The sequence below is a fragment of the Narcine bancroftii genome, chromosome 14 (genome assembly GCF_036971445.1).
Source record: "Narcine bancroftii isolate sNarBan1 chromosome 14, sNarBan1.hap1, whole genome shotgun sequence".
Lineage (NCBI taxonomy): Eukaryota > Metazoa > Chordata > Chondrichthyes > Torpediniformes > Narcinidae > Narcine > Narcine bancroftii.
The window spans coordinates 63230942-63375120 of record NC_091482.1 but is presented as its reverse complement, the minus strand read 5'-3'; the positions used below and the strand labels follow the sequence as shown (position 1 = coordinate 63375120).

Sequence of the window (144179 nt, the reverse complement as noted above, 5' to 3'; positions counted from 1 at the left end):
CTTAAACCTTACTCTCAATCCATGCCCTCTTTGTTTGAATCTCCCCCACTCTCAGTGGAAAAAGCCTGTCCACATTGACTCTATCTGTCCCCCTTATAATTTTGAATACCTCTATCAAATCACCCCTCAACCTCACGCCAGGAAATGAAGCCCCAAACTACTCAACTTTTCCCTGTAACTGAAACCCTGGCAACATTCTCGTAAACCTTCTCTGCACTCTCTCTATATTGTTTATATCCTTCCTGTAATTCGGTGACCAAAACTGCACATAAGATTACAAATTTGGCCTCACCAATGCCTTATACAACTTCAACATAACATCCCAACTCCTGTGTTCTATACTCTGATTTATGAAAGCCAAATGCCTTCTTCACCACCCTATCTATATGTGATTCAACTTACAGAGAATTATGTACCATGACTCCTAAATCCTTTTGTTCCACTGCACTCCTCGATTGTCGACCATTTAACATGTATGTGCTATTTTGATTAGTCCTACCAAAATGTAGCACCTCACATTTATCAGTATTAAACTCCATCTGCCATTTTCCAGCCCACTCTTCAAACTGTTCTATATCACCCTGTAAGCTTTGATAAGCACCTTCCACAACACCGCCAACCTTTGTATCATCTGCAGATTTACTTATCTATCACACTACTTCATCATTAATACCTAATGCTTCCACCTTCCTTACTAACCTCTTATGGGGAACCTGATCAAAAGCCTTACTAAAGTCCAAATAGACAACATCCACCGACTTCCCCTCATCAACCTTTTTAGTCACCTCCTCGAAAAACTCTATAAGATTTGTTAGACATGATCTACCATGCACAAGACCATGCTGACCACTCCAAATCTTTCCAAATAGTTGTATATTTCATCTCTAAGAACACTTTCCATTAATTTACTCACCGCTGGCATCAGACTTACAGGCCTATAATTACTAGGTTTACTTTTGGATCCTTTTTTGAACAGTGGATCAACATGATAGTGGAATGCAAGTACTCTGCCTGGAGATCAATGACTGGTGGAGTGCCGCAGGGACCTGTTCTGGGACCCCTGCTCTTTGTGATTTTTATAAATGACCTGGATGAAGAGGCAGATGGATGGGTCACTAAGTTTGCGGATGACACAAAGGTTGAAGGAGTTGTGGATGGAGCTGAAGGTTGTCGAAGGTTACAAAAGGATATAGACAAGATGTAGAGTTGGGTGGAAAAGTGGCAGATGGAGTTCAATTCGGATAAGCATTTTGGAAGGACAAACCAGAAGGCTGAGTTCAGGGTTAATGCTTGGTTACTTAAAAGCATGACCTTGGGTTTCAAATCCATACATCCCTACATGTTTATAGAATAGTTAAGAAGGCCTGTGAGATGCTGGGCTTCATTAATAGGGGGATTGAGTTCAAGAGTTGAGAGGTCATGTTGCAACTCTACAAATCTCTGGTGAGACCACATTTGGAATATTGTGTTCAGTTCAGGTCACCTCATTATAGGAAGGTTGTAGAAGCTATGGAGGGGGTGCAGAGGAGATATACCAGGATGTTAACTGGAATGGAAAATAAGTCTTATGAGGCAAGGTTACCAGACTTGGGACTTTGGAGCATAGAAGGATGAGAGGAGACTTGATAGAGGTCTACAAGGTTATGAGAGGCATAGATAGGGTGGACGGCAGCACCTGTTTCCCAGGGCAGGATCAGCAAACACCAGAGGACATATGTACAAAGTTAAGGGAGGGAAGATTAAGGGAGACATCAGTGGTGGGTGTTTTACACAGAGGGTTGTGGGGGGCTGGAATGCCTTGCCAGGGATGGTGGTGGAGGCTGAAACATTAGGGGCATTTAAGAGATTCCTAGCCAGGCACATGGATGGAAGAAAAACAGAGGGTTATGGGGTAGGGAGGGTTTTTTAGTATTTTTTTAAGGAATATATGGATTGGCACAACATTGAGGGCTGAAGGGCCTGTACTGAGTTGTAGTGTTCTATGGTCTATGCTCTATCTATGTTCTCTCCCTCTCTCTCTCTCTCTCTCTCTCTCTCTCTCTCTCTCTCTCTCTCTCTCACCTCTATCTTTCACTGTCCCTACCTCTCATTTTCTCTCTCTCTCTCTCTCTCTCTCTCTCTCTCTCTCTTCCCTCTCCCCACCCCCCACCACCCCCCCCCCCACCCGCCGCACCTATCCTTCCAATCCCCTTTATGATTTAATCCTTCCACCAGATCTCCTCAACAACATTGTCTGCCCCAACTTCTCCTGTCTCGCCACTGAACAAAAGTTCATCATCCTGGAATTATTTTGGTAAACCTCTTTTGCATCCACTCTTAAAGCATTTGCAGTATGAGACCTAGAACTGGCCAAAATACTCTGTAGTATAATGATTCATGACTATGTGTGTTGGCCCAGCATTTACAGTCTTCTGTGTGTCTCTGGAACCCAACACTGTCTTTTTTATTTAAGCCTGGTGTCTGTTATTGTCACAGGGGCCCCAATCCCACCTATAGCTCGAAGTAAATTACAAAAGTTTGCAGACAACTGATTGAAGTGAAAACACAATTGAAGAAACTCAGCAGGTCATACAGTGTATTTTATATATTAAAGATACAGATACATAGCCAATGTTTCGAGCTTGAGCCCTTCATCAAGGTGTGGACAAAATGTGGGCCGGCACCCGAACAAAATGGTGGGGGCTGAGGGGCAGTGGGAGGAGCACGGTCCCACAGGCAGAAGGTAATAGGTGGATAAGGGAGGGAGGGCACACACCAGCAAACAGGGGGATGGGGGGATGACTCCGTGAATGGAGAGGGAAGGGGGTGGAGAGCTGGAGGCAAGGAGAAAGGGAAAAGAGGGAGAACAGGGAGTGGACTAGCAAAAAATGGAGGTCAATGTTGATGCCTCCGGTTGGAGAGTGCGCAGACGGAATATTAAGTCCAATTTACAGGGGGCCTTGGTGTGGCCTTGCGTGAGGCCAAGGACAGACATGTCAGCGTGGCAGTGGGATGCAGAGTTGAAATGATTGACCACTGCCAATTGATCCCTGTCATTGATGCTGACAGAGCGAACGAGCTCAGCAAAATGATCTCCCAGTCTGCGTCCAGTCTCTCAGATGAAGAGAAGGCCACAGCGGGAGCATCAGATGCAGTAGATGACTCCCGCAGATTTTCAAGAAGGGTTGCTTCACTGTTTGGGGCCCCGAATGGTGGTGAGAGAGGAGGTGTAGGCTCCTCCCTTACTTCCTGCGGACACAGGGGAAGGTGCCGAGGAAGTGATATGAGTGGACGAGAGAGTCACGGAGGGAATAGTCCCTAGGGAAGGCAGAGAGGGCAGGAGAGGGGAAGATGTGTCTGGTGGTGGGATCATGTTGTAGGTGACAGAACCATCAGCCTTGCTTACACCCAGTAAAACCCACAAACAAATGTAAACGCAAGCAATCGTACATGCACACTTTTGTACCTCTGGATGCAAATGCAAACATGTACAAAATACACTTGGCCAAAAACATTAACACACACGCACACACACACAAACCCGCACGCGCGCACACACTCGTACATGCACACTCGTACATGCACACTCTGACATACCTCCCAACAATTGGAAGCTGGTGTTCAAATCACAGGGCAAGTGGAAGCAGCACATTGGGTCTGAACCAATCCTTCGGTCAGAGGGCAGTGAGGCAAGAGGTGGCAGGAAAAGAGGTACCAAGGGAAGCAGCCCAATGACAATGGGAGTTGGGAGAACATGCTTTTTCAAGCTAATCATAGAAATTCCATTCAACTCCAAATTACAAGTGTGTTCTCCGTGTAACATTTCTTCAAGTGCTGTGTAATATTTTGATGGCTTCTGTATAAATGTTGATTATCACTGAGACGACAGCAGAAGTGCCAGAAGAAACATCTGTTGTTTCCCTTGGCTTCTCTTCCTAATTAATTACTTTGTTTTCCACTGACTTCAGAGACAACCGCAGTTAACTTGTCAAACTGTCCAACAATGTTAGAACTGAAGAAAATTCCCCAGACTACATCACCAAGTCATCCACGAAATGACCAGGGTAAACAACTGTTCGTGATCCATCTCAGGTCTGGCCCAAAGCTTTCCCTGCTCAATGTCAGGGCATTGTGGGTTCAGTTTCTGCTTCAGCCCAAGACTTGGGTCTAAGGCGATAGTGAGGGGTGAGGGGAAAGTGAGATATTCCCCCTCCTGGCAAGATGAATGCATCTCCCTCACTGCGAAACCCAGTGCTGGGATTGACGGTCCACTGATCCAGCACCAGCAGGGGGCGATCCACTGACACTGGGGTGTCTGGCAGAGAGTCGGAGGACGTGAGTCAGAGAGAGAGAGAGAGAACATAGATAGAGCATAGACCATATGTTTGTGCCATGGGAGTTAGGGTAGCAAGGTGGGTGGCCAGTCCTGAAGAGGCAATGTGGGTTGTGGGGTGAGACAAAGTGACCAGGAGTTGTAAAGTGAGGGATGGGTGGGTGGGAGAATTCAGTAGGGTGCTTGAAGGGCAAGGGATTGGCTGAGGGAGGTAGTTTGAGATACAAAGTTGGGCTCTGAACCAAGAAAAGGACCAGAGGATTGCAAGATCATGACAGTTTAGGTCCACCATGTGTCCACATATGTGTGCACAAAGGCAGCAGGGCCCATCCTCTTGTTGGGGACACACAGGAGACAGCAGATGCTGGAATCTAAAACCCATACACAGTCTGAGGGAGGAGCTCAGAGGTGGGAGGAGCTCAGAGGTGGGAGGAAAAGAATGGCTGAGCCTCCGAGTCAAAACTCTTCACTGGGACATCAGGACCTGATGACGAGTTTCAGGTCGAATTGTTGGCCACTCCTTTTCCCCCACTGATCCTGCTGTGTCTGACCTCCAGCTGTTCAGGATCTCCTTGCTATTGGACCAAGCTCTTGTCCTAAGCCCTTGTAACAGCTGGTGTCCAATGGGCTGCCAATCCTAAAATAATTCAAGCATGGATCAATTTCAGTTCTTTGGGCAAGTCGTCCTCGACCCCTCGCTCTCTTCCAACTCTTGGGATCACACAAGGAACAAAGTTCTGAGTGAGTGCCTTATTATTGGTCTCCACACTCAACGTTGAGATTTATTGTCAGAGTACAAACATGATATCACATACAACCCTGAGATTCTCAGATGGGGAAACCAATGGAATTCTTTTGGACAAAACAGTTGTCTTCAGACAAATATAGAGTTAGGAAGAGCCTAGACAAAATGCAGACAAATTGGACTGGTCCAGAATGCCAACTTGAGCAGTATAGGTGAGTTAGCCTAAGGGGCCTGTTCTGTGCTGTATGGCTTTACAACAAGGGGATACCACTGATGCCCCAGGAATGGTTAGGATTCATTTAACAGCACTGCAGCTAATTCCCGTATGAGAGAACTTATTACAAACAAGGGCAGCATGGTTAGTACAGCACTACTGCAGCGCCAGCTACCTAGGTACGAATCCGCCATTGTCTGTATGTTCTCCTGTGTCTGCATGGGTTTCCTCCCATCGTTCAAAATGTATGAAGTTGGTGGTTTTATTGGTGTATGGGGGGCATGGGCTCGTGGGCTAGAATGGCCTGCAACTATGCTGTCTGTCTAAATTTAAATTTACATTCAAAAATTAAATAGATTGCTGTGTTTCTTGCATTGTTAAACAAATTTTGTTATTATTTTTGTGTACAAGGTGGAGATGGCGTGTGAATTCTTCTTGTGTACGATGTGAAGACTGCGTTCTTGTGTGAGATGTGGAGACTGTGACCTTCTTGTGTACGATGTGGAGACTGCGACTTTCTCGTGTGGGATGTGGAGACTGTGACCTTCTCGTGTACGATGTGGAGACTGCAGGAGTTGCCTATATTTATAGTCTGTCCTTAATTCTCCTTGAACTCAAGAGGTAGTGAAGAGCCTCACTGCCATGTTGGGAGTCACAAGTAGGCCTGAGTGGGTATAGCCAGTTATCTCCCCTCATCCAATAGGAGTGGATCAGTATAGTTTTTATAAGAATCCACTGGTTTCATAGTTTCTGGTCCTGAGACCCATTTTGTAACATTCACATTTTGGATCTACAGTAAAACCTCTGGTATCCAGAATTCATGCCACCGGCAAAAACATTGAGGAAAATAAATATAAAAATTAAAATAAATAAGAATGAAAAAATAGGTAAATGATATTGAAGTTTAAAAAGTAAATGTTCTCTGAAGTAACACATACAATTTGGTGAAGATGGGAGCAAATATTCAGCTAGCGGAGGGAGGGCTTTGGTCGGGCTTCGCTCGTAGCAGCTATTTGAATAAAGTTGTGTAAAACAGTGATGGCATTGCCTAGAATTGATGCTGGTCGCCTTTGGGGCGACTCTCTTATCCTTGCTTAGTAAGAGTTGCCCCGGTCAGAGGCTTTATCTGTAAACTTGGTGGGGAGGGGGGTTAATTATCTGTAATGTTATTGTTCATCTTTCGGGCGGCCCCGTGGAGGGGGAGGAACCTGCAGATGCAGCGACGGTTAAATGTTTTCAAAGAATATGACTGAAAATAAAGTAAAATGCTTTAAGGTTTCTATATTCATGCAAGTGAAGTTTGTTCTGTGTAAGTACAGAATAGTATTTTTGTCTTTTAAACAGTGTATTCTTAATCCCGGTGTATTAGTTAGGCCTACGTGCCGGATACTGGGGGTTTGACTGTATTTAACGTGCTCTTCACTGATATGCTTTTGGGTGACCTGGGGCTGTGAAAGGAACGTCACAATAATCAGTCTATTTTCTTTGCCTGTCCATCAAATAGTGACCTCTCCGTTCTCAGCTGCTCAGGTTCACAGGTCAGTCTCAGAGGTCAGAGGTTGCAAATGACCGTATCAGGCAACAGAACGACATGGGAGCTCTGAGCAACATCATTACTACAGGCAAAAATGACACTGAATGGAGGATCAATAGCTATGATCGTCAGAGAAATTGAAATTGATTCTTCTTGTTTCCAAAGTGCCAAGTGATTCTACCCTTTACCGTGGGACACAGCAGAGCAAAGCCAAGATTCTCTCTTCACTGTTCACTGAGATGATTGAATAACAACGCCAGAAAATAAGTGATAGGGGCAGGAATCGGCCATTTCATTCTGCAAACTAAAACAGGAAGGCGAGGTTGTTGACTTCCCCCAACCTTGACTCCCATTGGTTGGGGGTTGGAGACGAAGATCGTGGCACTCTGTGAGGCTTCAATAACGTTGGAGCATTGTCAAGACAGCGTCCGAGGTGGCCCGGCTGCTCGGCTCTTATCGTGAGTGGGCTCCACTTCTTACGAGGAGCTGTAAGCACCAACATCATCAGTTGTGGGGACAGGAGGGGAGTTTTTGTGTGAACAAGTGAAGCTGAAAGTCCACTGGTCGTGCAGAGAGTGTTCTATTGCGTATCCAAGGTTTATTGGATAGCTTGTTGTGAGAGCTTTACCATACACAAATCGGATGTTTCGTGCCCATTTCAACTCTGCTAAATTGTTGCCTCAACAGACGAACTCAGCAATTACTGTCAGATTGAAGATGTCACATTTATGTTCATACAGGACATCACATACAACCTGGAGATTCTGTTTCCTGCGGGTGAGGAAGAATGATCACTTACAAGTAGTGCAAAAAATCTGTACCCAAGGTGCACATGTCAACAAATAAAGAAATGGAAACAAACTGACTGTACAAGACAGAGAGAAAAAAATAAAGTGCATGAGTCCTTAAATGAGTCCCTTGTTGAGTTTTTGTGGAGGAGTCTGATGGTGGAGGGGGAGCAGCTGTTCCTGAACCCAGTGATGTGAGTCTTGTGGCACCAAAACCTCTTTCCTGACGGCAGCAGTGAGAACAGAGTGTTTGTTGGGTGGTGTGGATCATTGATGATTGGTGCTGCTCTCCGATGGCAGCTTTCCCTGTAGATGTTCTTGATGGTGGGGAGGGTTTTGCCTGTGATGACCTGGGCTGAGTCCACTACTTTTTGCAAGGCGTAAAGCTCAAGGGTACTGGTGTTCCCCCATACCAGACCGTGATGCAGCTGGTCAGCACTCTTTTCACCACACCTCTGTAGAAATTTGCCAGGGTTTCTGGAGACATACCAAATCTCCACAAACTCCTGAGGAAATCAGTGAAGTGATTTTTTTCAATGTTGTTTGTGTGTTGGATCCAGGAAAGGTCCTCTGAGATAATGACTCTCAAGAATGTAAATTTGCTCACCCTCTGATTCCCCCCACACCCCACCCCATGATCACTGGATCGTACACCTCTGATTTCCCCTTTCTGAAGTCAACAATCAACTCCTTGCTTTGCATTTCATGCTTCTCATTTAACTCAGCCATTCTGAACAGGAGCCCTACCCGCCCCCCCCCCCCTCCCCTGTCCCCGGGGGCAACAGCACATTTAATTAAAAGCCTTGTTTTCTTTTCACCTCATGTTACATAAATATTTTTATGCTTTTATGGAGTCAGTAAGAGAGAAGAAGTACAGAAGAAACCAAAACTCGACTGCTTCAGAGGGAAGGGGGCCCAAAAACCTGGGGAGGCCATAGCCAATAAAAGAGTTAACTGGTTATCGATAAATTAACTTTGAGATTAATTATGTAACCCAGCCAACCAGAACACAGAACTCCCCACCTCCATTTTAGGTAGGCAGATCATCAACTGGCCTTTAATTTAATTTTTAATTTAAATGTAGACATTCAGCATGGTAACAGGCCCTTTTGGCCCATGAGCCCTTGTCGCCTGACTGCACCCAATTAACCCTGGTTTGTTTTGAATGGTGGGAGGAAGTCAGAGGAAACCCATGCGTACAGGGGGTGAACATGCAGACTCCTTACAGACAGCGCCAGATTGAAAGTCCAGTCACTGGCCCTTTAACTAACTGTACCACCCTTTGAAGTGGATTTCTTGCTCTCTACTCAGTATCCAAAACATAGAGCCGGTCAGCCTCTGATGCCCCACTATTCACTCTCATCGTGGCTGATCTTCCCCAGGCCCCAGCTTCTCACCGCCCCTCTGTCCTCTTCATCTAGCTCCAACAATCCATCCTCCACAGCCTCCAGAGAACTCCAGAGATCCCTTTCCCTAGACTCAGATCGATGTAGGGGGTCAGTGGGCAGTTTCGCTGACCAGGTTAACGAAACACCTCATGTGATTTCCTTCCCATCGGTAGATGCCAGAGAAAACAGTCTTGATGAAGGGTCCTGACCCGAAACGTTGACTAACTGCTTCTACTAGATGCTGCCTGGCCTGCTGTGTCTTCCAGCATTTGTGTATTTTCAGTATTGTAATAATGCAACATTCCGCCAGTGCAGTGTTCCCCAGTGAAATACACAGTGCGTCCAGAGGAAACCCATGCAATCACGGGCAGAAGGAAGAAACTCCACACAGGCAGTGTTGGATGCATGGATCAATCCTGGGTCTCTGGAGTGTGGTGGGGCAGTAGCACCACCCCCGCATCCTTAAATCATACACTAAGGCTGCTCCGTGACCTGAGGAGCATTTCCATTTTCTGTTCTCACCTCAACAAACCTTAGTTTGAGCACTTCCTCAGAAAACCACTTCCAGGTGAGGGCGTTTTCCACCGTTACAAATTGTGAATTCCTCCCCCACATTATCTGGTTTATGGGATCCTCCCCTGCTTTCTGCATCACAACGTAACTAAAATATTTTCAGATACTTTAAGAGGATATCAATAAAGGCAAATGCGTTCCCTCCATACTTTTCTTCAGAACAAAGAGATTGATAAGCATCTGAATAGTCAGGGTATCAAAGGTCATGGGGAGAAGGCAGGGGAGTGGGACTGAGTGGGAGAATGGATCAGCTCACGTTGGAATGGTGGGAGTGAACTCGACAGATCGAATGGTCTGCTTCTGCTCCTCTATCTTATGGTCTTAGGGTTCCCTGGACTTGAGGCTTGTTGTGGCTGCTTGGTCTCATGGGCCCAATGAATTGAACATGAAGAACATGTCCCACTCAAAGAGAAGGAGTTTATGAAAGCAAGGCAGAAAATCGAATGATTTAAATCCAACTTCTGTTGATGAGACTCCCTCTATAATAAAATGTTCAGAGTGGAATGATATCAGTGTTTTCTTTCAGTTGCCTCCCGAGATGGATTGTCTCCCTCTTAAAGCCCAGCCTTTCTAATAACATCCTGCTTTTGAAGTTAACAAAGGAAATTTTCAACACAGGATATTCAAGAGTCAAGGGAGACTTTAAAGAGAATGAATATTTTTGTCAAGATCTGTACTGTCACCTCTGGAATAATCAAAACCACTGACCTTTATTTTATTGTTAAATTCAAATTTAAATACAGAACAACTTAAAATATCCTCCTTATAATATTATAACTCCTCTGTGGCCAGAAACATCACAGAGAATATATCCCCAAAGTATTTTTTTTTTTAATTTTCAACTTTAACGATAGGAATTATTTTCGCGTGCGTTGAGCTGGGATCTTTGAAAAATGCAGAGATGCTGCCTGGTTCTCTCAAGAATGTAAGAAACAGGAGCGGGCCACTCTGCCCTTTGAGTCTGCTCCACCATTCAAATGGGTTACCATGGGAGGAGCGTTTGACAGCTGTTATAACCATATACCCATATAACCACTTACAGCACAGGAACAGGCCAGTTGGCCCCTACTAGTCTGTGCCGAACATCTTCTCCCACCTAATCCCACTGACCCACATTTGGCCCAGAACCCTCCACACCTCCCATCCATATACCTGTCCAACCTTTCCTTGAATATTAACATCGATCTCACTTATACCACCACTGCCAGAAGTTCATTCCATACCTCCACCATCCTCTGTGTGAAGAAATTCCCCCTTATGTTTCCCTTAAACTTTTCCTCTTTTACTCTCAATCCATGCCCTCTTGTTTTCCACTCTCAGTGGAAAAATCCTGTCCATATTGACTCTATCTGTCCCCCTTATAATTTTGAATATCTCTATCAAATCACCCCTCAACCTTTGACACTCCAAGGAATAAAGTCCCAGCCTGCTCAACCTTTCCCTGTAACTCAAACCCTGAAACCCCAGTAACATTCTCGTAAACCTTCTCTGCCCTCTCTCTATACTGTTTATATCCCTCCTGTAATTCAGTGATCAAAACTGCACACAATATTCCAAATTTGGCCTCACCAATGCCTTATAAAATTTCAACATAACATCCCAACTCCTGTGTTCTCTACTCTGATTTATAAAAGCCAACAAACTAAATGCCTTCTTCACCACCCTATCCACATGTGATTCAACTTTCAGAGAATTATGTACCATGACTCCTGAACTTGTTGGAATTTCAGAGAATGAGGGGGAAATCTCATTCAAACATTTCAAATATTGGAAAGTATGGACAAAGTAGATGCAGAAAGGTTGTTTCCCCATCGTGGGAGAGTCCAGGACAAATGGGCAGGATTAAAAGGCATCTGCTTAGAACAAAGAGGAATTTCTCAAGCCAGTGGGTGGTAAATCTGTGGAATTTGGGAATTTGTTGCCACGGATGGTTGTGGAGGCCAAGTCATTGGGTGTAATTAAAGCAGAGATTGCTACGTTCTTGAATAGCCAAGACATCAAAGGTTATGGGGAGAAAGCTGAGTGTGAAAAATAGATCAGCTCAAAATTAAATGGCAGGGCAGACTTGATGGGCAGAATGGCCTATTTCTGCTAGGTCATGGCCTTCTTTATTTCCTGTTACCAGTTACCATGGTTACCACGGGCCATGCTGCAGTGCTCTGCGGCTCCGTGCTTTCGGAAGATCATTAGCCCACTCTCTAATTTGGTGGAAACCTGTTGGAGTTCCAGTACAATGAGATGTCCGTGAGAGAATGCTTCTTCCCACCATTTTCCAGACTACAGGAATGCATGCTGAGCAACACCCTGAACCTGGATGCAGCAAATGCAAAGATATCACAGAGGAATGGGTCCTGCAGTCATTCATTGGTCCTAAATACTTGAATTCAATGGCCTCCTCCTGCTCCTATCTCTTATGTAATGACCAGAGGGCATTGTTTAATAGGGTACATATTGGCAATCGATGAGTTGTATATGGAACTAATTAACTATACCATGATTGTAGTGAAAACTATGTTCAGTACTGTTTTCCATTCCTTTCATTTTTTTTTAAGAATAAAGTTTAATTTTAATTAAATGAAAGACAAAGGAATCTCTACAAACTTCACAAGCATCAGCGATCGCACCAATGGTGCGCGAAGCCCTGAACTTGTCTCCACTCCGATTTCAGTGAGTGGAGGGTCAGGCCACAAGGAACTATTTCCTGTCCGCGAGAGAGAAAAACATCCTTGGCAGTTTATCTTATCTTGGCCTGGAGAAGTTCAGAGATATTGTAACGTAATCAGTCTGTCTGTTGACTTCCGCCCTGAAGGGAACAAAATAGTTTTGGACTGAAATAAGTTAACTGGGGATATCTTTCACAGATCTCAGCCAAGCCCCAAAGAAGTCAGTGCCCTGATCAAAATATTTTGCTACAAGATTATTCAGTGTTGGAGTAATTTCTGAACATGGTTACTATTGCCACACTGAAGAGAGAGTACCCAAATGATTCACTTCAAGCTCCCACAAACTGCAATGACTTATTGAGGGGATAACTTTGGAGTCAGTGATTCGTAGATGGCATAGACCAGGCCCCACTGGGTCTATTCAAGATTCAGCATTCAAGGCTCCTTTATTGTCATGTAATAAAATGGATGTAATATCATACAAAACCTGCTTTAGTCAGCCGTGAGGGAGACAGATTTGCCATCAGCAGAAATTGCCAGGCACTTCTCACAGGCAGAGAAATGGAAGGAAAAGAGAGTTCCCCGAGTGTCTGTGGATTTGCCTCCAGGGCTCCCACATCCACTGCAGCTGCACAGACTCCAGTCCAAACCTCCGACAATTAGGAGGCCTTCGGCGCCCGAGTCACCTCGGGAGCCCCCTCCCGCCCCCCGGCACCGTCTCGCAACCGTTCCAATCTATTAAAGATCCTCCTCTTCCAAAGAGACACAGGCACGGTTAAAATGGGGGGGGGGGGGGGGGGGGGGGGGGAGGGGAGAGATGGTGTGATTTTCATCACTCTTCAAGAAGGGGCTCAGGCCTGAACTGTCCACTGCCATTTGCTTTCTGTGGATGCTGTCTGACCTGGTGAGTTGCTTCAGAACATCTGCTTCTGCAAACTGAACCTTCACTAACAGAGCCCAGTGAGAGTTGAAAACTATCTTCCCCCAAATACACACTGATGTGAGGCCAATTTATCAATTTAAAACCAAAGATGTTACCGACCAGTTTCAGAAAGGAATAAAACTCTCCTGTCAATGAAGTGAAAACACAGAAACTCAGCAGGTCAAACAGCGCAGTTTATGTTGTAGCAAGAATAAAGACACAAAACCAACGTTTCAGGCTTGAGCCCTTCATCAAGGTATGAACAAAATATAGGCAGGCACTTGAACATACTTTTAGCTTTGGAAAAGGTAGTGTAATGGAGATAAGTTGCAGTTGGCTCTGATGTTGAACGAGTGTTATCAGTTTGATGGGATGTACAAACTCTTCCTGTTCTCACAAAACAAGGATTAAAGATTTATTCCAGATTCAATTCTCACATATTTGCAGTGGTAGTATCTCCCAGTCTCCCCGGTACGCTCAGTCACTTCTGAGCAGTGATTGTTTATTCCCTCCTGACACTGGGATGCCATTAGTTCTCTAGTATGTTCCGGCAAATGGAGCATGAATGATCATTGCCATAATTTACATTCCTGTGGTCCTAATGGTGCTTTGATGGATTACATCGCTGGAGAAAGGAAAAAAGGGGACATCATACAGTCAGGGTGGTGACACAAAATGGGAATTGAAAGGGTGGCTGGCTGTAATTGTGGCCTGATTTAATGCCTGCCTTGTCTCCACGGAGTGCAGTGATATGGTCTTCAGTAAATTGAGAGGCTCCATCTCAGTCATTGTTTCGACTGGGGCTTCAATGATCTACGTCTGACAATAACAGAGTGGGGCGGGGGAGACCCCATCCAGGGTGACACAGTGGGGGCTGAGGAGACCACCCCAGGGTAGCATTGTGAGGACTGGGGAGACCCCCCTGGTGTAGCACAGTGGGGACTGGGGAGAGACTCCCCCATCTGGGTGGTTGTGTGTGTGTGTGTGTGTGTGTGTGTGTGTGTGTGTGTGTGTGTGTGTGTGTGTGTGTGTGTCTGTGTGTGTGTGTGTGTGTGTGTGTGTGTGTGTGTGCCTGTGTGTGTGTGTCTGTGTGTGTGTGTGCGTGCGTGCGTGCGTGTGTGCATATGTACACATGTGTATGTCCATGAGTGTGTGTGCAGGTGTGTGAATGGTGCGTGTGTATGTGCATGTTTGCGTGTGTATGTGCGTGCGCATGTGTGTATGCATGTGTGTGTGTCCGTGTGTATGTGTACACGTGTGTGTGTATCCCTATGTACGTGTGTGTATGCACGCGCACGTTTATACATGTGTACACATGTGTATACATGCGCGTGCCCACCCACACAGGAATGCGTGTTTGTGCATTGCTTTGAATGAAGGAATATGCACTGATTCTTTCAGAGACCATTGAGCTTCTGGTGTTTAAAATGTGATGTATTTATGTACATCCTCTAATTTATAGGTCATGGCTGCCTATCGCAATAGGCACGGCTTGCGTTTAATTCTCATTCAATGGTCAATGTGCTAGCTTGAAAGCCTGAAGAAAATGTGGGCAATTAGTGTTGCGTTTCCTAGGAAACGATTCTCCTCACCATGTGAGAGAACCTCCACACAACTGGAACTGGTTCGGTTTGCTCGTGTAAAACAGTAACTGGATCGTGACGTCACCAGCCTCAATGCTTCATTGAAATAACCAGGTCACCGTCTCACCGCCAAATGGGCTGCTGTTCCACAATGATGAATTGGCTCGTTATGATTCTTCATCAATCTTGGAAACCAAGTGTGAGCTTGCCTGGTTTCTATTAAAGATTGCCAAAGGGCTATTACCTCACTGTCAGATACGTTTGTGTGGATAGAATTCCTTCATCTGAAGCTAACAATGTCAGTTCCAGCCCCACTCCAGGACTTAGGCACAGAGGTCCAAGACAGATGCAAAGCAGAGGGAGTGCTTGTCAGGCAGGAGCACAGTTACAAAAAGGGTGCTCTCTCTGATAGATTACAAAAGCCTTTTTTTAACAGCACGCTCCTTTTTGGCCCACGAGCCCGTGCCACCCAATAACTCCCAATGACCTACAACCCTCAGTACGTTTTGAACAGTGGGAGGAAACTGGAGCCCCCAGAATAAACTCACGCAGACACGGGGAGAACGTACAAATTCCTTAGTCAGGGCATTGCACTAATCGCTACGCCAACTGTGTAAACCGTCTCGTGTTGGCTATTTATCTCATTGTGCATCTTCTCGCTGTGTTCCCTACATTACACGGTCATAAATCTTCATTAACAGAACGGACTTGGTGAGGTATAACTGAGTCTTATTGTTACCTAAGGAGCAATTCCAGGTGGGAAGATCGGAGGAATCTAACATAACTTGTTGCAAATGTAGAAAACCAAAGTGTCCCTGCGGTCGGTGACTGAGGTACGGGTCTCATGTAACAGCCTCCCAAACACTTCGTGGTGCTCTTGTTAAGGAGGGAATAACATTGTAAGGGAACGTGGGAGTCATAGAGTTATACAGCACACTGGCGGCATAATCAGCGTTGCTGTTACTGCAACGCCTTTACAGCGCCAGTGATCGGGATCAGGGTTCGAAACCCACGCTGTTTGTAAGGAGTTTGTACGTTCTCCCTGTGCCTGCGTGGGTTTTCCTGGGGGCTCCAGTTTCCTCCCACCCTTCAAAATGTACAGGGAGATATAGGTTAATTGGGTGTAATTGGGTGACACGGATTCATGGGCCGAAATGGCCTGTTACTGTGCTGTATGTCTAAATTAAAATTTAAAACATTAAAAAATTAAAAATAATTTAAGTGTAAAATTTAATTAAAAAATTTAATAGAACAGGCCTTTCAGCCCAACTCCAAGTTCCCTCATTGACCTAGTCCCAGTTGCCTGCCTTTTGCTCATTATCCCCCCAAACCTCTCCTATCCACGCACTTGACTGAATGTGTTTTAAACACTGTAATTGATCACAGGCAGGACACATCCAGGTGTCTGGCACGGAGAGAGAGTGGGGTGACAGGCTTACCTGACCTTTGATCTGTTTACCCATGGAGTGCAAGCCAGGAGTAACGAACTCAACTCCACATCCCTCGACACATGGCCTTTTCCATGTTACTGTGTTGTCCTTGACCGTAAACGTTACTTACTTGTGGTACTATGGTGACTTTAATATCTGTAACAGGCTTCAGACAAAAGCAGACTCTCCTGCGCATTATTTATCAGTACTGTTCCACCGTCCAAGGTCAGATCTCTCTTGGGAATCAGGATGAAGAAACAAGTTTTGACAAAAAAAGGACAGAGTCTTTGAGGCTGAGAACTGTGATTCACACAAGCCCTGAGGATTGGAGGCCACACATCTGCTGAATATATTATGATCAGAACACACGGGAGACAGGAAAGATTGTCTGATAAAACTCCTTAGCAACAAATTAGAAAACACCCTTGATTGGCACCAAATTTATCTTAAAAGCACATCTAAGATATTTTGCCTTGTGGTGAAAACCAACGATCAGACTCTTCGATTATTTCATTAGGAGTTTGAAGAGATTTGATGTGTCTCCAAAGACCTTTGAAAATTTCTATAGGTGCATCATGGAGCATTCTGACTGGTTGCATCACTCTCTGGCATGGAGGTGCCAATGCACAGGACAGGAAAAGGTGAGGAAGCAGTCTCTGTCCTCAAGGACCCTCACCACCCAGGCCGTGCCCTCTTCTCACTGCTGCCATCAGGAAGGAGGTCCAGGAGCCTGAAGACGAACATCCAGTGGCACACGAACAGCTTCTTCCCCTCCTCCATCAGATTTCTGAATGGACCATGAGCCACAGACACAACCTCACTTTTTTTCACACTAATTATTTATTTTTAAAATCTTGTACAGTTAAACCCCTGTTATCTGGAACTCAAGCAACCGACAAAAATATCACGGGAAAATAAATAGATTAAAAAATACTGAAGTTTAAAATTCGTGCGCCTTGGTATTAGTTCACCAATCCACGCAATGCACAACGTCAAGCAACCGGAAAAATTCACATCTGCCATCTACCAATCCCCATAGGAGCCGGATACTGTATTTACAGAACTGTAGTTTCCAGCAGTTTTTGTACCTGTAAAATGCGCCAAACTGTTGCTGCAAAACAGCAAAGTTAATGACACGTCTTAATGACAATGAAACATGATTCTGATTCTGATACCGTGCCCGGTGTTGAATTGCTGCTATCAGTTCTCATTCTGCATTCAGAGAGAACCAGACTTTTTATTGTTGCTCAATTCTGCAACTTGTCAGGGCCTGAACTCCCACGGAGAGCAGCGACACAACTAATTTTTTTTTATTTGACAGCACAGTAGAAGCTGATTTCGGCCATTTAAACGCATACCACCCAATTACATCCAAAGTAACCTACCACCCAGGTAGGTTTTGAATGGTGGGTAGAAACCAGAGAAAACCCACGCAGACACAGGGAGAATGTACACATTCCGTACAGATTCGAACCCGGGACACTGCACCAGCGTGGCACCAACCGCTACGCTATCCGTGCGGCCCACAGGGGCCAGTGCTGATCAGAGGTGAAAGGTCCCATCTCATTGCTGCTGAGATGTTTGTTTTGGGTCTTTTGCTTTTACCGGTATCAAATCCAGCAGTGTTGAGCGAAGACCACCATTCAGCCAAACTCCTCCCTCCCCGGATCTTTGCTGCTGGAGTTTTATATGGGATCCGAGATCCACAGTAGTACAATGCACAGAGGCAACAAACTTCTGACATGCTGCACCCATCAGGTATCTTTCTTCTTTTTTTCTCTTCTTTGGCTTGGCTTCGCGGTCGAAGATTTATGGAGGGGTAATGTCCACGTCAGCTGCAGGCTCATTTGTGGCTGACAAGTCCGATGCGGGATAGACATACACGGTTGCAGCGGCTGCAAGGGAAAATTGGTTAGTTGGGGCTGGGTGTTGGGTTTTTCCTCCTCTGTCTTTTGTCAGTGAGGTGGGCTCTGCGGTCTTCTTCAAAGGAGGTTGCTGCCCGCCGAACTGTGAGGCTCCAAGATGCACGGTTTGAGGCGATATCAGCCCACTGGCAGTGGTCAATGTGGCAGGCACCAAGAGATTTCTTTAGGCAGTCCTTGTACCTCTTCTTTGGTGCACCTCTGTCTCGGTGGCCAGTGGAGAGCTCGCCATATAACACAATCTTGGGAAGGCGATGGTCCTCCATTCTGGAGACGTGACCTACCCAGCGCAGTTGGATCTTCAGCAGCATGGATTCAATGCTGTCGGCCTCTGCCATCTCGAGTACTTCGATGTTGGTGATGAAGTCGCTCCAATGAATGTTGAGGATGGAGCGGAGACAATGCTGGTGGAAGCGTTCTAGGAGCCGTAGGTGATGCCGGTAGAGGACCCATGATTCGGAGTGTGGGTATGACAACGGCTCTGTATACGCTAATCTTTGTGAGGTTTTTCAGTTGGTTGTTTTTCCAGATTCTTTTGTGTAGTCTTCCAAAGGTGCTATTTGCCTTGGTGAGTCTGTTGTCTATCTCGTTGTCGATCCTTGCATCTGATGAAATGGTGCAGCCGAGATAGGTAAACTGGTTGACCGTTTTGAGTTTTGTGTGCCCGATGGAGATGTGGGGGCGCTGGTAGTCATGGTGGGGAGCTGGCTGATGAAGGACCTCAGTTTTCTTCAGGCTGACTTCCAGGCCAAACATTTTGGCAGTTTCCGCAAAACAGGACGTCAAGTGCTGAAGAGCTGGCTCTGAATGGGCAACTAAAGCGGTATCGTCTGCAAAGAGTAGTATAAATTAAAATAATTTAAGTGAAGAAAAGATCATCTCAAAGAATAGCCAAATAGTGCGAACAACACTGAGTGCCGATGGATCTTTGGTGGTCCCTGGATAATTAATGGTTAGATAGTCCCGGAATATTCAGGAGCCTGAGTGCAGGTCTTAAATCTTAAGATGCCAGATTTCAGGCTTCTGAGATAGCGGCAGGAAGAGATCAAGTCCAAGGTGACAGATGCTACGCCACGCTTCACATCGAGGTCTGTGCCCATGATGGACTTGAACATCCTCCCCTAAATCTATCCCCCCCCCCCCAAATTGCCTCTCACACATACGCAAGGAGATTTGTCTCCGCCATCCCCTGTGAGTGGGAGATCCACTATATTTGAAATCGGAGCAGGAATGCCTCATCTCAGGTCCTTGAGGAGCAGCACTTCCTCCATTGTGAGTAGTCCACCCCCAACCCTCTGCTTTGCAGCAATACAAGCAAGGCACTGGAGGAGCTCAGTAGGACACAGGATAGATGATTCTAGAACTATAGGGCCTAGGTTTGAGGGGAGAGAACTGAGGGTCCAGAGGAGCAACTTTTTCACTCCGAGGAGGATCTGAATCTGGAACAAGCTACGGACAAGCTCGAGTTCCTTCAGCATTTCTGTGTTTTTGCTGCAAGAGAAAATTGTAGATGCTCAAAAGACATTTGGACAGATTTATGGATAGGAAGGTTTTAGAAGATATGGACCAAATGCAGACGTGGGACTGGCCCAGAATACCATTTTGGTTAGCATGGATAAGTTGGGCCAAAGGGCCTGTTCTATGACTCTCCAACTAATCCATTTTCCCTCCGTCTCCTCATTCTTTTTTTTATCCCTCTCTCTCTCAATCGCATCCACCATATTCACCCTCTCCATCATTCTCGCTACCCCTTCCTCTCACACTTCTCACTCCCTCCCCTCCCCCCCTTCCTTACCCAGCAACGTTCAAACATCAAGATTCATGGCCTGTGATTGCCTGCCCTTCAAAGAATTGACGGTGCCCGTGGACAACCTTGGCCAAATTGAGTTAATTATTCATGACAAACGTGTTTGTAATGTGTGGATCTCCGTCAAGGGCAAGTATTGATTAAAAGCTCAACGAGTCATTAAATATGCAGGGGGGAGGGGGTGATTTGTAAAATTGTCCAGAGGTTGGACATTAGTGAGAATAGGGCAAGAGGCTCTCAGTTGAAGAGCTCCGATGCAGATTGTAGAATATTCTTAATTATTTAGGTTCCTTGTTTAATTAACACCGAAGGAGGATTCAAAATGGCAGAATGAGAGTGAAATAATATCAGAGTGGTGGTCACAGGAGGCCAATTTGAATGTGTATCATGACTTACTAATGTATTTCATTGCTTTCAATTAAATAAAATTAGTTTTTAAGATAGAGCCCAGCATCGTGGCATTAAATCTTCAGCCCTGAAGCAATTTAGTACAAAGAGATCGAAGCGAGAGTAGGAGGGACATGGCTCGAAGCCAACAAAATAATCATCTAAAAAACAAAGCACACGCAGATGTTGGAAATCTGAAATAAAAACAGAACATGCTGGGGATACTCAGCCGGTCAGGCAGCCACTGAAGGGGTAGGAAGGTAGGGAGGCATACTCTGAATGGGTCAGTGACTCATCAGTGAGCGTTTTCTCCTGTACTTCAGGTAATCTTGACCCCACACTGAGCTTCATCTTATTGTCTTTATGTAAAGGTGCATAAATGGTGCTGAGTCCTGTTCAAGCACACAGGTGACAGCCAGGCTATCTGTGCAGATAAACAAAGAGGGAGGTTTTAAAGGGCGAATCAGAGGAAGAGATGTGAAGAGGTTTAGTGAGGGAGCTCCAGGTCTCTCAGGGGAGAGGCAAAGGGTTTATTCTTGGCTGTCTCCAATCAGACAGCATCAACAATAACATAACATAACAATTACAGCACGGAAACAGGCCATTAGGCCCTTCTAGTCCGCACCGAACCAAACACACCTTTCTAGTCCCACCTCCCTGCACAATGCCTCTCTGATTTCTCTAAACCTCCCCCCCTCATTGTTTTCCCGACCCCCATCCCTCTGTCCCCATTCCTCCTTCATTTCCTCCCCCCCCCACCTGTCACCAGCACCTTCCTTCCTCCAGCTCCCACCGCCTTCCTTCCTTTCTTCCCATCAGAGTGCACCTTCCTCAGGCCTCTCTTCTTCCTCTATCAGCTCCTAGCTTCTGACTTCTTCCCACCACTTCTTCTCCCCTCCCACCTGCATTCACCTATCAGCTGCCAGCCCGTGTCCTCCCTCATTACCACTGGATCTTTAAAAAGGAGGTTGAATTGCAATCATTGCAGAGAGTCTTTTGCCAGAGCAGGAAAATTGGTAGAGGACATCGGTTTAAAGTAATGGTTCTTTTTCCCACTCACCTTAAGTAATCCTTTACTGCTCACAGAATACCTATGGCATCCTATGGGATTACTCAAGGCAGCATGTGGATGGAAAGAAAAAGGTTGAAAACCACTGGTTTAAGGTGAGAGGGAAGAGATTTCACAGGAACCTGAGGGGTAACCTGCTACGAGAGGGGTGAACATGCTGGATCTTATGTATACAAACGTTTCCAATGCGCATCAGGCAGACCCCCACCTCGGATATTCAGACCACATCTCTGTAATGCTAACCCCAGCTCGACAGATGCTCCAGTCCAGTTCTGAAGCAGGTTAAAACTTGGCCAATGGGAGCCATTCATGCACTCCAAGACTGCTTTGAGTGCACTGACTGGAACATGGTCAAAGAACCAGCAACTGCATCAATCTGGAGGAGTGCACGGCATCAACGACCGGCTACATCAGTAAGTGTTTGGACAATGTCATTGTACCCAAGACCATCATAACTCGCTCCAATCAGAAGCCATGGATGACTGCAGAGGTGCGTGGGCTGCTCAGGAACAGTCGCCTCTTGGACAGCAAGGACACATGACGCATGTGGAAGGGCTTCCAAGATATCACCCACAAGACTACACCATCTGCCTGTGTTGGTGATGCCTCCCTCTCAGATGCTCTGAACAACTTCTACGTGTGCTTTAAGCCAAAAAAAACAACGTTGTAGTGAAGAAGACCACCTCTCCTCTAAATAACCAGGTGCTGTGACTTGCAGTGGCCAATGTGAAGAGAGAGCTAGGCAAGGTCAACCCACTGAAAGCTGATGGATCAGATGACATTCCCGGCAGAGTACTCAGGGGATGTGTGGCTCAGCTAGCAGACCTTCTCACCGACATCTTTTACATCTCCCTGAGAAGCGCTGTGGTTCCAACATGCTTCATAGCTGCCCCATTGTCCCTGAGCTGAGGAAGCCGTCTGTGTCCTGCCCCTCAATGACTTCTGCCCTGTCTCACTCATGTCCATTATCATGAAGTGCTTCCAGAGGCACATCATGGGGCACATCGAGCTCCTGCTGCTCCCCTAACTCGACCTCCTGCAGTTCGCATACAGACCCAACTGCTCTATGGATGAAGCCATCACCACCGCCCTCCATCTCGCCCTCACCCACCTGGAAAACAAGGTTCAAATGCTGTTTATTGACTTCAGCTCGGCTTTCAACATAATCATACCTCAGTACCTGATAAGGAAGTTGGGGCGGCTGGGTGTAAACACCTCCCTCTGCAATTGGATTCTCAACTTCCTGTCAGGGAAACCTCAGGCAGTCCAGATCGGAAACTGCACCTCCAAGACCATCGCACTGAGAACGGGCCCCCCAGGGCTGCGTGCTTAGTCCACTGCTGTTCACTCTGCTGACCCATGACTGTACAGCAGAGTGGGGGAAAAATGATTGAGTTCCACTTGTTTAGAGGGATATGGCCCAAACACAGGCAGGTGGGACATGTATGAGTGGGTCAAGTTGGGCCAAACAGCCTGCTTCTACGCTGTGTGATGCATTGCAAATCTTCTTTCCAATTTTCACATCTCACATCTGTAACAACGGGCTGTCAATGGCATCTGAGGGTAATCTTGAATGGCAAATAAGAGACAGGGAGAGAGGGGGGGGGTGAAGGAGAGCAAGAGGCTAGAGGAGGATATTTGGAGGAAGAGGGAGGAGAGAAGTGGGGAAAAGGGGGAGGAACAGAAGGGATGAGGGGAACAGGAGAAAAAGGAAAGGGGTTGAGAGGGGCGAGAGAGAGGTCAGGAGTGAATGGAGAGTCAGTTCAGAGGGAGGAAGTAGAGAGAGGGAAAAGAGGAAGGGAGAGGGGAAAGGAAATCAATGATAGTTTCATTGCTTACTACATTATGCTAAGTCAGAATGGTGAAATACAAATGCAATCCTTGTTTCGGCCTCTCCGAAGCAGGGTAAGTGGATTTTTTATTGGTATAATGATCTGTGTCAACGATAATCGTTAATTTTCTATATAGCTGTGCATTACCAATCTCACGACTCTCCAGAGGAATCGTTTCATTTCTTCCCCAAATGCTGAAATGCCATTGAACGAGCTCTTAACTGATCAATAGTGAAACCTCATGTGGCCCTGTTATGACCCAGAGACGCTGATGGAGCCTTAGAAGTCACTGAGGGCACAGAGCAGCAGTCTTGGTGAGTAGTTACAATCTTCAAATGTAAAAGGCCATTAAGCGGTGCACTTAGCTAGAACCTTATCGGATCTGAGAGCTGTCTCAAAGTGCGTAACAGATTACTTGGGAGTACAGCAGCAGTGCTGTTGTTCAGCGTAGATGTCATGTTATCCAAGGAACAGCACATCTCACCAAGACCACCCATAAATTGGAGAAACAACCCTTGATTTTCCATCTGGGCTCTCTCCAACCAGATGGAATTAACATCGACTTCCCCAGTTTCTGCTAACCTACTCTCCTTTCCCCCTCCCTTGCTTCTTTCCCTCAGTTCTCCACCCCCTTCCATCCCTCCTCCCCCCTCTCACTGCTATGCCCTCCCTCCCTTCTTCACCTATAACCATCTACCTTTGGGAATGTGCTCCTCCCCCCCAACACTTTGTTCAGACACCTGCCAACATTTTTCCACACCTTGATGAAAGCCCCAAGCCCGAAACATTGGTTATGTATCTTTATCTTGGCTGTATAAAGGACACTGTTTGACCTGCTGAGTTTCTCCAGCATTGTGTTTTTACTTCAACCACCATGTCTGTTGACTCTCGTGTTCTGCATCTCAATCAAATCACTTGATCTATTTTGTTCCCACAGGGTGCCATTGATCAGGGTTCTAGTGTAATGTCTTGGATAATCAGGTGAGCTCCCAAGCATTTATATCCCAGGCAACTGAGCCCACCCCGAGTCAGCAAGTGACCGAGTGTCCAAAGCTGGGTCTTGAACAAGTCAAGAATGTGATGGAATACTGTGTACACATCTGGATGAGTGAATCTGCTGGATGTGTGATAGTGGAGAGAAACCCTAACCCTAACCTCTCATGAGTGTCGTGGCTGACCTATATATCCCTGTAGGCCAGTGGTTCTCACCACTTTTTCCCACTCTCATACCACCTTAAGTAATCCCTTACTAACCATAGAGCACCTATGGCATTGGTTGGTGCTGATGGTCATGGGATCTCAGAGTGACCAAAACAGGGTACCACATTCAACCTCAGCATTGGCCAAGACAGCTCTGGGTCTGAGTGCATGGGAAGAGGCAAAGTCCACAGCCAGGGTGTGGGATGTGTTGGGCGCTCGAAGGTGGGTAGGGCAGAGCTTCAGTGATGTCCAAGAAAGGGGTGCTCCTGGCTTGGAAGGTGGCACTGAGGACCAGAAAGGAGATGTTTGCTCAGAGACTCAGGAGGTGATTGGGTGTCAAGCATGGTCATGAGTGGTGGGGTGTGGGAGGAGGGACTGGATAGTGTGCAGGTACAGCAAGCAATCAAGAAAGAGGTTATTGTTTATTGTGAGGAGATGGAGTTTTAATTATACAAATCATTGACGAGGCCATATTTATTTTAAATTTAGACATCTCAATGGTAACAGGCCATTTCGACCCACGAATCCATGTCACCAAATTTATACCCAATGAACCTACACCCCCGGTACGTTTTGAATGGTGGGAGGTTCTGGGGAAAACCCACGCAGACACATGGAGAACGTACAATCTCCTTACAAACAGCAAGGGATTCATACCCCGGTCCAGATTGCTGGCGCTAGAAAGGCTACGCCAACCGTGTCTCCCTTATATCTGGAGTTCTCTGTGCAGTAATAGTCTCCACATTTAAGAAGAGGTCATTGGAAGCAATTCAGAGAAGGTTTACAAAACCACTAGCTACCATGGATGTGTTAGATTCCAGGAAAGATCAGACACACCAGGTTTATATCTATTAGAGTTTAGAATATTGAGAGGGGATTTAAATGAAATTTAACATCCTGAGGATCTTGACAAGATGGATGTGGAGAGACAGATTATTGTGTGAAAATCTATATTTGAAAGGGTGGGGTCACCCATTTAAGGCAGAGAAGATTCTGAAAACCGAACGTTGTGACAGGTTCTAAATAAATGCAAGCCTTTCTTCCTCCTATATTTGAATAATTTATTGTAATTACAGAAGATAATAGCCTGCCGAGAATGGTGCTGGACAGGTGTAGAACATTACAACACAATAAGACACCTTCTCCAATCCAGGCAACATCCTGGTAAATCTCCTCTGCACCATCTCCATAGCTTCCACATCCTCCCTGTAATGAGGTGACCAGATCTGGACACATTATCTCCTGGACCCCTCAGATCTCCAATACTTGACAGGAATGGGACGCTCTAGCCATTTGTAAGTCGACAAAGAACTGATTGACTTGCTAGACTTTTACAGGGCTGCCCATAAATAGTTGGCTGGGATTTTATCTCCAGCAGCAGAGAGTGAATCTCCAAGCAATGTGGAAGCACAAATAAATTACACCTGTTTGCAACAAATGCCCTCAGTACAAGGCCCTGTGAGGCTGTGGAAACTCCCTGACCCCCATTGATTCACTGTGGCCTGTTAGCTTGTGTGCATTTCAGGTGGTGGGACCAGAATTTCTATGCCCTGATGCTAAACCTTACGGGGAAGTTACATTCCCGGATTACCCTTCTCCTCTCTTTTAAGACTTTCCTAAGATAGTGGAATGCTTTGGAAGGACAGTCACTGTTGTACACAGCCAGATCCCACAAACAGGCATGTGATAATGTTTTAACGATGAGGAATAATATTGTTGATTTTTCGGGAATCTTCACCCCCCACATTTGAGAGACCAGGGGACATCTTGGTTAAAGGTCTCAGGTTACAGATGGTACCTCTAATAGCTCAGTACTGGGAAGGATGAAGATCTTGCAGTGAGACCAGTACCCACAACCTTCTGACTCAGAGACAGGCAAACATCTGACAGAGCCACACCAATCTGGGATCTTGCTGTGTACAGGGCACTGAAGATCAGCTTTGGCCAAGGGTTGCATGAGGGAGGAAGTTCAGGCAAGTTTTCCCCTTTTATCTGTTGATCAGCTCCAGCTTCCCCGCTCAAGAAGGATACAGAGAGGTATCTCTTCCTTCAACTTGAACAATTGAAGGGCTAATCAACAGAAGATGGAAAAAGGAACATTTATAAATAGTTTCTTTTCGTGATATTTCTCACTAAATGCAATGGTCTCCTAGCTCCAGCTCCTGTCCTCACGGAGTTTGCGTGTTCTCCCTCTGACCCATGGGTTTCCACTGAGTGAGTGAACGCTCCAGTTTCCTCCCATGTTCTAAGGACAGGCAAGTTTGTAAATTAATTGGCCGCAGTCAATTGCCTTTTGGGGTCAGTGAGTGGTGGTATTTGGCAAGAGTTAATGGGATGGTGGGAAGAAAAAAATATTGCAGAGTTCATGTAGGAGGTCAGCTAACTGTCAGTGGGTGGAAGGGCCATTTTCTGTGCTGTATGAATATTCTCCACTAAAATTACCCAGTGGAACTTCTCTAGTAAAACACAATGCTGGAGAAACTTTGCAGGTCAAACAGTGTACTTTATGTAGCAAAGATGAGTAGGTATCACCAAAGTTTCAGGCTTGAGACCTTCATCAGGGTATGAGCAAAATGTAGGCAGGTGCCAGAACAAAAAGGTGGTGGTGGGGAATCTCTCCAACCGGATGGCATTACCACGACATTTCTGCTACCCCACTCCCCATTCTCCGTCTCTTCCCCATCCCTCTTTCCTCCATCTCTCCACCCCTTTCCTTTTCCATTCACCGAGCCATTCCCTCCCCCCTCCCTGTTTGCTGGTGGGCTTTCCCTCCCTTATCCACCCATTACCTCCTGCCTGTAGGTCTGTGCTCCTCCCCCTGCCCCTCCTCCTCCACCATTTTGTTCAGGCTCCGGCCTACATTTTGCTCCTCCCCTGATGAAGGGCTCAACCCCAAAACATTTGTTCTGAATCTTTATCTTTGCTACAGAAAAATACATTGTTTGACCAGCTGAATTACTTCAACATTGGGTTTTTACTTCAATCACCGTGTCTGCAGACTTTCATGTTTTACTCTTCTAACTTCCCTAGTTATATTTTCACTGCTGCATTCACTTACTGTACAACAATGACTACACTGACAAAGTAATTAATTGACGCAGAAAAATCTCCGCAGCGTCCTTGGCAGTGAAATACACTTCGGAATTTGTAAAGGATTATTGGACACGGATTGCACACATACCAAACTGAGAATGGAAAAAGCCAGGGTTGCTTGGTGAGGGAGACAGAGGCCAGCTGAACCACTGAAACCATGGCAATAAGCCTTCACACACAACTAAGTACCAGGCACATTCCCATGGGAATTAATCCTCACAGATTATTCTCCATCAAATATGGTATCTAGATTTTGTTATTGGCCCACAACACAATTGGACTTTGCTTTCATGTTGCCTGTAAGATCAATAAAAAGCTGACTTAAGATGGATTGGGCCTAATGATTGAACAGGCCACTGTAAGACTCTCAGATCAGAGGCTGTAAAATGCAGGATTTCAGACAGAAACCTTTCATATGGTCGAAAAGCAGGGATGAGATTATGGAGAAAGCTCATTTCCTGCTCTACATTTGGTCTTCAGATTTCAGAAAGAAAATTGTTTTTTTATTCTCTCTCAACATGTTTTTGCGAGATTAAATCGACTTACTCCACAAAGCTCGCGAAAAATAAATAAGAGGAAGATGTTTAAAGGCCAGCAGAATACATCTGCTCAGGCCTTGAAGGCCTTTAATACTCTTGTGTAGATTTATCAGGAAGAGAGTTGCTACTGAGATATTTATGCTCCAATGGAACTAATTATGGATGATCAGATCATTTGGGTAGAAGCCTGGTTTTAACTGCCCCCTCACCAAGAAGGGAACCAAGATGAGGGGAAGGGAGGATTCGGATAAAAAGGATCACTGATGTGTTCTGACCTTACAGTGGTCTCACCAGGAGGTGAAATTAACCTGTTTTATTGACCACGGCAGAGTGCTTTAAGTACACCAATCTCCACCCAATGGCACCATGGGGACTCGCTGATGGGGGAGGAAATGATAGCTTCCTTTCAGAACTGATCACTCAGTTTAGATTTCTCCTTAAGACTGCAAACAAACTGGCCATCTAGTCACCTATGGCATTGGGGTTAATGGCATCCTGCTCTGTTCTCGCTGCTACCATCAAGAAAGGGGAACCACAGGATCCACACCACCAGGTTCAGGAATAGCTGCTACCCCTCCACTATCAGACTCCTCAACAACAAACTCAATCTGAACTCTTACTTGTGCACCTTATTGATTTTTTTTCTCTCTCACTATTGAACAGTCAATTTGTTTACATTTCTTTATTTGTGTACAGTTTTCTTTTTGCACTACCAATAAGTGGTAATTCTGCCTTGCCCGCAGAAAAAGAATCTTCGGCTTGTATGCATACCCTGACAATAAACCTGAAATCTATTTGGCATCCAGTTTACTGCATCACCAAGCCTCAACGAAGAGCTTCTCTAACTGTACTATATAAATGCACGTTCATTAAAATCTTCAGATGGGAGTCTATGGAACCTGGAGAAATGAAAAGGAAAAAGCAAAGATGTATTTAATGTGGAAAACAAAAAAATCACCGAGAAGCTGGAGGGGTTCAGTGGGTCAGGCAGCATCTGAGGAGAGATTCCACAGTTTGGATCAGGACCTTCCTCTGAGACGCGAGAAAGGGTTGTGACCCAAAACACTGACTGCCCACTTCTCTCCACGGATGCTGTCTGATCCCTCCAGCTTCTCGATGTTCACTCACGATTCCAGCATCAACGTTCCTTGCATGTCTCAGCGTTCAATGAAAACGCAAACATTCGAGGAAGGAGGAAACGAAGAGCTCTGTTGACATAGTGACAGGAGGAGGCGGGGGGGGGGGGGGGGGGTTATACACGGAGTGGATGGACTGAATGATGTGATTCTGTGCCACGAACCAGATCCAGGAGATCAGCCATTCCCTTTTGGTTATGAACCTTCCTATGACTTTTGCTGAAGTTTATGGACACCCCCCTCATTATGAAGCAGTCGAGTTTTCTTCAGTACTTCCCTCCTCCTGACAACATAATAAAAATATAAAAAATATTTCTGTAATGCGAACTGAAAAGAAAACAGCCTTTTAATTCAATGTCCTGTCATCCCGCAGGGGGCCGGGGTGGGGTGGGGGGGGGGCATACGGTCCCTATTGTGAACAACTGCTGTTGATTCACTCCTGCAATTGCTTCTTCAGATGACAGTGGCTCAAACTTGGTTCATAACCAGAAACCATTCAGTCTATCAACTTTGTCGCACAATAGTTCCCATGCAAGGCAGAGAACTCCGAAGCTTCAGGCTTCAGGGACTTGGACAGGTTGGGGGGAGTGGGCTGCTGAATGGAAGATGACGTTCAATGTAAGCAAATGTGAGGTTATCCATTTTGGGGGCAATAATAGGAAAGCTGAGTATTATTTAAATGGAGACAAGCTAGGGAGTGGGGAGGAGCAAATGGATCTGGGAGTACTTGTTCACCGGTCACTGAAGGCTAACATGCACGTTCAGAAAGCTGTGAAGAAGGCAAATGGCATGTTGGCTTTCATAAAGAGAGGATTGGAGTATAGGAACAGAGACGCCCTTCTGCAGTTATACAGGGCCCTGGTGAGACCCCACCTGGAGTATTGCGTCCAGTTCTGGTCTCCAATTTTGAGGAAGGACATACTAGCTATAGAGGGTGTACAGCGCAGATTTACAAGGTTAGTTCCAGGGATGGCGGGGTTGACATATGCTGAAAGGCTAGAAAAACTGGACGTATCCGATGGAGTTTAGAAGGATGAGGGGGGACATGATTGAGGTATACAAAATCATCAGGGGGATAGACAGGGTGAAGTCGGATTACTTGCTCCCAATGATGGGGGAGACGAGGACTAGAGGGCATAGTTTAAGAATACAGGGTAGGCCCTTTAGGACGGAGATGAGAAAACATTTTTTTACCCAGAGAAGTGTGAATCTGTGGAATGCTCTGCCACAGAGGGTGGTAGAGGCGGATTCGCTGACTATGTTCAAAAGAGAGTTAGATAAGACTCTTGAGGGTAACGGAGTTAAGGGTTATGGAGATAAGGCTGGAAAGGGGTACTGATGGTAGTGATCAGCCATGATCTAAAATGGCGGTGCTGGCTCGACAGGCCGAAGGGCCTACTCCAGCTCCTATTGTCTATTGTCAGACAGGCAAATGCACAGCTGCAACAAGCTTGGGATGGCAGAACATTAAAGATCACCTGTTAACATTGTTCTTGAATTGGATTGTTTAATGTCACCTGTTCTGAGTGGTATGGAAAGCTTTATTATGTGTGCTATCCAGGCAAGTCAATAAATACTCAAGCACAGCAGGCACTTGGAGCACTCACTTCAGAGACAGACAGGTGGAAAACCTCCTGAAGAAGGGCTTGGGCCTGAAACGGCGACCGTGTTTTATATTTCCATGAATGCCACATGCCCTGCTGAGTTCTCCAGCATTTTTGTACACTGAACCCAATGACTGCTGACGACCAGGCCAGTTAGAAACCTTTTCCACCTGGCTCTTGTCATGGTGGCCATTCACAAGAGCAGGCAAGTGCCCCTAGGGATGGCATGCACATTGTGCCAGTAGCTCTTCTGGGACTGGTGGGTACTTTCTGCACTGATAGTACTTTAACTGTAGTTGTATCTAGTGTTATTCTAACACCGAAAGAAAAGAGAAAGAACAACATACAAAATAGAGACCTAGGATTCAAAAAGTGAAAAAGACCTTATTCAGAGTAAAACTCCCTTGACGCTGCCCCATCACACCATAAGACCATAAAACATCAGAGCAGAAAAAGGCTATTCAGCCCTTCAAGTCTACCCTACCATTCCCAAGGCAGGAACAGCCCAGAAGGAAAGGGGAGGGTGGCTTAATCCATGTTATAGAGCTATTTATGACCTCTGAAATTACTCCATTGTCTTCAAAATGAATGACTTCAGGAGACAGAACTGACCGGATTAATATTGCACAGTCTGTTTGACACAAATGAAATTCTAGGCTTTAGTATCTTCAAATTGCACGTAGATTGGAGTTAATCAGAGGAGATTTTCCCGAGTTCCATTAAACACGATTTGAAAAGCTTATCAGAAGAAGAGTTAATGGCTTTTCGCAGAGAAGACAAGGACTAATGTCGTTTTTGAATGTGGCACACATTGTCTGGTGTAAGTTAAACCGCGAGAATCACTAAGAGGATTGGGCAGATTAGACTGAAACACATCAAGTTACATAAATAGAACGAGAAGTCAACTTGGTTACAAATAAGGAGGAGAGAGTTTCTAAAGTTTTGTAATATTATTTGCACATTAGAACATGGAAGCTTGGCTGGAAGAATATTTGTTTCTAGGACCACAATGCCTACTGGTCATGGGATTGGTGCAAATACCTTGGAATAGCGACCATTCTGTTGGGTCTCCCAAAACGTCTCCAGGGAAATTTATAGAGATCTGCCATCGCCGTCTTCCCTTCGGAAGCGCAGCCAGTTGGGATTGGGGCAGGGAGGAACGTGGACATGTGGGAATGAGGGAGGGGGGAATCAGCAGATCAGAGGGAATCAGAGAGTGAAGGTAGAAGATGACAGGAAATCCCCAGTAGGTTGGGGGAAATGTCTGCAGAATGAGAAATTGTTAGCATTTCAGGCTCAGGGTCCTGTGATAGAGGAAAAACAAATGAACTTTCAGTTGCAAGGATGGTGTGAGAGGGATGGGTAGGACCAAGAAAATCTCTCAGTTAGGGTGAGTGAAAATAGGTTAAACCAGTGGTTTTCAACCTTTTTCTTTCCACTCACATTCCACTTTAAGTAATCGCTATGCCATCAGTGCTCTGTGATTAGTAAGGGATTGCTTAAGGTGGGATGTGGGTGGGAAGGGAAGGCTGAGAATCACTGCTCTAGACCCAATTGTTACTGAAATATTCGGCTTAAGAAAAATTGTCATTGGCCCATTTCCTTTGGAGCTAGGAAACAGTGCACATAACGAGTCAATTAGGTATGATAAAAACAGTGGTTTTCAACCTTTTTCTTTCCACCCACATACCACCTTAAGCAATCCCTTAATAATCACAGAGCCTCGATGGCATAGGGAATACTTAAAGTGAGATGTGAGTGGAAAGAAAAAGGTCGAGAGCCACTGGGTTATCATGATAATGCCGAGTGTGTCAGCCTGGAGGGGTTGTTCAGCAGTGGGTCCCAATGACTTTTATGACCTCAGCAAAACAGCATCAGTACCTAATGTGATGAGAAAACATGGGTAGCACAGTTAATCTCCCAGCTCCAGTCACTCAGGTTCAATCCTGGTCGCTGGTGCTGATTGCGTGGAGTTTGCATGTTCAGCTGTGACTGTGCAGATTTCCTCTAGGTCAGGAGTGGCCAAACATTTTTGATGTGGGCCACGGGCCAAACAATATGAAGCCCGGCAGCTTTCAACCACCATCAGCTCCTTTAATGGGCCTTTTAAAGCCTGCATAGATCCGATGCCAGTCGGACTTGGTCGTGGGACCCTGCGTGGGAGCGCTGAGCCTCCGCTCCCCGGTCTCCATGGCTCTGCACCAGAGGGTGCAGAGCCATTGACCTGGAGGGTCCATAGTTTGACCACCCCTGCTCCAGGCGCTCCAGTTTCATCCCACGTCCCAAAGATGGGAAGGTTGGAGTTCTTAATGGCCACTATAAATTCCCCCTAGCGTGTAGGCAGGGGTGCAGTGCTGCCGGAGCTCACTGGAGCACCGCTCCAACACCTGTTGGGGCCCCTCTGGCACCTCCCTGTCACCGTTTTTGGTGAGCTCCAGCACCTCTGGCACTGTCTCCCGCCCCCCCCCACCCCCACCATCTATAGGTGATGCTAGAATCTGAGAGCAGTGGGTGCAGAGAATAAAATGAGATTCGCGTAGAATTAGTTTCAAAACCTGAGTTTTGATGATCAGTGTAGATGCGATGGGCTTGAAGGGGCCAGCTTCTTTCACTCTATCAACTAAATTAGGTTCGGGCTGATGGCGCAACACACTGTGGTCCCAGAGGTGTTGTACAACAGGGGGACTAGTGGAAATTTACAGCACGGTCGAAGCCGATTTGGCCATTTAAACCTGTGCCGCCCAATTACACCCAAATTAATCTTCAAACCAAGTATGTTTTGGATGGTGGGAGGGAAGCCTCGCAGACACAGGGAGAATGGGCAAACTCCTTAGAGACAGCGCCGGGCTCGAACCTGGGTCGCTGGGTTACACTGTAATAGCTTTAGGCTAACCATGCCACCCAATGGTCCGCATTTCCAAGACTTTCACGGGGACTGATTCCATCCCCCGTGCTCTGACACAGTAATCCTATCATGGTGAGAACATTGACTCATGGCCAGAAGTGTCTGAATTTCCAAGCTGTTGTGATTCAAGCCACGAGCATGGATTACAATGGGTTAAATCATACTGAGGAAACAGCTCTATGCAATTCAATATCGGAGGAACCATATCTATACAGCGCATCCAGCAATTTTACTGAGCGATTGCCAGTGCGGAGAATATATTAAGGTGAGCCTTCACTACAGTAGTGGGAGCAACTGAGGACACAGATGTTGGGTGTAAACAGCTCTTCACAACTGACAAAGTCCACAGTGACCATTGTAACGTACAGCCATTCAAATTTTTTTTCCCAAAAATAAAATGTATTCAAAGACTTTTCACATCCATCGTGGCACATCCACATATTTCCTTCCGTTCAAATGCTCACCTCATCATGGACAACCTGGTGACCAACAAGGATTCAGCCCGAGCAGACTGGCAGCCCTTCTTCCGAGGCAATGTCCCCAGAGAGTGCGCATGTGGTATCTACTGGCCTTCAGAACACCTTCCGGCACTTGAGGGTATTGCAGGGACTGCAGTGCTTCCTGGACAAGACGAGTCGTGTTTTAATCTGAGAATTGTGTAAACATTTTGATGAAGGTTTGGTAAAAATGTAAATAAACCTCTTGTTAAAAGAAAGAACAGCAGTCTGATTGAGTCAAGGTCATTATACAAGCAAACCCAGAACCTTAAGCAAGAGATCCGCTGCCTAGGCGTCAATAAAGCCTCTGGAGTGACACAAGATGACCCTGGAGTGTTTTCTGTCGCTGGAAATCATTCTGTCAGCTTCAACACTACCTTCAATCGATTGTTATCACTCTGTTAGACACAAAGAAACACAGCTTGTGCTTTTTTATGGCCTCCTTCCACCTCTTGGAGTAAAACACGAAAGTCTGTAGACACCGTGATTGAAGCAAAAGCACAACGCTGGAGAAACTCTGCAGGTTAGAGTCCTTTATGTAGCAAAGATACATAATCACCATTTCAGGCTTGAGCCCTTCATCAAGGTATGAGCAAAATGTAGGCAGGTGCCCGAGCAAAAAGTGGGGGGGGGGGGGGGGGTCCCACAGGCAGGATAAGGAAGGGAGGCACATCTGCAAACAGGGGGAGGGGGATGGCTCTGGGAATGGAGAAGGAAGGAGTGGAGAGCTGGAGGAAAGAAGACGGAGGGATGGGGAGTGCGCACAGAAACGCTGCCTTCCTCTCTACTTGCCTCCGCCACCATCTTGTGCCTCCTGGCTTCCAGCTTTGTTTCCAGGCCTCCCTCTCATCCACATCCCTCTGTTTTCTTTCCTCAACCCCTTTCCCTCACCATTCACAGAGCCATCCCCTCCCCCTCTGAGATGCACTTCCAAGGAAACAAGCCTGGCCAGATATTACTTTGCAGAAACACTCACCAAGCTGGTGTGTAAATCATTCTGCGGCTGTGTCACACACCTGCTGGCCTCGTCTATCACACACACACACACACACACACACACACACACACACACACACACACACACACACACACACGCACGTGCACGTGCTGGCGTGTCACACTGTCCTTTGATTTGCATGTTCTAAATGTATTTATCCCAAACAAATGGTTTTATTCAAATAACTCTCGAGGACAAAGGAACATTTACCGGTAATTATCCTCACCCCTTGCCAGTGCACCAGTGACGTCACAAGTTTATCGCAGACAGTCGCAAGTTAAATTTAATTTTTAAAAAAATTTAGACAGCACAGTAACAGGCCATTTCAGCCCACGATTCCATTCCACCCAATTTACACCCAATTAGCCTACACCCCCCAGTACGTTTCAAAAGGTGGGAGGAAACCGGAGCCCCTGGGGAAAACCCTTGCAGACACGGGGAGAAGATACAAACTCCTTACAGACAGCACGGGATTCGAACCCAAGTCCCGATTGCTAGTGCTGTAAAGGCGTTGCGCTAACTGCTACGCCAACCGTGACGCCCTAATTTGCAAATAACTCAAAGTGCAAGTTAGTGACAAGAGTCTGACCTTTGATATTCGCCTCTCTCATTCAATAAATCCAGGGCTTGGATTCACTTCCTGATCACAATTGATTGCAACCATTCTTCAACAGCATGGTATGTTTATAAAGCATCTTCATCACAGCCTTGGAGGTTGTTCAGCGAAGGTTCATGGGACTGATCCCCAGTGGCAGATGAAGCACCTGTACTCTGGAATTTCGAAGAATTACATTCAATCAAGAATATGAGGGAGCTTGGCAAAGTGGATGGCAAGAGCAGATTCCCCTCACGGGAGAATCAAGAACTGGGGGGAGATCATCTCCACACAGGGAGAAAGAATGCAGGGATTTCATCTCTGCGGTAGATTTTGGAATCTTTGGAAGTCTCTACTTCAGAGACCTGTGGAGGCAGAACGTTCAAGACCATGAAAGGGCAGAATTTTGAACCATGAGAAAATCAAGGCTCAAGAGGATCAGGCAGGAAAGTGGAGCCAAAATGAAGATCTCACAAGCCTTAACTTCAATGCAAGGCCTCAATGCAAGCACCAGGAGCCTTTGCTGCATCTTTTGACGTATCCTCCTGCCCCTGTTTCCATGTTCTGTGTTACTTTATTTACCCTCGATATTAAATGGCACTGGGTCCACTCCCCCTCATTTCAATTTTCTAATAGGGTCACTGTTGACCAAAAATTCAACTGGACCAGCTAAATCAATAACATAGCCACAGGACCAGGTGACAGAATCTCACTCAGAGCATCCCAAGGTCTTTCTATCATCTGGAAGATGTACGGAATGTTCTCCCGGGTGAGTGCAACTTCAACGTGGACAAGACAAAGGAGATGATCGTGGACTTCAGGAGGACCAGGAACATCCACTCTCCACTACACATCACTACACATCATCTCTATGTAGTAGAGAGAGTGGAGAGCACCAGGTTCCTTGAGGTCCCGTTTCCTAGTGGCCTATTGTAGACCACAACATCTCCTCACTTGTCAGGAAGACACAACAATGACTGCACTTCCTGAGAAGACTGAAGTGGGCAAGGCTACCATCATGTCAACCTTCTACAGAAAGCTCTATTGAGAGCATCCTGGTCGGCTGCATCTCAGCGTGGTACAGTTGCTGCAGAGAAATGGATCGGAGGTCAATCCACAGGACCATAAAAGTGGCAGAGAGGATCATTGAGTCTCCCTCCCCCCATCATCGTGATCTACTGGATCATTGCCTAAAGAGGGCACGCAAAATCATTGAGGACCCCCTTCCACCCCGCACACAGCATCTTTCAGCTGCTCCCGTCAGGGAAGAGATACAGGAAGATCAGAGCCAGCCCCACCAGGCTGAGGAACAGCTTCCTCCCACGGGCAGTGAGAATGCTCAATGACTGAAAGAACAGATCACACTGACCATCCGAGACTCCCATATTTACAAAACAATATGTATTTATTTATTTGTATATACCTGTATTAATACTTGTCCTGCACATGTATTATTTATCTGTATGTGTGTTGTGCCTGGTTGTGTGTCTGCGTGTTTTGCACCAAGGACCAGAGAACACTGTTTTGTCAGGTAGTACTTGTACAATTTACCCCTCCATAAATCTTCGTCCGCGAAGCCAAGCCAAAGAAGAGAAAAAAGAAGACTTGTACAATCAGATGGCAAAAAACTTAACCTGACAACTCTTGACAGTTCAACACCATCCATTTGTTCGGTACCCTATCCACCACCTGAAAGGTTCAATCCCTCCTCTGGGGTATGCCCTTGCAACAGTGCTCTGCAGTTACTCACCCAGGGCTACTCAAATGGCACACCCCAAATCCACGACCTGCCATGAGAGGTGGGTGCATGGGAGCCATACCTCACTCATACACACATACATGTGCGGGTGCGCGTGCACAAACACAAGCACGCACACACACACACACACACGCACACACACACGCACACACACACACAACCCCAAAAGACCAAACTGCCAGTCAGCGAGTATCCTGCTTCTGAATTATGTTCCCTGCCCTTCAATGTCACAGAGTCTAAATCCTAGAACTCCTTTTCCTACCCTGGACTCTAGGAATGCTTTCACGAGACAGAACACACAATTCAAGAAATCAGCTCAGGAATTCTTTTTTCAGACATCAGTTAGGAATGGGCCACACCCAGATCCTGAAAATGAATTTAAAACGTCCAATGTAAAACAAGTATCCAAACCATTTTGAATACCTATTCAGCACGAGTACAAGCTCACAAAAATATTGATTAGCGGTGGCACCGTTAGTGTAGAGGTTAGTGCAACCCCAGCAGCTGGGACCGTGGTTTGAAACCCGCGCTGTCTGCAAGAAGTTGGTACATTCTCCCCGTGTCTGCATGGGCTTTCGCCAGGGGCTCCAGTCTCCTCCCACTGTCTGAAACATACTGGGGGGATGAGGGGGGGTTATAGGTTAATTGGGTGTCCTGAGCTCGTAGGCCAAAAAGGTCTGTTCTGTGCTTTATGTCTAAAATTTTTAAAATTTTTATAAATTAAATTTAAAATCAATGCTAGAGGAACTCATCAGGTCAAGCTGTATCAGTGGGAGATTTTAAAAAATGGTTAATGTTTTGGGCCGGAACCTTTCAAGACATATACATGGACATAGTCCTTAGTAAAGGGGGATCCATTGTATAGAGATCTACACGGGAAGCTCAGACTTCCTCAGAAGGGAATGTGTCGTTTTTGACTACAGTTGTTATTCCAAACCATCTTAAACAAAACCTTATCTAACCTCAAACAGACATGGATATTAGCCTCAAAATAATCCCTTTGTATTAATATTCAAAGCAAATTTCTGCAGCTTTGTCACATTGGCCACCCTTTTTCCATACGATTTCCATGGAGACCACAGTCAGTAACAGTTCAGCTGGTGGCCGAGCCCAGGGAACAGAGGGAGGGCCAATGACCACAGCCACAGGATCCTCTGAGCTGGGAGCTGTGTTACTTCCTGCATCTGTGGAGACGATTAATTTCAATATTCAAAGAACTTCACCCAAAAGTGGCCGGGAGCAAAGATATGCAAAGAACTGCCTCGCCTGCCTCTGCCAATCTTCAACAATAATATCTTTTCTAAACATACAAAACAATACATAATCAGGATTTATTGCCATGAACATATCATGAAATTCGTTGTTTTGAGATGGCATCACAGAGCAAACTTACATAAACCACCTCACAAAATAAATAAGTAAATGTAGTGCAAGAAAAAGTCAAGGTGAGGCAGAGTCTGTGGTTCTTTGTTCATTCAGGAATCTGATGGCAGAGGGGAAGGAGCTGAGTGCCCGATTTCAGCCTCCTGTACCTTTTTCCCAATGGTAGCAGAGTGAAGAGGGCATGGCCTGGGTGGGGGGGGGGGGTCCTTGAGGATAGCTGCTTCCTTACGAGCCTCCTCTTGTAGCTGTCCTCGATACTGGTGCCTGTGTTGGCCCCGGCCGAGTTAACAACCTTCTGGAGTTTTATTCTTGTCTTGAGCGTTGGCACCTCCGTACCAGTCAGTGATGCAACCCGCCAGCATGCTCTCCACGGTACACCTGTAGAAATTTTCAACAATCTTCTCTGACCTGCCTAATCTCCTCAAATTCTTCACAAAGTATAGCCGCTAGCGGGCTTTCTTCGTGATTGCATCGGCATGGAGGCTCCGGGGCAGATCCTCAGAGATGTAGACACCCAGGAAATTGAAGTTCTTGACCTTCTTCACTGATGACCCCTTGATGAAGACTGATTTCCTCCTGGTCCACAATCATTTCCTTGGTTTTGCTTATGTTGAGTGCATGATTGTAGGCGTGACACGAGCTAATCTATCTCCCTCCTGTACGCTTCCTGGTGTTTTCGGCAAATCTGTAGATCGTGTTGAAATGGGAGTATAGTGAGTCGGGCAGTGAGCTCAGCACGCATCCTTAGGGGTGCGCCTGTGTTGAACACGAGTCGTTGTTTCCAATTCGTACTGACTGTGGACCGGATGAGGAAGGATCCAGTTGAAGAATGGGGTGCAGAGGGCCAGGGTTTGGAGCTTGTTGACCAACACTGAGGGAATGATGGTGTTGAAGGCTGAGCTGTAGTTGATGAAGAGCAGCCGGATGTATGAGTTGCTGTTTTCTGGGTGATCCATTGCTGAGTGGATGTCCAGTGATGCTGTGGAGAGATGGTGACGGTAACCGAATTGCAGTGGTATGTGTTAATTCCTCTTCACAAGAATACTTCACTATTCCAGGCACTTCACAAGAGTACTAAAAAATGAAGTGGAATCCAAACTACCTGGGCAGGTGTGAGGATAGTTGCACAAAGGCAAGGCCAAAGATGTAGACCAGAACATAGAACAGTGCAGTACAAGAACAGGCCCTTTGGTCTAAGTATCTGTGTGATCCTAACCCCCACTGAAACAAATCCATCTAACTGTACACCTGTCTATATCCCTCTGCCAAATTGTGTGCCTGTATAAATGCCTCTTAAACACTCCTATCGTATCTGCTTCTGCCACTTTCCCGAGCACCTAACATTCTCTGTGTAAAAAAAAACACCTGCCTAATGAATCTCCTATAAAATTTGGTGTGTGGTGCGTTTATTACAGCTCCAGTGACCCAGGTTCGAATCCAGTGCTGTACGAAAAGTGTTTTTACGTTTTCCCTGCCACTGCGTAGATTTCCTCCAGATGTTCCCATGTTCCAAAGATGTACAGGGTTATTGGGTTTCTGGTTTATATGGGTGCATTTGGATGACACGGGCTGGAAGGGCCTGTTACCATGATGTATCTCTAAATTAAATTAAAATTAAAAGTGACATTATCCATTTCTGCTTTTTTGACATTTAGAATTTGATATTTCCACCCTGGGAAGAAGAATGAATATCTCGTCCAGTGGTTCTCCACCTTTTTTTCCCTCACTCACATAACACCTTAAGTAATCCCTTTCTAACCACAGAGCACAGGTGCCACAGATTCTCTGGTTAGTAAGGGATTATTTAAAATGGTAAGTAAGTGGGGGGAATAAAGGTGGAGCACCATTGGTCTAGCCTATCCATGCCCTTCATAATTTTATAAACTTTATTCAGATCACCCTTAAGCCTTAAAAAACACCAAAAACAAAACAACCCAAGTTTGTCCTGCCTCTCTCTCCAATACAGGTGAACCTCTTCTGCACCCTCTCCGACACCTCCACACTCTTCCTATATCCAGAACTGCACAGAGGACTTCAAATGTGGTCTAACCCAGTGGTTCTCATCCTTTCCCTTCCACCTATGTAATCCCTTACTAACCACAGAGCACCTATGGCGAGGGGGGGGCAGTGCCAGAGCTCACCAAAAATGGCGACAAGGAGGTGCCAAAGCTGCTCCATGAGGTGCCTGGAGCTGCCCCCTGAGGTTTTGGAGCGGCATTCCGGTGAGCTCTGGCAGCACTGCACCCCTGACCTATGACATCCTAACCTATTGCAAGAAAAAAGGTCGAGGGCCACTGGTTTTATACAACTTCAAAACAACTTGCCAACTTTTATTCTCAGTGGTCCAGGCAACAAAGGCAAGAATGTCAATAAGCCTCATTGTGCTGCCATGGGTGGTGTGGTTAGTGTAGCAGTTAGTGCAATACTATTGCAATGTCAGTGGCCTGGGTTCGAATCTGCCAGTAAGGAGTTTGCACGTTCTCCCCATGACCTATGCTGGTTTTCTGCAGGTCAGTCGTTCTCAACCTTTTTTCTTCCATTTACGTACCACGTTAGGTAATCCCTTACTAACCACAGAGCGCCTATGGCATCCTATGCCGTAGGTCAGGGGTTGTCAAACCTCAGCTCGCGAGCCACAACGTATAATGTGCGGCTCAGGGAAATATGGTGGCTGAGACAGGAATCGTATGAGCCGGTGTTCACAATAGTATTTAGTGGGCATGGCTCACAATCACATGATTATGGCTCTCAAACTCCTGACATTTATCGCACGTGGGTCTTCCGTTAAGCAGGTTTGGCCACCCCTGCCACAGGTGCTCTGCGGTTAGCAAGGGATTATTTAAGGTGGTATGTGAGTGGAATTAAAAAAACCCATTGAGAACCACAGTTCAAGGTGCTTCAGTTTCCTCCCACCTTCCAAAACGTACAGGGGTGATGAGCTAATTAGATGTAATTGGGCGGCACGGATCTCATGGGCTGGAATGGCCTGTTACCGTGAAGTGCCCGTGTTAAACGTGCTGTATGTCCTCACGTCAATGTTGCAAGATGCAACATGGTGTTGGTGAGAGAATGAGACTCTCACACATAAAGGATAAAAGGGAATAGATGAAGGGGAGAGTCTGAAATCCTTACACTGTGTTCGTGATTAGTCAAATGATTGAGACTGATGGCTCCAAACAGTCTTCTCCCAGTATTCCTCCACAGCTTCTAATTTTTATTGATGGGTTGGCATGGCAACTAATATTCTGGTGGCTACATTCCAGGGAAAGCCTATCAATCACTGCTTTCCTCACTGGCTGCCTTAAATAACACTTTGTAAGCTCAGAGCAGGTTGTGAAAGATGCCAAATTGACTAATCTTTATCAAAGTGCAACTGCCGATGCAGTTAAATGTTTTGTAATTAATTAGTACGCAGCAAAAGGCCTTTGCGAAGCAGACGGCTGAGCTTTGTTTTATGGCCCCCAGCGTGTCTCTCTGCTTTATCTGTGGCCACCCTCTACCTTGCAGTTATGCTCAAAACAAGTGGAGTCTCGCGACACCTCACCCCACCCTCCGAGTACATTCATCCCCCTCCCCAGGAGTCCCCTCACCAAAGTGGAGAAGCTCCCACTTATCTTCATTTAAATTTAATTGTTTTACATTTAGACATACACCATGGTAACAGGCCCTTCCGCCCCACAAGCCCATGCTGCCCAATTACACCCAAATTAACCTCCAATGTCCGTTCGTTTTGAAGGGTAGGAGGAAACCGGAGCACCCAGAGGAAATCCAGACAGACACGGGGAGATCGTACAAACTCCTTACAGACAGCACTGGATTCAAACCCAGGTCACTGGCACTGTAATGGCCTTGCTCTTTCCCTGCATTTACCATACATTTGCCCATTCCTTTCATCCATCCAAGTCAGCAGGCAGCCTTTTGGAGATGCTGGTGGAGGGACGTAGCTGGTCTCACAGCGTCCTTAGGAGGTGAAGATACATTACTGAGCCCTTCCTCAAGGTATGAGCGAAAAGAAAAGCTAAGTGTCTGCGTTAAAAGGCAAGGGGAAAAGAGGGGAAGAATGTGAGAGGGATGAGTACTGACCAGGTGTAAACTGGATATGACAAGAATAGAGGTGAGAATTGATTTTGGCTCTGCAAAAGGAGACAGAGGGAAAAGGGAAGAGAGAGAAAGACTCCAGGCATTTTTACACAGAAACTTTGGAACTATGTGGTCGTTTACACAGGGGCACCTTTCCGCAGCCTTCTTGTGTTGCGGAGTTTGTCGGTGGGGGGGGGGGGGGGGATGTCGTATTCATTAGGCCTGTTTCTTACAGAGTGTCTGCGGTCCATTTGCTAGGGGTACGAGTGGAAAAATTATGGGATGGAGTTTGCATTAAAAATTCCGCCCCAACATTCTTACACTGCCACCGGAGCAGAGATTCTCCGCTGTTCAGGGGCGGTGTAAAAGTGCCTAGAGCTGGAGGAAAGGAGGGGAGGAAGAGACGTCAGTGTTAATGCCACCCTGTTGGAGAGGGCCCAGATGGAATACAAGGTGTTGTTCCTCCAACTTACAGGCAGTCTCAGACTGACGGTGCACGAGACCATGGACAGACATGTCGGTAAGGGAATGGGGCGGGGTAATGAAAGCCTCTTGGAATTAGACTTTGCTGGGGCTGAATTTAACATGATACTTGAGCAGGACATCATGCCAGAGTTGTCAAGTCTAACCAGAATAAACATGAACTACATCAAACGAGACCTCACACTCACTTAGCACCTCAGTAAGACAGGACCAGGCATCTCAGGGGGCACAATCAGACAAAACTTAACACTGAGTAAATCTCAGTCAAGGATTTAAGTTAGAGGCTGGTTGAAATGAGGACAGAGAGTTGGAGCGGTTTGGGGAAGCAGTGGACTAGTCCTATCCTTCTAACGGGAGTGAAACAAAAGTCTGCAGACGCTGTGATTGCAGTAAAAACATGGAGATACTGGAGGAACGTGGCCGGTCTGACCGTGTCCATAGGAGGTAAAGGTATATCACCAACAAATCGAGCCTGAGCCCTTCAAGTTGTGAGGGAGGACTCAAACCCAAAACATTTGTGGCCTCTATGTCTTTACCTCTTACGGACACTGTGAGGCCGGCTGAGTTCCTCCAACATCTCTATGTTTTTACCATTCCCTTCTAAACCCTTCCTGTCCATCTAACAGTCCAAATGTCTTTTAAATGTCAAAATCACACCCTTTTCTATAGCTTCCTCTGGAAGCTCATTCCAGACAGGGACCTGCCACTGGGTGTAAAGGTTTCCTCTCGCGTCCTCTTTAATCCCTCCCCTCCCACTTTAAATCCTGTCCTCTTGTTCTAGAATCATCTACCTTGGGAAATAGACTGTGAGCATTCACTTTATCCATGATGTTATAAACCTCGATAAGGTCTGTGGTGATATGTTGGTTACTGTATATATGGAGCTGGCCCACCCACTGATGACTCGTACCCTATGACTCCTCCCTCATGGTCCTGGACTATAAAGGTTGAGCCACTTCTCCCTTCCCTCCATTCCTATACCTGGATTCGGGCCAGCAAGGATCTTCTGTATATTAAAGCCTATCGTTCCCTCTGCCTAGTCTCTGTGGTTACTGGTAGTGCCCTATGAAGGTCATCCGTCAACCTCCTACACTCAAAGGAGTAAATCCCCAGCCTCTCCAACCTGCCCCTAATACTCATGCCCTCTAGTCCCGGCATCATCTGGGTGAATCTCCTCTGCAACTTATTATGTTCTTCCAATATCTGGGTGCCTAGAACTGCACACACGTGTAGTCTCACCAACACATAATCGGAGTTGGTGGGGGGGTGCACAAGAGCCTAAAATCAAAGGTGAAAGATCTGGCATTTACAGAGCGCCTTTTATGCCACTGAGGCTTCCCAAAGCTGAACAGGGGTCACGTGGGCATTCACTGTTTTCGAATAAGTGTGGTTCATTCACAGAAGGTGTGAAGGAAATGTTTGCTGAAATGTAAAGCAGTCTTGCTTTACTGAGAAAGAACAGAGCAAACTATTATTGAGATTTATGTTGAAGAAGCAAGGGATTTAAGCAAATGAAATTCCTCCGATCTTCTGCTCTGCCGAATGATAATTCCTTTCAGTAGTCTGGATCTACTGCAGGGTTTGATCTTGTATGCAGAGCCCTTGGAGTAACCTTACTTCTGAAAGTAAAACCTATGTAGGGTTTAAGGCCGGCCCCTCATTCTCCCACATAGTTATTGCTCCCTGGAGACTCAGCAGACACATTGCAGCAAGCCTAAAAAGGTGACACCATTAGATTAGGCTACTGGTTGAACCTTCTGGGTCAGGATGCATCTGGGGTCAGTCAAGGGTTCCAACCTGAAATGTTGACTGTTCATTCTCCCCACGGATGCTGCCTGACCAATTGAGTCCCACTAACTGCTCGTGGCTTGCCCATGATTCCAGCGCCTGCAGTGTTTCTACATCCCCATCTAACCTTGACAGGGTAAGCAGCAAAAGAGCCTCCAAATCTCCAAGGGGGGGGGGTAGGTGTTTATTTGCCCACGAAAAGAGAGAGGTTGTTGGTAGAGGGTGGGACAGTGATGGGAGATAAGTAGAGGGCAGTGCCAGATTTATTTAGTCGCCAAAGTACCATATGCTACGGGCCCCCCATTTTCAAGGGCCCTGCGCTAAATGCTTGCAAGCTATAGATTCCAATTCAGTGTTTCTGCACTTGCTCTATTACTGTAGTACTGCCTTCAGCTGGTTTGCTTACATGTCGGGTTAGCTGCCTGCTGCAAGGTACGTGATAACATGATACGAATAAATAATTTTGTTCAAATTTAACTTTACTGAGTTAGTTAAGTTTATGTCTAGACTGATGAGTGTCATGTAGAATTGTGGTGTGATGTGTCAGGGGCTTTCCTTTTGTTCCGAGGTTAGGACAGTGATCAAGGTAGATGCTGAAGGCTTTTCGTTTAAAGGGAATCAGAATCAGGAACGGCATGGATCACAATGTGTCCCTAAATGTTCAAGTCATAGTGCTAAACAGCTCAGAGTTGGGCCGTCCGGCTCAATGCATCCGCTCCGACTTGACTGCACATCTACACTCATCTCATTTGCCCGCACTAGGTTCATACCTTTCTCTGCCTTGCCTACCTGAACATCTCCTAAACAGTGATTGTGTTTGATTCCTTCACTACCACCACTGTCAGGGTATTCACCATCCTCCCCCTGTGGAACAAAAACTCCCCCTCAACATCTTCCCTGCACCCGCTCAGCTTGCTTTTAATGTCTCTACCAGGAGAAAAAAAACTTTCTCTCTCCCCTCTTGTTTCAAAGAAGCTAAAAAAAATTACACAATCCCCAAAGGGAAAACAATTTATCCGCCTGATAAAGCGCACCTCCTCACTCCGCCATTCTGAAAAAAAAACACAATAGCACGCGGTTTGTTACGCTGCTGTGTTAAGAACAGACCACGGCAGACTTTTTCCGAGTAGCAAGAAAGCCAGAGGACCTATATCCTCAAGTCTCCCACGTAAGTTTGTATCCATTCATAAAATGCATGAGGCTGCATCTGCAATGACTTATCGCTTTGAGTTCAGCTCTCTCTCCTCTGAATTTAGCTTCCCCCGGCATTTGGTGACCTACTTGCCCCTTTCGTTCTTTCTTTTAAACCACGAGATGTTTTAATATTTACCTGTACTTTTAAAATTTAAAGCCCCTTTATAACATATGCTACAGGCCCCGCACTTGCTTAATCTGGCAAAGGGGCTGCAAAATGGCAGATGGAATTTAATGCAGACATCTGTGAGGGATTGCATTTTGGAAGGACAAACTAAGAAAGGCCATACTCAGTAAACAGTTGGGCACTAAGGAGTGCAGTAGAACAGAGGGATCTGGGAATACAGATACATAATTCCATGAGGGTGGCATCTCAGGTAGATAAGATCGTAAAGAAAGCTTTTGGTGCATTGACCTTCATAAATCAAAGTATTAAGAACAGGAGTTTGGATGTTACGGTAAAGTTGTATAAGACTGGTGAGACCAAATTCGAGTACAGTTTTGATCACCCAACTACAGGAAAGATTTCAATATAATCGAAAAAATGCAGTGAAGATTTACAAGTTGGAACTGAGTTGCAAAGAAAGGCATGTAGAACGAGGAGATTTTGATAGAAAATTACGATGGGCGTAGATAGAGTACATGGTAGTCAGCTTTTTCTACTGAGGTTAGATGAGATACAAACCAGAGGACATGGGTTAAGGGTGAAAGGGTAGAAGTTCGGAGGATCATTCAGGGAATTTCTTCACTCAGAGAGTAGTGGGAGTGTGGAACAAGCTGCCAGATGAATTGATGAATACGGGCTCAATTTCAGAAAAATTTAGATATGTTCATGGATGGGAAGGGTTTGGAGGAATATGGAATGGGTGCAAGTTAGTGAGACTAGGCCAAATAATAGTTTGGCACAGATTAGAAGGGTCAAAGAGCCTTTCTGTTCTGTAATGTGCTGTGGTGCAATGGTTCTATGGACATAGAAAAGGATGACAACCTCGCTGAACATATTTCCTCAAGAATCCACTCGCAGGCACGTAGGAATTAGGGAATCATGTCAACTGACTCTTTGATTTTCTCTTTGTGAGTTTTCGAATGAGCATCCAAGGATGAAGTTTCATTAAAATTGCCACAGGTGGGGGGGGGGGGGAGTCCTTTTGTTTTTGCAGTGGTGGTAAGATTGAATTATTTTTTAAACATGTATTTTTACAGCATTATTCTTGACCACAGGGTCATCTCAAAACATGTTCGAACCACTCAGAGCTTTCCAGAGGGAAGTGGTTGGCACTTGAATTGGTTGCAGGGGTATGATGATGAGGTGAGAGTTTATTGTCATACACATTAGTGCAATGTACAGATGCACCGACATTCTTACCTGCTGCAGACACACAGGTTCGCAAGACACACCAACTAGAAGAGTATTGCTTAATTTGCCAAGACATAAAAAGAGATGAAAAATATAAAAGCACAGACTACCTGTTGTAATTAGTGGACGCTATAAGGAAAGGATGGGTCTGAAGAGTTACTGTAATGAGAAGTCAGCACAGATTTGATGAGCAGAAGGCCCTCCTCTCATGAAATGGGTGTAAAAAAAAAAGGCAAAGAGCCTATACAGGCTGTGGGCTGCAGGTGACTGCGGACGAAAGATCCACACTGGGCTGCGGACAACTGGAGACCATCGTAGCTGGGAAGCGAGAAGGTCCCAGGGGTGCTGAAGGGTGCTCCTGGTCATGTCGGAGATTCAGATCTGGAGCTCGGGCTGCTGGTGAGTATGACTGGTCTCTGGACGGCTGCGGGGGCTGCGGAAGCGCTGGAGGTGAATCCATGGATACTCGGTGACACCAGGGGTGGGGGACACTCTCTTTTGCTGCTCTCTGACAGTAAGAGACGCTTCAGGCAATTTCTGACAATGGCAAATCTGCCTGCCGTAAAACAGATTCCGTGTAATATTGCACTCTCTTTATTACATGACAATAAATTAAATCTTCAATCTTGAAATTTCCTAGAATCTATGAAATATTTCTGAACCTTAATTGCTGTTCAAAATCTGTCTTCACAGTAACCTCCTGCAGACAGTCAAATCCAGTGAAGCAGTTTCAGGTGGAGAACATTGGGGAGAAACTGCTTGATCTCTGCAGGTCAGCCAGGGGATCTTTTTCATTCTCCTGAGCAAGCGGACAACTCATCACAGAGAGAGAGAGAGAGGGGGGGGGGGGTGGGGGCGAGAAAGCCACAGAGAGAGAGAGAGAGAGAGAGAGAGAGAGAAAAAATTCCCTCTTTTCAACCTGAAGAGGATTATTCTAATTACTTTGATTACCGGAGATCTGAGTGATTTCACTCTCTGCCTCCCTTTTGCTGTATTGCCTTAGTAATCTCTCCAATAAAGGCGAGTGCTCACTGGGGATTCGAGGGACAGTTTAAATAAACACGAGGAACAAATGAGCTCTGTGATAGAGCTGCCAGACTTAGACTGGAGACTCTGCCATAGCTAAGCCCTTTCTCTCAAGGTGAATGGGAGGCTAAATGTGCCTTCAAATCCAAATTTGTTGTTTTATGTAGGAATAGGCCCAGCGCCTTTTGGGGGTTTTGAGATGCTAATGTAAGTGATTTTCTACCCTTTATGCGAGCTCAGTGAAATCGCATGTCACACTGGGCTTTACTTGAATCAAATGAAGAATTTCTTGGTTTAATGAGTGCTTGCCCTTCCATTCACCCCCCCCCCCCCCTTTCATTACTTAACGGGTTTTGTTATTTTTCTTTCCCCTGCTCTCTTCTCCCTTTCTCTGGTTTCTCCAGAAGTACAGATGGTCTATTTTTTTTTGGAGATTGACCGTTTTATATTTCACTTGCCTCCAAAGTTCACATCAGTGCCTTGTTGGACAAAGCTGGTCGCTCAAGGATTCTATTTGTTTCCGTCGATGAGCGTTGGATGGTCTCATTAAGAGCAAGACCTCCAAATAATTCCCCTTTGTCCTTGTTAAACGGCTGATTATAGAAATGCCTGGGGCAGTCACAAAGCTCTGCATTGAGATGACGCCCCTGCGCCTTGTGGCATTTGGCAAGGGAGTGCGCGCTGTGGACGGTGTCGAGGGCCTAGATACGGGTACAATGCTGCAGGTAATGGACAAGGCTGGAAACAAAAGGAGCGGCCTAAAATCCAAGCTGACAAAGCAGTTCGTTAAACACACCAGGAACGAATAATCAATAAAGGATCAAGAGCTCTTCAGCCTCTTGGTTTGGAACCACCTGACAGACAGTGCACATGAATGGAGTAGAGAAGCACCTCCAAACAAAAGGCGGTTAGAAAGCAAAATGGCAATTTTCCGGATCGCTTGACTGTGTTCAAATAATGCTTTTCTCTGCATTCTATTATGTTCATATCTGAGGTAGTTTTCGTATAGAGTCCTGGTTTGGTATGTAGAATGGAGATCTATAATGCTTCCCCTGAGGCTCAATCATCTACATTTCTTTCAGATGGACTAATTTTACATTAAAATTTGCACTTGTGTAACATCCTTAATATAACAAGATGTCCCGAGCATCACCAAAGCCACATAAAGAGCTACAAGGGGAGATGAAAACGATTCTGGATCTATGCGGTAGATTTCAACAGGAGTCTTGAAGAAGGGCAAATGTTTTTTCTCTCTCTCTCTGGGTTCCCCAGAGCTCAGGATCAGGGAGCTGATGGCTAAACCATCACAGGGTGATTAAATCCACGGTGATCCTGTGAGTCTCAAACCCTTGGGCCTGGAATTGGAGACAGGGTGGAGAAGAATAAATAAGGCAGTTGAATAAAACAAAGATATACATGTCATGTCAAATAATAGACAGTTCTGAACTGGAGAATCAGAAATAGTAATGCTATACTAGTAAAAACACAAAATGCTGGAGAAACTCAGTGTCCTTTATGTCGCAAAGCCAGAGAGATACATGACTGGCATTTCAGGGCTCAAGCTTTGGAGTAATGTCAGGTTGAATATTTTAAAGTTCATGCAAGCTCACCAGCGGCTATATTTCGTGGGGAGTTTGAGGAGATTCGGGTTGTCACCAAAGACTCTTGCAAATTTCTACAGGTGTGCTGTGGAGAGCATTCTGACTGGTTGCATCGCTGCCTGGTATGGAGGCGTCAATGCACAGGACAGGAAACCACGACAGAGAGTGGTGAACTCAGCCAGGGCCATCATGGGCACCAGTCTTCACTCCATTAAGAACCTCTACAAGACAGTGTCTCAAAAAAAAAGCACAGTACAGGCCTTTCAGCCCAAGATGTTATGCTGTCCCAAATACCAGGACCTCTGTTTATTTGCAGAACTAGGAGAAGACAGATGTTTTTTATGGGATTTTAATGGAGGTGTTCCAAATTGGTTGAGTAATTAGTTTCAACAAGCTGGGTGCTCAGTGACCAGAGGAAAGCGAGATGAAATTAAACACTCGGTGTTGTGATCTAGAAGCAAATTCAATGGGAACTTGGCAGGAAAAGAGTAATGCCGTGTGGAAATAGGCCACTCGGCCAATCTTGCCCATGCTAACCAAAAGGTTTAATCCACACTTAGTCCCTCTAAACCCATTGTATCTATCCCAAGTTTTCCTTAAACATTGCAACCCACTTCTCCAACAACCTGTTCCACACCCATCCAGCACCCTCTGTGAAAGAAAAGTTATCCCTGTGAACTCTCCCCCTCCCCATCACCTTCAACCGGTTCTCTGGTTACCGATCCACCTACTCTGGGCAGAAGACTCCCTGCGTTCACCCTAACCCTCTCACGATTTTTATTATTTAAAGACACTGAGATCGAGCAGGGCCCATGAGCCTGCGCCACCCCAATCCACCCACCGGACCAATGAACCTTCTGACCCCCAGACGTTTCGAAGGGTGGGTGGTAAGGCCATTCAAGGGGAGCAACGAATTCGAACCCGCCCCACTGGGCATGTTGCAACAACTGATCCTTGCTCCCTTGAGGGTGGGGACGCGAGGGCCCTGCTGCTCCTCTTGGTCAGTCATTGTGACCTGGACCCACCGTTTGCGTGACTTGCCATCGCGTCCAGCAGATAAACAGCCTCGCTGCTACCTCCAGAAATCACTGAAAGTTTCTAAAAGTCGATACGGTTGCTTGGGTTTAAACTGCCACCAGAGTGACACTGGTAATTAAACGTGTCCTCTCCATTGTAAAGTTGGCCAGCCACAGCTGAGCTCAAAACACATTGTCCAAGACCTCCTTGCCCTGTGTACACAGGCTGAATTATTGCACCGCACGCTGCCTGATTAAAGTGTTGTGTAAGTGCTCCTTATCAGTAACTGGGAGGGACCCACATTCCCATTGTCACATCCAAGTACAATGTCACCTCCAAGCTCATTCGGGGTGAAAAATTAACTCCAACCTCCTCGACCTTTGGGGGGAAATCGTCTGCACGTTCACTTTCTGCTCAGAGTTAACTCTTTCCTCCCCCCCCCCCCCCCCCCGGCCCATCAACGAATCTACCTGGAATCCTTCCCCAGCCCCCCTGGCTGATGCGGTGGCGGGGCAGGGGGGGTGGTCCCCACTACCAGGGGCACCTTCCTTATTCTGGGAGGGAGATCGCGTTCACTTCAGGCAGTCGCTGAAACCTTGGCCATGATGAGAATAGATTATCAGGCTATTAACATCCAAATGGGAGCTTGGTGTATAAATAACTTCCACATCACAACCGTGACTAATACTTTATTGACCCTTGAATACCGCAGGTGATGAAAGGCACTCTATGGATGCAACTTAAGTGCCTTGGAGAAGAGATCTCTCAGTGACATTAAAGATGAAAGCAGCTCCTTCATTTCCAACCCAGCACAAGGTAGCTGCTAGGCAACAACTGGAGTGGGCTCGCAAGCGGCCATTCAGCCCTTCAATCTTCTGCCACAGCCATCTCCACCCTTCTGTAAATCCACTCAAAGGAGCATCCCTGTCCTAGCACTGGTGTAATCTTCTGTCTAGTCCAGGGCTTGCCTTGAGGGCACCTCTCATGCCTTGGTTGAGTGGGAGGTCTATCTCTGGTTCCTCTGCAGGGAGCATCAAGTCGTAAGACTACAGGGGTTAACGGTACACAACCCGATGGAGCGACTCAGCAGGTCAGGTAGCATCCAGGAAGGCCAAAGTTCAACCATTTCCCCCCCCCCCACCCCCTAATAAAAAACAGGTTTGGGGAAGGGGGAAAATAGCACAGGCTGGCAGGTGAAAGAGGGAAACAGGTGGGGGAGGGGGTAGAGTGGTGATGGGGAAGGGGCTGAGAAAGGTGCTGTTGGACAGGAGAAAAGCAGGGAAGGGTTGGGGAACCTCACGAGGAAGGTGTGGGTGATGGGCAAGGGAAGCTCAGGGCCTATTCAATCTGAACATTCCTCACCACTCAGTTTGGTGGAAACCATTGGCACCAAGGTGGGTGATTCCATCAGGTGGACGGAAGATGATGCCATTTATTGTCATGGGCACAAGCAGATGATCAAAATTCTCACTTGCTGTTGCCACACCATCTAAATTACCACAATGTGCCAAGACGATCAAGGAATAAATACAAACAGACAAAATAAATATTCACATTTGCCGTTTGTGACACAAGTGCCATTTCAGTGATGCAGCCTGATGTCCTGGAGCAGCTTATGGTTTGGGTTAATGAAGTTACGGGGAGGTCCACGAGCCTCATCACTATTGGATACAATCTGTTCTTGACACTCGAGGTTCTGGACTTCAGGCGTCTGTATCTCCTGCCTGAAGGCAGCAGAGAGAAGAGGTATTCACCAGAGTGATGGAGAATGTTAACATGGGGCTTTCAATGAGCATGAGGGTCGAAGCAAAGTTAGGTGAATGAAGAGCCACAAATGGACCCTCACTGCCAGAAAGGATAGGCCCGAGGAAAGGGGTTGGAGAGCAAATGGTTCCAAGACAGGAGCCCTATTGCCGATGGGTGTGCCCATGGCTATTGCTTCAAATGATTGGCAAGGGCAAGCAAATGCAATGATTTGTGAAAGGGCTTGATCCTAATGCACTGATGTGATTTGGATGACGGGAACGCCTTCCTCTACAGATTTCAACACCACACAAGTCAGATCTATTCAGAGTCGGGCAAGATGTGTGGAGGAACTCCCAAGGGAGAGAGAGAGAGACAGGATTGGAAGCATGGGGCAGGATCCTATACACTGTGTGAGAGGACTTCTGATCCAATGCCATGGCAGGTTTGGAAAACAATTGAATCCCGAGGGGCCACACATTTGACAGTGTGTATCAGGGAGGTTCAAACTGAATGAAGGAAGAACCAGAAGCATAAGGAGAACATCGTTCCCCCTCATACCCGCTGCTCCCAGTTCACCTCAGTTCCAAAAATCTCATTCAGCACAAAGGAGCTGAAGAAACTCAGTGTCTGCAGACTCTCTTGTTTCATGCCAAGAAACCTCACTCCTACACTAACCCATCTCCCTGAATATACTCCCGGTGAGAGCATCCCAAGGATTCACCATCACCTTCTCGCAAGGACAGGGACTCTCTGGCGTTCTTACCCCAAGGGAGGTGGGGAGGGCAAACCATGAGAAGTATTTAAAGAAAAACAAATTGGATAGGGGTGGGGGCCTGACATAGAGTGGGTGTTGAACATGGAATGGGTGGATCAGCTATGATCGCATGGATTAGGCAACAGATGCTGGAGTCGGTCAATTGGACCGTCGAGCCAGCACCGCCATTTTTCAGATCATGGCTGATCCTTCACCATCAGTACCTAATCCCAGCCTTATCCCCATAACCCTTAACTCACCTGCCCACAAAGCCTTACCAAACTCCCTTTTGAAAATAGCCAGCGAATCTACCCCTACCACCCTCTGCGGCAAAGCATTCCACAGATCCACACTTCTCTGGGTAAAAAGAATTCTCCTCCTCTCCGTCCTAATGGGCCTTCCCTGTATTTTTAAACTATGCCCTCTGGTCCTAGTCACTCACAACATTGGGAACATGAAATTCAAATTCACCCTGTCCAGCCCCTTGATAATCTTATATACCTCAATCATCTCTCCCCTCATCCTTCTAAACTCCATCGCATACAAGTCCAGTCTTTCTAATCTTTCAGCCTATGTCAATCCTGACATCCCGAGAACCAACCTTGTAAACCTGTGCTGCACTCCCTCTAGAGCAAATATGTCCTTCCTCAAATTTGAGGACCAGAACTGTCGTTAGGAGCCAGCTCGTCTACTCTGCTCCTAATTTCTTCTGTTCTTGTTTGCATTGAATGAAGGCATTTTGTCCTGTGTGGCTGAAGCATTATTTTAAGGTGACAGTACCTCATCTCCCCCCCCCCCCCCCCACTCCGACAGGGAAATCAGCATCTCTGATTCGCCCATTGTTATTCTCCAGAGGCTAGGGGCCCATCTGCATCATCTGTCTTCAGGAGACAAATCCCCATCTTTTAAATCTACCTTCATGGTATTTCCTGTCTCTCAAATCTGGCAACAGATTTTTGTAATGCAGATAGATAGGATGGGTTTAGAGGGATGTGGGCCAAACACAGGTAGGTGGGATTCGTGTGGGTGGGACAATTTGGTCAGCATAGGCAAGTTGGGCCGTATGACTCTGTGACACTAACACCATGCTGTCCTCCAGAGAGTTGAGAGGAATAAGAAGTGAGTTGAACTTCTACTTGTCAATCCACCCCCCCCCCCCCCACCACACCACCTCTACGGATTTATTGGGGGAGGAATTGAGACTGTTCCCCCTTGTGAGGGAGTGTCAGAAGACCTGCTTCCATGCTGTGTAATACCATGGCTTCCTGTACATTGACCACACTGTTGGCCAATCCCACTTCCTGGCAGACTCTCCCTGTCCAATACAACCTCTCCCTTGTGAAATGTCCACTAGTTATCTTGCCTGATACACTTTCAGCCCAGCCCTTCTGGACAGTAAATTTTTCTAAGGTGAACACAATAGATCCCAAGCCTTCGTAGATTCTCCTGGTGCCTTGGCCAAGATTTATTCCCAAATTATCACCAACAAAATGAATACCTTGCTTGGACAATGAGGCCCTCAGCAGGTCAGGCTGCATCCATGGAGAGAACATTTGGTCAACATTTTGTGATGAAAGAGAGAGAAAGCTTCCCCTCTGCCCTCCTTTTGATCCACCCTTTCAGCCCTTCCCACCTGAATATATGAAAAGACCAAAATACCCCCCACCCCCCCACAGATGCTGCTTGACCTTCTGAGTCCATCCAACCAGCTTGTTTGCTCAAAATTGCAGCATCTACAGTTCCTGCCTCTCTCTAAAATAAATGTCCTAGGTCTGTTTGAGATTGCTGTGCCTATGGAAATCTCTGACAGTGAGGAGCTTTGTTCTTGTTTTATTGGCCATTAGTGGCTTTCTTGCAAGTGTCAGAATAACTTTCTCAAAAGAGAAACATAAACATGGGAAACTTGGTGTTCTGGTTCCTCGTGAGGAAGAATGCGAATCAAAGGCTCGCCTTGGTAGGCAGTCAACCAGAGAGCGATGTGCTGCTCTCCAACACGAAACAGATCTCACATTTACAAGAACATTTAAAACAAAAAGCTGAAGGAATGTTGCATAAACATTTCTAACTGGCGTGCTTGGGCTGAATTAAAACCATGCCATGTTACCAGGCAGAGCCATGGATCAGCTCTCTGAGCAGTAGTTTGCTCAGCTATTTCTCACATCAAAGCAAACCGTACTGGAGCTTCAGTAGAAAAACACTTCTCCTGTCTTGCCTTCCAACACAGATTGAATTCCAACTTCGCCGGCACCCTTCCTGATCAGTACTAATTATGGCATGTATAAAGTAGTGAAATCTATGCTAATATATGTTAATGTATGTTAATAATATGATCTTGTATGACACAACTAATGTAATTAGAGAGAAGTTGTCATGCATTTAATGCAAGTGATTGTGTAATTTTATGGTTATTAATTCCAAATTAGCTACAAAAAATTCTGTCGTAATTCTTGTGTGTCTTGTTTAGCTTGGTGTGTGGTTTTGCTATTTGAAACTGTGTGTGTGCAGGAGTGAACGCGCGCGGGTGTGCTTTACCCAAGTCCTCTTTTACCTAATGAGTTCTAAAGATTAATTAAAATAGTTTTGGCAAACGATTAGATCTGCGAGAATCCTGCAAGATTCTCAAAGTCACAGCTTTGTTTCCACACCTTCCTCACAAACGGAAAAGTACCGGTGTTCAGAAGGGGCCTTGCGTGGCCTTGCACGTGGATCATGGAACATCCATGTGCAAGTAGTGCGGAGGATTTCGTTGCAAGACCATTTGAAGACTAGAGTGAAGGTGTCCATAGAACATGTTCACGGGGCCACACGGTGCTGTTGCCAGATTTTAGAAAAAGGAAATACCATGAAGGTAGATTTAAAAGATGGGGATTTGTCTCCTGAAGACAGATGATGCAGATGGGCCCCTAGTCTCTGGAGAATAACAATGGGCGAATCAGAGATGCTGATTTCCCTGTTGGGGAGGGGTGGGGGGAAAGGATGAGGTACTGTCACCTTAAAATAATGCTTCAGCCACACAGGACAAAATGCCTTCATTCAATGCAAACAAGAACAGAAGAAATTAGGAGCAGGGTAGACGAGCTGGCTCCTTACGACAGTTCTGGTCCGCAAATTTGAGGAAGGACATATTCGCTATAGAGGGATTGTAGGTTGGTTCCCGGGATGTCAGGATTGATATAGGCTGAAAGGATAGAAAACATTACAATAGTATCTGCCTCAACCCTTTCCACAGGCAGCCCAGGCAGGTGAGAGGAGTGTGGATAGGATATTTTGGACGCACAAATCCTCACTGCATTGACACGGAGAGAAGTTGACTCTTTTGATAGGTATGGAGTCTAAATCAATGCCCAAAGCTTGAAATTAGGTTCTACCAAGTTTCAACCAAGCTCAGCAAAACCCCAGCTGTTGTTTCAGTGACTGGTCTGAACCTTCTCCCTGACTGGGTAGGTATCGATACCCCAGACCACAGTTGCAGTCATCAGTGAGGCCACACCTGGACAGTTGTGCACAGAGTGATCTCCTTGTACAAGGAAGGACATCAGAAACAATTCCTAAAACTAACTCAGACTAATAAGTGAAGTACATGCATACAAGACCAGGCTTGTATCTACTGGTGCTTGGAACAGTCAGCGACTTGATTACATTTTTAAGGTCCTGAGGAGAGATGTGTTTTCTTGTGGGACTTAATTAAAGGGTTACGAGGTAATTTTCTTTCTCTCAGCTTTTCTTTTCTTTGTAACTCTTAACCTCAAACGCAGTGGAAGAAAAGTCCTTAAACATATTTGAGACAGGGGTAGACAGATTCTTGACAGAGAAAGGCATGAAAGGTTATTATAGGTGTACAGGAACGTGGAGTTCAGGTTACAAGCAGAGCAGCTGTGATCTTATCAAACGACAGAGCAAGCTCGAGAGGTTCAGTGTCCAACTTGTGCTCCCAATTAATGTGTTTTCATGTCAATCAAAACATTTTGATCCTCCACAAGGGCAGATTGGCAACAAGGTGGTCCCACATCCAAACCCACCCTACCTTCCTCCACATCACATTCAATGCAACAAGACCCTCGTATCTTGTTTCTGCATTTGTTTTGGAATCTCTCGTCAGTGACCCAGCAGCTTTTGAAAATGTTAAAATGTTCGTTCAAGTGATGAATCACATTGATTCTGGGCTGGATTTTTATGGTACTGATATTGCTCCAGATTTTGAGTGCAAGGCCACTGATAAACAGATATTTCATGAAGCTGGATACATACATAAGGGAGAAAGGGAAGGCAAAGTGCATGGAAAGGGGATGAAGTGCTGGAAGGAGGCTTCATTGGAGTGATTTCTGAGTTGTACTACTCCAGATTACACTAGGATAGTGTCCTAGGATCTCCATCTTTCAGAAGAATAATCTCTAAAGAACTCTCCTGTGATGTGGAAGACAACCTCGCCCTTTGGAGAAATCACTCCTGCTGGAAGATAACCTATTGCTTGGCCATTTGTCATAAGAATTACAATAGTCCAAGTCAGTACCACCATCACGTGGCCCAATGCCCACAATCAATGACTGTTAGAGTGATCATCAGGGATTGGTGGTGGGTCCATTGTCATCCATATCAATGATTGGGATGATTATAGTAAACTAAATTGGCAAATTATCAGTTTGGAGGTTTAGTGGACAGCAAGGAAGGCTTTCAAACATTGCAGCAGGATTCAAACCAGCTGGAAAAATGGGCTACAAAATGGCAGATGTGGACCAGTGTGGTGTATATTTTGGGAAGACAAACCAAGGTAGGACATACACAGTGTAACACATTGGAGCCAATGTTTTGCTACACAATGTGTACAAGAAATAGAGCAGGGGACTAAGTGCTCAGCCTTGGGGTGGGGGGAGGGGGATGGCAGTAATGGGCTATGAGGAGGAAGTGATTTTGCTGATTCACACTGTCTGGGGTCTGCCGATGAGGAAGTCAAGGATCCAGTTGCAGAAGGATGTACAGGTCTACCGTCTGGGCCAAACATTTCCAAGGATTCACACTCCTGAAGGTTCTTTTCACATCAGCCTCAGAAACTGGGAGCAGAGGGTGCATCATTGCGACTGGATCCTGGACATTGCATCCGAAGACCACATTCATTATGAATGGAAACATCTCCTCCTTACTGATCGTCAACACAGGCTATTCCCCAAGGATGTGTGCTTAGCCCACTCCTCTACTCATTATATACCCACAACTGTGTAGCCAGGCACAATTCCAATGTCATCTACAAGTTTTCTGAATGAGGAAGTGCACAGGAGGGAGAGAGATCAGCTCGTTGAATGGTGTCATGACAACAACCTTGCGTTCAACGTCAGCAATACCAAGATGATTGTGGACTTCAGGAGGAAGTCAGGTGGACATGACCCAATCCTCATCGAGGGCTCAGTAGTGAAGAGGGTCAAGAACTTCAAATTCCTGGGTGTCAACATCTCCAAGGATCTATCCTGGAGACTCCATGTTGATGCAATCACAAAGAAGCCTCACCAGTGGCTATACTGTATGAGGTGACTGAGGTGATTCAGTACGTCACCGAAGACTATCGTAAACTTCTACCATGGAGAGCATTCTGGCAGGTTGCATCACTGCCTGGTATGGAGGCGCCAACTCTCAGGACAAGAATAAACTCCAGACTGTTGGCAAATCGGCCTGCGATATCACAGGCACCAGATATCACTCTATCGAGTACATCTATATGAGGCGGTGTCTTAAAAAAAATATCAGACCATCCTCAAGGACCCCCACCATCCAGGTCATGCCCTCTTCATTCTGCTACTATCAGGGAAAAGGTACAGGAGCTCAAAGACAAGCACTCAGCAGCACAAGGACAGCTTCTTCCCCGCTGCCATCAGGTTCCCAAATAATCAATGAACCAAAGACACTGCCTTACATTTTGTGCTCTATTAATTTTTTTTTTTAGAGTAATGTTGTAAGATGGTTATAATATAAATGTTTGCACCATGATGCTGCGACAAAACCCCAGATCTCACGACTTGTTCATGGCAATAAATCCTGATTCTGATGGCTTTCCCTGTGGGGAAAGGCACTAAGCTGGTCTGGGAGAGATGTCCCTCCGTGAATGATGCTACTTCCATGGATATTCTCCCATGGGATGCTAGTCCTTGTCCTGTGAATGGCCTTGGAACAACTTTCCACATGTAGGAGAACTGCTGTTGTGAATTAGTTGACTTCAACTTTCCCATCCATTGTTGACATTCCCCAGTTTTCCAGCAACACGACCAATCGTCTGAGGTTGTTGATGAATACAAGGCGCACTGACTCAGCCTGCAGACAATGCTGACTCTTCAGGGCTGACAATTCCTCTGAGTCAGCTAATTAAACAAACATTTTCATTATGTTACCTGGGTTTAAGCATCTAGAGTATAGGGAGAGATTGGACAGATTAGGTCTTTATTCTTTGAAGCGTAGAAGGTTGAGAGGGTATTTGATAGAAGTATTTAAGATTATGAAAGGGATAGACAGAGTGGATGTGGATAGACTATTTCCGTTAAGAGGAGGAAAGATTAAAACAAGAGGACATGAGTTAAGAATTAAGGGGCAGAGGTTTAGAGGTAACATGAGGGGGAACTTCTTTACTCAGAGAGTGGTAGCCGTGTGGAATGAGCTTCCGGGAGAAATAGTGGCGGCAGAGTCAATTGTATTATTTAAGAAAAGGTTGGACAGGTATATGGATGAGAAGAAGATGGAGGGTTATGGGCATTGTGCAGGGAGGTGGGACTAGAGAGGAGTGTTGGATTCGGTGCGGACTAGAAGGGCCTAATGGCCTGTTTCCGTGCTGTAAATTGTTATGTTATGTTATGCCAAACATACAAGCTTCATTCTGTTTAAGACAATTCATTGGTAGAACTTAACACCAAATAAAATCCAGTGATGACCCACTGTATCTGCAGACAGGAGATTAAGACAGTTATTACACCCATCAAATCTCTCATCAAATTGATTCATAAATCAGTAAATCAGTAAATAAGCAAGACAGGGTACATGGTCAAATTCCATGAACAAATACAGGGAGGCAGGATGTGAGCACTGGCGTCACGAGGGGGTGCGGGCCACACCATGTGGCACCATCAGAGGGGTGACACCAAAATGGCTGCTATAAAGTTTTTGTGCTTCAGCAGAAATGCATTATTTTTTCATAAAAATCTCTCTGTAGTTAGTTTATAACAACAAAAACATTTTTCGTAAGCCCAGCTTACAAGTATCAATATTCCTACGAGGCTAAAACTTGACGCTAATTGACTTGAACCTTCTAATACGCTCAGGTCAGAGCTGCCATTATTCCCCAATTATGACTACGCTTCGAATCACGTGTTTTCGTCAGCACGCGCCACCAGCAGGCGCTGTTGTTTTTATAGTTGCGGCTTTTGTCAAATTTTCTGGTGTTTTAGCCACAATATTGTGGTCATTAGTATTTGTGAACCTAGATCAATAAAGTTGAACTTTAAAATCAACATAATTTTGACATAGTTTTTAAACATTTTTATTTTGAACTCTATGGTTTCCTTACCAAATTTTCCATTTAACCACATGAAACTATATAAATGTAAATAAATTTAGGCTGTGTGTATGACATTGCAATTTAAATTTTGCTGGTTATTTATCTCACTACTATTGTCATGAAAGACCTCAACAATGAAGACGCTGTTTACATCTGGTACCGCACGGATGGCAGTCTCTTCAATCTGAGGTGCCTGCAAGCTCACACCAAGACACAAGAGAAACTAGTCCGTGAACTACTCTTTGCAGACGATGCCGCTTTAGTTGCCCATTCAGAGCCAGCTCTTCAGCGCTTGACGTCCTGTTTTGCGGAAACTGCCAAAATGTTTGGCCTGGAAGTCAGCCTGAAGAAAACTGAGGTCCTCCATCAGCCAGCTCCCCACCATGACTACCAGCCCCCCCACATCTCCATCGGGCACACAAAACTCAAAACGGTCAACCAGTTTACCTATCTCGGCTGCACCATTTCATCAGATGCAAGGATCGACAACGAGATAGACAACAGACTCGCCAAGGCAAATAGCGCCTTTGGAAGACTACACAAAAGAGTCTGGAAAAACAACCAACTGAAAAACCTCACAAAGATGAGCGTATACAGAGCTGTTGTCATACCCACACTCCTGTTCGGCTCCGAATCATGGGTCCTCTACCGGCATCACCTACGGCTCCTAGAACGCTTCCACCAGCGTTGTCTCCGCTCCATCCTCAACATTCATTGGAGCACTTTCATCCCTAACGTCGAAGTACTCGAGATGGCAGAGGTCGACAGCATCGAGTCCACGCTGCTGAAGATCCAGCTGCGCTGGGTGGGTCACGTCTCCAGAATGGAGGACCATCGCCTTCCCAAGATCGTGTTATATGGCGAGCTCTCCACTGGCCACCGTGACAGAGGTGCACCAAAGAAAAGGTACAAGGACTGCCTAAAGAAATCTCTTGGTGCCTGCCACATTGACCATCGCCAGTGGGCTGATATCACCTCAAACCGTGCATCTTGGTGCCTCACAGTTCGGCGGGCAGCAACCTCCTTTGAAGAAGACCGCAGAGCCCACCTCACTGACAAAAGGCAAAGGAGGAAAAACCCAACACCCAACCCCAACCCACCAATTTTCCCCTGCAACCGTGTCTGCCTTTCCCGCATCGGACTTGTCAGCCACAAACGAGCCTGCAGCTGACGTGCACATTTACCCCTCCATAAATCTTCATCCGCGAAGCCAAGCCAAAGAAAGAAATCTTCATCCGCGAAGCCAAGCCAAAGATTGTCGTTACATTCAGTAATATATGGGAATTACGATTTACTTTTTCCTGGAAAATCAGGAGGGGAGGGACAGAGAGGAAATTAACGATTTACAAGTAACATTACAAAAAAACAATACTAAGGATTTTGTATGGTATTGCGCAGGAGGAGGTCCATGGTGGAGATGAGGGGGGGGGGGTAGAAATGACACCACGAGTTACTGTACTGGGTGATACCAACCCTCGTAACGCCACTGGATGTGAGTTTAGTATCATACACATAAGTACAATGTACAGATGCACTGAAATTCTTACTTGCTGTAGGCACTGGGACTCCTCCTTGCGATCATCTTCTCAGGGCAGCTCCTCAACAGCAACGAGATACTTTTCTCCAACTCCATTGTTTTGACAGTGTTGTCAGGAGCAGGTCATGTATGGACAGCATGGTTAGCACAACTTTATTCCAGTCTCAGCAACCTGGGTTCAGAGCGCTCTGTAAGGAGTTTGCACGTTCTCCCCGTGACTGCATGGGTTTCCTCCAGGCGCTCTGGCTTCCTCCTACATTCCTAAAACGCAAGGGTTTAATTGGACACATGAGTGTATTTGGGTGGCACGGACTCATAGGCCAGAAGGGCCAGTTGCTGTACTCTATCTCCAAATTCAAAACTAATTAGATCAGTTGACCAAAAGATTGGTGGGAGGATTTCATGGGATATCTTAAATGGGCAATTTAGGGAGGAAATACAAGACCTTTGGCTCCCAATGTTGGAATAACCAATCTGGAATGGAGCAGAAGGTAGAAATGGAGATTTTCCCACCACCCCTCCTTACCATTTCCTTCCCCATTTTTGTGTCAAGAAAAGGACCCCGAAGCACCGACTTACCATTTCTCTCCACAGACGCTGCCCGACCTGCTGGGTCCCTCCAGCTTCTCATCGTTGCTCAAGATTCCGGCATCTGCAGGTTGGGTTGGTGGAAGGACGAAGTTCTGGAGGCATCTGAAAGCAAGCAAACGGTTTGGAGGCGAGTGCAGGGGCAATGGTTGGCATTGCCTAGTCTCTTCTTTGTGTTAGGGAAACAAAGCCAAACCAAAACATGGCAACTGTCAATGCTTGCTTTGACCACATTGTTATAGAATCACTAGAGACCAATCAAAAGAAGTGACACATTGATCAGTTTTAAGAAAGAGACAGTGAAACTGGTTCTAGTTAACTACAATTCACAAGTTCCCAGACCATCCACAAATTCTCTGGCTCTCGAGTGCCAGTTTGGTTCAGTGCCTTTTGGCCCAAATCGATACCCAGACACATGGGACACCTGCAATGGGGCCTTGTATACAGTTCGTATCTGGATTTCCACGTTATTTTTGAGCAAAGCTATGGACATGCAATCATGGAGTTCTAGAGAGACACAGACCTCAACTGCCCATTTCCACTAATTCTACATTAATCCTGTCTCTTATTATCTGCACTTTCTCATCAAGTCCTCCTCAGATTCCATCCCTCTCCCTATTTATAGTGGCCAATAAACCAAACAACCTGCACGTTATTAGGTCAACAAGAGTAACTGCTGGAAAACTGGAGTGCTGCAGGAATTCAGTGTCAGGCAACATCCATGGAAGGCAATGGATGGTCATCCTTCTGGACCAACCCCTTCTCAAAACATTGACGGTCTCTATTGGGTTTCCATGGACCTGCTGAGTTCCTTCAGCACATTGTGTGTTTCTGCCCAGACTTTAAAGTGGGGCAGGAAAGCAGAGCTCCCAGAGGAAAACCACAGTTGCAGTGAGAGCATGCAAGCTCCACACAGACAGCACAAGAAGATAGAATGAAGACTGTATTTCTAGCAGTGAAGTGCTAGTGGCTCGACTAGCTGCACCATTGTACTGCCAAACCCATTAATGGGTAGTAGATGGATTTGCACCTGTTTGAGGGATAAATTTGCGTCCACAGAAACTGGCACAATTCAGAAATACTTGTTTATCTGCAATTAAAATGGACTAAAGATTCCTGCCCATTAGATTGTATTGACATCATTCTACAAAATGTTGCCTATCAGATTTATAAATTGGCAGGCAGTGCATTGGACAGATCATAGAAAATGGAAAGGGTTTCACTCAGCGAGTGGTGGCAGAATGGAATGAACTTCAGAATGAGATAGTTGCGTCAGGGTCCTTTCTGTCATTTAAGAGAAGGTTGAATGTGTACATGGAGGTGAGGGGGTTGGAGGATTATTGGCGGTGAGCGGGAGGTTTGAGCTAGTGGAGTTGTTCTAGTGAACCGGTGTGGACTCGAAAGGCCAATATGGCCTGTTTCCACTCCGTAATTGGTTATATGGTTATGACACATTGGCAGCCCTCTGCATAAAGAAAGTTCTCCAATCCCATCCCATCCCAGCCCCAGACCCAACCTCTCAGTGCCCTACTTTTCCTAACGCCTTTAAGAATTTTTCACCTTTCACTGAGATCATCGAGCCTTCAAGAGAGGGGATGTTGATTTTGGAACAGAATGAGAAGCCGCCCCATGCATGTCATTATGAACCAGGACATGGAGAGACAACAGCTGCCAGTACTTGACGGCAGCTTCTCCCGCAGTCGACGCGCTCCCAGGACAACCAGCTCCACTGAAAGGTTGCCAAACTACTGAGGTTTTAGTTGAACGAAGAAAAACAGAACAAGTGAGAGCAGCTTCCAACTAACGCTGGGGTTGGGAGCGGCAACGTTGCTGTCGCGTTGCGGTTCCAGCAGGGACAAGGATATTGGCGTTGGCATGGATGCTTCCTGTTACTGCACTCAATCCAAACAGGCAACTTCTCATTCATTATAACTTAATTATGGTAATTAAAACTGGTGGGACATAGCAATAGAACAGATGAACAGGACCCGTGCCAACATAATTTACGCAGGGAGTCTTGAGGCACTGAAAGAAGCAGCTGATGATGTCGCACTCCTCCCACAACCATCTGCTCCTCGAGGCCATTCTGGGATAACAGGAGTGAGTGCCACCATTACTGTGTGGCTGGAAGATAAAAGGGAGATGGCAAGCCTTGTTCAGCTGCCACTGATGAATTAGAAATGTTCAGAGGGAAGCCACGTAACGTGAGAGACTACAGGATGTGGGAAATATCATCCAACTATGCACAGCAAATATTTCAACGTTCAAAGAATTTCTCACTCAAGGATGCTGGGATGGCAAGCGGCTGACTTTGATCTGGTGATTCAAAATATTTCGTGCTCACTGAAGATAGCCTTCCCAGACTGATCAGATGATACACACTGCTGCACAGCAAGTCTGGGCTGGCACAGACACCGCGATACCCAGGATGCTGTACCCAGGAATTTTAAATGTAAATTTTATTTGAAGCACGGGAGAAGCCAGAAACTGGAGCACCCGGGAAAAACCCATGCAGACATGGGGAGAACGTACAAATTCCTCACAGACAGCATGGGATGAGGGGGTCATTGATCTCACCCTGGTTCTACCCTATGATTTGCTGGGTAGGTGGTGGTGTTGAAGGTTGTAGCAGGTTACAACAGGATATAGACAGGATGCAGAGTTGGGCGGTAAAGTGACAGAGTTCAATCCGGATGAGGTGATGTATTTTGGAAGGTCAAAATTGAAGACAGAGTACATGGTAGGATACCCAACAGTGTGAAGGTAGGTTAACGTTAGAATACTGAACAGTGTGGAAGAACAGATGGATCTTGGGGTCCAAATCAATAGATCTCTCAAAGTTGCCATGCAGGTTGATAGGACAGTTGAGAAACCCTAGTCTTCATTAGTCAGGGGATTGAGTTCAGGAGTCATGAGGTAATGAAGCAGCTCTACAAATCTCTGGTGAGACCACACTTAGATTATTATGTTCTTTCTGATCACCTCATTATAGGAAGCTATGGAGAGGGTGCAGAGGAGATTTATCAACATATTACCTGGATTGGAAAACATGTCTTCTGAGACAAGGTTAGAAGAGCTGGGGATTTTCTCTGGAGCGAAGAAGATTATGAGAGATCTAAGTAGGGTAGAGAGTCAGCACCTTTTTTCCCCAGGATGGGAGAAGCAAACGCCAGAGGACATCTGTACAAAGAGAAGGGAGGAAAGTTTCAGGGAGACATCAGGGGCAAGATTTTTTTTTTTTTTAAAAACAGAATTAATTGTTGGTGCCTGGAATGCATTGCTGGGATCGTGGTGGAGTCTGGAATAACAGGGGCTTCTAAGTGACTCAGACAGGCACATGGATGGAAGAAAAATAGAGGGTAGGGAGGATAGGTACAACATTGTGGGCCGAAGAGCCTGTACTGTGGTGTAATATTCTATTTCAGGCATCTCAGTAGCTTGGCATCCTGAGGCAAGATGCTCACCTCTCCTCCGCACTGACGCGCCAATTAGGAAAGCGATAGAATACTCTCCTCTTGCTTGGGTGATTGCTGCTCTCTTACAAACTTGTCAGCGCCCAGGACAAGGCAGCACGTAGATTGGTGCCCCATGCACCAACCAAGACAATCATGCCCTCGCTCACTGGGGGCTGCAGAGCATGTTATCCAGACAGCGATCTTCTGTCACTCACCCAGGTAACTTTAACAGCCCCAGTGCTCAGAAGATCAAGGGTTTAATCTACAACCCTCTCCTGTTGCCTCCACTTCACTAGCCCAATGCTAGTTCTTTATAACCAAAGAACTACTCACACAGTCAAACTTTCCAAGTAGCTTTGCAGGAGCATTAGCAAATAAATCTGATTATCGCAGGGCAGGAGGGCATCCAAGAGGACGTGCGAGAGTGGAAATCTTTGAAGGAGACCCAATGGGTAGGTTTTCACCCAGAGGTTGATGGCCATCTGGAACCCACTACCAGAGGAAGTGGCACAGACTGATACAATCAGTGTTTATAAAGCACTTGGATTGGCACGCGGACAAGAAAGGAATGGGCCAAATGCAGGCACGTGGCCGGGGGGGTGGGGGGGGTCAGCATCCTAGCATAGCCAAGACGGACTGAAGGTCTCCTTTCTGTGCAGTACAACTCAATGACAACAATAAAACCCGCTATTCAGAATTAAAGCAAATGGGAAAAATAAAGAGGAAAATAAATAGGTAAAAAATACTCGTTTAAAGGTGCACCTCGCCAGTTTGCCAATTGCATGACACACAATCTCAAACAACCAGAAAATACACTTACCCAGCATCTACCAATCCCCAGATGCTGTATTTTGAGTAACCGGTACATAGGCAGGGAGAATATTGTCTCTTCACAGATTCATCACCAATCTTAGTCCATGGTGGAATGGGCATGTTGATAATCATTACTGCAGACTGGTGCCATCCCACGTCCATTGGAGACTTGGCATGGGCTGCAGATGGGAATGATGCGTGGCCGTGAACCTCATCTGCAGACTGCCTAGGATCGCCGGCTCCTGCTCAGTTACCGTGTCATTAAGAGTGGAATCTGGCTGGCCTTTCTGGTGCCAGGAAAAGTACACTGGCTTAGTACAGTTGTCTTGAAGATAACACATTGAGCTGAAGCTTTGCGTACATGAACGATTCCACAGCGCTGTTTGGAGAAAGGGAGGTGTCCTGGGCAGTACTTATCGTGCAACGACTAGTTATAGTGATGTTTGGGAACTTTCTACGTATAATGGCTCCTCACCGCCAACACCTCAAAAATACTTAAATGGTTCGGTTTGCCCATCTCAAAAGGTGCTATAAAAATGCAAACCTCATGCTATTTCCTTTGAGTTGATGCTAATAAATCTTTCCAATTAGCCACTGAGGGTAGTTTACATCCTCTTGGATATGGTGACTGGTAATCTTCTTCCTATGGTAGGGGAGTGTAAAACTGGAAGGCAAGAGGAATGGGGGTGAGGGAGGGGAGGGAGTACTGATGGACATGAAGTTACATGGACTGATGGGAATGCACAATAGGCCAACAATAGGCAGAATGGCCTGTTACTTAATGCCACACCCCACCCCATCCCTCGTTCCATATTTCAGATGTGGTTCATGAAATCTCATTTCCAGATTTAAACTCCACCTCCACTTGCAGGAGTCCCAACCTTTCAGCAGCGTTGGCTTTGAGATGAACCTCCTGACTTCACTTCAGAAGGCCTGCCTGGAAGTTGCGGGTTGACACGGAATCAAGATGCGACGGCAAGTGGCCTGTGCTTTAATGCTGCAGTGTCTCCACTATCACCTCCTGTCAACGGCCTGAAAAAAAAAAATCACCTCCCATCAACACCTTCCATCATCTGAACTCAATCCAGGACCAGCATCCTTGACACCTTCCCCAGGGCTCTGTCAATGAGTCGGGGGGGTGGGGGGGGAGCGCAAGGTACAAATTCATATTGTACTTTGATAGGTTCTTGACGAGTAAGGTTCTGGGGAAGGAGGCAAGAGAATGAAAGTGAAAAGGAAAAATACACCACCCGTGATTTGAATGGCAACACAGACTCAATGGCCTAATTCTGCTCCTGTCTTCTGATCCAAGGACGTTGTCCCACAGCTTGTGGCCAACTGTCAACCCTCCACCAGTTGTTATTCGACTCACCTCCACTGCACTGGATGCCTGCCCAGCCCAAATTGGTCATTATTTTTCCCTAACATCACATGTAATGAGTTAATTGTCATATACATTTGGACCATTTCACTGCCGTGGAGAGCTGTGGGCATTGCGTAAAATGTGATTAAAGTTTCCACTCTGCCTCAGAAGGTGGACGTACAAATGAAGGGGGTGGTCCAATGCAATGAACAAGCTGATATTTCAGCCCCAGGAAGCTCAGTAATGACAGGGCTAGTCCACTTGCACACAACTATTTGAGTCAGAATAATTTCCTGAACACTGGCTCCCAGCTCTCCAGAATTCTCATCAGGAGCAGGCTCTGCCACATTCAATTTATCTCCAGCAAAAGGCTCCAGGACATTTGCACGTCATTGCTGGGAGAAAGTCTCAAACACACCAGCTCCCTGATGCTGCAAACTCGTTGCATCGACACACATTCCGAAAAAACGTCGTGCAAACTGCTGTCAGCAGACAAGTCTGTCTACAGAAGGGGCTGGAGGGTAGGGAGCAAGTTTCAATCCAGCAAATTTGAAAATTAGTGCAAAAAAACCACACAAATTAAGAAAATGTTGAGTGCAGTCCACATAAGTGCTGGAGAAACTCAGCAGGTCACGTAGTGTCCACTGGGGGTTAAAGGCAGCCGATGTTTTGGGCCTGGGACCTTCGTCAGGAGTGTCAATAATCAGGAAGACATCCAAAAAGGAGGCGGGGGGGCAAGTTTGGTGAGGTGAGGGGGGTGGGGGAAGAGAAGCACAGGTTACTAGGTAATGGGAGAATACAGGAGGAAGAGAAAGATGCTGAGCAGGGAGAATAACAGAACTCTTAGAATTGATGAGATGAGACATCCTCATGTTTACCTTGAAGAAACTGTGGGACACCCATTTTATTCTGGCAAGGAGCAGAACCAGAGTGATTAGAACTGACTATAAACTCAAACCAAGCAATGTTCCAGGGTGGTCAATCAGGAGTCTAAAAGATAGGTTTAAAAACTATATCTATACAGGGACATTATTGTTTGGGGGAAGGGCTGGCCTCATTTATTGCCAGTCTCTCAGGGCCCTGGAAATGAAGGGCTCTCCAAGTGGATTTTGGAGTTTCCACATTGGTGAGCCTAGAGTCACATACGTAAAGGCAGCAGATGTCCTTGCCAGGAGTGAACCAGATGGGCTTTGACAAGAGTCTCGGAGGGTCAAGGTCACCACTTTTGAGGCCTTTTGTTTTTAAACACATGGCCACTTTTAATAATCTTTATTTGAATTTTTCAGCAGAATCAAATTCACACAGGTCCTGCACCAGCTGTAACACGCCTCTGCTCCAACCCAGTGTCAATTTCACCTTGCTCACTTCACCTAGCAAATAAAATGGCGTCGGCTCCTTTTACAAAGGGACCGTACAGAAACACTTTTTAAGCAGGTGACATCAAACCTTGATTCCATCAGTTTCCCAGGTTTCTCTTGAAGACAGCACGCTCATATTGCACCCACACGACCCCACTGATGCTGGGATATGGACCAAGAAACAAACTGCTAAAGGAACTTAACAGGTCGGACAGGACCTGTGGAGGCAGAGCTTATAGGTCGAGAGTCTGCATCAGGGTTACATGGCAGATGTTCAAGTTTCCATCCATGGACCGTGTCAGTGGTGGCAACGGCAGCATTTCGTGCTCAGGCCTAAGCTGGCTCATGACCTAGGGAGCGATACCCATGGTGGGTCTCGAGTCAGGTACAGTTCAGAGTGGGGGCAAAAAAAAAATCAACCTGATGGATATGGCAGATACTGGAATTTGGTGGGGGGAGAAAATAAACAAACTGCTAGACGAACTCAGTGGTTCGACCAGGATCTGTGGAGGGATAGTCGACATTTCAGGTCAAGACCCTATATCCTGATCCACCCAGTGAACCAGTTTTTGCAATATCTTGACCATAACCTTGGATAAATTTCCCAGCTACGATTTAATTCGTGTCTCAAAACAAAGGTAACCAACACTACCCAACTGGAAGCCACTTAACCCTTTGTTGGTTTGGTTTTCTCTGTTCACGAACAATAAAAATGTTAATGCATTAACACAATTGAACAATCCACAAACAGGACCCCAAGACAAGTCTAGTTGTCCAGAACCTTGGGAGTCCAATCCTCTGCCATGTCCTTGGCTGGTTTACTTGATCCCCAACCCTTCAATCTGCTTTACTAATCCATCAAAAGTTCTCATCAAGCATTGTCCACTTTGAAAACATTTTCCTCCAAGTCTCTATAAAGGGTCCCATCTGAAACATTGACTGACCATTTCTCTCCATTGATATTTCCTGGCCCATCGAGTCTCTCCTGCTTCTCATCATTTGCCCTTGCATTGCTTGCTGTTAAATCTCTCCGTGCCTCCAAAGTACTCAAAGTGCAGGCAGCACGGTGGTATGGCTACTGCCTCCAAACACTGGTGACCCTGGTTCAATCCTGGTGCTGCACACTAACCTCGCACCTTCATCCTGCAACCACGGGTTCCCCAAGAGGATCCAGCTTTCTCCCACATCCCACTAGGGCTGAGTGATAAGGATCAGCTCAATTGAGTGGCAGAGCAGACCCGATGGGCTGAGTGGCCTACTTTAATATTTAAAAAAAGACATAGCATGGCAACAGGCAACAATCCCTCTAATTTTTAGTAGTCAGAGTGTACAAAAATCTTGCGTTGTGCAAATTGTTTTTCCTGTGACACTAGTATGTGAGTTGTTCAAATGTGAACTCCAAATTGTTTCAAGATAGGTTGTGGTTGTGCCAAAATTCTCTCATGGTAAATCAAACTATTGACATGTTTTAATATAACATCATTCTACAAAGTAACGTATTTAATTAAGACTTTATTCTATGGTTTGAACTAGGTAACCAACCTTTTGTGCACACATTCATTGCCTTGTGCATTGGTTGCAAACCATATGTGCACGCACACACATAGCTTAGAGGGAACAGTAACAACAGGCCATTTTGGCCCACAAGACCATGCCACCCAATTTAGACGCCCAGTACTTTTTAAAAACGGTGAGAGGAAACTGGAACCCCTGAGAAAAACGCACACAGGCACAGGAAGAACGTACCAACTCCTTCGTCAAATCCTGGACCCAATCGCTGGCACTATAAAGATGTTGCACTAACCACTATGCCTTACATCTTACTTCCGTCTATTGGGCGAAGGGTATTGGGTGCGGCACAATGTCGAGGGGAGTTGGTGGGAATGTGGGGAGAATAATGTGTTGGGGTGGGACCAGTGAACAGTCGGCATGGACTCCATGCGAGAACTCCAGAGATCGGTAATATTCTGAGTGACAAAGTTAGTCTGCCATGTCCTTGGCTGGTTCGAACCTGGCTTCCTTCTGCCAGACTCTTGCTGATATCAGCAATCAGACTCAAGGATGGGGTCATGTTTGCCTGCCAGAAATGAGCAACTTGAATCCATTCCAGTCCTCTGAATCTAGTCACACTATCGATGCAAGGAGAAACCGTGAAACCTTCGGCTCCCCCAGTGTGGGAGTCTGATGGTTAGGTCAGAGGTGTGACAGTAGATCATGTCAACACAAATAAGTGATCCAGCCTTCATCACTCTAGAACCAAACCCTTATACAAAAATCCATTAAAACCACACTGTGGTTCTCGTACAATTCCCTTTTTTTAAAAAAAAACTTTTATTGAATTATTAACAACTGTACATCATCTGTCATCGCAAAGTTGATACATATCTGGTGTCAAAAATTTCAAGAACGGATACCTCGTGGCCCAACTCAGACATCAGGCACAGTCATGTAGGTTTCTGCTTAGTTGAGACTTTCTTTATCATTAGATAAGTTTGAGCAGAGTATTAGAAAATTAAATCCAAAACAAATTCTGCCTTTATCCTGGGAGCTGAGTTGTGGATAGAACGGTGGTCAAATTGTTGATGTGCTGAGAAAACTCAAAAACCAGAGTATGGATAGGGACAGGGAAAATGAAGTGGTTTTTGCCTGACCAGAGGGCTGTTGACAGGAAAGTGGATGAATAAGTGGGGGTATGAAGGAGTGGGAGGGAGAAAGAAAAATTCAAATATTCCTCTTCGGATCCAATCATCGAGCTTGACTTTACTATTGCAGACCCACGCAGGTTGTTGTGGCTGGTGTAAGAGGTTTTCTCTCCATCACACAGGAGCAGGAATCTGGCCACCAGGTTTGCTCCACCATTCATGGCTGATCTAGCCATGGACTCATCTCCACTTAACCCACCTATTTCCCCCATCACCCTCAATTCCCCCTCTATGTGAAGGTCTCTTATGCAGGACCTCATCGAATCTTTAGAAGTGTCGTCGGTGGTTCAGTGGGAAGCACTCTGCAGATCATATTCTCCAGAATAGTGTGTGGTACCAAGCCCACAGTGCACTGGCCAACTTCTGCATCACCCACTCTTTTCCTGAATTACCTACTCCTGTTTAGAGTAATCTTTGTGAGAAACCCATCGCTAAGATGGAGAATGGCCTCACAGGAGAAAGTTCCCCTCAGTGAAGGTCGAAGACACTCAAACTGAGAGCAGGAGGGAACCCCTCAAGCCTGCTCCATCTTTCACTAACAGTACACTCAGCATTCACCCCAGCCTGGTAATCTATGATCTCTCTCAACGAGAATCGATCTCCACTGTCCTGAAGAGCATTGCAAAGACTTTCAGAATTCAAGTATAATTCTTGCACAAGAGGAAATATCAGTTTTTTTTTACCCCCTCAAACGAACATTATAAACAGTCAAAAGGCCCCAGGGAGAGGGAATAGGGAGGTCAGATGAATGGATATCTCATGGGGCAGGTAGACTCCTGACAGCACCCAGCCTAATTCTCACTGCCTTTTGAAATTATGAACCGGGTCCAACCAAAGATAGAAAGACACTGTGGAACTTTGTATAAATTTTACTCTTCCAGCTGAAATGTTAAAAAGTAAAAATAAAATCAAGACTTTTTGCAGGAACACAGCACCACTAGCTATCTGAGATTTGGACACATGTACAGAACAGATCAGACTGAAGCTAAACAGAGACCAGATGAGGCAGAGAAACTAATTGAGGCAAAAGGAAGGGGTCGGGGGAGGGGGGAAATTCTTAAAAAATAAATCTCTTCTGAAAAGCACAAGTCCTCCAATGGCAGGCTCCGATGAACTCCCCCCACCCCCCTCCTTCTGCTTTGATGTACAGGGAGGCAAAATGCAAAGCATGCCACAGTTCTGCAGATTCCCTGAGCAGTCTGTCCAACGTTGTGCCACGTATCCACCGCTCCAGTCCTTGCACCAGAATGGTAGCCGCAAAAGCGAGATTGAAGATCCAATGTCCACGGGTAGGAACGCGTATTCCTGTGGAGACCAACCGTGCCAATTCCCTCTGAAATCCCCTTCCAATTTCAGAAACTCGTTTCTATTTTCCAGGGAGACCGTTCAAACCCCACAGGGCGCTCCATGGAAGCTGGCACTACGGTCTTAGGGCACCGTGCAGAAGCACCCGACCGCCCGATATTTACAGCACAGTGTTCACGAGAAGCCACTGGTTCACGCTGGAGTCCTAAAACGTCTGCACGCAGTGGCGCCAATCCACAAGATTCACCATGAAAAGGTTCAGAGAAAGGAGGCCTGATCGGGCCTTCAAGAAATCTCAAACACCTCCGATTCAAACAGAGCACACTCCCAGCCTGCCTCAGAGCTGCAAGGAGACTCATCGACTCAGACTTGAAGCAAGCCTCGAATATCCCAAACAGTCTCTCGTAAACCACTCATTGGGTTGACTTTTCAGTACAAAAGCTGGATTTCGAGCCATGCCTGGACATCGCCGTCTAACGAGCCATTGTGGTTTTCCCTCTCTCCTCAGTAGATGACTTCGTAGACTGTTGCTTTCTTGTCACCAGACCCAGTGACAATATACTTGTCATCAGCCGAGATATCACAGCTCAACACTGACGACGATTCCTTTGACTGGAAATGGAAGAATAAAACAAAAACATGAGAGCAATGTTTAAGAGGTGCTTGGACAGGTGGAAGGAGAGGTGCGGAACAGAGGAAAACATGCAGACAGATGGGATGGGTTTAAAATTGGCACCATGGTCTGTGCAGATATTGCGGGTGAAAGGGCTTTTCCCAGGGCTGTACTGCTCCACGTTCTGTAAATTGCAGGCATTGGTGGAGTAGATGGAAGTAAAATGCATAAGTCACAGACATCGTGGCTGAAGTAAAAACAATACTGGAGAAACTCAGCAGGTCAAACCGTGTAATTTATAGAGCAGAGATCAAAAGCTAAAGCCAACATTGGTTCTGTATCTTCATCTTTGCTCTATGAAGTCCACGGTTTGACCAGCTGGGTTTCTCCAGCTTCATGTTTTTACCAGAGTAGAGAGAAGGTTTCTCCCAGATTGGAAATGTCAAATACTAGGAGGATTGTGTATGGGGGTGCACAAAAGCTTTTAAATGACATTTCTTACCCCCCCCTCCAAAAACAGATTAGTAGGTGCCTGAATGGCAGGGGTTGTGGATGCAAATACAAAATAGCAGCATTTAGACAGCCAATGAGGAGATCCAGAGGCAGATGGGATTATCCAGAGGTAGATGGGATTCATTTAACTTGGTATTGTGGTCAGCACTGCCATGGTGCGCTAAAGGGCCTGTTCCCATGCACTCTTCAATGTTCTACCCAAGAAGCTTTGCTTGGGCAAGTGATTTATTCCTTCCCCCACCTTACTGAGGCATGTGAAACACAGAATAAGTGGGCAACACACCCCAGGTTTCGTTTGCCTCAGAGGGAATGGACAACGCCTTTCCAAAGTGGGTCAGTTGGCAAATCACTAGAATCACAGTCTGAGGAGAGGGAATTCATTGCACACAACAACTGGCAAAGGGCTGTCTAAAACCCACACACGCCAACAGGGCAAAGTGTCCACGCAGAATCGTTGGGATCAGGAGATCTTTCAGGGTTGCCTGCAACCTGGATGTGGGGTGAAAGGCGAAAGTCTGCAGAGGCTGTGACTGTAGAGCAGAAGTCCAAAAATCCAGACCAATCTTCAACTGTAGCAAGCTTTTGTGTGCGTGTACGTGCCACAGACACGCAGAAGTAGTGGAAATTAACAAATCAATATTTTGCTAATAAGCTATCAAAATTTACTTGTTCTTCTCTTTATTCTCATTAAATTTGAATTGTACTGCCTGAGAATCTGGAAAATCCCAAGCAGTCTGGATATGAGGACTTCTACTATAAAAACTCATCCAGAACAGGGAAAGGCAAGATGGGCAATAATTGGCAGGAGAGAGGCTACTGGAATCACTAAAGCCCCAAAGTTGGTGGGGGTGTGACTGAAGCCCTCAAAGACCAGCCCTTTGGAGATTAACCTGATTCGTGACAGCCGTGGGTTTGGGGGGGGGGGGGGGCAGGGGAGGAGCCTCGCACCTTGTTAAGGCTGGAGACCAATTCAAATTCTATAGTAGAACAATGTAGAAATGGAGACTCGTGATTCGAAAAGCTTTGGCAAGCCTCTTACCTGGAATATACTGGCACCATATGGTGTCCTCCAGGCATTCAGGAGGTTATCCTTACCAGTGCTGACAAACCACTTACCTAAAAACACAAATTCACAAAGTTTCATTTCAGCCAAAGGATGGGCTCGTGATTGACGTGATGCTGCTTGCAGTCGTTCTTCTGGCCACAGCCCCAGTAATCAAACCTAACCCACAGAGCAAAGCAGAGACAGGATGCTGAGAGGTGAAGCTCCACCCTCGGGGGTGGGGTGCGTTGGAAGAACCGCACCCAGAGGCAAGGAGAGGGTGCAGTGCCCTGGCCTTGGGCCTTCCGAGGGGAAGGGTGTTTGTGGAATCCCAGCTTCGGGCCCAGAGAGTGGGGGTTGGAACTCTGGCCCTGCACCCCAGGGAGCGTGGAACCCTACCTGGTCTGGCTCCTCTAGGTTCAAGAACAGTGGTTTCCCCCATCAGCCATTAAGCTGCTGAATCTCCCTAAACAGCCTTCACTGCAGCCGTAATCGAGGACTGCCAAAGATCTACTGACCCCATCGGCGCTGAAAACTCTGTACCACAACTGCTGTATATTCACATCTCCTCCCCTTGTAGCTGTGCCTTCATTTAATTCATGTTTATTTGTGTTTTACATACCTGTGTTGTTACAGCAAGCAAATATATCACTGTATCTATATATTGTACCCATTTACATGATAACAAACTCTCATTCCCAAATTAAGAGTTCGGCAATGGTGATAAATAAAACAGTTGAATTAAAATTCAAGAAGTAAACTTAGAACAAATTCGTTCAAGCACTCAACTTGTGTAAATTTCAATTGGCATTCGAGGAGGAAAAATGGAGGAGCAAAAGTATTCAGCTGCTGAGCTCAACATGTTGCAGGACATGGATCCATCCCAAGCCCGGGGTAGATCAGATGTTTTGACACTGGACACAATGCAGTACAGAAGAAACGTCGCATCAGGCACTGAGCAAGATGCTGGACCTTAAAAACAACCAGTCATCACCACAATTCAATCTGCTTTTGTGCATGTTTATGGAATGTTTTACTACCAGTCGAAGAGGGTAAACAGATGAATTACCAGGGGACAGAAGGTGATAAAAGCCCACTGAAGAGCAGACAAGATTTCTTCTCCCTTTTCAACTTCCTGGTTCACACCTCTTTCAGCCATACGAGCCAAGTTGACTAGCTTGGACCACCCCTCCCAACCGACACCATATACCCCTTGTATCATTCAGTCCAGGCTCTCCAACCCTTCCCCTTTCAAACAGCTTTGATTTCTAACAAAGTCCATGAACCTGAGCGTTAACAGTTTCTGACTCGCCCATCTGATGCACTGAGTGCTTCTACTCAACCAACCAGATGCAGGGACGTTTCTACCTCAGGGAAAGTCCACAGAGAAGAGGGGAGAAGGCCAGGGAGTGGGAGGATGGATCAGCTCACATTTAGAATAGTGGAGCCAATTTGATGGGTCTACTTCTGCTCCTATATCGCAACAAGGATTGCAGCCGCCTTCAAGGGAGAAACCAGTGGGGCTACAGGTGACGTCCAGGTGAAGCATCAGCGCCAACACCACCTCAAGCCCATTCATTGGGACGAGATTTGGAAGGAGGATGCAGCTGCCACTGCACGGGCACCTGGAGCAACACACCCTGTAGGCAATTAGAGCCTGGTGACGTCAGGCACAGGTCCCTGCATCACTCAGCTGGAGTAGGGCTGCAGAGAGCAGCATGGATACTCCCCCCTTTGAGGGAAAGTCAGGTGTTAGGGAGAGAGGAAGCAGCAGTCTTTCTCTTACCACTCTGCCCCCCCCCCCCCCACCCCCCACAGTCAATAAACTGGGCAGTGGAGCTGTGCTGGGATTCAAGTATGTGACTGGCACATGGCCTCAACACTGCTCCTTGGGAAAACTTGAGAGTTTATTGTTAAACACACAAGTACAATGCAGATGCTCTGAACGGCACACCAATTAAGAGTCTAAATTATCACGAGAAAAAGGATTGATATATATAAACAGTTGCAATTAGTGCAAAGAAAATAAACCATGCAGACATATCCTAGGTTGTGGACTAGTTTACGGTTAGGGTAGAAAAGGGAAATTCAAGAGCCCAGTAGTTTTTTGGGGGTGGGGGAAGAACTGTTCTTGAGAGGTGCTGGTCTTCTGCCCAAAGGTTGCAGTGAGAGGAGGCTGTGACCAGTGAGATGGATGTCCTTTATGATATTGGCTGCCTACTTGAGTGAGCAAGAGGTCAGAGCCAGTAATGGCTTAATTTGCCCCTCACTGCAGACTTCTACACTGCTGGGCAGACCAAGATTCATAGCAGGTCGCATTGCAAGCAGCCCACCATGAATGAGGCTTTGGGGGGGGGGGGGGGTCTGGGAATTGCCAGTGGGAGACAACACCACCAGTTTGAGTGTCACTGAACATTTTCAGGTGCTCATGATATATCGGAGAGGAGGGAGAACTTGGGGCTGTGACTGTTCCAGCAAAGATTACCCCAACCCAAATGCACTTCAACTCCATCTCCACTTACCACAGTAAGCAAACTTCAGTGACAGGACACAGCTCTCGTGTAAATGAAGCTGATATTTGTCCGGTTTGGTGTGATGTAATACTTCCACATTGCTGCTCTCCATTCCCACTGCTAGCCACTCACCAGTCGGGCAATATCCCAGCGAGAAGATCTGTAGAGGGCCACAGAGCAAATCCATATAATACGCAAGACAGACCAACAGACAAAAGGTGTAAAGGATGAAAATTTGTAGACACTGTGGTTTAAGTAAAAAATACAATGTTGGAGAAACTCAGCAGGTGTCTTAGAGGTGATATTTTTGGATCGACCCAAACTAAGCATAGGACAGTGTGCCGAACATATCCTCACGAGAAAGTCATCTAGTCAACAATTCACCTCATTTTAACCAGACTGCTTGCAAACTCATCCTGTGCTTGTCCAGGGTCAAGACAAGTTAATGACTAGAGAGTTAGTAGTCAAGTAATTCAATTGTGCATCAACCTGAAGGTATTTGATACAATGAGACCAGGACAGGGGTTTATTCTGACATGGCTCTTCCCCCAGAGCACCAGCCCTATATTCAAGGTAAACAAAAAAAAAACTTTCCACCTTATACAGGGACCGCTCCCTTGTCCACTCCTCCATCCTCAATCGTCCACCTGCACCCACACTTCCACCCTTAGGAACCCCAAACAGTCCTTTCAAGTGAAGCCACATTTCACTGTGATCTGCAGCATTCAGTGCTCCCCAACATCGGAGAGACTGGACAATCGCTTTGTTGAGCACCTCGGCTCTGTCCACCGCAGTAATGTAGATCTCCCAGTGTCCACCCATTCCAATTCCCAATCCCATTCCCTTGCTGACACTTCTGCCCATGGTCTCCTGCATTGAGAGACTGAGACCACACACAAATTGAAGGAACAACACCTCATCTTCTCTCTGGGTACCCTCCAACCAGATGGTATTAACAAAGACTTCTCTGGCTTACAATAAACCGCCCTACTTCTTCCTCCATCACCTTCCCCAGCTCTCTCTTTCTTTCTGTTCCCTTTCACACAGACAAATTCTATATTCACTTCCTTTTGTCTGTCTGGACCCCTCCCCCAGCCAGCTCTGTCTCTATTCTGAAATTTCCGGCCTTTTTTTGCTTATTCCTTGAAGGAGAGCTCAGGCCCAAAACATTGGCAATACATCTTTACCTCCTATGGAGGTAAAAACCGGCCAAGTTCCTCTGGCATTTTTGCCTGTTTCTACTACAATCACAGCATTTGCACTTTTGTGTTTCACAAAAATAAATTGGAACACATTGGGAAAGACTGAGGACATGCAGCAGATGCAGAGAGAGAATCCGAGTTTACGACCCATCATTAAACAGTGACCCTCCACTGACTGAAAGTTCAACGACAGGAAACGTGGAGTAGTCTCTCTCTCCACCCATGCTGGAGGATTCTGGTATTTTCTGATTTATTTCAGACTTGCAGCATCTACATTTATTTTTGCATGTTCACAAGAGTTCAACAGAGTTTGAGTAAGAATACAGCCAAGAAACTATTCAGCCACATGGCAGTGAAATCTAAGATTGAGCAAAGCCCATCCCACCAAGATAGGAGGTTCAACCATTGGTCCCAGGCCAAGAGTGACCAAAGACCAGAGCAAATTAGCACTTCTCCACCCACCTGCGAGGTGAAGTCATGTTGCTGGAGCTGTCTTCCTTCTCTCAGATCCCAGGATCTCACAGTGTTGTCCAAGCCCCCTGTCCACAGCTTAGTGCCATCATGCGAGATGTCAATGCAACTCGCTCCGTCTGTGTGCCCTTGGAACTGCCTGCAGAAAGCCACAAACACATCTGGTCACAACTGGCACCTTCCTCTCCACTCAATCTGTCAACACAACAGCAGTCCATTGACCGTTGACCATTATCCCTCTCCCTTGATTCTTAGGCCACAAGTACAGGAAGTGGACTGGGCATCGAGAATCCAAGGCGAGAGTACAGATAGCGAATGTCTGCCCTGTCCAGGCAGGAGCATCCCCACAGGGTACCACTCCAGAGAATAGGGCCAGAGATCAATGCCAACACACCCACTCCGGTACAGGAAGTCCTGAATCTGGACTGCTCAGGGATTGGGGTCAGTTCGGATTTTCCAGATTCTTGGGTAGTACTTTTACATTCAAATTTAAGGAGAATAAAGAAGTGATCAGGTAAATTTTGATAATTTTATCAATGAATCATTTTTTGTATAAAATAAAACAAGTTAAAAAAATTATTTGTTTATTTCCACGTCTTCTGTGCATCTGTGGAGTTTACGCATCTGCGCGCACAGAATCCCTCTGAATTTAAAACATTTGAGTTTTCAAGAAGTCCTTATTCTCAGGTAGTCTGGATTTCTGGGCTTTTACTGTACTGAGCTAGCAGCACATTGTGGGAGAATAAGCAAAGGTCCCGAGGGGTCTCCTCAGACAAGATTCCATGGCACATTTTGAGATTGCCTTCTGAGGGCGATCTCTACCTTTTTCTGCAGGGGACCCTGGTTTTCCTGGACAAGATTCTGCTCTCCCATCAGGATCAGTCGGTCACTGGCACTTTGATGTCTATTGGGAACTTTGATGTCTGTTTGGTTGCCACCTTCTCAGTATCAGGAAGGACATCTCAATGAATTCGTCAACTTCACATCAGCAGGGAGCAGTGTGGGATCTGGGATCTACGAGAACATGCTTCAAGCGAGATCTGACAGCGCTGGGGGAAAGGGAGTCAGGAAAGGAAGGAAGGATATGTCAGCCAACAGCCTCACCTTACAAGAGTCTGGTTGTGCAGATCCCACACAGCGATGTTACCATCACTGCAGCAGGAGAAGCAGACTTTAGCGTCAGGGCTGATCGCTAGGGCGTAGCAGGCTGGCGCAGAGGACGTGAGCTCAGCTTTTATTCGAGGCGTGGGAGAGGCCAGGTCCCATATCGTTAGCGTGCTTGCTTCCCCTCCGACGATCAACGTTCGCCCATCGGGTAGAAGTTTGCAGGAGCGGATGTAATTGTCCCGGTTCTGTTAAGGAGAAGTGGTAGTAAAAGTGAGTTAGTCAAGGCATCAGCGCAATTTAGATGGGGGATGGACAGACCTGTGGACACATTCTCATGGTCTACTCTTCAAGGATTCAAGCCCCATTCAACACCCAAGTACTGACATGTGCAGCACAGGGAGAGATGGTGTCTTTCACCCAGATGGTTACCGAAATGCTGAAACACCAGGGTCCCCTGCAGAGAAAGGCAAGCCTCTCCTTTTCATTGGTGGATTCATACCACAGAGCTTCCTAGCAACTCCCCAACTTTGGTGGTCCAGACACACGAGCTCACGGAGTGAGCAGATTTACTCGCTTTAGGGGTGTCAGAACCCACCGTAGTCAGAGGTCCCACTAACAACCCCAATATATCCAAGCTGGACCCAGGCTGGCCCAAAGCACTGTCTCATAATGTTTCTGTACCGACTGACACGTGGAGCCCAGGCTCTGCAGTGAAGCTAGATATGGAGAAGGGGGCATCTGCTCCCAAACTTCCGCTGAGCGAGGCACACAGGAGACTGCAACCTGGAGCAAAGAAACAATCTGCCGGAGGAACTCAGTGTTTTGGAGAGAAAGAGTGGTTGACATTTAGAGTCTGATCCCTTGATCGAGCCAAGTATAGAGGGGAGACGGCCAGTAGAACCAGGACGATTACAGCAGCTCCCTTCCGACAAAGGGTTCTGACCAGAAACACTGATCGTTCAGTTTCTCCCTCTGGGGCTTGACCCATCGAATTCCCCCAGCAGGACAGCCTCTTTTAACTGTCACCACAATCCCAAGGGGCCTCATTGGGTTGGCATCAGCCCAAAATTCTGCCCTCTGAACCAACATCAGTTTTAGTGATATAGTATGGTAACAAGCCCTTCCCAGCCGACATGCCCACACTGCCCAAATACACCCGTGTGACCGATTTATCTACCAACACCATACACATTCGAAACATGGGAGAAAACCCATGCAGATGGGGGAGGTGGGAGAACCTACAAATTTATTACATTCAGCTGTGGATTTGAACCCAGGCCACTGGCACTGTGATAGCATTACACTAACTCCAAAGCTAGGCATTTGAGAGCCATGGCCTCCTGGAGATGTTTGGAAGTCAACCAACACCCCACACACTGCCACTGCCTCCACTCACCAGACAGTCCAACTGGGAGACTGGGCTCTTGCTGCCCGGCTGGCTGATGTCCCAGATCTTCACACAGCCTTTGCCGCCCGTGTAAACATGCCTGGTGGGATTGCTGATGGTGACGGCGCACACCACCTCACCGTGACTCAAGGTGTTGATCTGCCGAGCGTGCCGGGGAATCCCAGACCCAATCAGAGCATCCGGAGGGAAGGGCACTGGCTGCATTTGTCCGTCCGCACTCACGTGAAAGGAATATGCACTGGCCGGGGGTGGGAGAGAGAAGAGAGAGCAGGTAAATTAAGAAACAGTTTGCTCGCCACCGCGATCACAGGATGTGACCAGTTCTCCCCAAAAGTCCGGAGAATCCAGGAAACAAGCCGGTTTGGGCCATCCTCCAACCAGATCCTCCCTCTCTTTCCCTCGACTGTGTACACATTCACTGATGCATCTATCCTCAATTATTCTCCATAATCTTATAGCAGGAGGCCATTCACCCCTCTTGATTTATGCTGGTGGTTTAAGCAATTCCCTGCACCAAAAGCTCCCCCCACCCCCAAAGGAACCCCTGCACAAAAGGGTGAATTTCCAGCTGGTCGTCAGCTTACGACAGTGCCTGTGGAATGTGGGAGGAAACTGGAGCACCTAGGGTGGGGGATCCACAACCACAGTGAGAACATGAAAACTCCACACAGACTGGTTGGAATTGACCCACTGAATGCTACAGGACAGAAAACAGGCCATTTGGCCCCTCTCGTCTGTGCCGACCATCATCTCCCTTGTCCCATTGACCTGCTCCCATTCCATAACCCGTCAGACCTCTCCCTTCCATGTAACTATCCAATTTATTCTTAAAACACACAATCAAGCCCACCTTCACCAAATCAGATGGCAGCTCATTCCACACTCCCACCATTCAGTGAAGAACTTCTCCCTAATGTTCCCCCAAACCTTTCCCCCTTCAGCTTAACACTATGACCTTATTTATCTTGCCCAATCTAAGTGGAAAAAGCCTATTCACATCCACTCGGTCTATATCTCTCAATCTTGTAAACCTCCATCAAATCTCCCCTTATCTTCACTCCAAGGAATAAAGTCCTTACCTGTAACTCAACTCCTGGAGACCCGGGAACATCCTAATAAATCTTCTCTGTACACTCTCAATCTTATTGATATCCTTCCCATCATTTAGATGCCCAGAACTGCACTCAATACTCCCTGGGACTATGTAACAGTAACTGCTGAACGTGTGGGAATTTTACTCACTTTGAATTTAGAAGACTGAGAGGGGATCTTATAGAAATGTTTCTTTTGGCTTCGCGGACGAAGATTTATGGAGGGGTAACGTCCACGTCAGCTGCAGGCTCGTTTGTGGCTGACAAGTCCGATGCGGGACAGGCAGACACGGTTGCAAGGGAAAATTGGTGGGTTGGGGTTGGGGTTGGGTTTTTCCTCCTTTGTCTTTTGTCAGTGAGGTGGGCTCTGCGGTCTTCTTCAAAGGAGGTTGCTGCCCGCCGAACTGTGAGGCGCCAAGATGCATGGTTTGAGGCGATATCAGCCCACTGGCGGAGGTCAATGTGGCAGGCACCAAGAGATTTCTTTAGGCAGTCCTTGTACCTCTTCTTTTGTGCACCTCTGTCACGGTGGCCAGTGGAGAGCTCACCATACAACACGATCTTGGGAAGGCGATGGTCCTGCATTCTGGAGACGTGACCTACCCAGCGCAGTTTGATCTTCAGCAGCGTGGATTCGATGCTGTCGGCCTCTGCCATCTCGAGTACTTCGATGTTAGGGATGAAGTCACTCCAATGAATGTTGAGGATGGAGCGGAGACAACGCTGGTGGAAGCGTTATAGGAGCCGTAGGTGATGCCGGTAGAGGACCCATGATTCGGAGCCGAACAGGAGTGTGGGTATGACAACAGCTCTGTATACGCTAATCTTTGTGAGGTTTTTCCAACTTCCAGAAATGTATAAAACGATGAAAAGCATAGATAAGATAGGGGTATGCAAGTTGTTTCCATTGGTGGTGGGGGGAGACTAGAATTAGAGGACACAGCCTCAAGATCCAGGGTAGTACATTTAGGACGGAGATGAAGAGGAAATGCTTTTCCCAGAGACTGGTGAATCTGTGGAATTCACTCCCATTGAAACAGTGGAGGAGACCTCAGTGAATATATACAAGACAAAGATGGACAGATTTTTTTTTTCAGGGAATTGAGAGATATAGGGAAAAGGCAGGTGAGTGATGAGCCCATCAGATCGACAGGCTGGATGGGCAACTCCTGTTCCTATTTCTTATTCAGAATTGGGTCCATTGAATCTACTGCCCTTGCAATTGCAGGAATTCTACTAATGTTCAACGTATGCCCTCCTAGCACCTCTGTGACAACCCAAACTCTGGTCAACTGTACACCCATGGATCAGATCCCTTGTAGCTAGCTCCAACATCTCAGCAACTCTGGCAGAGACTACAAGTACAGAGCTCACGCGAGGAGGCCCTCACCCCACCCTCCTGCTGGAGCCTGGATGCCTCTGGCTGTTCTAAGGGAAGCAGGTTTGAGCAGAGGATGTGCATCAGGGAGACTTACGGCTTTCCACCTGGAATGGAGGCCAAGCTGGCGGAGAGTCCTGGAGCTCGCATGTGGGAGTGAGGATCAAAACCAACCTGGTGAGGGAAAGGCAGACAACCATTCAGTTTACAGCCGGTGGCCTGCTGCGTCAGCAGGTGCACGCCACTTCAAATGAGCAATGGAAGAAGGAAAATATAAGTTACGTACACCTCCGAAGCTCACCATGGGGGATCGATAGGCAGCAGCGTTGATCTGTGGTGAGATGTGCAGACTGGAGTATGGACCGGGGCTGGTCAGAGCGCCATTGATATCATGGTGAGGCAGCATTGCAAAAGGAGCGTAGGAGCCTGCCAGCGAGATCGGCGCACGAAGAGCCGGTGCTGAAAAATAAACCAGAACGGGTGGGGTGGGGGATAAGAAGCGGATAAAGTTTTTACAAACCACGCAAACAAAGGCTCCTCTGAACACAGGATAAACAGCGACCTCCTTCACGTGGACATTGCCGAGGCAACAACCCAACCCCTACAACCCCAAGTTCATTGGCACACGCATCAAAAAATACAGTGATGGGGTTGTTTTGTGACCCATTCAGCAGACATCTCACTCCTAGTACAGTTCAAAAAGAGATCAGATGGTTGCGAGCAAAGGGAACATCATTTTGTGATCACATGGGAGCGCTGGAGGTGAATCCAGACACTCAACGACTCTGTAGGGATTCTTTCTCTTGTACTGTACAGGGCACCAGGTGACACTAATATCTGCCTTCAGCAGGAGGAGGCAATTTCATGTAATATTACATGTTCTGCATAAGAAAATAAAGGAATCTTGAATTCAGGAGTCTGATGTCAGTGGGAAAGAAACGGAACTTGAATCTGGTGGTGAGTGATCTCTCACACACGTCTAACTTCTTCATGCAAATGCGAAGGGGAAGCACGGATAAAGCAACCTTTCTATCTGTTTCTATCCCCAAGAAGTGGTCTGAGTTTGCAAAAACTTTGAAGGATGCCTATAGAGACTTCACAAGTAGGCGTTAATTGGACATGCTGTAAAGTAATGGATTATTGTTTTGTAAAGAAAACAGATGAACGGACTCAAGATAAAGTCCAGAGCCTCAGTCTGTGTTCTAGGAAGGTCATGTGGTTTCCTCTGTCTCTCTCTCTCTTTCCCCCCCTCCCCCCCCCCAAATTCAAAGCCCTTGTGGTCCATACAAGTGGTTATGGCTGCTGTATAATGTTCCACTTGAAATAAGAGAAACAAAAATGAACTCTGATGGCAGGAGGAAAGAGTTGATCATCTAGAAAACCCTGATGAGGCAAGTTTCTTCAGCAAGACACTGAAGTGGCTGATTGGAAGGAATCAGTTTGTGTCCAACGAGCAAACAAATCTCTCTGAAAACTGACAAGAACCTTCCTGAGTGGTAATTTAAGCACCAAAGCCTGGTGAAGATTCGTAAATGTTAAATTCTGAAAGATACCAGAGAACTTGGGTCGAGTGAGAAGTGAGATTGGCACTGTGAATCAAAGAACTTTTCTGAATTTACACACACATTACATAAACGTGCACTTAGAATTAAGTGAGGTTAAGCTGTTAATAGTAATAAAGTTTGATCCTGTTTTCATGTTTAAAGAGAATTAAAAGTAACTTTTGTTTAAGAGACCATTTGTCTTGGTGAATTTCTATTTCTGTTGGATTTCGGGGTCCTCTGGGCACAGACATACAGCAAGGTAAAAGGCCATTTTCTGCCCCTGCCACCCAATTAACCTACAACCCCTGTACATTTTACCTAAGGTTTGGAGGAATCCAGAGCACTGGAGGAAACCCACACAGACACAGGGTGAACATACAAATAGACGGCGCTGGATTCAAACCCCATTGCTGGCACTGTAACAGTGTTGCGCTAATCAAGCTGCTCAGAAACTAAAAATACATATTACACAAGGTGAAAAGAAAACAAGGCTTTTACTTAAATGTGCTGTGGCCCCTGGGGTGGGGGGGGGGGGGGAACTGTAGGGCCTCCATTGAGAATGGCTGCTGTAGATAACAGCAGAAGAATAATTTAACCTACCAACCCACTGGTCCTTGGGTTGTTGGAGAAAGCAGACATCCACACACAGTAACAGCAGCTAAGACCAGGACGGAACCCAGTGCCTGAAGAGGTGAGGCAGCAGCGCTAATAGCCGCATCATCCCGGTGGAAACTTGCTCAACACGGGTGGGCTGGTTGTGGCTCAATGAGCCTACAAGGTCCAAGAGTTGTGACCAACGCATCCAGCTGTGGGACATTCACGCAGCACAGAGCAGTTACCTAGTGAATCGATGCCTGGAGGCTTTCCCGTTATTGACCGCAGGCCTGGAGTCGAACTGGTGCCTGGAGTGGGAGCATCATTGCGGGGTGTGGGAGTGTTGGACTTCATTCCAGGTGTTGATGATTTGTCATTCTGCAAAAAAAAAAAAAAAAGTTATATATATATATATATATATAATGCATCTCCAGATGCATTCTCACAGGAAGCATCTTCCCCAAAGGCCACTGAAGGCTCCCAGTTACGCATCGATCCATCTGCCCTGGACATTCTCCACTGCCAGAGGGCAGTCAAATGTACACTATATAAACGAGGAAGCACAAAAGCACAAGGAAGTGCAAACAGTGAGGGCGAAAGGAACTGAGTGAAGGAACAGGAGGTTGTGCCGATGGATTTAAGGGGAGTTGTGTGTGGGGTGAATGCTGGATGTAGGAAGCCTGAACATGCAGCAATTTAAATTTAATTTTTTTTAAAAATTTCAACATACAGCACAGTAACAGGCCCTTTCAGCCCACGAGCCCGTGCCACCAATTGATCTTCAACCCCCCCCCCCCCCGTACATTTTGAATGGTGGGAGGAAACTAGAGTGACCAAAAGAAACCCACTCAGACATAGGGAGAACCTACAAACCCGTAAAGACAGCACAGGATTCGAAACCCAGTCACTGGCTCTGTTACAGTTGTAGCTTGTGGAAAAAGAAATGTTCATTAAAGCATTCACATCCTTACAAGTTTTCATACAATCAGTTAATTTATACATACAGCATGGTAATAGTCCCTTCTGTCCCAAGAGCCCATGTCCCCAAAATACTCAAATTAATGTACAACCCCAGTACATTATAAAGAGTGGGAGAAACCCACGCAGAATGTATGAACTGCTTACAATCAGCACGAGATTCAAACCCAGGTCACTGGTGCCATAATATCGGTGCGCTAAGCCAACCGCACCATCCCTCCAAGACTCCGTCTCCGCTCCCTCTACTGCTGCACTGAACCTCAAAACAGAAGAATTCTACTGCATGCTACGAACCAGTCAAATTCACATTCACAAGCGAATGAGTCACTGTCTCATGAATGGCTCCATGTCAGTAGAGGAGGGGATCTCCAGATGCATTCTCACAGGAAGCATCTTCCCCAAAGGCCACTGAAGGCTCCCAGTTACGCATCGATCCATCTGCCCTGGACATTCTCCACTGCAGAGGGCAGTCAAATGTACAGTAGAGGATCAAGTCTTCAATTTCCATCTGGCCCTCCAGCCTAATGGCATCAACAGAATTTTCCAATTTTAGAATCCTGAAGAGGTGTGTTGGATGGCAAACACCCTCCCAAATGCTTTAGTGAACATTTCTTTTCCCCACAAGCTACAACTGTAACAAAGCAGTGACTGGGGTTCGAATCCAGCACTGTCTTTAAGGAGTTTGTAGGTTCTCAGTGTCTGAGTGGGTTTCTTCCGGGCTAGCCAACCCTGGTTTCCTCCCACCATTCAAAATGTACAGGGAGTTGTAGATCAATTGGGAGCAAGGGCTCATGGGCCGAAAGGGACCGTTACCGTGCTGTAGGTCTTAATTATTAAAACAATAAGTTTAACTTGCTACATGTTCAGGCTTCCTACATCCAGCATTCACCCCAGACACAACTCCCCTTAATCCATCGGCAAGACTTCCTGTTCCTGCCCTCTGTTCCCTTCATTCTCTGGTGACCTCCTTGCTCCCTCCACAGTCACTGCCCGACCTATAATTGCTTTGTTCCACTTCTTCATAGCCTTCGACCTGGCCCCCCACCATCCAAAATTCTAGTCTCAAATACAAATCATTATTGTGCTACATTAGTGGGATTCCAAAGAATCACAATTCTCAACACATTCTTCCTCTAGTCTCAAAAGAGCAACCACTTATTCCAAAGCAGAAGAAAAAAAAATGCTAGGAAATTCAGAAGTCAGGATGCATTGGTAAACTCTAAAAGAGAAACAGTCAACATTCCTCCCCATAAATGCTGCCGGTCCCTCTGCGTTTCCAGCACTTTGTGCATTTCTCTCAGAGTTCAGCATCTGCAGGATTTTTTTTTGCTTTCTTTATCTGGAACTAAATTGAGGGGAAAAAACAGCAGATGATGGAAATCGAAAATAAAAGCTAAAGCACTGCCTGTTCTTCTTCCACGTCCCTCACCACCCCCCCCCCCCCAAGCTGCTGAGTTTTTTTTTCTGCTTTTGTATCTGAAACCATGTCGCCTGAATCTAAGGGAATAGATCCTTGGAGCAAGTTTTAGTGACATGATCTATACTCTTTGGCCAATCTGTGGACCTTTTTCTCTAGTACTGTGGTTTTCAAACTTTTTCTTTCCATTCACATACCACCTTAGTAATCTCTATGCCATAGGTGCTCTGTAATTAGTAACCAAGGAGCCGACTGTTGACTTCAGGAAGGGGAAAACCAGATGTGTACAATCCAATGATCCTGGGTGATCAGAGGTGGAGATGGCGAACAAATTTAAGTTCTTCGCATCTCAGAAGATCTTTCCTGGAGCCAACATCATGAAGAAAGCACCTCTCCTTCCTCAGGAGTTTGTGGGGGTTTAGTATGACATCAGAAACCCCGTCAAATTTCTACAGATGTGTGGTGGAAGATGTGTTGACCAGCTACATCACAGTCTGGTATGGGACACCAATAACTCCAAGTATAAAGTATGTAAAAGGTAGTGGACGCAGTCCAGGATATCACAGGCAAAACTCTTCCCACTATCAAGAACATCTACAAGGAGCACTGCCGTTGGAGGGCAGCAGCAGCAATCATCGGGGAACCACACCACCCAGCACACACCTCTTTCCTGATAGTAGCAGTGAGAAGAGAGCATCGGTGCCACAAGACTCGCACCCCCAGGTTCAGGAACAGCTGCTCCCACTCCACCATCAGACTCCTCAACAACAAACTCAGTCATACTAATCGGACCCAGTATATTCCGTCAGGTTCACACTGGGCTAACCGGTACATTGATTCAAAATGAATTGGCAATGATATATCCTCCCTCAGCGGTTCATCCCCAGGGCGATTTGACACCTGCCTGTTGGTTTGCAAGCGTTCATACTGGCACGTTAATCGATAGATTAGCGGCTAATTACTGGGTTAAGGTGCCAGTTTGAATGTAGCTAATGTTTCCATTCACTTTCCCAATGGTTTCTGGGTGATCAACCTAAACTCCAATGCTTTGGGGTACTAATACCGCAAACACATCCCACCCATATTGCTACTCACATGTCCAACTCTTTTGTTTTTGACGATGGCGTACTGCTGGATGATGCCACAGAAGCAGGGCTGTTGGGCGCGTCCTTCTTCAGCCCTCGAGGCTTGTCCAAACCGTTCTCACGGGGAGAGTGCACGGGGCTGACCCGAGGAGTGGCTGGATCCTAAATGTTTAAAACAAGTCTCAAGTTAGCATACAGGCACGTGCATTCACTGGGGCTGATCGTTCCAGGGGCATTACCACAATGAAAATGCCGGACAGTGTTACAGCAATGGCTTTCTTCACAATGTCCTCCAACACCAGAGCAAGTTCAAAGGTCTCGAGGCATTACCTCCTGGACCAGAGGCAGATGGACCTCAGAGTGGGGCCCACATGGAAGAAAAGCAGACATCTGTTCATCTCCCCACCACTACATCACAAGTGACCCACTCAGATCTCCAGAAGGAGCAAGTTGGCCTCTCCTCTCTCCCCAACCCTCCCCATCTCTGGCAGAAAAGATGCGGCTGCAACCACGTGGGAGGTGGGCTGGGGGGTGAGCGCTAGGGATGGTATTGAACACACAATGACTAGGTTTATGGGCTAATGACAATCGTCTCCCTGGTGATCCAGCGAATGCCAGTTGATCTCATAATGAGGACGAAAGGAAAAAAAAAAACTCAGGGACAAATGAAGGAGACCAAAGGAGGAAAATTGAAAAGATAAATATTCCAAGTGCTGGAAATCTCTTCTTTCGGACGACATGGGTGCCATAGCTGTTACAACGTCTGCAATCAGGACCAGGATTTGAATCCTACACTGACTGCAAGCAGCTTGTACGTTTTCCCCAGGAGCTCCAGTTTCACTCCAGCGTTCAAAACGTATCAGGGGGTGTAGGTCAATTGGGTGGCACGGGCTTGTAGGCCGAAAGGGTCCGTTACAGTGCAGTATGTTACATTCAAAAATTATCTATCGCCCAGTGATGTCCACCCTGTCTCCCTCCCCTCCACCCCCACACCCCGAGAGAACAGGCAGATCATTGAACCCCGATTGAATTGTTTTGCTAATTGGACATGGACATTGCTGACAAGACCAGACTTTCTACCACTAATTAACTCAAGTAGTTGGCAGGCTGACCTCAAATTCTACAATCCTTGTGGGGAAGGAGTGTCAGCAGGGTTAGTGGAGAGTAGACCAACCCAATGACAGTCAGCGTATGGCGATATAGAAAGGGGTGCCCCTTTGAGGGAATCCACGGGTGTTCACATCCCCAACCACTGGTGCGTGGCCCTCAGGGATTGGGAGGAGCTGTCAAAGAAACCTCGATAACTGACTACACTGAGGCCTCAGCTAATCAGTGGATCACCAGCTCAGTGAATGTCAACTTCATTTGTGGTGGATTTTGGGAACCACGTCACCTTTTTTGTAAATTCCCTGGCTGGTTTTGGGTCTGGGGTGGGGGAAGAAAGAGGGACTGCAGACAATCTACGTAAATAAGGGATTCACAGGACAAGACCAGTCTCCGATTGCAATTCAAACCTCCCAACAGGAACCAGACGGCAACAGCAGCCTGCTCTCAACTCCAGCACTCCCTCACACGTGTCTAACACGGCACTCTTCCAAGCTGGGCAGAAATTCAGGCGATTGTCTTACCTCGTTGGAAACATCTACAACCAGGTCATCGCTCTTATCGCCATCACTGTCCTAGAAAGGAGAGGAGCAGTCAGCCTTCTCAACCAAAGGAAGCTACCCTCATCTATTCTTACAGAGCAAAGGTACATGGCTGGAGGGATTGCAATACACAGCAAGTCAATTAAATCTGGTCGCCACTTCCCACACACAAGACCAAAACAGCAACCCAACCTGCCTCGAAGATGCCACTGGTTGAAGGACGATTGCAGGAAAACCAAAGGGAACTCCAACTCTTCAAAACACATCCCCCCCCCCCACAAAACCCCCCTCTCCCCCCCCCCCACAAAACCCCCCCTCTCCCCCCCCCCCACAAAACCCCCCTCTCCCCCCCCCCACAAAACCCCCCTCTCCCCCCCCCACAAAACCCCCCTCCTCCCCCCCCCCACAAACCCCCCTCTCCCACCCCCCCACAAAACCCCCCCTCTCCACCCCCCCACAAAACCCCCTCTCCCACCCCCCACAAAACCCCCCTCACCACCCCCCACAAAACCCCCCTCTCCACCCCCCACAAAACCCCCCTCTCCCACCCCCCCACAAACCCCCCTCTCCACCCCCCACAAAACCCCCCTCTCCCACCCCCCCACAAAACCCCCCTCTCCCACCCCCCCCACAAAACCCCCCTCTCCCACCCCCCCACAAAACCCCCCTCTCCCACCCCCCCACAAAACCCCCCTCTCCCCACCCCCCCACCAAAACCCCCCCCTCTCCACCCCCCCACAAAACCCCCCTCTCCACCCCCCCACAAAACCCCCCTCTCCACCCCCCCACAAAACCCCCCTCCTCCACCCCCCCACAAAACCCCCCTCTCCACCCCCCCACAAAACCCCCCTCTCCACCCCCCCACAAACCCCCCTCTCCCCCCCCACAAAACCCCCCCTCTCCCCCCCCCCACAAAACCCCCCTCCCCCCCCCACAAAACCTCCCTCTCCCCCCCCACAAAACCTCCCTCTCCCCCCCCACAAAACCTCCCTCTCCCCCCCCCACAAAACCTCCCTCTCCCCCCCCCACAAAACCTCCCTCTCCCCCCCCCACAAAACCTCCCTCTCCCCCCCCACAAAACCTCCCTCTCCCCCCCCCACAAAACCTCCCTCTCCCCCCCCACAAAACCTCCCTCTCCCCCCCCACAAAACCTCCCTCTCCCCCCCCACAAAACCCCCCTCACCCCCACAAAACACCCCTCTTCCCCCCCCACAAAACCCCCCTCTTTCCCCCCCCACAAAACCCCCCTCTTTCCCCCCCACAAAACCCCCCTCTCCCCCCCCCCACAAAACCCCCCTCTCCCCCCCCCCACAAAACCCCCCTCTCCCCCCCCCCCACAAACCCCCCTCCCCCCCCCCCCCCACAAAACCCCCCCCACCATGTGCGGACAGTGTCAGCTGGAGGTTAAATAACACTGGGAGGCTTCAGCTCAAGGACCTGGAGTGGCTGAGAGCTCGGGAGCCCTTGACCCTTCGGATGAGAGGCTTTCACCCATGAATCCACCACAAAAAACCACAATGGGTGGCTGAAGAGCTTCATGTGGACTTTGTAATTCACGAGATTTGAATTCATCCAAGTGTCACTTCAACAGCGGTAGGAGAGAGCAGGACTTACATATCTGTTCAGAGAGTCTTTCTCTTCTACCTTTCGCTTCTTCGCTTCCAGATAGTCAGAGGAGCCCCTGTTGTTCCTGTCATTCTGTCTTAGGCTCTCCGATGGTGAGACAGAATTATTCTGCAGGAGAATAAGAGAGTTTGCATAAGGTTCAAGGTACTGAAAACAAGTTTATTGTCAAGTATGTTAAATCATGGAAATTCTTTATTGCTGCAGCTCACCAAATGTTTTGTAAAATCAGATTAAAAAAACAATAAATACACAAAAATAGACAATCACTCCAGTAAAACCCCATTAGCTGGAATCCAAAGTAGTGGTTGGGGGGGGGGGGGGGGTGTTTGAGACTTTAAAGGTGATGTTCAAGTTTATTACCAGCTGTCTGCATATACACACCAGAGGAAACAGCATTTCTCCGGACCGCGCTGTGGCACGAACAGCATTTCTCCGGACCGCGCTGTGGCACGCATGCACACACTAAAATAAATATAAATTTTTTGCGTTGATTTACTTGGTTACAGGATATTGGTTATCCTTCGACTCTGGCACCTTGTCCCAGTAATTAACGGCCAATCTACCGGTTAAGGGTCCAGTGTGAAAGCTCCTTAATCAGCACAGTGTCAAGTCACGCCAGGGATGGACTGCCTCTGTAGGTTGCATCATCCTGGGGTCATCTGACACCCGTGTGCTGAATATCCCAGCGTGAAAGGGACATGGACTATCCAGGGACAAAGTAGTGACGTGCTGATGACGTTTTTTTGCGTGAGTGCAGGAATATTGAAGGAAACAAAAGATTAAAAAGAAGGTTATAAACTGGGAGGGCAGGTCCGCCATCGCTCTTTCCTACAATCCTTTATAAATTTATAAAGGTTTATATAGGTCGGCACAACAGGAGCTGAAGGGCTCATACTGCTATACATAAATCTTAATTATGTTATAATTAGGCATGATTAATTTTGCTTAAATACAAGATAATACATTGATCTTTATCTCGGCAGGTCTCTCATCGCTCGAAGCGTCATTCAGACTCACCGATGGAGGTTAGAGTTCCCTATCCCCGGGGATGCCTTGTGCTGAGCGTGAAATGATGCAGAGGACCAGTTAACAGTGGTCCAGTGTGAACGGCAAAAATAGCTTCCTGAACCGGTTCACTGAACAGCCAATCTACTGGTTAGCCAGTGCGAAATCACAGCCTGCAAGAAGCTGCTGCTTCCCAGCCTGGAGTCCTGATTTTGATGATCCCGTAACTCTCTTTGAGGGTCAAGGATGCTGCGTGTTGGATGGAAAGGGTCTTCATTGAGCCCTATAAGCAGCAATCCCTGTAAATGTTGTCAATGGAGGGAAGGGAGACCCCAGTGATCATCTCGGCCATTTTGATGATTTTTTTATGGACTTCTAGTCCGATCCCTTGCAGCCACTGTCCTGCACCAATGATGTAGCCAGACAGGACTCTCTTGCGTTGCTGTAAAATGTTGGCCCAGATGGAGCCAGCTGCCTTGCCTTCCTCCGCCTCCTGAAAGCATAGCCATCCTGATTACTGAGGTGGTGCTGTGGGCGAAAAGTTTGCCTCCCCTCCCCACCCCCATAGAGTGTGGTGGGCAGAAGGGGGCTCCCAGGGTAGTGGTGGAAGCAGATAACAATAGTGTTCAGAAGGTTTCCAGATAGACAGATGACTATGCAGGGTATGGAGGGATGTGGATCACATGCGAGAAGCAGAGCTTCAGCATAAAGTGGGCAGTATGTTCAGCACAGGCATTATGGGCAGAAGGGCCTGCCCCAGTGCTGTACTGCTCCATACTTTGACTTAAATAGGTCAAATGCAGCCAGCTGAATGAGACGAGATGGAGAGGAGATGTGGCCGTGAACCACATCACTTTGGAAAGGGGCAATGCAATCTAAAATCTGTGCTGAGCCAGCATTATCCAGCTTTTACTGCACTAGATATTTAAATAAACTCCTGATATGTGGTTGGAGGCCAGTGTATCCCAAATAGAATACTCCCATGTTGTCATGAATAAGAATTTCCAATTACATACTGCCACCAACCCCCCCCCCCCCCCCCCCACACTGAAAGCAGCGAATGAGCCACAGATTAAAAGCTAGGTTTCAACTACCAAACACTTGGGGACTTCTCAAAGCAATTCTGCTCCTTGCTGAAGGCTGGACCCGAGCAGGCTTTCATCACTGAACTCTTCAGTTAAAGGGTGAAGCCAGGCAGAGGGGGAGGGAGTTGCATTCTGCAAGCAGCAAGATTCAGACTCTATTCAACTATTCCCAAAAAAAAAACAGCTCAGCCAGCTAGCTACACAAAGAAGGCGACTTTAGCCTGGGGGCTGAACACAAGCCAACAACTTGCTAATCAGTCAGCCCTTTACACGAAACATGGGCCCCGTTTCTTTCCAAACTGCCACAGGCATAGAATCAGAGGCTTGCACTGAAAGGATCTCTCAAGAACAGCTACTGAAGGTGGAAAGGCACAAAATTAACTTGGCAGACTCCTATCTGGAGAGGGGGGTGGGGGGGGGAGGGAGGGAGGGAGGCAGGCAGACAGAGCGCGCGCAATTAGTGTCCATTTGTAATTCTCAAAAGGTTGCTACCCAGTGGGGCCAAGCTGAGTAATAAGTGTTCTTCACGACTATTCAAGCCTCCTGCGGAAGGGTTATTGGGGACTGTTCTCATCTCTTCAGTTCCAGTCAAACCAAACGAAACCTTTCTTCCCAGTCAGTGAAGCTGAGAATAGCAGAGTCAAGCAGTGAGGAATAATCAGTCAGCCCAACCTCCACAGGCACACAGCCAACTCACTAAATATTATCGATGCTTTGATAGACTCTACTCAAGAAAAACGTTTTCATTTTTATGAATGAATTGGGATCATGACCTTCTCCGAAGGATTTCTCTTAAACTGTGTGGCTTCAGCAAGTAAGGATTTTGCTGCATTTGGTACATTTTACTTGTGTATATGACAAACTCTCATTTCTCTGATTTTTTTTTTTTAAAAACCACAGAAAGGCAATATTGTTTTGAGAGGCTTTGCTGTTGAAACAGACGTTGCTTTCATCAGTATGCATTTGTTGCTCTAAAGGGCTGCCGAGCTGGAGTGAGGGTTTTGTCTCAAGTGACACCAGGAAATCAATATGATCCCAGGACACAGCTGATTGGAATGTCAACCTCCCACCAACATCCCTCAGAAAGGGCACACAAAGGCTGCTCACCCAGCCCCAAGCAGACAATAACCAAATTCCCTCTGCACTGAAGCAAGCTTCGTACCAGAGAGAGCGAGAGAGCGAGAGAGCGAGAGAGCGAGAGAGAGCGAGAGAGCGAGAGAGCGAGAGAGCGAGAGAGCGAGAGAGCGAGAGAGCGAGAGAGCGAGAGAGCGAGAGAGCGAGAGAGCGAGAGAGCGAGAGAGCGAGAGAGCGAGAGAGCGAGAGAGCGAGAGAGCGAGAGAGCGAGAGAGCGAGAGAGCGAGAGAGCGAGAGAGCGAGAGAGCGAGAGAGCGAGAGAGCGAGAGAGCGAGAGAGCGAGAGAGCGAGAGAGCGAGAGAGCGAGAGAGCGAGAGAGCGAGAGAGCGAGAGAGCGAGAGAGCGAGAGAGCGAGAGAGCGAGAGAGCGAGAGAGCGAGAGAGCGAGAGAGCGAGAGAGCGAGAGAGCGAGAGAGCGAGAGAGCGAGAGAGCGAGAGAGCGAGAGAGCGAGAGAGCGAGAGAGCGAGAGAGCGAGAGAGCGAGAGAGCGAGAGAGCGAGAGAGCGAGAGAGCGAGAGAGCGAGAGAGCGAGAGAGCGAGAGAGCGAGAGAGCGAGAGAGCGAGAGAGCGAGAGAGCGAGAGAGCGAGAGAGCGAGAGAGCGAGAGAGCGAGAGAGCGAGAGAGCGAGAGAGCGAGAGAGCGAGAGCACACACAGACAGGAGTGAGAAAAAGAGCAAGATTGAAAGAATAGAGACTTCTTTTCAGAACCCCTGAAGAACTCTGGTCAAAGTTCAACCATTTCCATACCTGTCAGATAAGGGGTCCCACAGCGTACTCATTTCCCCACTGGACAGTATTGAAGAAATGCTGATTTTTAAAACAAAAAGACATCCAACACGGTAACAGGCTATTTTGGCCCATGAGTCCATGCCACCCAATTTACACCCCATTAATCTACACTCCCATTACATTCTGAACAGTGGAAACCAGAACACCCAGGGAAAACCCACACACTCCTAACAAGACAGTGCAGGATTCAAACCGCTCCGCCAACTATGCCGCTCTTGGTTGCCCTCCAATGGCCAAGCAGCCAGTATGCCTGCAAGTCAATGGGCAAGCAGACAGCTTTACCCCCAAAGTTCCGAAGGCCTCAGCAAGCAGCACAAAGACCACGGTGGAGACCCCAACAAGGTTAATGCTGGGCACCTCCTACTCCAACACAAATCAGCATTATCGCCATCTCGACTTCACAATAGGAATATTTGAAGGAGAGATTCTTGATTACCAAGGATGTCAAAGGATACATGGAGAGGGCAGAATGGGTTGAGAGGAAAAGTAGATCAGCCATAATTTAAAATAGAAACACAGGGTTAATGTACGAAATGGCCCAATTCTGCTCCCAATATCCACAAGGCCATTTTGCCACACAAAGGAGTTTGTGTTTCATTGGTGAAAAAAATGAACAATGTCTAAAAAGAACCTTCCCCAGTGTTAAACATCTGCACTTTACCACAATAACTCGGGTTAAAAGTACAGAGTGAGCTGCATTTGGATCATAGGAATGCCCGAATGAGGACAATGTCTTCTTAATTATGGGGGGGGTGGGGGGGGGAAAAGAGATTTTTATTACTTCAGACTTGACTGAATGTATTCAGGGAGCTCACTCACACAAAACACAAGCTCACACTGGCAGTACAAGCTAGCTGAACGCTTTAAGCCTCTCTAATAAATGGCTTAGGCAGCCAGCAAATGAGCAAGCAACAATAATTCACCACTTGTATTCATGGGCTGGTCACAGACAAAAGGTATGGCAAATCCACAGCCGGTGCTGTGCACAAGATCGGTCTGTGTCCACTATAACAAAATAAATGCAGCACTAATCTGTCGATAAGACGGGATGTTTTGGAGTTAAGGCAAGGGATGGAGGGAAACAAGAAAGTTGAAAGATGCACATCCACAGTCAGGAGCTTCCTGTACATTGCAGGCAGAAATCTCAGTTGAATAAAACTCCATTTTGCCAACACATTAACTTTTCTTCCCTCCCCGCTTAAGTGAACCAGTCAGCAGAATACTTCTGAGAACAGAGGCTACTGTTGAACATGACAGACTTCCAACAGTAAACCCTTCTCTTAAGCCCCCAATCAGTAAATCGGCCGTTCAGTGTCCCGGGATAGGAATGGGGGTTTGGCCTTTCACACTAGACCACTCCTAACTCTTTCACATTGTAAGGGTCTATCCCCAGCGTTTGGTCTGTTCTACCTTTAATAGGAAGGGCCTGCAATGTAATTGCCCGTTTCACACTTGCCTGATCTCAACGCTGGCACCTGCATATGCTGGGGATTGTACTAGGGGTCAAGGCCGGCAATCCCCAGCGTGAGATGACGTCATCTGACGCCAGCGTTGAGCAGATTTTGCATTGAGCAGATTGACGTTCGATTCCTGGGATCACTGGCAAGTGTGAAAGGGGTTTCAGACAGACTCAAGTGATGAATCCATCAAACCAGAGACTAGATCAGCAATCTGTGCCCCAAGTAAGCTCCTGAAGTTTTCAGAGAGGGCTCCATTCACACGAAGGACCATCTGGCCCAATCCACAAAGAATGACCATGCCTGATGTGTGCAGAGGGAAAGTGAGCGTTGAACATTCCATATTCAACTCCTCCAATCCCTCTCCACATTCTCTTCCATTTACAACCTTCCAACATCAGGCAGCAATCCCTCCCTTCAGAAAAAGGAACTCAAAATCTATCCAAATCCTAAACCAAGCCTACTAAACCCAGGATTACCATGTCAATAATTCTTTTAGCTCATGTGGAATCAGCAAAACTCAGCAGTACTGGACCAAGCCTCTGCATAGAAACAAACATCTGTTTCCCGATCCAGGGAAATAGCCGAGGAGATGTCTAATTATCTGACAGTAAAAAGTGGGGAAGCGATTGGGTAGGGGTACCCTTACTAGGGGGCCATAGGAAGGAAAAAGCAGTCAAAGGGGAATATTGAGGAGTCCCAACCTGTGTTTCCCTCCTCCAGTAATGAGCAATATCAAAAAGTCGCACTAACCAACTGGCAACTACACAAGAAACTCTCCTCATCAAGCAGTGAGCACTTGCTCAGAGAGATGGAGAGGGAGAAGTGAAGGAGAGGAAAACTCGGGTGGATCAGGAAAGACTTGGCCACAAGCTCACTCCGCGCACTCCCCACTGACCTACAAACCGAGATTTTTGTCTCGCAACATTCACAGGAATAGTTGTGAACAGGACACTTCTGTCGGGTTGTGAAGCTTGTGATAAGAGTGGATGGACTCTACAAAGTCTCTGAGAGTTGAAAAGAAAGAGCGTCGGATAAGAGTGTGTGTGGTGCTTGTTTAGGGGTTGAAAGGAGACCAGGAGGAAAGATCGTTGAAACACTAAAAGCCAATAATCAAGACGGGAGCGATTCAGCACTCACCACGCTCGAATCCCTCTCTGACAGCACAGTTCAACATCACCAGTCAGGAATCAGCCATCGGAGGGAGAAGGAAAACGTAGCCATTAGAATAGTCAAACACAGTACAGCAGGTCATACAATTAATATAACGGGCCCAGGGGCTGGTAGTGTCAACTCCAATAAATATTAAAAAAAAACAGCATCACATGACCTGCCACTGGCTCATCTTTCACGTGAACTCACCAATCAGAAAATGAAGAGTGTTATCCAAATGGACAATTCTTCACAGGCAAGTGAAGAAACAGTTATGGGCCCTTCTCTAACCTCATTTTAAAAACAAAAAGTGAAAAATAAACTTCCCACCTTGAGCATTGGGTTGGCTGAAGAGTTGAGTGTCCAACAGCTGAGTTGGTGGCGGCATCCACTCAATGGACATTGCTTCCAAACTCAGAGGCTGGAGAGCAACCTCCCCCTCCTCTCCCCTCACAGATACACAATCAAGCAGACTACAATGAGGTCAACGGGCATAGCGTCCTGTCTCAGAGACCACAATAGACAAGAGGAGAGCAGCCTGCCCCTCTGCTATGCCCTCCCCACATCACCATCAGACAACTCTGCGAGGTGCTGGGTTGTGCTGCAACCCCCTTACTGACATGCAGGAGGCAACGCACCTGGTTTGAATCGGGGGTCCCCAGCTTGCTCAAACCCAAGGGGAAATCCTCCAGCGATTTGCCAGAGGCCTTCCTCACCTCGATGGTCCAGCTCGTGGTGGTTCTTCTCGTCTTTCACCGACAGCTGGGCCTGGCTGCCCAGGGCACTGGAGAGCGCCAGAAGTCCAGAGGTGCTCCCGGTGACAGGGGGGATTCCAGGTGGCTGCAGACCGGAGGGGTGGGGTGGCATTTGGACAGGAGCATGGGTGTGGGAGAGGTGCTGGGCCTGGAGCTGCTGCTGCTGTGGAGAAATCAATGGGACACGTGATGGAAGGAGATCGGGAGAGAGATTATGGTAAAAGCAAAGCAAAAAGTACGATGGAGGTAAGGGGGGGAGGGGGAGAGAGAGGGAGAGAGAGAATAAGAAGACCGTGAGAAGTTTGCAGTGGGCCATTCACACAGAAACAAGCCTCACAGCCGTGCCCTGCGAGAGAAGAGCAAAAATTCCACAAGGAAAGGTTAATTATTCAGATCCGAATCAAAGATTAACCACCAAGTTGGGACAGCAACAAACACATGGCATTGAAGGTTTGGACTCCTGCTGTTTCAGGCCGAGGACCATGGTAGTCTTTTGATCAAAATGCCACTCCCCCAACCAAAGGTAGGAGGGGAAGAGGTCAGTGTTGGCTCTAATATTTAGCTGGGAATGGTGTGATAGAGGGATGGAAGTGGAGGGGGGGTGGGGGAAGACAAAAGCCAAAGTGTTGGCCAACCAGTTCAGCCCAACACCGAGTGAGTAGGAACACCCACCCTACTGCTCCAAAGATCAAGGCTGCCATCCCTACCATTGCCACCTCTGCTAAGGCATTGCAGACCAGGGAACATGGTCATGAGGAACTCCCCCTGCCTGATCTCCCCCTCCCTTTGTCTGCCTCCACTGATCACTCTCCTTCCCCTAGCTCTAACATCTGCTTTGTCACTAGGCCCCATCCTTCACTCTCTCCTTGGTCCACTCACTGACCCCTTCTCTTCAATACTGCCCAACTCCCCTCTCCTTTCCCAGTCCTGGAAGAGGACTTCAACACTGCTGGTCCAGATTCCTTCTGACCGCCTGTTCATTTGCCATGCTCCTCCCAATATCTGCAGCCATGACATCATGAGTTTGAACTTGAGGCAATTTTAAATAAAATCCAGACATGAACACAACATGTCTCCAGCCAAAAAACATTCAAAGCAGAATCTATACACTTGATCTTTAAGCCACAAAAAGCAAACTCTGATACAGGATCCACAACAGAGCCCCAACCAACAGGGGTGCCAAGTTAAAACAACTTCCTGATTCAACCTGACAAGGTAGTGCATTGGCAGGAGCACCTGGATATCACAGCATCCCCTGGGATTACTTGGGATACAGCCTTTCAAATGGTTGATAAAATCTGATTCCAAGTCAATGCAATCTTCACCTCTTGCCCCAGGTTACTGGTGAATGGAATCTGGCGACCCAGGGGATTGGTGTGTAGACAAGGGGGAATGAAAATGGAACAGTGGGTCTTTTCCTGTCAATCACTGCATTCAAAAGCTTAAAATAATAACACTAGACAACAAAGATTTTGCTTCCTGAACATTTTGGGTGTACATTATGAATTTTGGGCGGCTGATTATGGAAATCATCTTAAAAAATTCTCATCAAATACCACTATTTTTAAAGATTATAATCTACTTATGTGGTTTTCTGTCATGTTTCAAGTCAACTAGTATATTCCACACAAAGCAAGCTGTTTTGGTCAGTCCAAGCCTGCCTGGGAATGCACTCAGTGCAGGTACTATGCAAATGTTGGCTTAGGCCTGGTCGTGCTTAGTCAGGATAGATGCAGACAGGCTATAAAAGCAGCTCACATATACAGATGCTGTGCATTACTTTGCTTATACTGTAGATTGACCACATGTTGATGCACATGTCCTTCAGGCAATAGCATTGTGAGTGTACTTGACAATTGCAAGTCTTCAGGAAGACTTTGTACAACAGAAATGTCTTGTTAATGTCACCACAGCTGCGATGCATTCAGTTATATATGTGGTGAGTACACACTCAAGGCTCAAAGATGCAGCATGACTGCACTAATTAAGAAGGCCCACGAGCTCTACTTCAGTTGGAAAATTGGTGACCAAGACAAACCCTGGGCTCCTCACATTGTTGTGCAACATGTGCAGTCAACCTGAGAGCTTGGCTTAGCATCATTATGTAATTAAACATGCCACATTCAATAAAAGTTAATTGAATGTTTCTCCATCTTTCTACGTGATACAGCAAATTGGAAATTTTCTTTGCATTCAGCTTGAAGTTGTCTATCAGAATCCTCAATTTTTCTTTCAGGAAGCAAGCTTTTTGGGGAAAAAATTGCTGTCAGTGTTATTGAGCACAGATTCAGTGCACTGTGACTGCCCTGATTCATCGAAGGTGCCCATTCCTTTTATCCATTGGCCAGGAAATGCTGGTCCTTTTAGAAATTGCCTAATTCTTTTTGGAAAGTTCCCATTAATCCTGATCCCACTAACCTCTTAGCAAACAGACCCAGATAGAAACTGATTGCCTGAACTTGCTTCCTTCAACAGATCACATCCAATCTACATTCTCTCGCAATTTCAATAATTTATGGGAGATGGGCCTAGCCTAAATTAGTCTTCCCATTGGCCTGAAGTGGCAGTGATCAGCTGGAATCCTGAGGTGGCTCTCCAACAGTCCTCAAGGGGGAAAGGATGTTAATTTTATACGTGGAAGCAGCTTTTTGGCTCCAGGATTCCAAATGCCCCACAAAATATCTGTGACCTCTCCCCAAAGGAGAAATCAATCAATTTTCACCCTGAACTGCATGGCTAAGCATTAAAAGAGGCAGAACCTTAATCAGAGCAGCAAGATCACAGCCAGGGTCCTCAAGTCTCGAAAACAGGGCCCCTTCCCAAAGTGTGGAGGGTCCATCTCTCTCTTTGGATGCTGCCTGACTCACCGAGTCCCTCCAGCTCATGGATTCCCCAAGGCAGCAGCTCCTGCATTTCTCTGCCCTTGCTAGTTTGGATGTTATACACAAATTGGGGGAGACAAGCCAGACACGCTTCTGATCACATACATAGTCCCCAGCATGGACTGGGTGCATATCTGGCTCTCTGGACTATCTAAGACAGTGGTTCTCAACTCCCTACCCCCCCTCCCCACCTTCAGTAATCCCTTACTAACCACAGAGCACCTATGGCATGGGCAATCTGTGGCTGGCAAGGGATTATTTAAGGTGGAATGAGTGGGGAAAAAATGTTGAGAACACTAATCTAAGGAATTCAAGAATAAAGTTTCCATTTCCTGGGCACCAACAAGAGTTAAACAAGGGGATTGAACAAAAAAGGCACTTTAAAAAAACAAAACGTCTGCTGGTTGGCTATTGGTCTAAAATACAGTTTAGGTAGCTGGGAATGGACAAGTTTATTTACTCTGTGGTCAAGAGCTGATGAAGCAATTTTTAAAAAATTATTGTGAACTGGAACTCCCACTGTTGTGTCAGAGATTGGTGACACTAAATCAGAAACAATGGGGACGAGAGAGCTCTCAGTATTTAAGGCTCAGTTTAGTACAGTACATTTCCCCGTACCCCAAGTTCAGTTAACCAAAAAGTTCAATTATCCAAACATTTTTTTTTCTTGACCCCCAGAGGCGACACGACATCACAAGTTGAAAAAGATTTCACCTGACGTGCTCATGTGGGCCTCTGACTCACTGTTAGCGCCATTTTGAATCCAACAGAGCTCTTGTGTATTGTACAACAGCAAAACATCCACCAGATAACACTGCCGACATTGTCTTTAGGTAAGAATTAAACACTATTTCATGCTTGAAAAGCCTTCTGTTGTTTTTTTTTAAAAATAAATAAATAGATTTTTTTTAAAATATATAAAAATCGCTGACAGAAGTATTCTTAACCAAAAAAATCCAGTTAACCAAAAAACATCCAGTGGCAAGCTTTTCAGATAATGGGGAAACGTACTGTATAAAGGCCTGTAGTGGGAATTTCCCCAAAAAGGAATTGGACAACTGCTAAAACTGGCCACATTTCCAGGCCAATGGAAGGAGGAGCAGGAGAGTGAGGCACGAGCACCTTCGATGAGTCAGGTCCAAAGTTTGATTCAGGTAACTTCAGCAGATGTGGGCTGCTCCAGGACTTCATTTTTCACCCAGGTGATGCAAAGGCAAACCTTCAAATCTCCAATGGGATTTACCCACTCCATCTAGGCTAGATTTTTTTGGGTTTCAGGGGGGAGGGGGGGAAATAGGGAGATGGAACACCAATGGCCCTAGATCAAGTCAGATGGTTAGGAGCAAAGTTAACATTTTCCTGGACAATTGGCAGATGACGATCGCACGACAGCTTTCTCTCTCCAGCATAAACCCCTAATCAGAGATGCTTCCCTAAAACATCGCAGAGACACAAGATGAAGGGAGACACACACAGGACAGGAAGCAAACCCAGAATCTGACCAGGCAGGAAGAGCTGAGACAATAGACAACTGAACACATGCATGCTTCACTTACACTCCAGATGCTAGTGAATCTACAGGTTCCCCCACAGCATCAAAAAACACCCCTGGCTGACCATCCCTTACAAAGCAAGGTCACTAAACCCTAGGGCAATTGACAAGGCAGATCCAAGGACACTGAACAGAAATCTTCCCACTGGTTTTGTGCTTTGGTTCCAATCGAGTTCCAGAAATTGTATTGGGAAAGGGATTGAACATGGAACTAGCCCTTCCTGGAGGGAAAACTGTGATGGACATCATGCTTCACTCAAAGGGAGCAGCTAATTCAGCTGGCACTAGCGAGGGGTAGGTGGGGAGTTTTGGGAGGGGAAATGCAGGACAGGGATAGTGTGGGTGTTTGCTGAGGGATTTTTGTCCCTTTAAAAATTGCTCGCCAACAAGTAGTGTTTGGAAGCTGTGGGCTCAGCGTAAGCGGCAAGACCTGCGCGCATGCACAATTGGCGCACAGAAGCAGTGAATCACAGCGATGGCATGCTGGAGACATGGCAGAGAGTGTGAGAGAGATCGATCAGAAGGGAGGGACTAACCATGAGTGGTGGGTAGATAGCGTGGTGCTGCTGGGAATGAAAAGAGAAAAGATTTCAGACGTTACATTTTTAAAACTTCACTCCCACCGTCTCCATCCCGTCTTCCCCATTACAAAACATTTAAAACAAAGATAAAGCCAGACACAGAGGCATTGAATAATCAAATTAACCAAATTTCCCCTTCTCCAATGTTCACTCAATGCAGCAATGTCAGTAGAGCAACAGCCGGAATTCATTAGCTTCACATCCGACCCCCGACTCTCCCACACGCTGTCCTCACAGAGACCAGTGGCCCTTCCAGGCTGCACAATAAATGAGCACCCATAAGAATGCCCGCAAAGCCGTACGTGACCAGCCAGAACCCACGGACCCACCTGCTGCTTATATCTATCAGAAATGCTTCATCACCAAAACCAAGGAGCTGATTGTTGACTTCAAGAAGTGGTGGGGGGGGGGGAAAAAAAAAAGAGGTGGAGAGGGTGAGCAAATTTAAGTTCTTGGGAGTCACCATCTTGAAGGATCTTCCTAGACCCAACACACCAATGGCATCGTGAAGAGAGCGCCTCTACTTCCTCAGCTTGTGGAGGTTTGGTATGACACCAGAAACCCTGGCAAATTTCTACCGAGGTGTGGTGGAAAGAGTGCTGAGCGGCTGCATCACTGTCTGGTGTGGGGACACCAATATCCTGAGCGTAAAGCTCTGCAAAAGGTAGTGGACACAGCCCAGAACACCATGGGTAAAACCCTCCACATCATCGATAACATCTACTGGGAATGCTGCCGTCAGAGAGCAGCAGCAATCAAGGATCCATCAAGGAGCATAGAAGAATGAGGGGAGATTTGATGGAGGTTTACAAGATTGAGAGGTAGAGACAGAGTAGGCTTTATCCACTTAGATTGGGGGAGATAAATATGAGAGATTATAGTTTTAACTGAAAGGGGAACGATTTATGGGTACATGGTGGGGGGTGAGGAGGAGTTCTTCAGTCAGACTGGGGGTGGGAGTGGGGAATAAGCTGTCATCCAATGCATTGAATGTGGGCTCAATCTTAAGTTTTAAGAATAAATTGGATAGATACATAGAGGGGAGAGGTCTGGAGGATTATGGAATGGGAATGAATAGTGATCAGCACAGACTAGAGGGGCTGAATGGCCTGTTTTCTGAGCTGCAGTGTTCTATGGTTCGTACCACCCAGCACACACACTGTTTTTGCTGCTACCACCAGGAAAGAGGTCTTGGGGCCAAAAAACTCGCACCACCAGGTTCAGGAACAGCTGCTCCCCCTCCACCATTAAACTCCTCAACATCAAACTCAATCAGGACTTACTTTTAAGGATTCTTACTTTTGCACTTCATGGATTTTTCAATAATGAACCATAGAAACAACTTTACAAAATAAAAAATGCAAGAAAAAAGTAGTGGTTTACACTGTGATGCTGCCACAAAACAATAAATTTGGTGGCATTAACGACAAAACAATGATTTTGATTCGCTCCAACTCTCTTGCAGTTTACATTTCACTTTGTTTATATGTGTGCACGGTGGACAGTATTTTTGCACTACCATTAAGTACAATTCCACCTCGCCTGCAGGAAAAAAGAATCTCAAGATTGTATGAGGTGTCATGCCATGTACTCGGACAATAAATCTGAAAATCTATCTTCTTGTACAAGGTACTGTTTGGCCCAAAGAATGTTACTGGATCTGGTGATCACAGTAATGAGCCTCTCAGCCGGTGTGGATGGGAGCACATGGAGCTCTCACCACAAAGCCCGGATGCAGCGACTGAGGATCACAGGGCCAATTCTCAATCAAGGAATGAGCCTCTCAGCCAGTGTAGATGGGAGTACATGGACAATTCTCAGCAAAACCCCCTGATGGACCTCTTCCTCCTCCAAGTCCTCCTGCCCCTTGAGCTTATCCAGCTTTCCCTCTAGACCCCAACCAATAGTCCCTCGCTACTCACAGGAAGAGACTCCTCACTGGGTTTATTAGTTCACTCATGGAGACATCTCTCCAATTCCACAATTTTAATGAGCTTGTCAGTCACTCCAGGGTCATACCCATCATTCAGCAAGTCTCACACACAAAACTACTCAAGGTCTTTTGTAATAACCAGCAAAGATAAAGAAAAAAAGCATCCAGGAGCACAGAAACAGAGACCATGGCCAATCCCATGAGTAGCACGGCCTCAGGTTCCTAACCCCAGAGGGTCTCTTCAGCTCATTGAAACTGCTCCAACCATCCATCACCCATTTACACTGACTCCATGTTTTAAACCAGGGCGACGGGCCGCTCTGAGATCCCATTGAACCCTGGCACACTGGTTTACCGAACAAATTGGCCCTTTTGGCTGGCCCACCTGGAGCCCATAACCCATTTATGCTGAGCTTGTGATCTGTGTTTGCAAAGAGCTGAACTACACAAAAAGTCTGCAGGCTGTTGAGGGCAGACATGTCTCGACAACATTCTCCTTGCAACCTGACCCAAAACAACAGAGAAGATGATTTGAGCAAAGGACAGAACCTCTGTCATCCTAAATTTAAATGGTGGACCATCTCAGCCCCATCCTAAAAGAGATCCCTCTGCATTCCACCCCTTGTGAAAGCTGACAGCAACACATTCTCGCACTCCCACCCCAGCACACATCTGGCCCTGCACTGCTCACCTAGGCTGGTGAACACCCTCTGCCTCTGGCCATTCAGCCCCCTGAGCTTGTGCCAGCATTCAACAAGACCATGTCCCAGATCCCTCCCCTGGTTGCTTTCCCAGATTACTCAGTCCTCCAGAAGGCAAGAAGCCCAAAGCTGCCTGAAACTGGGAGCAGCTTCACACCCCAGTTCTAACCATCAATCCCAAGGTGGTCCTCACTGGGATTAAGAGCCCCTATCCACCAACCCTTCACTCCTCTCCTGGAGGATGACACGTGGTCATTCAGCCCATCTGGTCGACCCCATTCATTCCCTCCTACAGTCCTCCCCCATCAGGACCTGACCCTCTGTGCCAATTACCCACTCTGATGGCAGACTTACCAAGCAACATCTCTGCATTCTTTCCACCAAATCAGTCTCCACAAAACTAGGATGGACACCATCCACACCCAGTGTTCATTGGCATTTGCGCCCCCCCCACAATACAATCACCCCTGCTGCTTGTGCAATATCAATGCTGAATGCTTCCTTGCTGATTGGTTGGAAGAATGGGCCACTCAAATAGAACCCCAATCAGAAGGCAGCTCCATTTCACTCCACAGGTCCACGTGCCCCTCTGTTATTCACAAGCAAGCTTCCATTGCATTCTCCGCGAATCTTTTTCTGAACCCCCCTCCAGCCTTCGAGGGCAAAGAGGCCAGAACTCTGGCCCGATGACGGGGACATAGCTTGATGGCTTCTGCCCACACCAGGGTCCAACTGCTTGCTACCCAGACCTTTGGCCTGGGTCAACAATAGAGTTCCAAAGCTCAGCCATGGGGAAGGGCTACTTTCAGCAAAGGTCAATGGAATTGTAATGCAGTGCAATGTCAACTGAGCCCTATGGAGAGCAGAAAGGAGCTCAGGCAACTGAATGGGTCGGAGGGAGAAAATTGTCAACATTTCAGGCCAGAAGCCTTCACTGTTGGAGTTGACCAGCATAATGAGTACAGAGTGGACAGCAGGGGATTGGCCAACCAGGGAGGGGTGAAGAATGATGGACAGAGACATTTGAATGGCAGGTTCCAGAGGGAGAGACAAGAGAAGTGGGTCAAGTGGAGAAAGAGCGGTCAAACCATGTGGAATGGGGAGGGAAATGGAGACAAAGGCTGCCAGTGCTGGAATCCAGCGTGAAGAGAAGGGGACAACAGTGATGCATCTAAAGCCATTAGGGGGGGGGGGAGGTGAAGGGCAGATGGACCCAGATAGAAATGAAAGGGTAGGAGCAAGTGGTTAGAATACTCACAGGGAAATAGTCATGGAAGAAGGTCGAACCAGAGAGGGGGGGGGAAGAACGGAAACTGCCACAGAGATGAAGGGACTGGGGCTCTAATAGTAATTCCAATTCAAAACACGCCAACAACAAAACACGGACTAAATTGCTCGAGTACAACATTTAACAGTTCCCCGCAAGGCGACAATCTCTCTACATCAACAGACTTCACTCTCGATTTCCTGCATGTTGATAGCTTAATTTACTGAGTGAATTATTTGCTTCAACCAGCCAAGCACTTTTACTTGTCCAGATCAGTCCCTATCACCAAGTATCTGCTGCTCATTATCCACCTCAAGTTACAGGCATCTGCATTCACTTTGTGTTTGTCGAGAGCAGTGAGCAAACCTTGGCAACATCTCTGATCTCTTGCCACTCACTTTATAACTCTTTTTTTGTTGAATCGCAACGGGGTGGGCTCTCGTTAGCCCACAGGGGGATTCCTGTTGGATGCAAAATGTGCTCCAGGTTACCAACAGCAATCGAGTCACCAGTGACCCAGCAGAGGCTGCAGACACCAGACCCAAGGTGGAGGGGCAGCCAGCCCAAACAGTCTTGGAGACAGCAGGGATCAAAGATTAACCTCTGTGAATGAGGAACAGAGGCTTCCTTTCTCTGCCTGTGACCAGAGTCCAATTCCACCTTGAAAGTTGTGGATTCAGATTTGTGGTATTCAATAAACCTGGAACAGGATATTACCACCAGCAAATGACCTTGAAATTTGCAAAAGAAAATCATCCTGTTCACCAACATCCTCATCATGAGGGAGTCTGCCATCCTCAGCGTCAGGCCTGTACAAGATTCCAGACCCGTTCAACTGCTCAGTGCACAGGCAGTGAGGGAAATAGTTCGCCAGCCTTGCCAGGAAATTCTTAACCAGCAAACAAAAAGGGAAAAAGGTACAGGTGAGGGAAGTAACAGCAGCTCCAAAAGAAGATTTCATTCAACACTTCATTGGCTGGTTGTTCAGCGTCAGCCAAGCCAATCACAAGGAAGTCTTGGATTTTCAGTGGCCATGAGACTTTATTGACATATGAGGTGACCAATAAGGGGGCTGTGTGGAGGAAAATGACAATACAGGAAATTTCAAGATTTTGCAGTTCAGATCTTCACTGAACAGGGCAACTCAAACCAACCAGCCTCTCATGTAAACCAAGATTTACAAGATGGTGCCATAGACCACAACAGATATCCAATGCTCTTCCAGAACAGGAGGAACCCCAGAATCTTAACCTGCAACTCACTGATCACCCTACCACCTCCAAACACACTCCATGCTTTCAAGATTACCACCCTGGGCTCCACTGCCCCCACCTCATCAATTTCAACATGACAACAGCTGCCATCAATCTGAACTGAAATAAAGGGCTTAGTCAAGACCCAATGGCAAGGCTCTCAGGGTGTCAATAGCTCAAAGGACATGGAGGACCAAAGAGATTTCCAGAGGTCACTAAATATACAAAAGGTAGATCAACCAGGATCGAACAATGGATCATATAATCACACAATGCATTTTAGGTCAACTCCCTCTGGGAAGGACAGACACAGCTTGGCTCCTGCCTTAAGTAGAGATGGTTGGGGTGCTGCTTAGGCCATCCCCACAAAGCTGCATCAGTGAGGAGCCTGAATCTTGTAAATGTGGAGACCTCGTATCTAAAAACTGTTTTCTTCGTCCACCTTTCCACCCAAAGTGAATCTGCACACTCTTTCCAACTCTCACAAAAGAACAAAAACCAAGATCCTCAGCTAATAATCATCTTCCTCAAACTCAACAGGACGCTGAACCCATACGGTGACTAAACACGATCTCAGCAGGTCGAGCAGCATCAGTGGAAGGAAGAGAATGGTCAATGCTTCTGGACTCCCTTTCTCCTACGGATGCTCTCAGCAGCGGGTGTGGTTCATTTCAAATTCGAGCATCTGGGGTCTCCTGCGTGCCCCGACTGAGATGGGCTTCCACATCATCGACATGCACTCCAATTTCTGGCACAATCTAATTCAATCTTCCATCAAGTGCATAAACGACAGTCACTTCCACTACGAGATGAACCATGCACACATTTTTTTTTTTTTTTTTTTAAAGCAACTTTAAAGTACCGTTACATTTGAAACCACATTACTGGAGGGGGACAAAACAAACTGATGCTGCCAGATCATGCAGATGGTCACCTGGCCTACAAAGAAGACCACCACTCAAGAGACAACTACCAATGGCAGAGAGAGGGGGGGAGAAAGGACTCGCTCAAGGGGTTGGACTTTAATTCCCCTGCTGCAGTCAGCAGAGCTTTCTCCTCATTGGTCAAGAAATCAATGAAGAGGTGGGAGAAAGGCTTGAGAAGCAGTTCAAGTGAACACAAGAAATAGGTGCAGGAGTCTGCTATCTGGCTCATCAGGCCTTCTCCACCATTCAATGAGATCATGGCTGTTCTGATGATAGGCTCATCTCCACTTTCCTTCATCTCACATCCCTCCACTTCCTTTCTATGTAAAAAAAAATTTATTCAATACATTTACTGAGGTCACCTCCACTGCATCAATAGGCAGCAATTTCCAGATTCACCTTTTGTACAAATTGTACCTTTTCCTCTGGGAAAAGCAGTTCCTCCTCTTGTCCATCCTAAATCTACTACCCTGAATCTTGAGGCTATGTTTCCCTGTTTTAGTCTCCCCTCCAATGGAAACAACATACCTACTTCTATCTTTTCCATGCCTTTCATAATTTTATGTTCTCGAAGATCCCCTCTCATTCTTCTAAATTCAAGCGTGTACAGACCCAGATGACTCGATCTCTCCTCAGACTAACCTCTTCATCTCTGGAATCAACCTGGTGAACCTGCTCTGCGCTGCCTCCAAAGCCAGTCCATCCTTCCTCATGTAAGGAGACCAGAACTGCACGCAGTTCTCCAGATGCTGCCTCATCAGTTCCTCATACAGTTACAGCAGAACCTCCCTGCTCCTAAATTCCTCCCTCTAGCAATGGCCCACCTTCAATAGCCTGTTGCAACTGTAAACCAACCTTTTGCGATTCATGCACAAGCACTCCAAGTCCTTTTGCATGGCAGCAGGCTGCAATCACTTACCGTTTAAATAATAGTCTGATCTTCTATTTTTTCCTTCCAAAGTGGATAACCTCACATTTACCAACGCGGTACTCCATCTGCCAGACCCTTGCCCACTCACTTATCCTATCTACATCTCTCTCCAGAATCTCCATATCCTCTGCACTATTTGCTTTACCAAACGAAAGGCCTTCAGGTTCACTCCTGGATTTGGCCGAACAACGTTTTCTCAACCAGCACAAACACGATGGGCCAAATGACCTCCTTCTGGGTCCTTAATCATCTCAGATTTCTAGGATTCTGTGAAAATCAACAGCAGTAGGACCCCAGGAGCAGATCGCAGGACAACATCCAGACTACTTTGTTTGCAGCACAGGTACTTCTCAGCTCTGAAAATAGTTTTTTTTTAAAAAAAGCTCTTTGAGCAAGTTTTAGGAACAAAACTTAAAACCTCTTGTTGTTCAGTAACATCACCAGATACAATACAACTTGCCCCTGCCTTGGAGAGAGACAAAGTTACTGACCCAAGAGGCGAATGGGTCAGAGCTCTCAAATATTTAAAAAAAAAGCAAATTACATTCAAAAAGCTTGGCCTTGGAGGACAAAAAACTGCACAAATACCCACCATATAATACCTTTTCACAGTTTCCAGTACAGCTGCCACATATTGTGAAAGGATTGTCTTACATGTCAGCCTGCTGATCACATCTGGGAGTGTGGGTTACAGAGCAGATTATTTGAAAGCCGGGGTTTTTTTTTTGCATGTTTCACACAAGCGTGGGCGAGAGAGTACGGCATGTAAAAAAAAATTAAAAGATCAGCGAAGAAAGGGGAGGAAATCAAAAGGTGCGCTCCGTAGGGGTAAATGTTCACCGCATCGCCTTCCACGGTGAAGGCCACAGGAAGCACACAGGAGAGATCAGCAACAGATGTGAGGCATTTTAATCCCAACTACCAGGTCTTTTTAAAAACCAGATCGAAATTCTCTCAAATCAACCGCTTCAGTGGAGAAGGTTTAAGGTGGGTGTCCGTCACACCACTGTGGGTCATTAGGTTCAGCGGAAGGACAAAGTGAATTGGCATGATTAATGCTGCAACTTAAACAGACCACCAGAGACATCTTCTAGCGCGGATTTGGTTTGGGGGGGGGGAAAGAAGAGGTGTAACCACCACCTCCCTCAACATTTAAAGCGCTCTCTAAAAGACAAAAACGCTCGTACTTTATCAAATGTGCACGGGGCGGTCAAGCGCAGAACCACAGCAGAGGTTCCCCCTGATTGCCCGTAATTCTAGGCTTGCAATAGTTTATCAGACAGGCTGATTGAATGGCTGGCTTGTTAATGACAGCTCGACAACCCTATTCAGTCAGATTCGAGGAAGCGATTACCTCGAAAATGGGGGTCACAGGCCTAACTCATTTGCTTTAATTGAATCCCAATATCTCCCTCCAGCTGCTACAACCTGCAGACTGGCCAATAAAACAGCACTGAAAATAAAAGGCCAGTCAAACTATTCTTTCGCCTCCTACACATCTCGCTGCAACAGGGGAAAGAAACCTTTAACATGCATTAAGAGCTCTCCAGAAAGAGCTGAGGCTATTGATTCTTTATCTTCAGAATCAGAAAAAGAATTGTAAAGAGTTGATCAAATCATACTTGGAGCAGAAGGCCAACATGAAACACATTTGTCATTAGGCCTTAGACTAGCTCAGAATGCCCATGACAGTTTCCTCCACTGTACAAATCTCCAATCCTTAGTGAATAATGTCATCTTTTATTTATAAAAACTGTTCCTTCCCCCTCACACCCCCCCCCCACCCCCGACTAATAACACACACAAGTCTTTGCACACCAAATGCATCACTGTCGCATCACAAACCAAACTGATCATTGGGTGCGCTCAACAGTAATTTAACCCAATTAATTTCTATGGCAACTTGCATCAAAACACAACATTGTAGGAGCCGGTTGTGCATTCACACAGTCAGAAAGGGTGGTGGATGGGAACGCCGTCACCAAGCCTGCTGATCAGGCAAACTGTTGAGTCTTTAAGGAAGTGCTAGAGGCAAAATCAGTTGCAGCCTTGCCATCTGGAAGAGAGCTCCCGAACTCCATGACCCAACATGTGCTGCAGAATGAGCAAGTTGGTCCAGTGCTGAAATGTGGAGACTGAGGGAGCAATCACGTGGACAGCCAAACTGAACCCACGTCGTTACTGATAGAAACCCATGATTACACATGTGCATTAAGGCTAGCAAATAAAATATCAGTGGCCAGCATTTCTGCCCTACATAAAATCATCTTTACTTAATGTCATTATCAAACCTTCTAATCTCCCAAGTATATAGTTACAGTATCTTCAGGGAGCCGGCAGAGGACCAGTTTGGAGCTTAGTTGACTTGGAGGTTGGAGTTACTTTCCACTCCAGGAAAAGGAGACATCTCGCAACATTCCCCAAAGTCCTGCTAGCAGAGGCAGAGAGGAATTTAACCCTTTGGGCTCCAGCCATTTTTAACCTGTCATAATATATATGCTGGACTTGGTCCATAAGTGAACCTTTACAGTACAAACACCAGTATGAACTAGCTGGTAGTCGGGTACAAAAAAAAATCAGTCCCTGAACACCAGGATACCGAGTAGATGCGCATGTTGGTAGCCCTGGAAAACTGGGACACGGAGTCCAAAGCGTTAAATTCTCCAGCCATGGAGCACACACCCCCAAAGTCCTCAGCAGATGCAAACTTGTGTCTCTCACTTCAAATTGTACCTTTACTTTGGATAATTAAGAGTGGGGGTGGAATCCTTCTTTCATCATTTCTTACCTTGAGCACATCTGGGTACACCTATAGAGGGGGTGGAAAACATGCACCAGAATATTGTAAAAACACAATACTGGAGGAAATCAAACAGTGTTCTTTACATCGCAAAGATACACAATCAAAGTTTCGGGATCAGCCCTTCATCAAGGTATGAGCAAAATGTGGGCAGGCATACAAACATTTTGTCCTGCCAATATTTTGCTCACATCTTCAAGCCCAAAAAGTTGGTGATGTATCTTTAGCTTTACTGTAGAAAGGACACTGCTTGACCTACTGAGTTTCTCCAGCTTTGTGTCTGCAGACTTTCAGGTTTTACTCCTCTCTTCACCAGAATATTGCCTGGACCCTGGGCAACAACACAAGAGGAGAGATCACGCAGACCAGACAAGTTGGGGGTGGGGGAAAACAATGGAGAAATGGAAGGTTGGAGATAATGTGAAGAAAACCCCATGGAAGTTAAAGTCAAATCTTCAGGCCAGGCCCTTCAGGAATGGGGAAAACACTTCCCTGTTCAAAGGATGGGGGGAGGGGGGGGCAAATATGGAGCTTCTTGCAAACAGCTGTTGATGACAGGACAATTCATAATATACATGATTAAAGGCAAGGGTAAAGCATGGCACAAAGCACTTACAAGTCAGATGGAGTTTGACTCCGGGACTGGAGAGAAAGAGTCAAAGACGAGAGGCTGCTCTTCTCCAAGTTGTTGGCAGGGAGAAACAACTGGAAAGAGAGGAACCTTTAACAGCAACGACTCCGCACAGAGATCAAGGCTCCCTTCAGCACACAGCCCACCGTGTGTGCCGAGAGTAGCCCAGAACAAGCACACAATCCGCCACAGGTAGGCTTCAACAGGCAGCTAGCTCAGTGACAGCCTGCGAAGGAGCAGTTTTTGCCAGTACGCTGCACCCTTATCACTCCTAGCCAATTCCTTAAAGATCACCTTTGAAAAACATTAATAAGAACCACCATCCTTTCAAAAAGGTGACTGCAAACCAGTCCTCTAAATGTTAAGTAAAAAGAAGGTGTACACACTGTGAGAGGCAGATTGGGAACTCCACGTACCCCGATGATCGAATTTAGTTCCGTCATAGTCACTTGCTTGGCACGTTCAACCGCTTGAGCTACTTGCTGCTGGTGCTGAGGGACAAGGAGTGGACGAGACAAAGAAAACATTAAACACCACCCACAAACTCACAGACAACTTTGCCTTCAGAGACCAGCCGGAGAACCAGAAAAGTGCTCAACACCCAAAGACAACAGAACTTGCCTCCCAGCCTTTGGGGGCACAGTCACAAGATTGGACCACAGTAGAAATGACTGGGTAATTCTCCATGAAGCAGATGTCACTGTGAGAGAATGGAATGGAGGTTATGCTTGACCACCCTCACTCTGCATTAATACATTGCTTAATGTCCATGATGCTTCTGTGAAATTGGGAATTATGGACAGTGTACAAACACCATATTATATACTGTACTTAGCAAAGCTAGATGAAATACTGTAGAGTACCTGTAAACTTTTTATTTGTAAGTAGGGAATCGCTGTGGGGACACAGTATAGAATTACCTGAAGCTAGCAATCACTTTTTCCCAAATTGCCGTGGACTTGCTCGCAGTAACTGAATGATTATGGGACCATGGACATTAAGTGGCACAAACCTGAACAATCCTGCTTTCAGTTGGGATATTTTGTGGTAGTTTTGGTCACGAATCAAGACTTCTCCAAGATCAAGCCACGACCAGGAGGTGCCAATGTTCACCATTTTTTTTTAAATTAGATAATGGGGTGGGGGGGGGGGTGGGAATGATATTGGATCTCGATTCACTCTGGAACTGAAGGCAGCAGGTAACAACCCACTGCAAGAGGGAGGAGAGCAGCACACCATTTGGTCTCTGTCCAGAGCACAAAGCTATGGTCTGCTCAGAAAAGGGCAAAGGCAGATGGACCCAGCAAACCAGTCACGTGCCCCCATCCCAACAGTGCTGGAAACAGTTCGCCAAGTGAGCGTACACCCAGCATTCCACCACCTTGTCGCACACCAATCACAATAGAAGAACCAATAGTCTCTTAAACCCCCCCCCCCACCTCTCAGATTCACACAGTAGAGAAACAAGCTATTCAGCCCAATTCCTCTATGCCAACCAATATGCCTTACCTGTTAATCATGCATTTGGCCCAAATCCCTCAATCTTTCCTATCCACATACCTGCACTCGTTTCTACTATATTCCCTTGATCTGCAGACTCACCACCCGCCTTGTGAAAAACCTGCTCCCCTTTAAATCTTTCTCTCTTCACCTTAAACCTACACCCTCTAGTTTTAGACTCCCCTACCCTGAGATAAGCCCATCATCTTTATCCATGTGAGGTTACAAATATCCCTGCTCAGCCCCACTACTCTCCCAAGAGGCAACAGAAAAGGGCCTCCCATTAGTATACATGTTTCACCAATAACCATTCCTCTAGGCAACTACCTGGACATTCACAAAGGCCGATTTCATTGTCCCCCACACCGATCCCCAACTCCACTGCCCAATCTTCTTTGCGGATGAGGTCCAGTGATGACAGAGGAGTCACGGCATTGCTTAGTGTAGATGCACAACAGCAGAAGGAGAGTGCAAATCAAGAAGCCACTGTAGAGTGTAAATTGGTGAGAAGTCCAAGAGATGTTCAGGATCACTTACCTCTTGTGAAAGGAAAGGCATGATCTGTGCCAAGATGGTGTTCAATCTTTTGGCGATCTCTGTCTGAACAGGAAGGAGAAAAAGGTTGATGAGTATCTTGAGATAAGTCTGTACACTCAAGGTTGTGAAAACAAACTGTAATATGAAAGACTGAACATCTGCTTCCAAAGATATTTATGGATTAGGAAACAATAATTGATCCCATCAAGCAGTTGGCTGGATAGTCTAACATTTAGAACCTCACATCAGTCAAAAACAGCGACCAACTTGAACTTTAAGACCCATGTCTAGTCTCAGAATGACGGAAAGCGTGCAGTCTTATCCATGCCGATTGAGGCCAGTGCTCCAGGCCTCAGCACCCTGCTCCAGGCCTCAGCACCCTGCTCCAGGCCTCAGCACCCTGCTCCAGGCCTCAGCACCCTGCTCCAGGCCTCAGCACCCTGCTCCAGGCCTCAGCACCCTGCTCCAGGCCTCAGCACCCTGCTCCAGGCCTCAGCACCCTGCTCCAGGCCTCAGCACCCTGCTCCAGGCCTCAGCACCCTGCTCCAGGCCTCAGCACCCTGCTCCAGGCCTCAGCACCCTGCTCCAGGCCTCAGCACCCTGCTCCAGGCCTCAGCACCCTGCTCCAGGCCTCAGCACCCTGCTCCAGGCCTCAGCACCCTGCTCCAGGCCTCAGCACCCTGCTCCAGGCCTCAGCACCCTGCTCCAGGCCTCAGCACCCTGCTCCAGGCCTCAGCACCCTGCTCCAGGCCTCAGCACCCTGCTCCAGGCCTCAGCACCCTGCTCCAGGCCTCAGCACCCTGCTCCAGGCCTCAGCACCCTGCTCCAGGCCTCAGCACCCTGCTCCAGGCCTCAGCACCCTGCTCCAGGCCTCAGCACCCTGCTCCAGGCCTCAGCACCCTGCTCCAGGCCTCAGCACCCTGCTCCAGGCCTCAGCACCCTGCTCCAGGCCTCAGCACCCTGCTCCAGGCCTCAGCACCCTGCTCCAGGCCTCAGCACCCTGCTCCAGGCCTCAGCACCCTGCTCCAGGCCTCAGCACCCTGCTCTGCAACTAGATCTTTGGCTTCCTGTTTAACAGATAGCAATCAGTGAGGTGGAGAACAACATGTCCTCCAAGATCACAAGCACTCCTTAAGGATATGTAGTCAGTCCCCTACTGTACTCCCACAATACCCCCCATTGTACAGCTAAATACCATACCAACTCCATCTTCAAATTTGCTAACAAGAGTAGTGGGCCGGGAATCAAATAACAATGAAACAGAATACAGGAAGGAGATTGAAAGTCTAGAGGCATGGTGCCAAGATAACAAGCTCACAGTGTCAATAAGAAAAACCTGAACATTCACTTCAGGGGAAGGGGCTGAATCCACACTCATGGCATTGAAGTCAACAGATTTGATAGCTTTGTTTTTAGTAATAAATATCTCCTGAGAAAAGCACATTGATATGATGGTCAAGAAAGCACACTAACACCTCTACTTTCTGAAAAACCCAAGGAATTTCAGCATCCCACCCCCCCCCCCCCCCCCCCCATGTCCTCGAGGTCTGCAGGTGCTTTACCAAGAGCAGACTTGCTGGATGCATCACAGAATGGGGCAGGACCTGCTCTGCTCAAGATCAGACGATGCAACAGTATTCTAACATTAGGCTTGCTCGAATTTACCCAGATATTAACCCACTTTGTGATAAATGTAAAATAGCAGCTGCCTCTTTGACACATGTTTTGCCTATGCCCCAAGATAGTGGAATTTTGGTCAGCAATTTTCAAAACATTTTTCTGACGTTTTTCAGATCAATTTAAAACCAAGTCCAGTGACTGCTATTTTTGGAGGCTCACATGAACTTAATAGAGTTTTAACAACTATTCAAAAATAGGTTGTAGCATTCTCCGCATTAGTAGCTAGAAGAAGAATATTGCTTAAATGGAAATTAGACTCTCCACCTACAAATAAACAGTTATTACATGATACGATGTCATTTCTGTGCTTGGAGAAAATTAGACAATGTTAAGGTAACTAAAGTATCTTTCTAAACTTTAATTCTGTAGTCAATATATATACATTTTATTTATTCAACCTTAGTTAGTGGGTAGGGGTTTAGATTAGATTATCCAGATCTCCTCTTCTTTTAAATTAAAAAAAATTTCAACGTGGTTTACAATGTTATTTATTTATGTTTGTTGAACCTTTGAGGAATTAACATCTGTTTCTAGAATTCTGTAGTACCTTTTACATTTTATTTCTTAATCATAACAAATGATATTAACAAAATTTAATGGTTCCTATTTGTATAATTATGTTGAATCCGATAAAGAGATTTTGAAAAGAAAAAAGATGGAACAGAAGATGCCAAATGCAGCTCAGCACATCATGCAAACCTTCTCCCTCCACCCACCCCCCCCATGAGTCCATCAACATCTCCCACTGCCGGGGAAAGACGCCAACACACTGAAGGACCCATCACACCTCAGACACCCCTCTTCTCCTTCCTCACGTCAGGGGGGGAAGACTCAAGAGCGCCAAAGCTTTCATGCACCACCAGTTTCTTCCTTACAGCCGTCAGGCTCCAGATTGAACCCCACCGTTGTAACATCGAGCCCTTGCTTCGTGTTACTTGATCTACTTTTTTTCATGGTAATCCTAAACTGTGCTCTTCACACAGCTGTACGAATATTAGAGATAACCTATTAGTCTGTTCACAGAAGAACCCTTCTCACTGTACAAAGTGTAATGTGACAGATAAATTTAAACTTAAACCATGACTGTCCCACAACAAATGGCAAATAGCTCTTTGCTTGGGTAAAGATATGAAGACATTGTGGATAATAGTGAATGAAGTCCCAGCCCTCAGAACCTATTTGGGCATATTATCCAAATGACAGGAAGACCAACCACTTCTGGCCAACTGCTGATAATGGTACGTTGAATTAGGCCCCTCCTCTTCCAGAACACGCCACTCCACAAAGATTACAGATTTCAAAAACGGATCATTCCCAAAACTTTATAAAGATACACCACCAATGTTTTGGGCTTGAGCCCTTCAAAGTACGTGCAAACTGTAAGCAGGCACCCAAGCAGTTCTCTTTGCTATACAAAGTACGTTGTTTGGCTTGCCGAGTTTCGCCAGCATTGTGTTTTTAAACTGGGATGTCATAACTAATCTGTTCAAAAAAGGAAACTTTAAAAGATTGTATTTTATGCAAAACAAGAATCTTCCCACACCTTAATGAACCACTGCAGAACCTCCTGGGATTTGATTGGACATGCAATTCTCCAGCGTCCCCAATTAAATGCACACATTGCCGCACAACTAAATTCCAATTCCCTTCAGAAAGAGGCCACTTTAAATGTTCATCTCCAGGGGTTCCCCGATGAAGAGGGTTGAAAATGAGGGAAGGGTGACAAACTTCAGATGGATCGCAGCATATCGGGTTCCAAATACACGAGTTGCACATCGTCTGGTCCTTTGCTGCACAGGGTTCTCCGAATACCAGAGATTTCATAGGCTCTTGTAAACCATTAAAAAAAAAGCAGAGAGGCTATTCAGCCCATCATTGAGCTGATGCATTTCCCCACTCCCCAGCCTTCTCCCCATAAACTAATCAAGAACCCATCAATCTCTGCCTTAAATACAGGAAGGCATAATTATTGCTTCCAAATACTTCAAAACACCCATGTAAACACTTCAGCTCATGGGGCACCTATTGCCATTTCATTAAATCACATCACCTACTCATAATGAACCGTTGTATCCCTACGAGCAGCATACAAACTTTGCAGGAGCAGGGGTCAACAGCCACATTTAGACATGCAGCACAGCAACAGCCCTTCCAACCCACAAGCCCATCACAACAAATTTACACCCAGTTGACCTAGAACGGCCAGTAAGTTTTGAACGGTGGGAGAAAACCAGAGCACCCAGAGGAAATCCACGCAGACACAGGGAGAACATACAAACTTGTTAACAGACAGCGTGGGATTCGAACCCAGGTCCTGATTGTTGATGTAACAGTGTTGCATTAACTGCTACACTAACTGTACTGCCTTATCGACAATCATGTACTCTGTACATACTATTGGAACACACTATATCCAAATATGCATGTACCATGTAGACTTCAACCAGAATGGAATTTGCCAAATGTAGAAGACTTGCCTGTGTAATTTCCATCAGCCTTGTAACCCGCAGGGCTTTGCATTAATAGAACACTAGATAATGAGATCAGCAACAATTTGCATGCAAGTGTTTCCACAAACAAATGTGCTAACGATCAGTGCATTGTTTTGGTTCAAAACTATATCAAGGGCATAGACTTAAGGTACGAGGGAAAAGAATCGAAGGTCTGCGTGGGGGGGAAAAAAAGAGTTGCTCCTCAGATGTGGAAGGAGAGACCAGAGGGAGCAGTAGAGGTGGGAACAACTAGAGCATTTAAAAAGACACTTAGGTTGGGCAATAGGAAAGGTTGAGGGATACGAGCCAAATGGCACTAACCATGGTCAGCATCGATGGACTGAAGGGTCTGCTTTCTCACTATACAACTTCATGACCAGAGAAACAAACTGCTGGAAGAAGTCAGTGGGACAAGTGGGGGAGCATTTGTTGTCCCTCTGCGAGGACATCCAGAGAAACTCTCACGTGGTAGCATGGGATGTCAGGATAGGCGGCAGATCGACCCTCAGCGTTGCACCCAACAGTGAGGCTATCTTGCCACGCTGCACTGCAAAGTCAGGCTCAATTTCTGGAATCAGGAACCAGAGTGGGACATGAAGCCACTACTTTAACATTTGGAGACGAGACATTAACATTTGACCCATCCCGAAAACTTCCCAGTGAAACAGAAACACAGTGCATTTGATCCTTTCCCTCATCACAGGCAGTTTTTAGGGTTACAAGGTGACCAGATCACTGGGGGTCTCAGATACCAGCCAGGGTAGTGATACTCGGGTTCAACTGGGCAAGGAATTGGGAGGTAGGGAGACCATCCATAACAGGGCATATGCTAGGGCCAGCAAATCCCACATAACGGTAGTTCGCTTGGGAAATTCCCCCTTACCAAATTTGCAATTCGCCACAATTCGTGAGATTTGGATAAATAAAATTTGCCTCAACTTGACACATGTACAGATGATTTCGCCGCCCCCCCCCCCCGCCCCACACACACATCTGCTCTGTATACTACAGGAGTCACTTGTAGACTTTCCTTGTACAACACGTGTTAAAGAGCTGATGCCACGCTAGGTTCTGGAAGGGAAGGAGGGACAGAGAACCCCCTGACAGCAGCACATTTCATTTCAAAAAGGGAAAAACCACTCCCTACTCAATTGCCAAACATCTGGTCTGACACAGGGGTCTGGTCACTTGGAGAATCACCGATTTCCACAGCTAAAAAAGTAGCAATCACCAGATAACCCAGCTTAGTGAGGGTGGAGGGATATATATCGAGCCCAGGGAAATAACCCAGCTGTTGAGAATCATTGCAGTCTCTTGCATTCCAGGGAATAAGCGGCCTTTGGTTTAATATTTCAAATGGCACCTCCAGTAATTTCACTGGATCACCAGCTGAGATGAGGTGTTTAGCAGAGTGATTGGCAAACAAGAACCCAGACGAGAGAGCTGCCCACCGAGACATCCATCCAGATAGATGCAGAAAAGAAATCACTGCAAGCAATCACCGAAATAAACATCCAACCACCTCAGCCCAACTGGGCACTTCAGCACACAAAGGGACCGATGAGGTCTCCCACAGCTTGAGTCCAGGTTCCATAATTTCCCCGTTCTCAAGTCAAATGGAACAAAAACTGGAAGCAGTTTAAGAACTAGAAATTCCCAGATTCTCACAAAGTCTCAAACTGGTTCTCAAATCACTTAAAAGAGGATGCATTAAACGTATTAAATCACAGAAACAAAACCCTCAGTCATCACTCACAGGCCAATGTTCCTCTCAGCAATTAGTTCTATCCACCAAGACCGGCATCTGCATTGCGTTAAATTCTTGATACTAAACGTTTGTGTTGTGAGCAATATTACTCAAACTTTGATTGAAATAAGATTTGGGACATTAAAATATCTAGGAGCTTTCTACCCACATCCGATCAGATGCAAATATGGCAACCTGGGGGATATAGGATCCCACCACATCCATACCTGGTGCCCATTGATGTGACAAGCTTTGTCAATGGGTTTGCCAGATACGTTCATTCAATGAACACGCAGACACCCAGCAGGAACCCCATTAACCTGCTCCAGACTGGGCTTGAAGGCAAACCGCACACATTGTACATTTTTAAAAAAGCCGATCTTTGTGGCAGCACCATTAACATAGCGGTTAGCTCAACGCTGTTGCAGCGCTAGCGATCGGGACCGGGGTTCGAATCCTGCACTCTTTGTAAGGAACGCTCACATTCCCCAGGCTCCCACTATTCAAAATATAGCTGGGGTTGTAGGTCAATTGAGCGACACGGGTTCGTGGGACAAAACAGCCTGTTAACATGCTCCTAAATTTAAAAAATCTATACACTCTTTTACTCGCACATGAATACCAGGAAGCAGAGGGAATCAAGACCCACTTCATTGTGTGCCTGGATAGGACATTCAGTCCATTTCCTTCCCCAGAACCACCCCCCCCACCCCGAGAGGTTCCCAAGGTGTGACATCGTTGTTGAAGAGGACAAACCAGGGTAGATCTGGAGCCCCCTACCCCTCCACCCTCACCAACAACTTCGTGAATGCAAAATATTCAAAGCAGGTCCATCTGTATTATGTACAGTGGGGCCTACTTTGTATTGGCTGGGAGCATCCAAATCAGATGTTCATCCCCAGTGCCAAGTGATTCATCTTGAAGATGTCCACAGGCACAACCCTGGGATATTTGCATCCTGTCCAAGACCTGCTGGTGCCAATTTCATCTTGTGGAAGACAGTCATGTTCTTCTAAAATTCACGCGCTTGCTTACAATTACATGCTGCCTGTGTGAATGCGCAACCGTGGCCATAAAACTTAGAGCATCATGTGGTCAGAGCTCCTGTAACTAAACTCCACACAGACTTCGATGAGGCATCAGATCAAAGCACATGACATAGCATCCAACCAGTACGATTCATTCATCATTCTGCTAGAAAATAAAAGCTCTGGACTGGGACCATCATGTGGAGCCAGAGAACATCACTCCTGCGTTACAGGGAGACAACACAGTGACGACCCATTCTGCCCAACTCCTGGTTGGTCTTGTTGACCCAAAGAACACCATCAGAAACAGGCCACTCAGCCCACTCACAGATGATCTGCTACCGAACAAGAGCAAGGCTGATCTACCCAAGCTGCTCTAACACTGTATCCTTCGAAATCTGTAACTCTCACTTCTACACCATTTCTCACACCGCCCTCTCCAAGTCAATAGGAAACACTTTCCCCTCCAAATCCATCTCCCGAGTTTTTTTGTCCAGTTCATTGGGGACCTGAGTGGGCATCCGAATGGAAACCCACACCTCCTACCTGCCCTCATGGATGGATATAAAAGCACTCCTTCAGTTTCAATTTTAGATTTAAACATACAGCACAGTTCATTTCAGCTCACAAGCTCGTACCACTCAATTGATCTACAATCCCTGGTATACTTTGAAGGGTGGGACAAAAAATGGAGCCCCCAAGGAAAACCCACACAGACATGGGGAGAAAGTACAAACTTCTTACAGAGAGCACTGAATTTGAACCCCATTCCCGATGGCTGGCACTGTAAAGGCATTGCGCAAATTGCTATGCCAACCATGGCACTAACTGTTAGGGAATTTTCCCCATACTCTTCATTCTACAGAGTATACATTGGCTCTACATTCAAAGCAGCCATCATGCTAACTTGAAAAATGATGCCACTCAATTAAAGTGGTTCACTAGCTGTGGAGACATTTGGGAAATGGAGATCAAGATGCATACTGGAAAAATGCATGTCTTCTTCCTGCTGAACCACCACCTTCCCATCAAAATCACAAGGGAAAAGCAGAGGCCGTCCAGGCGAGCCAAGGTTTGGGGAGGGAGGGAGGGGTGGGGAGAGCAGGATGGGGTGAGGAGTAGGCTAGAGATTAAACAACAAACAAACCAATCTCAATGCTACAATTTTTTTTGTACAGTTAGCCCAACGCTGTTACAGTGCCAGCGATCGGGACCGGGGTTCGAATCCCACACTGTAAGGAGTTTGTATGTTCTCCCCACGTCTGCGTGGTTTTCCCGGGGGGGGGGGGGGGGATCCAGCTTCCTCCCACTGTTCAGAAATGTACCAGGGCTTGTAGGTCCATTGGATGGCATGGGCTCATGGACCGAAAGGGCCCATCACTGGGCTGCATATCTACTTTTTTAAAAAAATTAATTTAAATTGAGTTTGACACAAAAGCACCACATTAAACAACCCGCTGGAGGAACTCAGCGGGTCAAGGAGAAAGAATGGTTGATGCTTCGGGCCTGAACCCTTTATTTAAGGCTGAGAGAGTGGAGAGCCAGTATAATGACGACAGCAGTACGTAGTGGGGTGGGGGGGGGGAATGGATCAATCTCGTACACACAAAAATTCAAGTGGCATAGGGTTCCCGATGCCCAGCATCTCCATTTTCTTCAGATAAAGGCCATTCAGCCCAGTGAGCCAGTCCTGTTCCCCCATTCTACTTATCCATCTAAATCTCTCACCTACACTTGGCGTCATTTACAGTGCCACGTCTACAGCACGTGGACAAAATCCCCAGGAAATATACACTCACAGAGCCTACAAACTCCATACGGACAGCACCTGAGGAGAGGACGAAGCCTGGATCCCTGGATCCAGCAGCATTATCTCATGGTGCAGAGCTCTGCCCTTCCCCAGAGTGAGAGGCAGAGGGACAGGCACAAGTTGCACGCAAACGCTCAAACTCGTACCCACGCAGAGTCAATCAATTGTCTGAAGTTTTTACAGCCCACACGATTGTGGCTGTTCAGTTCATCCTGCATGTGCTGGCTCTTTGAATGAGTTGTCAACCCGAAGCACAAGGAGCAAGGGGATCCTTGCAAATGGGGGGACTGGTTAAGGGGACTGAGGGGGGGGGGAATGATTGGGTCAATGTTTTTAATATAAAAAATTATTAGGTGTTTGGGATGGGCTGTTAGTAGTGGAAGCTAATATGATTGGAGCATTTAAAACAACTCAGCAGGTCAAACAACGTCCTTTATATAACAAAGATAAAGATAATCAACTTTTCAGGCTTGAAATACCTTGCTGAAGGGCTCAAGTCCAAAACGTCATTTATGTATTTTTAAATCTTTGCTGTACAAAGGACCTGCTGAGTTTCTCCAACGTTGTGTGTTTACTTCAACCAAGGTTTCTGCAGGTTCCCGTGTTTTACTTCTTTAGCAGCATTTAAGAGGCTCCTTGATGGACACGTGAATATGAAGGGTGCAGAGGGACGTGCATTAAGCAGCAGTTTTTGTTTCATTAGGACACCGGGCTCATCACAGGCACATGGGCTATAATCTCCTGAGGCAAAAGGGGAGGCCCAATCTGCACTGGTTCAGCACAGTGGTCTTGCTTCAACTCTCAATGATGGAGAGGTACCAGGGGAAGAGAAAAGCAAAATTATACACACTCCCTAAGTGAAGGAAACACAGCCCAGGAGCTGCAGTGAGAGCTCTGCTGCTCAACCACCACCGGTCGTTCCAGCCACCCGGCATCTTTTCAAGTACGCACTTCATCATCTGTCAGTAGCAAGCCAAAAGCTGTTTGTTCTTCCTCTATCATCGTGAGAGAAGTAGTGAGATCGTGGGCGGGAGGGAGGGAAGACAAAGGTCTTTAATCTCAGCCTCCCACGTGACATGTCCACTTCAGCAGTTCCCATCTGACAGAAGACATTCACACCAGCAGTAGCTTTGTTTGGACAGTGCGGGAAGTGCTTTAACACACCTTTCAAAGAGCAGTTTCACAACTAACCACAGACACAAAAGAACAAACTCAGTTAAATAAATTGCAGAATTTAAAAGCCTGATTCAGGAAATAGGGATGAAGCTACTAGGTTATAATAATAACTCATCTGGTTCATGGCCAGACTACAGAGAGCTGTGAACTCAGCCAGCACCATCATGGGCATTGGTCTTCACTCCATTAAGATGCAGTGTCTCAAGAAAACAGCCTCTATCCTCAAGGACCCTCACCACCCAGGCCATACATTCTTCTTACTGCTACCATCAGGTGGTGGTGATACAGGGAGCTTGAAGACAAACACAATGGTACAAAAAACAAATTCTTTCTTCTACCATAAGATTTCTGAATGGACAGTGAACGACAGACACTATCTCACTTTCTCTTCTTTTGTACATTTTTTTTTAATCGTGCATTTACAAAAATGCAATTTATAGCAATTTTGCACCTGCCACAAAACAAATTTCATGACACGTTCATGACATTAAATTTGGATTCTGAGCATCCAATAAGTGGTTATATGGTTAATAAGCCCAGAGCCCACCCTTGCCTACCTGTCCATCCACACAATGTCAAAGCTTATTCAACAACAAGGCTCTCAGCTCAAGAGGCAATTAAGTTTGCTAAGTGATACCAATATTCTATGAATTAATATTAAAAAAAAAATCACTTCCAACTCAAGCCACAAGTGCTTTCAATGTGAAAGGATATTTTTATTGAAACCCAAGCATGTGACACAACAAGTTACTTGAGGGCGCCTCATGATTATTCCAAGAACAAAGCGGTGACTGAGTTCATTCAGGCCACTCCCAGAGTTGTTCTCTCAGGCGACTTCTCAGGCCCCCAATCCAATGCCACTGGGAGCGACCCAAGGAGAAATCACAAAACCAACGTGAACGGGGGTGAAACGGGGCTCATGACAAATGCAGGTTACAGGCAAGGAAGCCCAGCTGCAAAGTCTCCCAAACAGCACACAAGACAAGTTCAAAGGCAATTACTTTGCAACTACCAGGCTCATACAATGCTGCTACCCCTCACAAGAGAAAGGTCTTCCATTTGAAATGGAGCAAGACCCGGTTGTCTCACCCATGGTAATGAAACACAAAATGCTGGAGGAACTCAGGTCTCAAAGCATCCATAGGAGGTGAAGATTTATCACTGGGTAGGTGCAGAACATGATAGACGACAAGATGCCCCATGTCACTTGCAAAGCAATTGAAGCCCAAGCCAGTTAGCAGCCCTGTTCACCATCATTTGCCACAGTTTACAACTCTTGTTTTGTTCACTACATTAGTCATACACTCTTTTCTTCTAATCTACAGTATTTAATGAAAAACAATCTCTCTCTCTCTCCCCTAACAGCAGCTTTTATACTCCAATTTCCTTTCCCAGCCTGTTCGGTAATCTCAGCACCTACCTCTGTAACCCACAAAGCAAATCACTTGCCCAAACCAACCTCAAATTCCCGTCACTTCAGTTGTGCCTTCAGCAGGGAAGGTCCAAGGCTCTGGAACTCCCTCCTCAAAACCACTCTCCCATTGCTTCATATTGCCAGTCTTACAAGGACTGATCCACTGCCCAAAGATCTGGGCCACTCCTTCAGGAGCTCAAGTTAAAAATCCTGACATGGCAGCTGATAACAGACAATTCTAGGTTCTTGTCATATACACATCTCCCACGGTCCACTCAGGTCCATGAACGCAATGGCCGAGAACACATACCTGTGCCACTCCTTCCTCAGAAGCTTGGGGAAATTCGGCACGTTACCCGCGTCCCTCAACAACCTCTACAGATTCACCGTCAGACATGACGTGGGATGTGAACTGTTCCACCCAAGACCTCAGGGGGCTGCAGCGGGTTGTGAACGCAGCCATCACACACAGACCCTCCCCTCCATCGATCCCACCTACACTTCCAGATTCCTTGGAAAAGCAGCAACACATGCATTTCTCTGTCCTTCCATGGGGAAGATTCACACCAGTAATTTTTTCCTGCTATCATCAGACTAATGTATGAACTGCACACCAACATTGTTCGCTCCAATTGATTTCTGGGTTCTAGTTCCTCTACTTGTGCATGGGTTGCCCTGTTGGATAGCACTCAAAACAAGTTTCTTCTCTGTACCTAATGCATGTGAAAAACTCAAACCTGAGGAAGCAGCAAGCACATATTCACACACATCACAGATACAGCAATGAAGAGGACTACATTGTGAACTAACCAGCATTGGGAGTCCAGCACATCAAGGTCAGGGACAAGGGAGAGGGGTGAGCAGAGCAGCAAGGGGGTGGGCAGTTGAAGGCATCAGCTCAACATAGCGATGTTTGGAGTCAACTTGCTGTACTCCAGATGCCAGCTGACTGACCAAACAGCATACGTGAAGTGGACAAGGAGCTGCTGGCCACATCCACCAGCTGGAGACGATCTCCATCAATGCCAAGACTGGCCCCATCAAAAAGGCTCAAGCACATTGACACACCGTCTTCCAGAACAAAAAACCTTGGCCTGCAACTCGCACATTTGTGCCAAGCCATCACAGATGTCAAAGGCCTGGAGGGGAGCTCGGAAGAGGAGACCAAGGATGGTTTAACACGTGAAGGAGGCAGGTTTAGACAACAGGCAGTAAAGGAAGAGGCTGGAACTTATCCAGTGCATGAAACAGCAGAGAACCCAGTCAAGGCTCAAAAGAGAAAGGTCCCAACACCCAGAGAGGGCAAATACTGTGAAGCTGGCAGCAACTCAAAATGCTGGATGAACTCAGCAGGTCAGGCAGCATCCAGGGAACCAAAGAACAGCACAGAAACAGGCCTCTTTGGTCCTTCTAGTTTTTCGCCTAACCCCACTAACCTGCATCAGTCCATAGCCCTATACCTCTCCCAGTCATATACCTGTCCAAATTCTTCTTAAATATTAAAATTGAGCTTGTTCCACACCCCCACCACTCTCCGGGTGAAGAAGTTCCCCCTAAATTTTTCCCCTTTTACTCTTAGTCCATGTCCTCTGGTTTGTATCCCAGTGGAAAAAAAAGCATGCATTTACTCTGTCTTATTTTAAATATCAATTCTACGTTCCAGGGAATAAAGTCCTAACCTGCTTAACCTTTCCCTGTAACTCTGTTCCTGAAGTCTGGCCAACATCCCAGTAAATCTTCTCTGCACACTTTCTATCTTATAGATATCATTCCTCTAGTTAGGTGACCAAAACTGCGCACAATAGTGCAAATCTGGCCTCACCAATGTCTTATACAACTTTACCAATACATCTCAACTCCTGTTGTCAACTTATGAAGGCCAATAAGCCAAAAGCTCTCCACCTTATCCTCCTGTGACGCCACTTTCAGGGAATTATGTATCAGGCAATAGAAAGTCAACAGTCAGATCAAAACAAACAGAGCCTCCTTAACAGGCCCTGACCCAAAATGTTGATTGACCATCTCTCTACAAGATGCTGCCTGGCCCAGGGAGAGAAACCCTCCAGCTCAAGATTCCAGCATCTGAAAGGGCTCAGCAGAACGAGCTGCATCTGTGGAGAGAAACAGTCAACTGTTTCTCAAACTGGTGTGTGGTTTTTGTGCTGTGGTTTAACAGATTTGCAAGACATTAAAATGTAACCTATGCAAAAACATACTGAGCAAGGCCAGTTCTACATTGACAGGCCAGGAACTAAAGACCCCACCAAAATCCCCCTCCTCCCATCGCACACCACTGCTCCCAGAAATTAATGCTGGTGAACAAGCTCCAACAACTTGACCTTTGCTCTGCACTCTATTCAGTCCCCTTCCTTCAAAATGGTACATACCCCTCACAGCTAATGCAAGACAAATTCCCAGAATGGTACCCAACCACAGAGGCCACACTATGAGGAAGCACTGCATCAAGCAAGAGCACATGCCCTGCTAATTCAGAGCTAGCAATGAGACTTGAAGGCTTTGAGGGAAACAGACAGTGATTGGAAAGAGGAACTACTACTGCTGACTTGGCAGCCTTGGATTGGCCAGCGTAGACTAAAATAAAAAGCCACACCCGCTGGGAGTGAAATTAAACAACTTCATACACTGGCTGTTTAAATTTGGTACATACTATTGACATTGAGCTAATCACCACGTTTGAACCAAAGATTGATTTTTTCTTTAAAAAGTTTTCCTTGACTCGAGTCAAGGAACCTACACGGTCGTTGTCAACTTGCAGTCAAAGTGACATCAGGTAGCAGACTGCTGGAGAATGGATGAAGGGGCACCGGGTTTCAGAACCAGGATGTGAGTGGGGGCTGAGGGTAGGAGGGGTTCCAGACAGGCCTCGGGCGCTGAGGGCTTCCCGATCGCGTTGGAGGTTTGGATCTGGAGCTCGGGTGGCCGATGGCTCGAACTGAAATCTACATGGCTGCAAAGGCTGCGGGAGTGCTGGAGGCAAATCCACGCACACTCGGTGATACTGAGAGAACTCTTTTCCTGCTCTTCTGACTGTGAGGGGCACCGGGGCAATTTCTGATGACAAATTCCTCGCCTTATGGCAGACAATTTTGTTCATGATTACATGACAATAAAAGAATCTTGAATCTTAAGTTAGGGTTAGTCACAAATCAGCCCCAAACTTATGCAAGAACAGGTTTTAGGGGGGGGGGGTGGAAAGATTAGTCCTGTGACCACTTCAAATCCAGGTCAACTGATAGCCCAGGAGACTCACACTGATGACGACCAGATTCACTGCAACAGAACTACTGAAAATGGCTGAGAAATGGGTACAATGCATATCACTGCACCCCCTCCCCAAAGCTATTTACTGAAGTACATTCATTCACAACTCCGCCATATTGCATTCCTACACTACCTTAAATTTATCAGATTTGCCACCTTTGGGAGCTTCCCATGCACAAAGTGGTTGCAGGTTTCCTTACGCAACATCTGCACATCACTCCCAAACCTGCTGGGGCACCACTCGACGACGGCGAGATCTTGCGAAAACACTGCAAATGTTCATCAGGTCAGGCAGTGCCCATGGGACAATTGATACACGGCACCAACCAGGCACCCTTCACCTCTAACCACAGTCCGGCTAGAGGTACAGTGTCTACAACCCAAATGGAAGCTCATTATGCTCATATTCTGCAAGATATGGTCCCAGAGAGGGCCCCTTCCTTGCAAGTCAAATAACAGCTATGATTGATGCGCAAAAGGAAACTTCTCAACTCCCTGCAGCAAAAGCCCACACGAGTAGCGAGTCATTGAGGATGCTTTATAGCAGTGGTTTTCAATCTTTTTCTTTCCACTGACATACCACCTTAATCAATCCCAATACCATAGATGCTCTGCAATTAGTAAGGGAAGGTTGAGAACCACTGCTCTGGACCCAATTGTTACTGAAATATTTTGCTTGAGAAAAATTGTCATTGGCCCATTTCCTCTGTTGTTTTGAAACCGTGCACATGACGAGTCAATGAGGGACGATTAAAACAGTGGTCTTCAAACTTTTTCTTTCCACCCACAGACCACCTTAAGCAATCCCTTACTAATCAAGTTTTAAATTGGCGTGTCTCGCCATTTGTTCACTTATCACACAACCTCAACAACTGGAAAATTCACTTATCCGGCATCTACCAATCCCATTAAGTGCTGGATACCATGGGTTTTATTGTTATAGTCAGATGAACTGGGATAGAGAACAAACTTTGGGCTAGGACTGCTGAAGCCGATCCCAAATATAGTCAGAGTTCTGCAACAATAAAGCAGGCCCTTTTCCCCAACTTGTCCATGCTGAACCAGCCAGTTTGGCTGCATTTAGCCCATATCCCCCTCAACCCCACACCTGGAATCAGAAGGTTGCGGATGAAGATCTAGTCCATCCAGACAGCACAGAACCAAGCACGTGTGCTGTGCTGTCATGGATCTGAGGCTCCCGCTATCCCTTCTTCGATCCTAAGGAACTCAAGATAGGACATGCCGAGCATTTTGGACAATACATACTATTCACCCAACATCACAGGTACAGATCCAAGGTCTGCCTGCTACACCACAAGCTGTCCCATCCCATCCTGGACTGGCGCACATTATCCCACAGCTATGTTTGGAAGATCAGGGGTATTGTGCTGACATACTTAACCCGTGAAATGGCCGCCTTGTATTTATCAAATTTGCTATCTTTGGGAGCTTCCTGTGCACAAACAGTCTACAAGTTTCCCCAACGTTACAACATCTGTGCACCACTCTCCAACAGTGAGATCTTGAGAAAACATTGCATAAAAAGATAAAAGACTGCTGCCAATATCCAGCAGAGGGAGGGAAAGGGACGCAAACAAAATAGAGTCCGAATATTTAACTCTGCTTCTCTCTCCACAGATGCTTCCGACTTGCTCACTCCTATACTCAATGCCCTGGCCAATTAACTGAAAAAAAATCATTAACAATCTAGAAAATAGTTAGCCTGGTCCAAAGTCCCACGTATGACAGATTATTGGAGTTGAACTCTGATGGGAAGTAAACACATTTACAAGCCTAGGGAATAAAACTATTGCAGTTTGTCCCTTGACCAACTTTCCACAGGTTCCAGGAACTGCTTTGCCCAAGACAGCAAGAAGTTCCAGAAAGGTGGGGACACGGCTCAAACCATCTCCATTCCTGCTGCATTGGAAAAGACTATGAAAAGTCATTTCTTCCTATTAGGAAGACAATTGATGAGTGTGTTGTCACAGTTAAATTCTGTTGCCTTTGCCCAGTACCAACTCTGCACTTACATACCAGCTTAATTCAAGATTCAATTTATTTCCACTGTAATAAAACAGTGTCATTTTTATATGAAATTGCTTTTGTCTGCTGTAAGGCCGGCAGAAATTGCCTGAGAAAGAGAAGCAAATGAGAGATCTCTCAGAGTCACTGAATGTCCGTAGACTCATCTCCAGCACTTCGGCAGCCATACAGAGCCCAGTCCAAACCATTGGCAACCCGAGCTCCAGATCCAAACCTCCAATACAGTCAGGAACCCTTCAGCCCACCCCCCCCCCCCCCCTCACATCACAGTTCTGATACCCCTTCAGCCAGTTTCAAGCCTGTCTCCAGTAATCCCCCTCGCTGGTACTCTGCCGTGGTTACTGTCCTGTGGGTCATCTCCTCTGCTTCTTTCTGGGGTATGGTTTTTCTGGTGCCCTGCGCCAGTCCTCCGCTCCCCTGGTCTGCCGATCAGACACCACCATCTTGGGTGCAAACCCCCCCGCAGTCGCTGGACTTTAAATAAAACTACTGGCAGCTCCCTTTAATGATTGTACTATGTGCGAGATGTCCAACTGATCTGCTTGCAGAACAACTTCTCTCAGTGCATCTTATCACGTGAATAAACAATGGTGATATCCTTCACTTCCTCACCTACTGAATGCAGAGATCACTGGCAAGGGCAGTAATTATTGCCCGTCCCAAACAGTGGTTAAGTCAAGCGGATCAAGATCATAGGCTGAACAAGTCAAGGATCTTCTTCACCCGCCCCCCCCCCCCACAAAATGCAGTAGCATCAATTTAAAAATCAAACTTTAATTTCAATGCCAACGTACTGCATAGGTATAGAGTTTAAATTCTGACTTCATTAAACAGCTCTGGCCTGGACAGCAAGTAACTGTGCCTGTTAAGCTCCACTACGGTCAATAAAATACACCTAGTTCCATGAAGTACTGCAAGGGACAAGACTTGGTGTCCCTAGCCACACACAATTACAAATGTTGCTGCTTTAAACACACTACTTCACAAGAGTTAGTTAGCACTGCTTAATGCACACCAGCATGACCCAAGCAACAAGCGCTCTGCTAGAGGAACTCAAATGGGTCGAGCAGCATCAGTGGGAGAAAATGAATGTTCGGGGCCAGAAGCTGTTGCCCTCTCTTTTTCTCCCACCAATGCTACTCGACATGTCAAGTTCTTCCAGCTGAGTCCTCATTGCTCCAGATTTCAGTATTTGCAGACTCTGCACATCTCCAGCCAGCACCCAAGTTTGGCTCGTAGGAGGACAGGACTTGCAGCCCTATTCAGAACAAGAATTCATAGATAACTGGCCAAGGCAGGAAGGCACAAATTGGATCGGAATTATCCTTCAGAGAAGCAAGATGCAAGTCACCCTGCTTCCATTCAAGGAGAGACCAGGGGTGGGCAACTTTTATTTAAAAAAAACCTCACATTCCTCCTTAAATATTTCCTGTGCCGCAATTGCTCTGTGACTGCAGGTGATTATGTGAGTGGGGAAGGTTGAGAACCACTGCTCTAGACCCAATTGTTACTGAAATATTTGCTTGAGAAAAATTGTCATTGGCCCATTTCCTTTGGAGTTCTGAAAATGTGCACATTAACAAGTCAATTAGGGACGATTAAAACAGTGGTTTTCAAATTTTTGCTTTACACCCACACACCACCTCCTTACTAATCACAGAGCACCGGCCGGGTGGCATAGGGAATACTTAAAGTGAAATGTGAGTTTAAAAGAAAGTTGCCCACCCCCTGAGGTAAACCAACAGATCGGTCTCAAGGTTCCTGCATTTCTTTCCAGACATTTTCCCCAATCCCTCTGTGTGGTCAATATTCAAACTACAATTTTACAAGCCCCAGCCATTTTAAAATACAAAATTAGCACAAATTGTATTTCTTCTTTTAGAAAGGAAGATAATCAACCCCCCCCCCCAAAAAACCAGCCAATTTATCCTTTAATTCAGGTTATATGCACTCATTAATTCCAAACGTCTTTAACCTGGGGAGGGGATCAGGTGCTTTTGTGGAGAGGGGTGCACAGGGAATGGGACAGATCTGTTCACAGGCCTGTTTGTACGCGACAACAAAAGGAGCCCTGTCCCTTTAAGCTCCTGACATCAGACTAGCCTCGAATTAGTAGCACAGAAGATAGTTGGGAACCTGACACTGGCAGATGTTTGAACAGGAGCAATTGAGCGAAGCTGTCAGCCGGCCCAAGCAGCAGCAGCGCCAACTCGTGGCGCAAGTTGGAAGTGCCCTCCCCCCCGGCTCCCCAGCACATCTCAAAGCGAGCGGCGCACAAGCCCCAGGGCCCCTCCATCAAGTTGCAGAAACCCCCCTCCCTGAAGCTGTTCGACTTTGCACGGGGGCAACAGCACAATCCCCTCACTGCGTCCTTACCTGTTTGTGCATTTCAATGTTCAGCCCATAGGACATCTCGTAATACTGAAACCAAAAAAAGCAAACCCATCAACTTACATTCGAGTTTGATTTCCGAAGTCTTCCTGCAAGATGCTGCCCAATATTTCTTCCAACGCGTTGGGGGGGGGGGGGGGGGCTAACGCACTCTGCCCTCCAGGGAAGCGACAAATCGCCTACTCCGACCACACGTGCCCCCCACCCCCAAATATTTCTTCCAACGCGTTGGGGGGGGGGGGGGGGCTAACACACTCTGCCCTCCAGGGAAGCGACAAATCGCCTACTCCGACCACACGTGCCCCCCACCCCCAAATATTTCTTCCAACGCGTTGGGGGGGGGGCTAACGCACTCTGCCCTCCAGGGAAGCGACAAATCGCCTACTCCGACCACACGTGCCCCCCACCCCCAAATATTTCTTCCAACGCGTTGGGGGGGGGGGGGCTAACACACTCTGCCCTCCAGGGAAGCGACAAATCGCCTACTCCGACCACACGTGCCCCCCACCCCCAAATATTTCTTCCAACGCGTTGGGGGGGGGGCTAACGCACTCTGCCCTCCAGGGAAGCGACAAATCGCCTACTCCGACCACACGTGCCCCCCACCCCCAAATATTTCTTCCAACGCGTTGGGGGGGGGGGCTAACGCACTCTGCCCTCCAGGGAAGCGACAAATCGCCTACTCCGACCACACGTGCCCCCCACCCCCAAATATTTCTTCCAACGCGTTGGGGGGGGGGGGGGCTAACGCACTCTGCCCTCCAGGGAAGCGACAAATCGCCTACTCCGACCACACGTGCCCCCCACCCCCAAATATTTCTTCCAACGCGTTGGGGGGGGGGGGGCTAACACACTCTGCCCTCCAGGGAAGCGACAAATCGCCTACTCCCTGGCCACACGTGTCCCCCCCCCTTCCAAATATTGGCACCCGTCCACAGAAAGAGGTGTTGCATTTCAGCCACAGTCACCCAACGAAGTCAGATTATTAGGGCTCCCGGCTGAAACTTAACGCATTTACAAACAAGCGCATTAACTTTTAATGGCAGCTCGCCCGTCCAATCTGCAGAAATTGGTGCGAGTGGCAACACCGAGGTCAGGTCCCATCCTGATCGACGCCTAATGATCGAAGCCGCAGGGACGATTAGAAGCATCACGGACACACGTACCATCACATAGTGCCTCTGCATCTCCGTCTTCTCGTTGGCCAGTTTGTCACATTCCATCTTTAAACTGCAAGAGGGGAGGGAAAGGTGTCAGTTTCCAAGGGGAGGTGACGGTCGGGGAACCGAGACTGTGTCAACACATTTATCCAAACAATGAGCTTCCATCGCGCAGCCTGAATAATTCACAGCCTGTTTACAGGGAGTGCGCTAACCCACACAAGGCTGAAGCCACAAGACTATTACTTTCGATGCACGGGAGTTGGGGGCTGGCGAGAGACGGAGGCAGACAGGTGGGGGTGGGGGGGAGATCAGAAGCTGATGCCTGCATACACTGCTGGAGCCGGAATCGCGACGCGGTGCCGCTCGACACTTTCCACTCCACCTGTGATACTGTGCTTGCAAAAACTGAAATTCTTCTTTGATCCGGTCGCACGATTCGGCCACGGTGAATTTGAACGGCTGAGACGGTTGATGCGGGGGCTGGAAACACAAGAGAAATTTCAAAACAGTAGGGGTGCAACACCTTCCCTCTCCCTTACAGAGAGAGAGGGGGGGAGAGAGAGAGAGGGGGGGAGAGAGAGAGGGGGGGAGAGAGAGAGGGGGGAGAGAGAGAGGGGGGGAGAGGGAGAGAGGGGGGGAGAGGGAGAGAGGGGGGGAGAGGGAGAGAGGGGGGGAGAGGGAGAGGGGGGGGAGAGGGAGAGAGGGGGGGAGAGGGAGAGAAGGGGGGAGAGGGAGAGAAGGGGGGAGAGGGAGAGAGGGGGGGAGAGGGAGAGAGGGGGGGAGAGGGAGAGAGGGGGGAGAGGGAGAGAGGGGGGGAGAGGGAGAGAGGGGGGGAGAGGGAGAGAGGGGGGGAGAGAGAGAGGGGGGGAGAGAGAGAGGGGGGGAGAGGGAGAGAGGGGGGGAGAGGGAGAGAGGGGGGGAGAGGGAGAGAGGGGGGGAGAGGGAGAGAGGGGGGGAGAGGGAGAGAGGGGGGGAGAGGGAGAGAGGGGGGGGAGAGGGAGAGAAGGGGGGAGAGGGAGAGAAGGGGGGAGAGGGAGAGAAGGGGGGAGAGGGAGAGAAGGGGGGAGAGGGAGAGAAGGGGGGAGAGGGAGAGAAGGGGGGAGAGGGAGAGAAGGGGAGAGGGAGAGAAGGGGAGAGGGAGAGAAGGGGAGAGGGAGAGAAGGGGAGAGGGAGAGAAGGGGAGAGGGAGAGAAGGGGAGAGGGAGAGAAGGGGAGAGAGGGAGAGAAGGGGAGAGAGAGAGAGAGAAGGGGAGAGAGAGAGAGAGAAGGGGAGAGAGAGAGAGAAGGGGAGAGAGAGAGAGAAGGGGAGAGAGAGAAGGGGAGAGAGAGAGAAGGGGAGAGAGAGAGAAGGGGAGAGAGAGAGAAGGGGAGAGAGAGAGAAGGGGAGAGAGAGAGAAGGGGAGAGAGAGAGAAGGGGAGAGAGAGAGAAGGGGAGAGAGAGAGAAGGGGAGAGAGAGAGAAGGGGAGAGAGAGAGAAGGGGAGAGAGAGAGAGGGAAGAGAGGGAGGGGGAGAGAGGGAGGGGGAGGGAGAGAGAGAGAATGACAACAAACCCGAAACTGCTCAGGGTCCACGCGTCGCCGCTTTAAACATCAAACAACAAACTCGCGATATTCAAAGTTAAAAAGGCACCGGTCGCCAAGCCGATCGTCGCACACTCACCGGGTGCCGGCTTTGTGGATACATCGCTTGACAATGTATCCCCGGACAGGGATTCTCTAGGTCGGTACAGGTCCGGCTCCAAACGCGGCAGTAACAACACACAGCTGGGGAAGTGCACGGCCACGCCGCTCAAATCGGAACCACTCCCAGCGCTCCAGAACAAAGCCACAAGCCCTTCTCCGGCTGAGGCGACGTTTCACAGGTCCCTTTGTGCGGGCAAGTCCAAAGGAGAAAGGGGGGGGGGGGGGGCAGCGACAGCGCTGCTCAAACCGGGGGCTGGCAGATCACCCGCCTCGCCGGGCCCGGGAATGGGGGGGGGGATCACGTTTTGTACGAAATAAAAGTAGGGGGGGGAAACCAGTTTGCTCTGCAAAAGAGAAACCAAGATAAAGCGGCGCCCGGCTCTCTGGGGGGCGTCCGGTGGTCCCGGGGGCCGGCTCTCTGGGGGGCGTCCGGTGGTCCCGGGGGCCGGCTCTCAGGGGGGGCGTCCGGTGGTCCAACCTTCAGCAGCCGGGCCGAGTGTGTCCCGCGTCCAGAGGAGCAGCGGCGGCGGCGGCAAACGGCGCACCCGCCCGCATAGCGACGGGGATGGCAGCGGCTTCTCCTCCTCCCCCGGTCGGGAGCGCAGTCCCGGGCGAAGTTCAGCACCACGGCGGGCCGGTCCCGTCCGCCCGCCCGCCCCGGCGGGTAGCGATGCTCCCTCCCACCGAGCGCAAGCGATCACCGGGAGAATGCCACACGGCCGGACAGCCACTCCACGCGGCTTGCCCCGCTCTCCCCGTCTCCTTCTGCCTCACCGCCGCGCTTCCCCCCTCCCACGCCGCCGCCACAGCCTGACCATATTTGGGTGGAAAGTAACCGAGACTCCACCAGGCCGACTGGCCAATCGGCGCCCTCGGGACCCCACGTGGGGCAGCAAAGAAGGTGGCGCCCGGGGAACGTTTGGTGGAGACCGGCGGCCAATCCTCCGCAGCCCCCGCCTCGACTCGGACAGTGGTTGGTCCGTGGCGCCGGCGCCTGTCAATCACCAGGGGGAGAGGTGGGATCTACCGGAGCTGTCAGTCAAACCCACGAGGGCCTGGAGCGCTGACAAATGCCTTCGATTCTACCTAGTGCTTGCAAATAGCCAGTGGAATGCTGCTTAATTAGCTTTGAATGTCTTTTGCCGAGCAGCTCAAACAATCTGTCAGTACCATGTGGTAAAAGGATCTGTGTGGAAAAAGAAGAGGGATAAAGGCAGAAAATCCGAAGCAGCCACATTAAAAAAAAAATAAACATTAATAAAAGCTGATGAACACATCACTTCGAATCCCATCGAGTCTGGTGACAGTCCACACTTAGCAAATGTTAATCACAAGATGTCTTAAAAGGCGCATCGCCAATTTAAACACTCGGGTACATGAAGATGTGAACGTCTTTTATTCCTGCTCCCCGCGGTAATTGTTTTTTTTTAAGTGTATATTTTTATTTGGTATTTACATATTCTTGGTCACTTTCAAACCCAACTTCCATAATCTATCCCAGTCCAAATAAACCTTTCCTTCACGGCATTGGCGGGGAGCCAAATATTGGCCCAACTTTTATATAAAATTAATCGGCAGTTGCATCTCTGTTCAAACGGAGTAATTTGGGAGGGGAGTTCCTTGAGCTGGTGGGGGAAGCCGAAACCAGAGGCCATCGACAGGAGATGGACACCAATACATCCAAGGGGAATTCTAGAAGACACCTCTCCGCCCAGAGGGAGTAGCTGATGCATGTAAAGGAAGCGCCCAGACTCGGAGAGAAGCGAGCAAGACGAAGAAGGCTGTGGACGGGCCGAACGGTTTACTTCCCGCCTGTAGGTCCCATGTAAACCGGTTCCCCCGTCTCCTGGGTGTTCAATCCCACTTCAGCCTCCTCTGTCACTACAAGTGCATTCTTAAGTAAAACAAAAAAAATCTTATTTTGTTTGCATCTTGTCGCGATCTGTTCCGTCCTATAAATTATGACCTTAGTGTATAAATCTCAAGCGCTTGACAATTATTTTTAAAGTGTTCAATGTCTGTTTGAGTCCTAATTGGATACGTTTCAACTGTTTATATTACATGAAGTGTCAGGGTCATTTGCTACTGAAAGATTAGTTTTCATTGGCCGGTTAATTGAGAACGCTGGAAACATCCCACGTGGGACTGAAACTGACTGGCAAGAGCTTGGCTGAAATATGAGGGTGGGAGAGAAATCCAGGGATGGAACCGCAACTCTGGATCGGAGCTGCAGCAGTGAATCAAGTGCAAGCAGGAATTGCATTTCCGCAATGAGATAAATTGCTTCCATTGATACACGATTAATCCAGCTCCAACAGTGTCATTAAGTTTGCAGCACTAGTTGGCCTCATCAGCAACAAATTGAAAGAGGAGGCAAATGGTGCGAGACTAACAACCTGAGTCTCAATGTGGACAAGACCAAGGAGATGATCGTGGACTTCAGGAGGACCAGGAATGACCACCCTCCACTACACATCAACAACTCTGTTGTAGAGAGAATGGAGAGCACCAAGTTCCTTGGAGTTCACTTAACTAGTGACCTATTGAGGACACTCAACATCTCATTGGTCAGGAAGGCGCAACAGCAACTGTAT

General features: G+C 47.0%; 1 protein-coding gene and 1 long non-coding RNA gene across 4 annotated transcripts; both read right to left on the bottom strand.

Moving 5' to 3' along the window:
• Window positions 1-28698: 28698 nt before the first annotated feature.
• LOC138749177 (uncharacterized) lies at window positions 28699-42077 on the bottom strand. Its single transcript, XR_011348466.1, has 3 exons — window positions 42010-42077; window positions 34111-34293; window positions 28699-28900 (listed from the first exon to the last, which is right to left on the bottom strand). It is a non-coding gene; the product is annotated as an uncharacterized lncRNA (long non-coding RNA).
• A 30787-nt stretch (window positions 42078-72864) lies between these two features.
• Window positions 72865-142381, bottom strand: LOC138749486 (transducin-like enhancer protein 3). Of its 3 annotated transcripts, none has more exons than XM_069910886.1 (21): window positions 141563-142381; window positions 140285-140382; window positions 139906-139969; window positions 138725-138769; window positions 119674-119736; window positions 118023-118127; window positions 102063-102339; window positions 101413-101429; window positions 94792-94911; window positions 93160-93210; window positions 91551-91693; window positions 89889-89901; window positions 88297-88429; window positions 86215-86372; window positions 86011-86087; window positions 83433-83682; window positions 82034-82281; window positions 80921-81068; window positions 79266-79416; window positions 76741-76817; window positions 72865-75187 (listed from the first exon to the last, which is right to left on the bottom strand). In XM_069910886.1, exons 1-21 carry the CDS (start codon window positions 141584-141586, stop codon window positions 75080-75082), a joined length of 2370 nt encoding a protein of 789 aa, XP_069766987.1. In that variant the 5' UTR covers window positions 141587-142381; the 3' UTR covers window positions 72865-75079. The 3 variants fall into 3 exon arrangements, with proteins under 3 accessions (XP_069766987.1, XP_069766986.1, XP_069766985.1); XM_069910885.1 differs by lacking the exon at window positions 89889-89901 and adding an exon at window positions 90563-90572 and having other exon boundaries at window positions 102141-102342; window positions 118053-118127; XM_069910884.1 differs by lacking the exon at window positions 89889-89901 and adding an exon at window positions 90563-90572 and having other exon boundaries at window positions 86200-86372; window positions 102141-102342; window positions 118053-118127; window positions 141563-142380.
• Between the last annotated feature and the right edge of the window lie 1798 nt (window positions 142382-144179).

Bases quoted from the DNA above. Each gene is read 5' to 3' on its own strand.
- LOC138749486 (XM_069910886.1), bottom strand. From the start codon at position 141,586: ATGTATCCACAAAGCCGGCACCCG. The intron at 86,373-88,296 runs GTAACTGCTCTG...TTTATTTTTCAG, and splicing joins TCCAGGCATCGATTCACTAG to CACCGGCTCTTCGTGCGCCG. The intron at 75,188-76,740 runs GTAAGAGGCTTG...TTCCATTTCCAG, and splicing joins ATGGTGCCAGTATATTCCAG to TCAAAGGAATCGTCGTCAGT.